Source organism: Vipera ursinii (genome assembly GCF_947247035.1).
Source record: "Vipera ursinii genome assembly, chromosome: 1".
Classification (NCBI taxonomy): domain Eukaryota; kingdom Metazoa; phylum Chordata; class Lepidosauria; order Squamata; family Viperidae; genus Vipera; species Vipera ursinii.
In genome coordinates, this window is record NC_139512.1 from 263479769 (window position 1) to 263623947 (window position 144179).

The 144179-nt window shown below is 38.4% G+C and overlaps 3 protein-coding genes and 1 long non-coding RNA gene across 5 annotated transcripts in view; 1 reads left to right on the top strand and 3 right to left on the bottom strand.

Moving 5' to 3' along the window:
- Positions 1-5278, top strand: part of LAMA2 (laminin subunit alpha 2) — a 460887-nt gene extending 455609 nt beyond the window's left edge. The window contains exons 60-63 of the mRNA XM_083379924.1: positions 2189-2342; positions 3134-3267; positions 4038-4260; positions 4965-5278. Coding sequence (XP_083236050.1) covers positions 2189-2342; positions 3134-3267; positions 4038-4260; positions 4965-5122 — 669 coding nt within the window. The 3' untranslated portion in view covers positions 5123-5278. The remainder of the gene's footprint in view (positions 1-2188; positions 2343-3133; positions 3268-4037; positions 4261-4964) is intronic.
- Positions 5279-11021: 5743 nt separating this feature from the next.
- LOC310632098 lies at positions 11022-16573 on the bottom strand. Its single transcript, XR_014490769.1, has 4 exons — positions 16546-16573; positions 16390-16418; positions 11996-12045; positions 11022-11065 (listed from the first exon to the last, which is right to left on the bottom strand). It is a non-coding gene; the product is annotated as an uncharacterized lncRNA (long non-coding RNA).
- Positions 16574-30035: 13462 nt separating this feature from the next.
- ARHGAP18 (Rho GTPase activating protein 18) lies at positions 30036-101461 on the bottom strand. Of its 2 annotated transcripts, none has more exons than XM_083379940.1 (15): positions 101163-101461; positions 73048-73247; positions 68720-68955; positions 64429-64501; positions 55541-55695; positions 52726-52891; positions 49558-49649; positions 47854-47931; positions 45861-46020; positions 41705-41787; positions 40369-40575; positions 38374-38538; positions 34058-34182; positions 32183-32244; positions 30036-30480 (listed from the first exon to the last, which is right to left on the bottom strand). In XM_083379940.1, exons 1-15 carry the CDS (start codon positions 101303-101305, stop codon positions 30389-30391), a joined length of 2037 nt encoding a protein of 678 aa, XP_083236066.1. In that variant the 5' UTR covers positions 101306-101461; the 3' UTR covers positions 30036-30388. The 2 variants fall into 2 exon arrangements, with proteins under 2 accessions (XP_083236066.1, XP_083236067.1); XM_083379941.1 differs by having other exon boundaries at positions 55541-55692; positions 101163-101460.
- Positions 101462-141244: 39783 nt separating this feature from the next.
- The window catches only part of TMEM244 (transmembrane protein 244), a gene marked incomplete at its 5' end in the record, with an annotated part of 18618 nt that continues 15683 nt past the window's right edge, over positions 141245-144179 (bottom strand). Inside the window, 2 exons of the mRNA XM_083374134.1 lie at positions 141245-141384; positions 142731-142775. Of these exons, the coding sequence (XP_083230260.1) occupies positions 141290-141384; positions 142731-142775 (140 nt within the window). The 3' untranslated portion in view covers positions 141245-141289. The remainder of the gene's footprint in view (positions 141385-142730; positions 142776-144179) is intronic.

Here is a 144179-nt window from a genome sequence, read left to right on the forward strand (position 1 = left end):
CTGCAAGATAACTTGCCGTGGGACAAAAGTTACATAATATCGAAGAACTGCGAAATAGAATCATTAAGGAAAGGTTGCAAAATGAAGGACAAAATGAAACGGGAATGACAAAAATTAAAATAAATTTTTAATTATTTGAAATAATTAAATAAAATTGTTAAACTGTCCTGCAGTGAGTTGTCTCACAGCAAACTGGCTGCAGTGAGTTGTCCTGTGGCAAGTTGTCCATGGCGAATTGGCAGTGGCGAATTAGCCACAGCAAGTTGGCCATGGCGAGTTGCCTCTTTCCAGGCTATGAGGGCCCTTACACCTCACATGCCAATTCTTCCCCTTTCTGGATTGGAAGGCCTTCCTCATAACCACTCATATCTTTTCACTTGTTGGGATTGTTACAGGGCATTCTGCCTGGGGCTGATCGTAAAGATTACTTGGAAGCTACGGCTGCTCTACAATGCAGTGGAATGGGTAGTTATGAGGATACCTTCTTTGTATGCCTGCGCAGCACCACTACTTTGTGAGCTGCTTTGGCTGTCTGTCAACTTCCAAGTACAGTAGAAGGTGTTGGCTGTCACTTACAAACCCCTTAATATTTATTAGTAAATTTAATGTTGGAACCCAGACAATATGTTGCTGATAAAATGCTAAGCACTTCTGATTATAAAAATTAATAAAAATATCTATTTAAAAACCCTTCATAGAACAAAGCCAGTTTATTCATAACACCAATAATTTCTGCTCACCTCACAAGATTAAACATGCCTTGGATCTCCTTTATTAAACAGTGCCAACTAATGAGAATGGGACCCAGGAAGCCTCTTTTCTCTCTTGCAGTACCTACATTTTGGGACAGAATTCACCCCCTCCCCCAGAGAATAGCCCTGACCTAGCTGTTCTTTTCCCTTAGTTCTAAATGAATGAATAAATGAATCGACTAATCAGTGTTTATTGTTATTAACAGAAGGATATTGACCAGGCTTAGCTATTCATTGTTCAAAATTTTCTTGTTACAAGTCATTATAGTGATTCTGATAACTAAACTTGCCTCCTCTTACTTAATGCTATATGAACTGCTTGTCCAGGGTAAAAACAACATATGGGGGTGGGGGTGGGAGCCAAATAAATTACCACTCAGAGCCTTAGTGCAAACTCTATGAGTAGCATAGCTTACAGATTTCCTTTATGAAAAGAATAATGTTTGCTTCAGACTCTAATATATAGTATCCCAACCTCCCCACTACCTATCTCCTACTGAGGGAAAGGAGGAGGAGGAGGAGAAGGAAGGAAGGAAGGAAGAAGAAGAAGAAGAAGAAGAAGAAGAAGAAGAAGAAGAAGAAGAAGAAGAAGAAGAAGAAGAAGAAGAAGAAGAAGAAGAAGAAGAAGAAGAAAGATTTTATTTGTTCTTGGCCTTGGGTTAATTTTACAAATTGTCACTGTGATCTAAACTGAGACTACAGTTAATAGGATGGGAAGTAAAGAACCTTACCCGGAGTCTGCCATAGTCCTAAACTAGATCACCATGTCAGTTTTTATCAGATGTAGTTTTACTTTACTATTAATTGGTAAGTACAAAATTTGCTCACGGTATCCTTAGCATTCTGTTTAAAACTTATGAAACTAAGGATTCAGTTTCCTTTGTTTATCTTTTTATATGATATATTCTTAGTCTCAAAAATAATATCCTTGAAAAACAAAACTAGAGTTTGGTAAGAAAAGCATTTTAGAGAAGATTGGCCATGTTGGAGTTATAAGTGGGGGGGAAAACAAGTGCAAATATTAACAGCCAGCAAGATTTGTCTTTGTAGAAAATGGTGATGTTGCATCAACTTTTAGTACAAACATAATCTGATCTAATAGAAGTACAAATGCTAACAACAAGATAACTTTTGTGAAGATGAAAATATATTCACCCAAGGAAAAGAACCATTCTGAAACAATTTAACATTTTATATGTCCAATATAATTTGACAAGCATTCTACCATTTTGGGTATTATCTTTGCTACATCTTTTAAAAAGGCAACTTGGTATCAGAAAACAAATGTATGAGAAATACGTTTTATAGGATAGTCGTGTAACTAGGCCCATTCCTTTCATAAAGTTGAAAACTAGAAATAAAAAAAGTTGATGTTGTAAGAATAAAGTATTTTAGAAAGGCAACTAACTTTCTTAAGGATTTTTACCCTGACTCAGGTTGTCTATAGCATTGATGGATGTATACGAAACTTTCGAATGTCAGAAACTCCCATTGATCTCAATAATCCAACCTCCATCTACAATGTTGGAAGATGCTTTGTCAATCCACAGGAAGGAACCTACTTTGCAGGGACAGGATTCGCCAAAACAGGTAAGACCATCTCAAAATCTGCTCTTAAATTGTTGCACCAATGAACCCTTGAGGATCCTTGGTGCTCTCTGAGCTTGGTTTCTTGCAGACATTTCATTATCCAAACTAGGTAACATGATGATGTTACTTAGTTTAGGTAATGAAAAGTCTGCAAGAAAACAACCAAACTTAAGGAGCACCAGGAAGTCCTCATTTCAACCCTGAGTTACAAATATTCTTCTTTATTGCTACATGAACCTTTTAAAATCCTGGTTAAGTCTTTCTATTTAGATAGTTGCCAAGGGAGAAATGATCACAGAGAGTAACAACTAAAAAGTGTAGCACAAACACAGAAGAACTGTTTCATCTTCTGAGACTTGTTGAATTTGAAATTCTTTAATGACAAGAATGTTGCCCTTGAGGCATAACAACATATTACAGTGATGGTAATAATGATCATGTTTAATATCTATACAAGATTATTGCAGGTCTGATTTTTAATAAGATTCAGAATAAATTAATTACAATTCTTGATACTACAGGATGCTATTTGAAATGTAACTCTGTATGTACAGGTAGCAATAGATACATACCAGCCAATCTGGTTAAGAAATGTGATTTTTATGCACACTATCAAAAGTTGAAGAAATGTATCATATGCTGCACTATTGTTTACCAAAGCCATTTGGTGTATAAAGTAACTGTGAAATACTAAGGTTGTCCTTAAACACAATGGTGCCTGCATCTCTGTACAGTATAGAAAAATTACCCTTACATTATTCTTAGACTGCCTTTCCTTCCTTATTCCTTAGTTGGAGCATATAAAGTGGGATTAGACTTAAAGGTGGAATTTGAATTTCGTACAACACGGACAAATGGTGTTCTATTGGGAATCAGCAGTCAGAAAATGGATGATGGCCTTGGCATTGAATTGGTAGATGAAAATGTGAGTATGGAATTATTAGAAATTAATCTAATTAAATGTTTCTCAGCAGCTCTAAGGAGATTCTATCAAAGGATATCAAGCCATGTTACTCATCCATTGTTCCAGAATCAGTATCTTAAGCATTGTTTTCTTTTTAAGCATGAAAAGGATTCTCCCTGTAGCCAGTGATCTTTGCAATACAGTTGAAGTCAGAGTACAGTCTAACAAACTATATTTTACAAATTTAAATTTGCGGGGCAGATTCCATAACATTTTCACAGTTAAAGTATTATTATGAACCTAATCTGCATTTGTTAGAACAGTCTTGCAAATCCCTTCTAATTAAACTTCTGCTTCCCTTTCCAAAATCTCATTTTGGTTCTACTAAATTATTTCTAAAATAAATGCTGTTTGAATACAAATAGCCAGCTAGTACAAACATTGAAATAATCAAGCCTATTGCTCTAGCACTGTTGTGAGCCTATTATCCATTTTAGATTTTGGCAGCAATCAATTGACAAACAGTATGATCCATAATTTGTGCTTTCTTGCCAGAATTGGTTCTCAGTTATAAATTAATTTCAAGTGGATCCTTGAATTCAGAAAATTCATTCGTTTACGGTGGTTAAGAATTTAATCGCAGCTTTTGCTGAAAAGGATAATTAAGTCTCAGTGTGTTGAATAGGAAAGCCAGGCCTATACATTGTATCACAGTCTCTTCCAAGTTATATGGATAAGTTGTTTGACTAAATTGCTCGTTTGTTTGATTGTTTGTGTAATTTCTCACATAGGTGATGTTCCATGTCGATAATGGTGCTGGTCGGTTTTCGGCCATTTATGAACCTGCTATAACGGGGAGTTTGTGTGATGGACAGTGGCACAGAGTTGTGGCACACAAGATAAAGCATCGTTTAATGCTGAGCGTGGACGATCAGCATGTGGAAGGGATCAGTCCTAACACGGCCTCCACTTCAGCAGAGACAAATGATCCTGTCTTTGTTGGAGGATATCCAGGTGAGTATATAAACCAGGATAGTTACTAGTCTTCATTATTACTTAGTTTATTATTTTTATTACAGCCACCAAACCTCAATGGAATCCCTTTATGAAATTCTATTAAGCGTTTCATTAAATAATTTTTTTGAAACCGAGAAATTATACAAATGCATGAGCCTGGTAGTGTTCAATAAACAACAGCAACTGCAGCATATGTTAATGTAGATAAATTCCAGAGATAAATTCCTTGTGTGTCCAATTACATTTGGCCAATAGAGAATTTTCTATTCTATTCTATTCTATTCTATTCTATTCTATTCTATTCTATTCTATTCTATTCTATTCCTTTTTTCTATTCTATTCCTTTTTTCTATCCTATTATTTGTTCTATTCTATTCTGTTCTGATTTTCTAGGGATAAGGTATAACATGAAAGTATGGTTTTTATGTTATTCAGTTTTTAAAAATAGTTTCAAAAATTGCAGTAATGCTAAAATTCATTATTCTATGACAATTGTCTCTGTACCATATGCATGGTACAACTATGCATATGAGTTCACATATATACAACTAATGTACAAATAGTTCACATATATACGGTACGTAAAGAAAGACATTTGGTACCACTTTACACAGTTATCTACTTAGAGAAAAAGATTTCTTAAAAAGAATCCTAAAGATCTGAAAGATCTTCCTTTCTTTTCTTTCCCTCTCCTCTCCCAGATGGATTGAAGCAGTTTGGCCTGACCACTAACATTCGATTCAAAGGCTGCATTAGGTCTCTGAAACTCGTCAAAGGGACAGCTAAACCACTGGAGATTAACTTCAGCAAGGCCTTGGAAATAAAGGGAGTGCAACCTCTTTCCTGCCCAGGGAATTAAAGAGAAAAATCATCAAATTGTAATAGGAATCTGAGCAATAATGCTAACAAAAAGATTCTTTTACAGATACGTCTGTGATATATCTCTGATATATTCCAATGCTGCTCTTCTAAAAGCAAAGAAAAAAAATCCCTTAAAATGAATAAAGCATCAAGTTACGCATGTGTGACGTGTCCATTTTTTTCCTTACTTTGAAGCAACATGAGGTATTATAGAATGAAATCGTACTGTACCAGTTTGCATTGGTAGCTGTGTGTAATTTTGAGCCTCAGCTTTTACCCTTACTTGGTTTTAGTGGGACTCAACTGCCTTATGCAGGATGGTCTTTCTTTGCAGCTTTGGATACCACTGCCAGATTTGTTTTGTTTTTCTCCCCAGACTAGTGAGCAGGATGTGACTAGCAATGCAATTTCATGTTTCATCCTATAGTGTCTTTGCTCTAGGGCAGACATGTCAAACACAAGGCCCAGGGGCCGGATCCGGTCCGCGAAGTGGTTTCATGTGGCCCACAAAGCCATCCTGGAAACAGTGAGGGAATGGCCCCCACTGCCTTGGCCCTGGCCCAGAGACCCTCAGATCTGTCCCACTCCTGCCCAGGCCCCCATAGGCACCCTTGATGCCAATGATGTAGAGCTGGCCACGCCCACCCTGGCCATACCCACCCGGCCCCCTAAGGGCAACCGCAATGCTGATGCGGCCCTCAATGAAATTGAGTTTGACACCCCTGCTCTAGGGTGAAATATAATGAAAGCAATTAAATCATCACTGATATTTCATGGGCTTCTGTTGTGATACATAAGAATGGGCATGTAATCCACATATAATACAGTGTTTGTTTTTTGTGGGAAGGACTAAGATATTTCAATTAAGGGGAAGAGCAGTGACAATCCCAAAAGAGTAGATGTACTTGCCAAAAAAAGACATTTTATGAGCACATTAGGTATTGTGTTCATACACAATAAATATTCATGCTGTATTTGTGCCTGGAGCTCCTGGAGCTTTGTACAGTGATCAACTTACAACAGTTCATTTAGTGACCATTCAGAGTTACAACAGCACCAAAAAAGTGACTTAGGACTGTTTTTCACACTTATGACCATTGTAGCAACCCCCCATGGTCACATGACCAAGTCAGAAGCTTAAATTTATGAGGTTGCAGTGTCCCAGAGTCATGTGATCCCCTTTTGTGACCTGACAAGCAAGGTCAATGGGCAAGCCAGATTCACTTAACAACTGTGTTACTAACTGTGGTGATTCACTTAACAACTGTGGCAAGAAAGGTTGTAAAATGGGGCAAAATTCCCTTTACAAATGTCTCATTTAGCAACAGAAATTATGGGATCAATTATGGTCATAAGTCGATGACTGCCTCTGTTGGAGAGTTGTGTGTAAGTTCACATTTCAGGTACTTTGTTGGAGAATGTGGGATACTGAGGCACTTTTCATTCTTCTACTCTTATTTTAGCCTCATGTCTGAAACTCTTCTCCCTTCAAACTGGAGATACGTAAACGTCTCCTTTGAACATTGATTTTATTACAGATTTGTAATAAAATTTGGCAGCATCCAAGAGTTGCATAAAACCATAATAAAACATCTCCACCCTCAAAGAAAGATTAAAGGCAAAGAGCTCAAGTGGTTGATTTGAACTGCTGCTTCAAATCAACAGGCAATGAGCTCTTTAGCATTTCAAATCTATATTATTAAAGCTTCTGAATATTAATGCCCATGAACTTTGCTAGTATTTTCTATATGTTTGTATAATATATATTTTTCCATAATATGAAGGGCTCCATTTTCTTGGAGAAATATCTGCCTATTCAAATGTTTAATATAAATATCAAATGCACATTGGACTAAATACCTAATATAATGTTACAACAGCAACAGAATGTTGTGTGTTTCTTTTTAAAAAAAAATATTTAAAATGTGGCAGTATCAGATTTTCCCCCCAATGGACTACTACTGTATATGATATTGTGGAAAACAGAAGAATAGTAACCGTGCATATTATACAATGTGCATCTTATACAATGCTCTACACATCTTTATTTTAAATGAATACTTTTGCTCTCTTTTGAAACAAGTTTGGAACACGTCTGCTACCTAGGCCCTTTTTGAAGTTTGGTGATCAATATGAAAACAATAAAAATGCAGGTCAATAATTGGTTAGAAATCTACAGCTTATCGTTGAGACTGAAAAAAGCTGCCCAGAAATAAACGGACTGTTTCAAATGGCTTGTCTCGCATAAAGGCATCTCTGGGAAATCTCTGGTAGTATCACTGGCTCAGCCAGGTCAATTCTTAGCCATGAAAGTCAGCCAATCACTCTGTGTCAGCCTGGCCTTTGACCCTCCCATTCATTTTTTCAGTTGAATATTGATGGATTCTTAAAATCTCACAAAGAATTACTGTAGTTACACCATTCACTGATGATAGGCAGCTTTTTTCAAACAACTATATTCCTGTTATTGCTGTCAGATTTGCACCCAACATTTATACACATTTCTGTTATATTTGTGCAGTATACCATACCATACATTAGTAAGCCATATTTAACTTAGGCGGTGTGATTCTAATTCATATGTGTAATATTTGCATAGACGTTTATTCCTAGTTACTGTGTAGATGTGTTACAGGTATCAACCAGCGTCCATTAAAATTCACTGGCTATAACAAATTTGAATTAAATAAACAACATACCCAGTCCATGGGAGCTGAAATAATGTGCCACAACACTTTCACTCTGGGCCATAAGAAGCAGACATGTTGAAATTCGGATTTTACCATTGGAATTTGGCCCTTGACAGAGTGCAGTTAAATAGATGATCAAAAATCCATAGCCATTATGGTGCTTCATGGAACCTCAACTTTAATAATGACTCCTCTCTCTCTCTCTCTCTCTCTCTCTCTCTCTCTCTCTCTCTCTCTCTCTCTCTCTCTCTCTCTCTCTCTCACACACACACACACACACACACACACACACACACACACACACACAACATTATGAAGTGCTATTATTTCATCTGGAAAGAGATGTTCTCTTCATATTTACTGAGAAAACCAGAGTCTGCTGTGGTGCCCTGTTTATCAGCTCCATAAAGCCAAAAGGGAACCAGATGGCTTATTGCTAGGAGCTGCAGTGCCTTCACCTAATCCCAACTTGGCCTTATTTATTTCAAGTAATGTGAGAAAGCGCTAGGCCTGACTATCAACAGTGCATCCAGGCCAGCATGTGGCAGCCTTTGGGGTTCTTTGAGTTCTAGAAATTGGGTACATTTAGCACAGCAAGACTTAGACAACAGTAAGATCACAGTATTAACATTAACAAAATGTTCTTTCCTTTCTCAGTCATCTTTATGTTTTTCACTGTCCTTCTTTGCGCTTTCCCCTGCCAGGTTCCCATTCACTGTGGATTTAGCAAGTGACCTAGTTTTTCAAATTATCATATCCTGTTTGGTTAGAAGTTGAAAGAAAGCTGAAGAGCCAAATTCATCCTTTTCTTCCAACAAGATGTGGGTAACTTGGCAAGCAAGTGACTTACATAGTGCTCTGATAAACTTTCCCCACAATATCCTATAAGTCAGGAAATTATTATTCACAGTGAAGGTTATCAGTTATTGCATTAATTGTTTTCTTTTTAAAAATGTATTTGAGATATCATCTTTGAGGAATGTAGGAAAATAGCTGAATGCAGGAAACATAAGATTTAGAACATCATTTTAATTTTAGATGTCCTCCTTTCCATCTTCCAATTTTTGTTGAAGGTTGAAAACTTTACCCAAATTGGGGGGGGGGTGGTTTCAGATTGCAAGACTTTATCCTTCTCATTTCCTATAGTCACCTTGTTATCCCTTCAGCCCTACTAGGAAAGGGCCATCCAATCTGCCCCAAAGAGCACACGTAAAGCGGTAGGAGAAATAATAATAATAATAACAATAATAATAACAACAACAACAACAACAACAACAATAATAATAATAATAATAATAATAATAATAATAATAATAATAATAATATAATTTTATTTGTATACCGCCCTTCTGCCGAAGGACTCAGGGCGGTGAACAGGGCAAACATATAAAAATTTAAAAAGAATTAAACGAGATGCCCAAGTTACAACAATAGATTAAAATACATTTAAAACAACAATAAAATCCAAACCCTTCCCCCATCAGGCCAGGCCGGCTTGTTCGAACAAATAAGTCTTAAGATTGCATTGGAAGGAGCCAAGGTCGGGTGCCATCCGGAGCTCAACCGGCAAATGATTCCATAAATCCGGGGCGCCCACAGAGAAGGACCTCCCCCTGGGGGCCACCAGACGACATTCTCTGACCGGTGGCACCCTGAGGAGGCCCTCTGTGGGAATGCACAGGGTGGAGGGAAGTTGATGCCGGCAGCAGGTGATCCCTAAGGTACTCCGGACCCATGCCATGTAGGGCCTTAAAAACCATTACCAGAACCTTGAATCTCACCCGGAAGACAACTGGGAGCCAATGCAGCTCACGGAGCAGAGGTGTAACATGGGAGTATCGGGAGACTTCCAACACAACTCTCGTGGCTGCATTCTGTACCAGTTGGAGCCTCCGAGTGGTCCTCAAGGGCAGCCCCATGTAGAGAGCATTGCAGTAGTCTAAACGAGAGGTCACGAGCGCATGAGTGGAGACAGTTCCATCAGTAGAAAGCCAATACAGTTTACTCATTGACTTTTCTTCATATTTAAGGTACTTTACCTCATACAGATTGAGTTGTAATTCAGCAAGCTGCCCAACTGCATGAGTACCATAACTGCTTTTGTGCAACAGAGCCATTATCTGCAAATCTCAGCACTGCCTGGCAGTGCAGGACATGGCTACAAACTCTCAAGGTACTTATCCAACTCACGATCAGTTGCTGGCTAAAGCTCAAATGAGGATAGCACAGTAGGATAAAGTTATTTCACCAAACAGAGTACCCAAATCTCATTTTCTACTCTAATGGAATGGAAGTAGAACAGATTGTTACATTTAAATAGCCTTGTTAGTACTTAGGTTAAGTCAGCCGTAGCCAGTTTTAAAGATCTGTGCCACCCTGTCACTTCCTGCTTATGTGGGAAGTGATAAAAACTCTGAAACACTTGTACCAGCACATGCTTTATGACAGTCCTGCTCACGAGCTGGCTTATTGCTTGCAGAGGATCATTGGTTTGTCATGCTGGAACAATCACTTTAAAACAAATACCTCTTCACTTGACAAGAAAATATTAAAGTGGCTTTAATAAGTGGGCATTGTAAAGCAGATGGAAATCCACTCTTGTAATTTTAAACAAGTTGTTTTAATTGAACAGCTTAATTATATATTTTCATTTTTTAAAAAAAACTATTTTAACTGTTAAAGAGCCTAGATTCAAAAAACATTTGACCTTCACGTGTTCTCTTAATTAGACCATTTGTGATTTAATATCCTCCACAGTTCGGTATGCAGTTGTTGATAATAAAAAGACCTGATCCTTCAAATCAATAAACCAAGATCAATCTATTTGTCAAAGAACATTTCAAAGCATGACTTCTAGAGAAGGGGTCCCCAAACCCGGTCTGTGGACTGGTACCGGTCCGCAGCATGCCAGCAACCAGTCCGCACAAACAAGCAAAGCCCCATCCCCAGGATGCAGGCAGCACACAAAACCACACCCCCTGTGGTCTGCGGAAAAACCTCTCTCCACATAACCAGTCCCTGGTGCCCAAAAGGTTGGGAACCTCTGGTCTAGAAAGATGGATAATTTATATATATATATAAATGGTGCAAGACCTAAGCCCTATCAAGCAGCTTTATCTTCTCTTAGGTAGAGAGCATTCAAGTGAAATATCAGCATTATAGGGTTGCAGAAAATATTACTGGACATCTGGTTCTTCTACCTGCTTTGGTACAAAATATCCCCACCAGGAAATTGTCCAACTTCTGAAGACCTATAATAAGAGACCATAAGAGACCATCTACCGGTACTACCACTTCAAGTTAATTATTCCAATGCTAATATTTTTTCCTAATATTCAGGTGAGACTACTTTGCTATAACTTAAGTCCATTCAGTGTAGTCCATTTTCTGGGATTAAAGAAAGCATTTTCCTTCTTCCTAACAGTTTTAATATTTGAAGTGTGCTCTCATGTTCCAGGCTACATAGCCTTCTCTTTTTCAAGCTTGTCACAGGCCATCATCCTTTAAAGAAAGCATACTTTTCCTTCTATCCTTTCAAATTTCCTTCAAATAACTTGGGTTCCACATACTACCATCTTAGTTTTCTATTGGAACCCACTCCCCTTTGAATCTATCTTTGTTTCTATAGCTTAGGGTCCAGACCTGGACACCAGACTGCAGATACACTCAGGCAGTGGAAAATAAAAAGGAGGTATTATTTCATGAGACTATGTTTCAACTCAAGTATCCAAACATCACATTGTTATTTTAATAGGCATAGCACACTGATGATTTTTATTCAACTTAAAACAGACTGCAATTGCCATGCTAGGTATTATATATTAATCACCCTTTGCTTACCGATGGATTAATTACTGTACAATCTAAAGGTGTTACTTTGCATTTTTTATTTAAGGCAGCAATTTCCAATCTCAATTCCAAATCCAAACAGCATGTAGGGATTTACAAAAGCCCCAGTTCATTGGGAGATCAGAAGGTTGGGAAAAGCAGTCTTAATATATTCGTGCCTATAGTATAAATTGCTTGACTCAAGTGGTGTGTAAGATGAATGTAAAACCAACATGGTCAGGAATGTTTACTTACATTGATTATACTGAATGAAGAATGAATGGACGTTGACATGATCAGCACACAAAAGACTTAAAAGCAATTTAAACACTGCATATGGAAATATTCCTTACCTAAGAGAAAGAAGAATCCACAAAGCTGTTTTAACAAGTGTGACCCACACCTGATATGGAAAAGATAAATGAGCACCATTAAAGTCTTATTAGGGAACTAATTTGTGGAGCATCTGGGGGTGATTACAAGGCTGTGACAAAATTAATGCTTAGTCTTTACAAAATGTGTTTTATCTTCAAAACACTTCTTCCATGCTAATTAATTCACTCCACTAAATACAAATATTACCAGACATACACATGTGAAGATTTTGATGTTTTCACTTTAGGCATAACTGATGAAAGGATGGTTTCTGGCACTATTATTCAAATGACATTGTGGGCTTAATCTGTCTTTCCTTTTTAAGGGATTTTTGCTGCTAAGAAAAACAGTGGATGCCCTCACAGGAAAAATATAACAGATTTAGAAATGAAAAGTGTCATTGAATCCCAGTAAAATTCTAGGAACAAAGCCAGATTATAATACTCTCACTCTCACACACAACTTTTGAGAGGTCCTTGGTACTCTCTGAGCTTGGTTGTTTTCTTGCAGACATTTCATTGTGCAAAATAAAAAAAAATCAACAAAGCAAAAAAGGAACAAAAAGACCCAAATGCCTCACCACCAAAAATAGTTACGTTAAATATTTTTAGAACACAGACACATCAGCCTTAACCTTATTTAAACTTTAGAAAAAGAAAATTGAGAAGTAGACTCTCTAGTGATGTCTGCATCCTGTGGCCCACTCTGAAAATTCAGTTGTGGCTTTTCATGACACCAAATTGTCAAATTCTTGAGATCACTGTCACAAGATATTTTTATGTGGCCTTCCAGGAGCTTGAAACGTGGACAGCATGAAAAGAAGTGGATGCAATCTAATTAAAGTGTAATTCATCAAATAGTATTGTTCTTGTATGTAATCATTTTCTACTTTGATTACATTAACAATCATTATCTGACCCACCACCACTTAAAATTAGTGCAGGAGGGGCACCAATAGCTCTGGAGTAGCTGGGAGGAACAATTGTGATACCCTGCAAGACTCTTCTCTTTTATGCCATTACTCCAAAGCTGCTTTGGAAGAACAAAATGGACACCTGAGCTAATGCACTCAGAGAAACGAAACAAAATTCAAAACACATAGTACCAGGTAAACAAAAGCCCATCAGGCTGCATTTATTTTTATTTTATTTATTTTAATTCCATTTATATCCCGCCCTTCTCCAAAGACTCAGGGCGGCTTACAAGCTTAGCAGTAGCCTTCATTCTATGTATATGCCTGCTTATTAGGGCTTTCACACACACCCCAGCGGCATTTCTTTATAATATTTTCTATGACATTAGGAAGAGCTCATTGGTTTTCTTTGGCTACATTTTTCTTATTTTCCAAAGATGGGCGGAAAAGGTAATGTAAGCTATACCCTTATGTAGCAACAAACTAGAACAGCTGCTCATTGAATTTCATTAAAAAAAGCATTTGTAATCATCACAGAGCGGAGAATCGCTTTTCTTATTGTAAGAAGTTATGTCAGAAGAATTGCTTTACAGATCCCACAAAGAGATGGAGCACTAACCTCATCACATCATTTCCTTCATATCTAATGTGATTTTGCTTCTGTTTTCATTTTGCTGGTGTTCTTCCTTTGACTAAATAAGCATTTCTTGCAACTTCCATGGACTTAATTTAAAAGGCTGATAGAGGAACTACTGTCCCTTCAAGGCAAGTAGGTAATTACAAGGAAGCCACACTAGAAATTCAGACATGCCAGATATATTGAAGGTAATTCATGGTGAATAGACTGGAGCAACTACCATCCATTTTATTATTGTAATTCTAAATTGCTTCTTTGCAATTTCCTATTGGCAAGCCCGTTCAGTCTATATTGTTTTAAGAACATGACTAGAGTAACGCCAGTTGAGGTGGAAAAGTAATTATTTTATACGCAGTATATATTACTGTTTTCACAGCTCTTATTAAGGTTGGAAATCCAGAGTAGCAGAAGGATAAAGTTGGCTTCTTTCCCTTTACCTGGACTAAAATATATTTGCTGTGGAACAGTTACTGCTGTATATTCATTAATGTCGTTATTTCTAAGTGCTGGTCATTATTTCTAAAGCCTTCATGCTGGAGCATTTGTTCTCCAAAGAGGTGCCAGATTCAAAGTCCTGTTTGAAGTTCTGGAGAGCCATTCCTCATTAGTATGCTTACACCACTAGATGGAATCAGGCTCCATAGAACTTTGTTCTTGCAAGATGATACATGCATGCCCATTTGAAAGCCCATCGCCCAACTGGTTTTTCAGATCTGCTACTCTGAGGACATTTTGTGCAGATTCTCTTTCAGGTTTCAGATGCTAATTGACCATCTGTGACCACCAATATGAGGCACCCCAATTATCTTGCTGAATGCCTTGTGCCTCTTCATATAAGGTAAAGGTAAAGGTTCCCCCGCACATGCGTGCTAGTCGTTTCCGACTCTAGGGGCCGGTGCTCATCTCCGTTTCATAGCCGAAGAGCCAGCGCTTGTCCGAGGACGTCTCCGTGGTCATGTGGCCGGCATGACTAGACGCCAAAGGTGCACGGAATGCTGTTACTTTCCCACCGGAGTGGTCCCTATTTTTCTACTTGTGTTTTTACGTGCTTTAGAACTGCTAGGTTGGCAGAAGCTGGGACGAGTAACAGGCGCTCACTCTGTTACGCGGCACTCGGGATTCGACCCGCCAAACTGCCGACCTTCTGATCGACAAGCTCAGCGTCCTAACCCACTGAGCCACCGCGTCCCTGTTCCTCTTCATATACTTCTATACAAAAGGGTAACTTTATTTTTAAGCATGTAGAGTCTTTATAAACAGTGGGAGGTTGTCCTTTCTGGTTATCCTAAGGAGCTCCCATCTGCTTCAATTGCTTAGTTTTAGGCCATGGTTTCAATTAAATGTTTTTAATTTAAGAATAGTCAAGAAGCTATTTTAATACAAGCTGAGGGAGGTACTCAGGTCAGCCAATGAAAAGGTACTTGCACCTTCTTTGAAGTTTTTCAATTATAATTAAATAAAAAGGTTTCTTTAAAATCTCTTCTTTTCTGAACTAATGTCACTCGTTTGTTTTTTTTTCCAACAAGCAATTGAACTTCAAGATATAACTTCTAGCTATCAGGCTACATAAACTGCAACAGTCACGCTTCACAAATGCTTTTCTCCAGTCAGGAATACCTTGGAAATACCTCAGTCTACCCCATTCCTATACCCAAATATAAGATAGTTAGCTCTCTGGGTCTTGTGTAGGCCCTCCATTGTTCCTATGAAAATTTGACCTCCATCACCATTGGTCACTTTTTTCACTAGCCCCCTCTTCTAGCATCTACTCTATTCTATAGTACTGAGGAGGAATATTTTCCAAGTTCCGCATTAGAGGTGATACCTTGGCTCAAAGCAAATGCTTTCCAGATGTTCTGCTTTGCCTACATAAAACAATTTTAAAAACAGCTATTTTTATTCCTGAAGTTCTCCTGGATGCAAGTAAGGAAGCACTCACCATGGAGGCTTCAGAATACGGCACTAGAACTGCATTTTACATCTGGTGATCTGTACTTTGTTCAATGAGCGTAGAGGTGTATACAAAATCGCCACTAGTAGAAGAGTGAGGATATGTACATTCTCCTTTTGCACGAACACAGCAGGTTATCTCCAAATAAAAATAATTTGAAATTAAAAATTAATGTTATTAATAAAAATAATACACATGCTATTTTAATGATGCAGCTGTGTCTTTTTTCTTCTTCTTTTCTTCTAGGTATACATAGGGAACCTGAACTGAATTGAAATACTACTAAGGGGATCTAGAGGTCCTAAATTATCCCCACAATGAAGTTCTGTTTCATTTAAATTAGGAAAACAAATGTACAGCCTGAGGGATGCATGTGGCCCACCAGCACCTTGAATAGCCCACAGAGCCCCAAGAATGAATTGAAAAACTGACCCTATTCTTTGCATTTTGGGTAAGATTGGAGGTTTAACTGGCAAAGTGGGTTCTCCAAGCCTTTGAGATGTTTAAGGCATCCATTTCATCCCTTAGAATTCCTGGAATTCAGTCCTGATTCTCTCTGCTTTTGGAGTGTTTCCCCTGACTTACCATGCATAGCTTGTGTGACCTCAAGCCAATCTAAATTGTTGACTTCGCTTAAATGGATCAATCTTTGGCAAAATCAATGACAGATGAGAGGAGTCTGGTCCTGGTTCACTGGACTCAACTTCTTCATAGTCATGCAGAGATATAAACAGGAAGAGTGACACATGCCAAAATCTCGTCCACAATGCATGGTCAAAGCCTTGCCCCTTTGTCTTGTATTGGGTGGAGTGCTGGATCACTCAGTCATGGCACCATCTTGAATGTTTATATTTCCCTTCTTTAGATGTACCTGGTCTCCTGGATCAGCTCCTTGAATAACTATGAAACAGAAAAGGGTGTGTTTTAGTTCTTCTTTAGCTGGAGAGAGATGGATCCCATTCCATACATAACTATCAAGAGAAGGATAAAAAATAGGCACAAAGTCTTGGAAGTGAACCCTACTTACCTCTCCAGATATTCAACATAAATATGAACATCCATCACTAGTATCCACCTGACTTTGCTCATAGAGAAAATAGGCATTTGTCCTTGATCAGAACTGAAAGGTTGCACTTATTACATTAACTGCAGAAATCTTTCTTCTGAAATATACAATAGGATCAAGGATTCTTTTATGCTTTACAAAATGGCAGAGACGAGGTTAGAAATTGTTATGCTCAATTATGGTTTTCAATTAATGTAATATACAGTGCACAAAGCAATGAATATGCAGTATTCATAAAAGTATACATACTTTAACATTTTAATTTTTTATATACTGTTTTATATTTCATTGTTTTATTATACACTGCCCAGAGTCTCTCTCTGAGAGAGATGGGCAGTTCAGAAATGTGAAATACAAAATAAATAAATAAATGCTGAGACACTTTAATCAAAGTGAAATACAAGAGCTGATAAAATTTGTTGTATGTTATACGATGATAAACCTGTCAAGATAAAAAGCAAATGGATTGATAAATTCCTAGAAAGTTGCATTCTCTTCTTTGATTATTTCTCTGCTCTTATTGTATCTGCAACCCTGCTCTAGTCTAGGTATCTTCTTTCCTCCTGAGTAAGGAGAGACTGGGGAATCACTGAAGACTATAAGGGCTATTCTAGGTATCTATTGGATAATAAAGTCATTTGGTTTGCTTGGAATTGTTTCTGGCTGTGCAGCTCTAGTGGAATGGATTGAGCTATAGTTTCGCTTGATTATCTGGCAGGAGGTTGGGCCCTAAAAATAGGACATTGAGTTTTGCCCCTATGTTCTACATTTATGTCTCTCCTGACTTTCCAGGAGACATATCATTGGAACAAAACAGAAGAGAATGTTTATTTGAGTAAGGGGAAGTTGTAGCTTCTTTGAAAGAACTAGTAGTTAATCAACTCTTCTAAAACCATTGCTAGATCCAACAGAACTGAACAATTTTGTTTAGGTCTCTAAAAAAGAAAGATTATTGAGCAGATGAATGTCGATGGAGATTCATCCAGGTCATGGATGTCCCAAAGGTGCTTTTTCCAAAGGCAACTGGACTTTCTTGGTTTTTCCAAAATGAAGACATTTTGCTTCTCATCCAAGAAGCTTCTTTAGCTCTGAAGCTTCTTGCATGAGAACTGAAGAAGAAACTGCTTGGATGAAAAAAGAAAGTCCAGTTGCCTTTTGAAAAAAATATCTTTAGGATATTGAGGTCCAAAAGGTCCTGAAAAAAATAGATTATTTAGACCTTTTTCAGTCAACTTTCAGGCTGAGTTATAGTACTAAGACAGCATTGACCACACCTATAGATGACCTCTGGTGTCCTTGGACAGGAGTGGTATATCTGTCATCACTCTCCTAGGCTTTCAATACTGTCAATCATGGTATCCTCCTAGGCTTTAGTGATGGGAAGTGAGAGGGCCACAGTTTTATAGTGATTCTCTTCCTTCCTCTGAAGGTTTAAGACAGCATTGAAAGGTAGGCAATATCTATCTCTAAAATCCTTTATTTTGTGTATGTTTCAGGCTTGATTCTCTCCTAACTTCTGTTTAATATCTACATGAAGCTGCTAGGTGAGGTCATTCATCAACAGAAGGTTAAGCATGAGCAGAGTGCTGATAATACTCAGTTTTACATCTCTGCTCCAGACTATATAAGTGATGCTGTCAAGGTTCATTCTCAGTGATTTAAGGCTGTGAGGATATAGATGAGAAAGAGCAGGCTTTGACTTAACTCTGTTAAGACTGGAGATTTAGGGAGGCAGATCTGGAAATGTTCCATCAGTAATTTTGAATAGGATAATAGTCCCCTGGAGCTGGTGGGAAACTTGGGGGCTCACCTGGAGACATACCCTAGTTTTGACGAAAGTTGCTGGTGGCAGCTGTAGCCCAAAAGGCCTTTGTGCAAATTTATATTTTGCACTAGATCGAGAGGCATTGCTTGCAGTCACTCAGGCCTTAGTCAGGTCTTGGTTGGACAATTGCAACATGCTCTTCATAGGGTTGCCTTTAAAAAGCATTTGGAAGCTGTACATTATACACCAGCATAATATCTCATAACCCTCCCCTGCTACAAGAACCTTCCAGTAAGATTCTGTGGATGCAATGCAAGATGCAGTTGTCCCCTTTAAAGTTCTGTATGACACAGGACCAGATTACTTGCAGGCCTATCTATTTCTCATGATATCTCATCATCCATCAAATATGTGAACAACCGGTTCTCGGTGTGGATGCTGCTTCCAGAAGTCTGTTCTAGGCCTGGGTAACAAAAAATTAGGTACTGGTTCTGCTGAACTACTGCAAACTGGCTGAATCCCACAACTGTCTTCATCCCATCAGATTTGTTAGGTAGGAAAGAACAGTCTGGGTCGCTTGTGTAAAATGAGGTCATTGAGTGGGGCCCAGGAAGGGTGTCTTCTTTGATGCAGCAGCTGCCCTATGGAATAATCTGACCTCAGCAGTTCTGGCTTTCTGGATGATCTTGTGGGCGTGACTTTTATTCCAGGTGCCGGAAACAGGATGTTAAACCACTATGGAACAGAGATGTCTTGTTTCATGTTGTGTATTTATCAAGTGGCTCGATCATTTTCAAATTGGTATTGTTTCATTTTTTAAAAAAGTTTTTGTCTCTATTATTTGTTAGCTACCTAGAGTTAAGATGGGCAGCAGTATAAACTTGCTAAATAAATAAGATGCAAAAATATGCTCATAAAACTTATCATTGGGAAAGTTGATTTACACCACTACCTCTTGCCAACTGTCCCCTCTCCCTATATGGGAAAATATATACTCTAGTGTTTCATATTTTAAATGTACATACACACACACACACACACACACACACACACACACGTGTGTGTGTGTGTGTGTGTGTGTGTGTGTAAATTTTTTGGCTTGCTAACAAAGAATAAAGGGAGACCGATATGACTGCCTATGGATGGCCTTGGGCTAGGCTGAAACAGGAAATAAGATTTGTCCCATGTCTGGGACTAAGCAAGTGTATTCTGAAAGCTTAACAAACATTTAACACACACACACACACACACACACACACACACATATATATATGTGTGTGTGTGTGTGTGTGTGTGTGTGTATATATATATATATATATATATTAGTCAAATGCTTGTTAACTATTTTTAGATTACCTTGCTAGGCCCCAAACATGGGACAAATCTTTATTTCCTGTGTCAGCCTAACCTGAAGGCCATCGACAGGCAGTAGTCACACCGGTGACAGCTCATATTTGTGTAAATTTTAAATTGCTAACAAAGAATTAAGGGAGACTGAATCAGTCAGCCATACCCTTCTGAGATTCGAACCTGGGCTGATTGCACATTAGGCAATTGTTTTCACCTCTAAGCCACAGGATCTCTCTCGCTTTGTTAGCTGAGAAGCAAGGGGAGATATATGTCAAATGCTTGTTAACTATTTTTAGATTACCTTGCTAGGCCCCAAACATGGGACAAATCTTTATTTCCTGTGTCAGCCTAACCTGAAGGCCATCGACAGGCAGTAGTCACACCGGTGACAGCTCATATTTGTGTAAATTTTAAATATATATATATTCTGAGGTTTTCGCGGGTGTTTGTATGTAGATCTTTGGTCATTCGGGTTTTTCCCCACGTAGAATCGAAGGTATAAGAGCAACGTTTCAATGAAATCTCATACGTCATCCTCAGGCTGGTGGCTTCAGCTTCGTTCTTCTGGGAGAAGTGTGTGGTAGTGGCTGTTTGTTCCTCTTTTTTAAACTGCCAGAGGGGGTGTGTTCTGTGGGTGGAGGTGTGCTCTGATTGGGTGGGGGGTTAGCTGTGTTCTGATTGGGTGGGAGTGTGTTTTGAATGGGGGCTGTGTTTTGAGTGGATGGGCTGGTCTCAGCTGCCAGCCTTAGACCTTTCTTGAAGAGCACAGGAACTCACTCAGAAAGGGAGAACAAAGTTCATCCCTGTTCCAACACTTTAAAGCCACAGGACATGAAATTGATTTTTAAAAAACCAAAACTATCGCCAAAATTGAACATTTTAACAACAGAATAATCAGAGAAGCCATTGAGATAGAAAAACGCCCCCACAGCATGAACAAACGAGATGATATCTCTCGCCTACCAGCCATTTGGAAACATGCCTTGATTGACAGACGAGTCCCAACCACCAAGAATGATACCAGACCCAAACTCATGATAACATCACATGACATCACCACCACACAACCATTCAAAAAGCAAATCCGAACCCACAAAGATAACGACACACAACCACAAAACAGAAACCTAACTACAGCTGCAACATCAGCCACTTTAAACCCCTCCAAACCACACAATAAGCAAACTGACACCCACTATAAAAACATGGCACCACCACAAACACGGAGCCGAACAAAAGCAGCACAACTCACCAGTTCAGGTCTAAGGCTGGCAGCTGAGACCAGCCCATCCACTCAAAACACATCCAATCAGAACACAGCCCCCATTCAAAACACACTTCCACCCAATCAGTCGAATGACCAAAGATCTACACACACACACACACACACACACACACACACACGTGTGTGTGTGTGTGTGTGTAAATTTTTTTAGATTGCTAACAAAGAATTGAAGGGAGACTGATATGCATTTCAAACTTATTTATTTTCATCAGTCAGCCATACCCTTCTGAGATTCGAACCTGGGCTGATTGCACATTAGGCAATTGTTTTTACCTCTAGGCCACAAGCTCTATCTCACTTTGTTAGCTGAGAAGCAAGGGAGATATGTGTTGAATGTTTGTTAACTATTTAGATTACCTTGCTAGGCCCCAAACATGGGACAAATCTTTATTTCCTGTTTCAGCCTAACCGAAGGCCATCGACAGGCAGTAGTCACAACAGTGACAGCTCATATTTGTGTAAATTTTTTTAGATTGCTAACAAAGAATTAAAGGGAGACTGATATGCATTTCAAACTTATTTGTTTTCATCAGTCAGCCATACCCTTCTGAGATTTGAACCTGGGCTGATTGCACATTAGGCAGTTGTTTTTACCTCTAAATAGTTAACAAGCATTTAACACATATCTCCCTTGCTTCTCAGCTAACAAAGTGAGATAGAGCTTGTGGTATATATATCTCCCATCTGCCTGGAAGGTTTTACTGGTTCGGTAAAGGCAGCTGTATCCTCTGGACAGTGAATGAACTGGGACTTTAATTAGGCATCAAAACTGCTAGTCTCTCCCTTGTTTTCTCCATTAAGCCACAAAGCCAGTAAAGAGCTTTTTGCTATGAGCCCAATTAGATTTTATTATTTCCTGCTTGGGTCTTAAATTGGCACCCAATTCCTGCTAGATACTGAATGATACAACTAATTCTTAATCTTCCCTTGCTGATGTCTAAACTATGCAGCTATTTCCTGATTTATTCTCCCGAAAGCAACCTAAGCAATACCAGAAAAGGAATTTTAACTTTGAATTCCACTTTTGCCTCTAAGTTTTAACTTTGTTCTTAATTCTTCTTAATCTGTGTTTTAATTTGTATGTCCATATTGCTTTATTATGTTGTTGTAAACCACCCAGAGTCACTTAGGGGATATGGGTGGTATAGGCATTTAATAAATAAATAAAATCATTTAAAAATCAATAAAACCTTGCCAATTGCATTGATACCGATTTCTGTCATCCATTCCTTCTTCCGGATCTAAACTCAGTCTGCAACAGTCTCAGCTCCAGAAATGATTACTTGGGAGTGAAGGAGTAGTGAAGAAGTAAATGCTTTAAGACAGTGGTGGGATTCAAATTTGTGAACAAACGGTTCTCTTTGTGGATGCTGCTTCTGGACGTTCATTCTGGGCCTGGGCAACAAAAAATTAGCCACCAGTTCTGCCAAAGTGGTGCGAACTGGCTGAATCCTACCACTGTTTTAAGACTGTCAAAGAAACCAAGTTAACCCAAAGTCAGTATTATAAACAAAAGCAAAGTCGCATTTAATGAAATTCACTAGATCTATAATAAACTAGAAACAGAAAAATTTTCTTAGCGTTAAGATCACTGTGGGGAAAATTGGCAGGTTGAATCCACCAAGTTTGAATTTGTGTGATCAAGACCTACCTGAGAGCTGGCCACAGTAGTTTCAGCTGCAGCAAAAATTTCTACATTTCTTTTGGCTTCTTGTGTTTTGTTGCAATCCTGTAAGCCCACTGGAAACAACAGGGCTACCTACTCAATCAGCATGTCTAGGATTCTGTTGGTATCTATCATCTCACATAATTCTATAAGAAACTAAATCACCTCTGAAACCAGAAGACAAATGAACATTCCTGGCTAAGTGAATATTCTCCCTAAACAAGCAGCCATATTGACAATGGCAGTTAGTGAAACCACTTTCTGGATTCTGGAACTTAATCTGGAAGTTGCTTAGCCCCCACCCCCACCCCCCACCCCCGCCCCAAGGGGATGCTAAAATGACATGTTCTTCACTATCAGACCTCCTGAGAGTGGATCACACTGTCAAGCTTTGATTTTAAAAAATCCATCAACTAGCTTAGTCTCAGAAGAAAACTGCTCTGAATTTGGGGAAAGGGGATGGTAGCCACCGCAACCATCAAAGAGTTAATCACAGGTTGCTTTCGGTTTTCAAGTATGAAATCCAACCAACATACTGAAGATTTTTTTAAAAAAAAAACTGGCTGCCAGCCAAAATACTTAATTAGCTAGAGGTTCATCAGCATTTCACAGGAAGCTTGTGATCTTTCAACCACAGACGTCTGATCACAGTTCCAAAAGGGAACGAATCCTGCAAATTTACACACTAGTCTATTAATTGAGCTGAGCACGACTCTTGTTTAAGTCTCTGCCATTTTGTTCATTAATAAAATATTGTTACTTATGTCCTGTGCATTTTTCTTAACTCAAAATAGGCTACTCACAGTAGAAATCCTATATATATATAGGAAAAGATTTTGATTAACCCTTGTTTCCCAGCCTTAAATGAACCGGACTCTCTAGACTGACCTTCTAATATTTTTTTAAAAAATCATTACAATTATATCTAATATTTCAGATAGATTTAGTCCTACTGATTAGGACCAAGCCAAGCCTTGAAAAGGGATGCTTGTCAATGGGTGGGAGCATGGACAAAGCATCTCTCTTTGAATAACTTAAAGTCTCATTTTGGTTCATGCAGCTGCTTCAGATACTATGGATAGTCCTCAAATTACAGTCTTTTATTTAGTGACTGTTGAAAGTTAAGATGGTGCTCAAAACAAATGACCTGTGGCCAGTCTCGCATTTATGACCATTGCAGCATCCCTGTGAACCCTTGATCATTATTTGGGTTCTTGGCAACTAGCAATGATGGTTGCAGTGTCCCTGGGTCATGTGATTGCTATTTGCTTAATGACTACATTTTTTAACAACTGTGATGATTCACTTAATGTCCACAACAAAAAGGCTGTAAAATCAGTAATGGTCACTTGGTGAGTCGTTTAATGACTGCTTCACTTGGTGATGGAAGATCTGATCCCAAATGTGATTGTAAGCAGATGAATATGTATACTCCTAGCTGTTTTAATTTGTTTCGCCATGCACAGTCAGCTTACTTTTAGTCCTTGTACGTACACACTACTATTGTCTCTGATAAAGGGGTTTTGCAGATACCTGTATAACACAGAATGGAAATGAAAATTAGATTAGGTTCATATGCAAAATCCAAGTAGCTCTACCTTCACCTTTCTGGTTTTAGGAACCCTTCACTTTAGACCTTATAAACCCTACAGGTCCCTAGTACTTATAAATGTAATTTAAATTTAAACTCTCTTGTCCAAACTTGCTTTTCGGAATGATTAATTCAGTCCAGCTGACATCAAAAATTACTTTTCTTGGAAATTAGTTTTCAAACAAGGTTAAGTTTCATTGCATAATATTGTTGTCCTATGTTTGGAAACTTTCCTTTAAATCAGCTTTTAAATGTTTAGTGCTTTTCCTCAACAGGAAAATAGCAAACTGATCAGCACAAAGTGGGCAGCTCTAGACTTAGCTGTAAAAAAAAAAGAAGTATTAGAAAAGGAATATTTTTTTAGATGAAATGGACCTTCTAAAGAGATGTAGACAATACAAGGGCAAAGAGAGAGAGGGGGGAGGAGAAAACTTGCATGAGATCATTTTATACCTGTTTTGTATGTCAATACAGAATAGGTAGCAATCACATTAATATCTTTTTTTCCAATACTTTTGTCTTGCATTTTCACAAGCAATTGATGGAAAGCTTCGTTAGCAATTTAATGTCAAGATTTCTAGATAATCATTTCAGTTTTGCTTTGCTTTGGGGTATTTTTTTTAACCATTTCATTAATTTGTGTTGTAACTTACAATCTTTCCTAACTTACAATCCAGAGGTAGATCAATGCTGCCACCTATGGAAGCTATGTAGGAAAATCCTACACAAAAAAGTAAAAAAAATACAAAATATCAGGATAAAAAAAAAGAATAGGAACAGAGTTTAATATCTGGACGGGTGGTTTTCTTTAATGAAAATAAAAAAGTCACTTAGAAGCAGTAGATAGAATAAACTGTACTCCTGTTTTGAGTCAGTGTTGACTTCTGATGGCTACTTAAATGAATCCCAGCAGTTTTCAACATTTTCAGAAGTGGTTTGCACTTGCCTCCTTCCTAGAATTGAAGGGGAGTGACTGGCCAAGGTCAGCCACCTGACTTAAAGTGCCTAAAGTAGAATTCATACTCCTGGTTTCTAGCCAGTACCTTAATACTACACCAAATTACCTCTTAATATTCTTAAAGGATATAATTGAAAGAGAAATATAAAAATAAACTGATAATTTAATAATCTATTAAATAATAGTATAAACAAATGTGTGTTTTACATTGCAGTTCCCCCCCTCCCATCCATATCTACAGTACAATGTTGAGCCAAGAACATTTCAACTATCAGGGATAGAGTAGAGTAGAGTAGAGTACTGTAGAGTAGAATAGAAACAGAGTTGGAAGGGATCTTGTAGGTCATCTAGTCCAACCTTCTGTCCAAGCAGGAGTCCCTACATCATTTCTGACAGATGGCAGTCCAGTCTCTTCTTGAAAGCCTCAGTGTTGAAGCACCAACAACATTTGAAGGCAGTGTGTTCTATTGGTTGATTGTTTTGTCAGGAAATGTCTCCTGATTTCCAGGTTAAATCTCTCCTTGATCAGTTTCCATCTGTTCTAGGTAGTGTAAACCAGGGGTGTCCAATCCTGCTGACTTTTAAGATTTGTGAACTTCAACTACCAGAAATCCCCAGCCAGCCATGGAGTTGAAGTCCACAAGTCTTACAGTTGCCAAGGTTGGACCCCTCTGATAAACACATTTGAATTGCACACAACTCTTTCTCCAGCTGCAACCAAATTAGACTATGCTACTTTAGTGGCAAATGCAGAAGCTTTACCCTGGGTGATGAAAACAATGTATGTGGCAAATCTAAAGCTCAAAGGCCCGCAAAGAGGTAGAGAAATTATTTAAAATTGTGATTTGTGTTTTTAAAAATGCAAAGGTGACACTGACAGTAGATTAAGCAGAAACAGTTTCCAATGAAGTAGCCTTAAAAAAGGAAATGTATTGCTTCTTCCAAGTAAAAAACCCCCAGTTTTATGGCTGATGCAAGATGACAACCACATATTTGAGCTAAATAAGTTGTTTTTTTATTGGAAACTATTTTATACAAAAAATTATTTATCTATGAAGGAATAATCAGCCTTGATACATTTTGGTGCATATTTCATCTACGTTATCTGTGGATCCAGATGATAGTAGAGTAAAAACAAACTTTTAGACTATAAGAGAGTTTTGCAAATAGTAATTAAAAATGGCATTAATCAAGCCACAGGGAGTCCTTGAAATATCTGATCTACTGGAAATGATCACTATAGCTCTTTAATATGTAACACCTCTATTGCACAAACTGTGAGCCGCAGTGGCACAGTGGTTAGACTGCCAGCAATTTGGCAGTTCATTATCATCGGCTCAAGGTTGACTCAGCCTTCCATCCTTCTGATGTCGGTAAAATGAGGACCCAGATTGTTGGGGGCAATATGCTGACCCTGTAAACCACTTACAGAGGGCTATAAAAGCAATGTGAAGCGGTATATAAGCCTAAGTGCTATTGCCATTGCTATCTTTGGAACTGCCTTTCTCTAAGAACATCTACCCATCCTACTTAAATATGAGCCAGCAGTGTGTTGCAGCTGCCAAAAAAACCAACACAGTGCTAGGTTGCATTAACAGAGGGATAGAATCAAGATCACGTGAAGTTTTAATACCACTTTACAGTGCCTTAGTAAGGCCACACTTGGAATACTGCATCCAGTTTTGGTCACCACGATATAAAAAAGAGGTTGAAAGAGCAACAAAAATTATCAGGGAACTGGAGGCTAAAACTTACAAAGAACAGTTGCTGGAATTGGGTATGTCTAGTTCAGGAGTCTTCAAACTTGGCCCTTTTATGACTTGTGGACTTCAGCTCCCAGAATTCCTCAGCCAGGCATGCTGGCTGAGGAATTCTGGGAGCTGAAGTTCACAAGTCATAAAAGGGCCAAGTTTGAAGACCCCTGGTCTAGTTTAATGAAGAGAAGGACTAGGGGTGACATAGCAGTGTCCCAATATCTCAGGGGCTGCCACAGAGAAGAGGGAGTCAAGCTATTCTCCAAAGCACCTGAAGGCAGGACAAGCAGCAATGGATGGAAACTAACCAAAGAGAGAAGCAACCTAGAACTAAGGAGAAATTTCCTGAACAATTAATCAATAGAACAACCTGCCTCCAGAAGCTGTGAATGCTCCAACACTGGAAGTTTTTAAGAAGAGATTGGACAGCCATTTGTCTGAAATGGTGTAGGCTTTCCTGCCTGAGCAGGGAGTTGGACTAGATGATCTCCAAGGTCCTTTCCAACTTTATTATCATCATCATCTTCTTCTTCAGGCTGGCCAAGCTCCTAGTTCCTTCCCCTAACTATTGCTAGGAAGCATGCCTTTTCCATGGTAGCCCCTGGCCTCTTGAACACCCTTCCCTGAGAAATTCAGCAGGCATCTCCCCTCTTACCCGTCCTTAAAGCATTGAAGACCTGGCTTTGCCTTCCCAAGCGCTTGGCTAGGAATAGAACGAGGTGATCGTGCATCGGAAGCCTGTCTTGGCACCAAGTTTTTGTTTCTGTTTGTTTTTTTATAATTTTAATAATTTTTAAATAAGTGAACTTTCATAAAACTAGATACTGTATATCCAGGGTCATAACAACATTTTTGCTATTTAATTCAGATCTTTCTCAGAGATAGTCCTGCATTTATTATTTTTATAAATAATTCAAGGTCGTGAACATGGCCAATATGTCTTCCTCCTATTTTCCCACAACCCTCTGAGGCAGGTTGGGCTGAGACAAAGCCCAAATTCAGCCTGGAGAAATAGGGAATACATATAGCAGCCCCTGGTTTGTTAGTAAGGCCTTCTGCCTATCATGCCATGCCAATAAATTGAGGGAAGATACTCTTAGGATGGAGTAGAAAGACCATCTAAGGAGCTACTGGATGCTGGCTGTTTAGGCTATCATCTTTTCACTTTATTGATCAAATATTTTCACTCTTCAAAGAAAGAAAACAAAAACAGCAGAAGTTTATTGTTGGTTACCATTATTGTCCTTTCTGGCATGTTCACATGACCTTTCCTATTAATTAGATTTACACAGATGGTGGGAGAGTAGAACTTGATTAATAGGAAATATCAGTTACCAAATCCCAGTGAAGGATTTAAGTTCAATTTCTCTGCAACTCATATACCTTTTATTTGCCACTGGATAGCAAATCAGACACAGCTTCACCAATACATGAAGCCAGCAAATGACAAAGTCAGAGACCCAACAGATCACAATGCATTGGTAAAAATGTTATCATGAGAAACAAAGGCACTTTTTTTTAAAAAAAAGTGTATTCTTTCTCATACTTTATAAATTCTTTGGGGAAGTATATTTCTAAAAAATGTAAAGCTCTGTTGACTTTTGTTTTATGAAGAACAAAAACCAACCATGATAACATTCCTGTATGGTCATGTATTTAACTGTGGCACACCCTCATGTGAAATCCACTTCTAGCAGGTAAATCATTGCCTGGGATATACACATCCTGTATGTATGTTTATAAATTCTCTTAATCTCTTCAATTTTGGGTAGCCATATCTTAAGTTATGTATCCTTCAGTCACCTTAATCTGTCGAGAATGAGTAACAACACATGGAACGCAATACATTATAAGCATCAAGATTAGAATTTATAGTTCAAAGGCATTAATGTTAATATTTATCTATCTATTGCACTTCAATATCCTCCTTCTTAATAAACATTATTTAGATGAACAGTAAATAAATTTCCTGGCTTATATAATATTGATCAGGGATCTTTCTATGACAAGGAGCATGTTTTGTTTTCTAGCCAAAGAGTCACACTTAAAACTTTGAACAACACTTCAAAGTGTACCATAGGAAAATAAATGGCCCAAATGTATATTTCAGTATAAAATTAACTTACATTAAATATAGTCAATGAAATTAGTGCCAATGCACTTAATGGTTTTTCATTTCCAATAAGTTGGGGACAGGTTTGAAGAGTGTTCTGGGACCCAAAGGCTTTCAGAGACAGCTCTTGGACTATATGTACCCCACATATTTGTTGACAAATCCACATAGTTCAGACTTTGCAATCTGGCATCCACAAAGTAGGCTGATGTTACAGGTAATAACTGCCTTGTTTAGCAACCATTAAGAGTTATGACAATAATGAAAAAGTAACTTTACGACCAATCCATGCATTTACAACTTTCATAGATCTATGCAGCATAGGAAAGCTGAAATAAGATCGTAATCACAGTTTCACTTAGTGATCTCTTCACCTAACAACCAAGTTAAATGGTCGCTAAATGAGGACTATATTGTCCCAGTTGTGGTCACTAAAAATGGACTATACAAATCCCAGAATTCTTAGCCACCCATGAAAAACTGAGTGAGATGAATATCCAGTGCACTTGAAGCATTCTGAGCATTCATTGATAGGTCTAAATTGCTACATGTGAATACCTGATCATGATTGCATATTACATCTTACATTGTCTTATGTTTATTAAACAAACATTGATGGGGTAATTATTTTCTTTTTTTAAAAAAATGAAACTCATTAGTGTTAAAAGATGATAGATAACTCCTCAGGATTACCTTTGATGTACAGAAAAAAGAAGAGACATGGCTTCTTGCAATTCTTCACTTTCCTGACATTTTATTTTATTGGGAAGTATCGCCCAATAAAGAAATCTATATCAAATCATTCACATTATGTTCAATAAATATATTCCTGGAGATAGCTGGTTACTGAACTAGAATAAACAAATAGATGCCTGCTTAATGTTAATAGTGCCTATTACACCACCACATCATATCCATCCTATGACAGAAAAGTACAGTTGAGGATGTTCTGAACCAATGAAGAAATACTTTTATTATTTTTTTAAATAAATGTCTTTATTAAGAAAATTGGTGCTGGCTCTATCACGAGCGACCTGAAGAAAATAATAATCCAGTGGACCATACCAAAGGCACAGTGGTGTTTATAACAAGAACTGCAGATTCAGTCCCTTACAACAAAATCAGTGAGAACACAAAGCTTTCTGTCCTATTAATTTTGCTGCAGTAGTTCTCCTTTACTTAAGAGAAGCAGAAGGCTAACTCTGTAGCACGATACTCTTCAATGGTGAAACACATCTAAGTCTCAAGTGAATTCAACGTCCTTTGATTCTGCTGCATCTGAATATATTATAGTGTTGCAGTCTCTTTATAAATTCAGAACTTCAGCCATTTTTTGATTTTATAATCCATTCGGCATTTGGGTTCAGCTGATATAAGTCCTTCATGAAAGTGTCATCATCTAGGCATCGTTCACCTGTCATAGAAACATATTATACAAACACTTAAAATACCAAATAAGAATTTCAATGAATGATTTTCTTAAGAGGAAATTTCACTGAGCAGGGTGGATCTTATTTCTGTCAAAGTCACAAATCAGGCAAGACACCAACTTGGACTGTAACTTCAATCTCTCACGCTATATAAGTGAAACATTTTAATGCAATTATTCCACTTTTAAGGGATGCTTAACTCTGGTTGATACTCCTGCCTGATTCTGAAATGGAAGCATTTAAGTCACTTTGCCGTACACGGAGAATTGCCATGACTACACCAGCCCCTAGCCACTTTTTCAAAACAATTGTGGCATGTGCAATATTCCTCAATAAGTAGACTGGGAATCTCCCCTTCGCACTCTATGCATGCTTTCTCCAGATGGTATAATGATCCCTGTTTACCCCATTGTCCAGGAGCTAAAACTATTTGCTCAGGGAAGCAGAATCCTAATCCATAAACATTTCTTCCCTGCTGAATAATACAGGAACCGAAAATAAAATTCTACAAAAGTCCTTTTTTTTTTACATACTGCAATGTTCATACAGGGTCCTTGCTGGGGATAGAGCCTTACAGATACATAAAATCAACCTGTTCTGTCCTCTCCCACTGAGGAGCCTCATAGAGGCTCAAAAGTCCAACAGAAGCCAAACATAAGCTGAACAAATGAAAATCGGACTTCTAACAGTTAACTCTCTCCAAAGTTTATATCAGACAGCAATGTTGTAATTACCGGGCCATGTTCCCAGGTTCTTGGCAGATGGCCAGCAGCTTCAGAGCCTAGATACAGACACGCAGTCACGCTACAAAACTCAAACGCCAACAAATTGTCCACCATGCCTGTCCTGCGCAGCCACACCCCTTTTATACTCTGTAGGGTGTGGCCCTACGTCTCCTGGCCACACCTCTTGGGACGTTGCAACAATTGCTGCTGTTGTTGACGACGTATTCTACGTCTCTCCCTTGCATCCAAAAGGGGCTCTTCCTCGGTGCTGCCGGCCTCTGCCTGCTGTTCTGCCTCCCCCTCTGTTTGGCTAGGGTCCATAGGCACATCAGCCACAGACTCACCAAGGAAGTCGGCCCCTCCGGCACGCCGCTCATGCCAGCTTCCTCCTCCTCCAACTCATCCTCCGAGTCAGTATGCCATGATAAAGCACCCTCCAGGGTCGGGGTCACAACACAACCCTTGGCCTTACCCACCTCTGAACAAAGTCATGTGACAAACCACAACAGCTTGTCGTAGTTTAGATTCCCACAGGCTCATCTTTCTGGAACCAGCTAATATCATGGGCAAGATTAAAGTTGTGCAATCATATACCTACAGTACTGTCATTTAAGTGCTTATGTGTCCATCAAGAAAAAGGTTTTAGCATGGCTCTTGATAGGTTTAATTTCCATGGAGAGTTGACAGGAAAGCACATGATTTCCTGAATATTAGGGAAGGGGATCTTAACAGTAGAAACAATTGGTTAATGAAATTAATTGCCCAGAACAAGAATGGATGACCATTCCCCAAATATATTGAAGTAGAAGTTAAATAGCAGCATGTCAGGAATGCTTTATTTTGAATTCTTGCACTGAGCAGGGTGTCACTTCTGCCTCAATGATTCTAAATAATCTGGTAAGGAAGGACAAATAAACCACCCGATTTGACCTTTGTAACTAAGCAAAGTTAACAGCCTTACCAATATTTCCTCCTACTTCATGTAAAAACAGCTCTTCTTTCTTCAAACCTTGTACATTTCCACTGGCAAAATAAAAGTTAAGAAAATGATCAGTCATTATCCCAAATAATTTCCAACTGAAAACTACTAGTGTACACCAGAAAATGGCCTGCTGGCTCAGAGTTTGCAACTGCACTAAAATTATTTTTTTCCCATCTGTTAACTTACTGCAATAACACATCACACTTGAATGATTATGGGAAAAGAAGCTGTTTGCTACCTTGAATTACAAGAGAGGAAAATCAGCTGAAAAAAAATCCATATATTTACAAAGAAGTAATCATCTGCCTTTTTTTGGAAAAGAAAATACCCAGGATATTTTATTGCTACTTTTTGACTGGATATCATTATTTGACACAAATGCAATTAATTTATATTCATGTTTATTTACATACTTCCAGCATTATAGTGTATGTTCTGAAATTGTTTTGAGAAATTGAAAGGGCAAGTCATCTTTTATACTTAATGACTGCCTCATTTAATGGCCTTTGAAGGTCTGAAATGGTATAGGGTTTCCTGCCTTAGCAGGGGGTTGGACTAGATGACCTCCAAGGTCCCTTCCAACTTATTATTATTATTAATTATTATTATTATTATTATTATTATTATTATTATTATTATTATTATTATTATTATTATTATCTGAAGTATTCCTGCATTCGCATGATTCCCAATTTGTGGATATCTACAACTGTCGCGTGATTGTCATTTGCACATTTACAGCCAACTTTCAACAAGCAGAATCAATAGAGTTGACAGCAGTAAAATTGCAAGTTATAGTCACAGATGTCTCACTTAAACACCCCAAGGGGTTCATTTAATGACCATGGCCAAAGTGAGGTTGTAAGTCGGTCGTGGGCATATGATGTCTCACTTAATGACCATGAGACTTAGCAACAGAATTGCCAGTCCCAGTTGTGATCACTAAGTAAGAACCACCTGTACCTCAGGGCTACCTATACACATGCCAGATTTTATGCTAAAGCAAGCTTGGCTGCCTTGTTTCAGAAATGAAGCAGGTCGTCCACTTCCATTTTACAAAACCAGCAATGGAACTGCATAGTTAAATCCTGGAGAGCAGATTATTATTTATACTCTTGGGAATCTTGTAATATTTCAGGTTATGCAGCAATTTAAAGATCTAAGAGACACTAGAAATGAACGCTGTATATTCACGAGAGCAACCTGACACCCTGTGATGAAGTAACTCTTCCATAAAATAAGGAGTGTAGATCAAAAGATCCCACTGCATGTAAAGAGGTCCTTCTCATGTTTCCCAGGAGAAAAGCGGAGCATTATTGGGGATTCCACAGTCCCCCTTTAAAAGTGTGGGTATCAACAGACCAGGGCAAGAAGGAAAGTCTCCTGTTTCTATAGTGGAACATCTGGATTCAAATGCCTGCATGAACTCATCACAAGTGAAAATTAATTCAAAATCTGTTTTGCATTGGCAGAATTATTCTTAAGGGGTTAAAAAAAATCTCAGCATCCTCTTTTCATTAATGCTATGCAGAAAAAACAGCTCAGCAACATTGGTGCAATTCTTCAGCCAGGTAACATTTTAAATATAGATGAGGTCCTACAGTGCTTGGTGATTCCTTCCACATGCCGTGCCAACAGCCTCCTTAGATGAACTACTGACCATACAACTGTTGGTTTTTTAAAAAAGTTTCTTTTTATTGATTTTTTTTTTGCCTTACTTGCAAGGTCAGTCATTGATCCTCTGAAGAAAATTCATTACCTCAGTCCATCCCCTCCTGTGGCAGAATTCAAAATTAACATTTCATAAAATGGTGGGCTTAGTAGACGGAGAGAGAAAGGCAGACAGGCTTGTACCTTTTCTGGCTGAGGAACCTGGCAATGATATCACCAGCTTTTAGCTCTCCCGTTAGCTGAATTGCCATGGAAACTTTGGAAAGATGAGGTGCTTGAACCCGTATTACTCCCTCTGGAATATCGGCCTGCAATACAATAATAAAATTGGAACACAGCACCTTGCAGCTGGCTTTCAGAAGGTTTTCCAAATCTGTGCAGAGTGAATGAGCATACTGCAGATTGAATGCTCAAATCTGGCATTTTGTCCTATGAAAAGCAGAAGCTATCTGTTTCCTCATCTATAGTGCAATTTACCAAAATTCAAATATTTTTAAATTCTCTTTTTCAGAGCAATGGAACATACTTATTCACAAATAGGATGATGGATTTCTAACCACCAATTTAGAAGCTACATATTAAGAACCTGCATTTGAGCTAACACATTTATATATTAATAAGTCCTGTTCTGTAATGAAGGGGGGGCGGGAATCCTTCATTTCAGTATATTACACTCTTAAAAAGCACTTGTGGATCAAGTTTTAATTTTCTAACCAAATGCCATTTCCCCTTCTGATAGAGTATAATAATTCCAAAATATCAAACAATGTGTGATTTCAAATTTCATATTCAGAAAGAGGTTATCTTATATCCAAGTAAAAAAGAAACCCACTGTTTAAATTTCAACATGTGCCACACAGCATTTTATACAAATGTAAGATACAGGGCATAACTATAAAGAATCACTGCGCACTACTTTCATCCTGGTTCCACATGTCAGAATGTGAAAGCAAGCACTGGAACAGGTGTAATCTAGATATTTTAATGGTTTAAAGATATAGGTAGTCTTTTTGAGTTACAGCACTAATTGGGACTGGAATATCCTACTCAGAAATTCCACTAAGCGATATAATTGTACAACACCGTGTCACGTGACACATTGCTAGGCAACAGCAAAGCCAGCGGTCCCTACTGCTGTCATTAACTGAATCCCACTGGTTGTTAGGCAAGGACCCATCCCAATCCTAGTCATTCCCTCCCAGCCTCAGGCCTTGTAAGATAAGGGACTGCTTACACTTCACAGCTGCCCCACCTGCCTATGTCTCCCCATCTCTGCCCTTTGATCACCTTGCACTATACCAGGGGTAGGCAACCTCGGCTCTTTGATGACTCATGGACTTCAACTCCCAGAATTCCTGAGTCAGCTATGCTATGCTGACTCAGGAATTCTGGGAATTGAAGTCCATGAGTCATCAAAGAGCCGAGGTTGCCTACCTCTGCACTATACTGTCTCTGCCCTGCTGGCCCTTCTGCCTTACGCTCAGCTCACTCTATCACCCACCCAGCTCTTGCCGCCCTGCACTTGCTCACCCTGACATCCTGCCAGCCCTGCTGCCCCCAGGTCAACGTAGCCATCTTTTCCCCACAGCTGAGGTGTGCCAGGCCTGGTCCCCTTTTTCTTCTATTTGGAAGTGGCACGAGCAGCCTTGGAAAGAAAACCTGGCACAAACAGCAGCTGCCTTGCATAGGGCCAGGCCAGGTGTTCCTCACTGGCATCAGAAGAAATAAGGCAAAGAGCAGCTAGGTGTAGCAGGGCGTGCATAGCACAGGGTAGTGGGATGGCTGGGGCTTGGCAGTATGATGCCGTGACGGCTGGCCACAGGATGGGGCTTGAGGCAGCATTTTTCAGCAGTGGTAGCTCTGGGACTGAAGTAGAGCAAAGGCCCCAGCCTCTATTACAGCCCTGTTGCCGCCACCACTAAGTACTACTCTGCAAAGCGGCCAAAAGGGCAGAAATGAGGGAGGGGGGAGATAGGCAGGTAGGAAGCGTTGAGGTATTCCCAAGATTGTTAAGTGCAGGCAAGTTGCCAAGTGCCAGAATTGTGATCATATGATCACAGAGGCATTAGCAGCAGCCATAACTATGGAGACTGGGTGTAAGTACCATTTGTTAAGCACTACCATAACTTTGAACCCTTGCTGAATGAATGGTTGTAACTTGAGAACTACCTATATAGGAAAACAGAAATGTTATTACAACATAGCAGAAATGCAGAGGACAGAAGTCAAAACATGGAGTTTCAAATTGTCTTTGAATTAAGAGAGAGGAACGCAATAACAGAATCATACGTTTCAAACAACAGAGAAACATGCAAATTTACATTATGTCCCAGTATGTATCTTTCTCTCACCTGGGTGGGCCAACTTTGAGTTGTCAAGACCCCTGCCTAATATGTTTTAGGAAAGTGAGAGCCAAACAAAGGGAAGATGATGTAAAGGGGGTAGGACCAGAACATGCAGACATGGACAGTTGGGATTGCTGCTACGTTTTCTCTTAAATTGGGAGAATGTTTGAAACAATTAAGCAAACTTTTAATAATAATTGAAGACCACAGCTGGGGGCCATAAAATTTAATTTAATTTTTAATTTATTAATATTTCTATACCGCCCTTCTCCCGAAGGACTCAGGGCGGTGTACAGGGCAAGAATAAAACACAGAGTTACAAAAATTAAAAGGTAATTAAATACATGCCCATAAAAACAGTTGGTACATTAATAAAAACCCCAATAAAATGATAGTAAAAAACCCCACCAATCCCCCCTCAGGCCAGGCCGGCTTGTTCAAACAGGTATGTTTTCAGATCGCGGCGAAAGGAGCGAAGATCGGGCGCCGTCCGGAGCTCAACCGGTAACTGGTTCCATAGCTCCGGGGCGCCCACAGAGAAAGATCTCCCCCTGGGGGCCACCAATCTATATTCTCTGACCGGTGGCACCCTGAGGAGTCCCTCTCTGTGGGAACGCACAGGGCGAAGGGAAGTTGACGCCGGCAGCAGGTGTTCCCTAAGGTACTCCGGACCCCTGCCATGTAGGGCTTTAAACACCATTAAATGGCTATGTAACTGGGACTATCAGACTATCCACTCCTGTTCTGGGTCCACAGAATCAAAAATGACTATTTCCATCACAGTGAAAGACTAATTTGTTTTCAATAGAAAAAAAAATGCTCAATTCTAAATGTGTCCACAAGATGGCTCCCGTCCACTAAGATTATAAATATCCAGTTAGAAAATGTGGAATAATTGAAAGGAAATCTATATTCAGAATAATAAATACATTTATATTTGGCTGGTTTTTTGTTATGCATCATGTTAATAGCATGTTGATATTTTAATAGATATCATTATCTAAAACTATCCAGATTTTTTTTTAAAAGTATATATTCTAGCAACAGTTTTGATTTTTAAAGATGACTGGACAGCTAAAGAAAATTGAAGTTTGCTTAGAACATACAGTTATGTTTGCAATGACTATATTTTAAGTATTTAATACTGATTTGGGACTGTACTAATAGTTTAATCTTTAACCCGAATAGCATGGTTGAGAAATAAAAAGACTTATTGTGTCCTGGGTAGCTGTATAATTCTTTCAGCTACAAGCAGATTATACCAACATTTCCCCAATTTCATAACTTCCAATTGTGCCAGTACTACAACTGCTCACAAGGTAAGGATTAGTTTCCCTTCTTTGTTCAGTTTAGGATGGCAATTTGAACTCTTAAAAAATGTAAGGAAGTGCACAGGTACGACTGAGAGGGTTCCAGTAAGAGCAACCGCAATCTCAGGCAATTTTCCTACAATTTACTACAGGCAACTTCTACAGGTTAAATACATGAGATACTCCAAAGAGGTACAACTTTTTTTGCTCCAGAGGTCTAGTCCAGGGGTCCTCAACTTTGCCAACTTTAAGGCTTATTTATTTATTTATTTATTTAATTTATTTAATTTAATCTCCCGAAGGACTCAGGGCAGTGAACAGGGCAATAAATACCAAAAATACAAAAATTAAAAACAGATTAAACCATAGTGCCCAAATACAATAAATAAATTACTTAAAAACAATAATTAAAACCCCAAACCCATCAGACCAGGCCGGCTTGTTCAAACAAATAGGTTTTTAGATCACGTCGGAAAGAGCGAAGGTCAGGAGCCATCCGGAGCTCAACCGGTAAATGGTTCCAAAGGTCAGGCGCACCCACAGAGAACGCCCTCCCCCTGGGGGCCATCAGTCGGCATTCTCTGACCGGTGGCACCCTGAGGAGGCACTCTCTGTGGGAGCACACTGGGCGGAGGGAAGTTGACGCCGGCCGCAGGTGCTCCCTAAGGTACTCCAGACCCATGCCATGTAGGGCTTTATAGGTCACTACCAGCACGGACTTCAACTCCCAAAATTCCTCAGCCAACAAAGCTTAGTGTTGCCAAAATGTTGAGGAGCCCTGGTCAAGTCCACCTGAGTCCAGCTGAAGTGGGAACTGGATTTTTGTTAAAAGGTGTTTGCTTACCTCATTGCCGCTCTTTTGATCGCCGATACTTTTATCTTGCTTCTCATGCTTTTCTCGGTCATAGGCCATTTTTTTCAGAAGTTTCCTCATGGCTTTGTCCTTTCGCTCCTTTTTCTGACTTTCAGCATTCTGCTTTCTTACTTGGTTCACAAGAAACGTAGGAATCTATGCAGACAGACAGCATGTTTTATTGCAACATTACTATTGCTCCCTTAAGACACTGGTAAACATCTGTTGGAAGTTTTCCAATAATAAAGCAACTAAAAATGAACAGCAGATGCATTTATGTTCAGTACCAGGGAAGTTTCCTATTTAAAATGAAATGTATTATTTCAGGCTCAAATTCCTACACACAGTGGAATGATATATATTCTATATTAAGTACAAAGAATCTGCCTTATGTAGTAACCCAAACTCCTCTAGCCAACAGCCTCGTTTCCAGATGTCATGGTGTCTTAAAACAATTGCACCTGGCCTTTCTGTACAATTCACAATTCCACAAAAAAGGTAATACAATCCTGGGTTGTATTTTTTTATTTTTTATTTTTTATTTTAATTCCATTTATATCCCGCCCTTCTCCGAAGACTCAGGGCGGCTTACAAGCTTAGCAGTAGCCTTCATTCTATGTATATGCCTGCTTATTAGGGCTTTCACACACACCCCAAGCGGCATTATTACAAAGTCAGCTTAATTGCCCCCAACAATCTGGGTCCTCATTTTACCTACCTCGGAAGGATGGAAGGCTGAGCCAACCTTGAGCCTGGTGGGATGCGAACCTGCACTAATTGCAGGCAGCTGGTGTTACTTAAGGAGGCATTAGCCCACTGCTCCACCAAGGCTGTATGAACAGAGGCACAAAATCAAGATCACATGAAGTATTAGTACCACTTTATAAAATCCTAGTAAGACCACACCTGGAATACTGCAGCCAATCATATCACAAAAAAGACGTTTAGAGTTTGGAAAAAAATCAGAGAAGAGCAACTAAGATGATCAAAGGCCTAGAGACTAATACATACGAAGAACGGCTGCAGGACTTGGGTTTGGCTAGTCTAAAGAAAAGAAGAAATAGGGGAGACATGATAGCAGTATTCCAGTATTTGAGGGGCTGCCACCAAGAAGAGGGGTCACGTTATTCACCAAAGCACCAGAGGGCAGGACAATGGCTGGAAACTGATCAAAGAGAGAAGCCACCTGGAATTAAGGAGAAACTTCCTGACAGTGAGGACAATTAACCAGTGGAACAGCTTGCCTCCAGAAATTGTGGGCGCTCCATCACTGGAGATTTTTAAGAAGAGACTAGAAGAGTCACTTGTCTGAAATGGTATAGGTTCTCCTGTTTGAGCAGTGGCTGGACTAGAAGACCTCCAAGGTCCCTTCCAGCTCTATTCTATTCTAAATCTCAAATGCAACTACTCCTATCATGATGAAACTCAATAAAAAAAGAATCTCATAAGCAAAAGGATTCAGCCACTGACTGTCTTTTTTCAAAACACTTTTCATGAGTATATTTCTAGAATGAAAAATGTGATTGTTTTCATCAAGGACCATCTATATAAAGTATGTTAAATTCAATTAATAAGGTTATAGTTTCCTGTGAAAAACAAAACAGTTTACAAAATTGGAAGAATTATGTGAAGAATGAATAATCAAATTAAAGAACCCAGTGCATAATAAATTATTTTGTAAATGTTTCCAGGGGGAAAATAGATTATGCATTAAATAAAACTGGATTATTTTATTTTCTGGATTGTTGATTAATATAGTAACAAATAAAACCAACCTGTTTCTAAATTTGGATGGATGTTCATTTGGTCTTTATATAAATCAAAAGAAAAATGGCATCTTTTCCCTTAGTCTCACATATAATTAATGCAACATTTATAGAATTTTAAAAGGAACTGCATTGTCTCCAAGACAGAAAAATTGTGGCCCACTGCTTCTGTGATGATTCTTTCAGAGTAACGGTCACTTTTTAACAAAAGTAAACTTACAGTCCAAAGAAGGTTCTGGTATTTAATCATAAAGCGCATGACATTTGCTGTCCCAGCCGCCATAACAAACTCGCTTTGTTCTGTGGGCTTGGCACCCAAGCCATGAAACATGAAGAGGTTTGGAGTTATAACCATGGCAACATTCTTTAGGTTCATCTTGTTTTTATCTCGAAGATCGATCACTCTTTGAAGAAATTCAAGCAGCACCTAAGAACAAGAGCACCATGTCAAAAGTAGCTGTATGGATAATCTTTGCATTCAAATAGCCTATTTAAAAAGGATGGCTAATTGCATCTATGGAGTGCATCATGTACACTTCTTTGGTGGTGTCACTATGTGATGCCCAACATCAAAATCAAACGTTTAACTATTTTAGTAATATGACAAACAGAGGGACAAAAGGAGCTTTTGTTCTAGAGCAGACATGTCAAACACAAGGCCCGGGGGCTGGATCCAGCCCACGAAGTGGTTTCATGTGGCCCGCGAAGCCATCCTGGAAACAGTGAGGGAACGGCCCCCACTGCCTTGGCCCTGGCCCAGAGACCCTCCTTCTGCCAGAGACCCTCAGATCTGTCCCACTCCTGCCCAGGCCCCCATAGGCACCCTTGATGCGAATGATGTAGAGCTGGCCATGCCCACCCAGTAGGCCATACGCACTCTAGCCACGCCCCCCAGTAGGCCACGCCCACCCTGGCCATACCCATCCGGCCCCCTGAGGGCAACCGCAATGCTGATGCGGCCCTCAATGAAATTGAGTTTGAAACTCCTGTTCTAGAGAATATATGGGTTAACCAATCACAGCAATTGTCACACTTATCAGATTGTCCAATTTTTTATTTATGCTGGCCTTGCAATGCCTATGTGCTTGCCAATTATTCTGCTGCACTCTGAAGCCCTTGGGTGAGTTATGCAAAAAAAAACAAACAATGGCAGCTAGAATGCAGGACCATTTTAATATAACTTCCCCCACCTCATCCCACAACTCAACATAGGAAATACATGCTGGAACTATCCTTTTAAGATTCTCTACTACAAGAGAATGGAAAGGGGAAAAAATTACCACCTTTTAAGATAATTGGTTCTGTCTTGTCCTTCCTGATTATTTCCTTTGTAGGCAAAAAAATATCAGGTTACTTTCTTTTTTGTTTACTGAATCTCCATATTCCAAACTGTACATCTTAATATTATGTCTCCAAAATCATTCTGATCCCCACTGAGCAACATGCAACAGACCTGGCTGCTCAGAAGTCATTTTTTTTAATTTAACAAGTAAACTTTTATTCTGGAATCATCAATTACCAATTCTAATACTTAAAAATAAGAGCAACAGTCTAACCTTGAGTGTATCTCTATTTCCCTCCGGGAGAAGAAGAACCAAAAGATTCAGTGCTTGAAGCTGATGTTTCTTGGTTGGAAGCTCTGCCAAGGAAATGTGCAAGTATATATCAATTTTGGAATGATTTTGCATCTTCCTCAATGACACTAAAGGTAAAGGTTCCCCTGTACATGCGTGCTAGTCGTTTCCGACTCTAGTGGCCGGTGCTCATCTCCGTTTCAAAGCCGAAGAGCCAGCGCTTGTCCGAGGTCATCTCCGTGGTCATGTGGCCAGCATGACTAGACGCCAAAGGTGCACGGAACGCTGTTACCTTCCCACGGTAGTGGTCCCTATTTTTCTACTTGCATTTTTATGTGCTTTCGAACTGCTAGGTTGGCAAAAGCTGGGACGAGTAACAGGCGCTCACTCTGTTACGCGGCACTCGGGATTCGACCCGCCAAACTGCCAACCATCTGATCGAGCAGCTCAGCGTCCTAACCCACTGAGCCACCGCGTCCCTTCAATGACCTTACTGGACACAAAATTATATTTATTTATTTATTTATTATTTAATTAAACCTTTCTGAAATGCTGTGAAAGATTCAAATTATGACAATGGATTGACAAAAAGCTCCATATTCATGTTTTTCATAACTCAAGTACCAAGCGATTTAAGAGGTCTCAAATAATGGCAACCTCTTTTAGCTATTTTGTTTCATGGGGCAATACTTCCTTGATATAAAAATGTGTGATAAAAGAGAACACCTTCCCAGATATATCTATCATTTATGCATATGAATTGGAGGGAGTTTATGATACTCAGTGAAATACAGCGGTCTTTCCTGAGCAAATTATTAGCATTAATACATACCAAATAAGTTGTGATGCAGATCCAGGAATAGCAAATTTCTGCACGACTGCTAAACTATCAGCATTGGAACCAACAGCAATGCTATTATCAGCAGTGTTCAGGATGCTTAAAATTTTCTCAGCATGTATTTTGTTTAATATTTTTATGTACTGTATAACTTAGCTTTCAGGATAGAAACTACGCAAATTTGAAAAATGTCTGTATGAAATACGCACAGTAAATGCCCTTACCAATTACAGAAAATATCTACATGTACAAACAATGAGGATAACCATGAAGTTCTGAAAACCAGTCATGCAGACAGCGGGAATCAGATATAAATCAACCTTAAAAACGCTTTTACTCATTGCTTTTTTTTCTCACACTATAGATTAAGTCTGACAGAATGGTGCAAATGTTTTAGATGAATGTAAACAAATAACTATGTCTTAATGTCAAATACTCAGTGTCTCCCTTTAATTCACTAAAGAACCTTATATAACAAATGCCAATAAGGCAATAAAAAGATAGCATCCATAGCCAAAACTAACATGAAACTCTAGAAATAAAAAGATCTGCCACACCCCTGCTTCCTCATTTGTTAATATTTCTCAACATACTACCAAAATAACTCATGATTTTCCCACAAAGTGTAGATCTCAAACAGATTCAGAAATTAGGTAGTGTATATAATTTTGTGGATCTGGAATTTGCAGAAAGCATCAATCTCGACTTACTCTGGGCTAGCCAGCTGCTAAGAGTAGAGCACCTCAGCCAATCAACATCCTCCTTCAAACTGGCCAAGACTATGCTGCCTCTAGAGCTTCCAGTCTCCTGTGAATAATAATTAACTTTAGTTCTCAAAAAAAGCAAATCAAATCTGTTCTTAATAGAAGAGAATATATGTAGCACAGGATTGAACTGTGGAATCCTTGGTGTAACAGCCCAAACTCCCACAAGTGAAGCTGAGTAAGAATGTTATTTAGATGAGCACAGACATGAAAATGAAGTAACCAGAAAAAAGAAAACAGACCATCCATACCAGGCATGTCAAACTGCCGGCCCGCAGGCCGGATGCGTCACACAGAAACCATGCCCACCCCATTGCCGGAAATGGGGGAAAAGTCACAATGTCATGCAACATCATCTGACATCGCAAGTTTGACATGCCTGATCTATACTATACATCTTCTAACAAAATGGATACCCATGTAACTTCCTGAAAAAGTGCTTAATGCTACCATACATCAAAAACATCTCAGAAATAACCAACATTCAATTACAACTGTACAGCATCACTGCAACAGACAACTAACTAAAGTTCTTTAAAACATCTTAAGTAAACCAAAAGACCTGGTAGCCTAAAAATTAAAAACAGGCATCATCTACATTCTTCAACATACAGTGTAAGGATTGTAACATCCACTTTGTAGGACAGATGGGCAGAAGACTAGCAGAGTACATACAAGAACACCAAGTAGCAATCAGAAGACACAACGAAAAGTCCTTAATTTCACAACACAACAGACTAAACAATAGCATTTTAGACCAAGCTAAATCCAAAAATGCTAGGAAATTCCTAAAAGCTTGGTATTCAGACAAATCAGCAGACACATAGAAATAAACCATACTTACACAGCATTCAAAAGAGACAATAAAAGAGCTAAGAAAAAAAACATCAGAACATCTCCTCTCCAGCAATCAACATCCAGATATGCATGGATTAACACTGAACAATCAAGCAATAAACAATAATCTACTCAAGGAAGCCAGGAAAAAACAGCACCCCCACCAACCTTGACAACCCTTCCCATAAACATAAACTAAAATCCTTTCTAGCATTGATGATGTTACCTAGTCAGGTAATGAAACATCTAGAAGCAAGTAATCAAGCTCAAAGAGCACTAAAAAAATCCAGAAATCTGTTTCTAGTTTCCCCTAACCCAACATATTCCATGCATTTATCCACATTAATTTGTGTAAATTTCTCTAATGATTTCCTATAGAGATGGTTGTAAAGAATGAATAAAAATATTAATAAATGCACTTGGAAGCCCAAAATCCTTCTGTTTATCATAGTGCCAGATAAACCTTGTAAACGACATTCTAGCAAACATTGTGAAGTGTGTTATCCCACAAAGTCCCAAGAGAGTTGCATGGCAATAAACAGTATGAGAATGCCATTATCCAAAACTGCACTGAAGGGCTTTGTCCCTAATTAGGCTGAGGGAAGCACTAAATGGGAGAAAGGGAAGAATTCTCTCCAATGGGGAAAAAAATACCCACAAATACAAGATGAACTCATTGGAATGTGGATTCCAGCTTCCTTTGAACCTCCTTCTCTGGAGGGAGGGAAAAAATGCAAACAGATTTCCAGTGTTAGTGAGTAACTGAAGTATCTGGAAAATCCTATCACATTAGTTGTGGACTGTGAACAAGGCTCAGCAATCATCAAGGGTATGTGTAGCCAAGAGAAGGGGTGGGCAAAAAAAAAAATCACTACGGAATTGCTCAAAGCCTACAGCTGCCTGATCTTAACTTTTTCTTAAAAGATTTATCATTTTCAAAAGGAACCTAAATGGCCTCCTACAGGAAGTGTAAGAACATCTTATGACTCCCCAGCAACTCATAACTACAACAACCCTCAGCAGCCCCAGCCAACATACATTTTGTCAAGAGATGCTAGGATCTGTAATTCTGTGTTATTTCCAAGAATTTATAACGTAGCAGATTTTGTATTGCAATTAGTTATAATTGCAATTGCACTTGGCAAATGCCCCTGCCTATTCTATACTAACCAGTAAGGGGCATTTATGAATAGAGATAATTCTGTGCATCTGTTTCCAGATGTAGGGAGTTTTTTGTTTTATTTTGCTGCTATTTCATGGGACAGTTAATATTCTTTGATTGAAGGACACTCCCTAATTCAGCAGAGGCTCCTTACAGTAGAACGAGGAGAAAGATCGTTTATGATGATTCCTCCTTCTGGAAGCTCCTAACTTTGCCTGTTAATCTGCTGCAGAGCGCTGAGGTCAATTTGGGATGTGGTACTGGACTTTCAGAGGAAAAGGAACAAATAATCAGAAGTCTCTTACTACTGGCTTACTGATCTCTTACATCATTCTGCTGGCTTCGAAGCCTATTCCTTCAGTGGACATTTAGAAACTAGAAGTCTGAGAGCTATAAAGATTAACTGCACACACTAGTTTTGGTGGTTGCCTAATCTATGCATCTTATAGGCTGAGCTGAGCCATGTTTATCTTGTATGCTCAGCATGTGACTTTGCATAATCTCCTAACGGTAAACCAAAAAAAAAAATCTACTTACTCTGCACATCCTGGAAAGCCTTAAGGTACTCTACAGTGAATAAGGGTTGTGGCAATTCTCGGATGAAGAATTTTAAAAGGCTGGCTGCATCATGCTGTTTGACACTGTCCCAGTTGAAAGTCCCTTCGTAAAATTTTGATTCTAGCTCTTGGCAAAGGTTCTGTGTGACACAGGAGAAAGAAACACACAAGTGCTGAGGGTAGCATTTCATATTTAAAAATACTGTAGTTTACAACCTGCATGAAAAAATAGTGCATAAAATCTAACCAACTGTGTCATTTTTCCCCCCTCTTCTACATCAGCGTACCACTATACTTCCCAGGATTTTCCAAACATTGTACTAAAAATATGTATGTTGTGTTTTTTGTGTATGCAATGCCATATGCACCAAGACTGGATTTTCATTTCAAGCATAGTGGATTTGCCTTTTCTTCTTCACAGTAATGGTGTCCATAAGAGGAAAAGGTTGTCCAAAAATCCTTCTAGTTAACAACAACAACAAAATACACACACTCTGTTTTGAAATTTAAAATCAGTTATGTGGAGATACTTCTGAATTCATTCCTTAAAATTTCAAACAATTAAAATGTGGATGGATTTTGGTACTACTCTAGAACAGGAGTGATCAACAGGCCACATTCTCTTAGGTGTATCTTCTTCAAGGCCACCCAGCAAGCAAGTTATGGGTGGGACCAGAAAAATAGCATCTCCACAGGGGAAGTTTAAATCTACAAGATACTAGGTACAGCATCAATATCAAAAGTCCACTGCACATACAACAGGGACAAGACTTTGAAGTGCCTGATTACAGATTTTGAGACAGATTTTGGAGATATAGCTGGTCCCTATCTTTTTTTCTAACTCTTCTTAAGACTTCCAGTTCCCTTTTTCAGCCCAAGCTTATTTTATGTTTGTGACATTCTGCTCCAAGCAGCAGCTGTATCTTTTAGCAGAAGTCTTGCAGGAGGCTTTTGATCTTAGTCCAAAGGGCATGTGTACAGTTTTCCATCCTGTGGGCAATTTGCACAAATGCCTGCCTGAAGCCCTAACTATCAAAACAAACAGTCCATTGGGACAAGATGGAGCAATGCTCCAACCTGATATAAAACACCTTTCTATGTTATGAATACTAGTACCTCAATTATATTATCTGTCTTCTTTATCCCAGATCAAATCCTCCTCTGACAATATTTTACAAGGGATTTGGATGTAATTCGGGTGGCCTAAGAGAAGTAACTTCTGCCTGATGTCTCCTTTTTCAATATGTTGTCTCAAAGCTACTTGCTGATCCTCCCTCAAAGCACCGCATAAAATGCACATTTCATATCTTGTTTTAGTTCAGCCATTTGCCAGGTCAACAAGAATCCATAACTCACCCCCTTAGATTGTGCGTGCATTTCTAAATTGCGTAACCTACTTGTCCAATTTGCAGTTTTTGTTTCGAGTTCACATTTTATGAATTTTAGAAAGCTAAAAAAATAAAACTGGTTTCAAAATATGACAGAGGATGATGAGTTATTAGAAAAGCAGTAATAAAACAACTGCAAAAACTTTGTGTACCCAGGGAGAAAGCAACAGTACAGAGGACAACATCTGAGTAAAATGACAGGGAATTGATTTCTTCAGCGCCACTCCTTAATTTAATTCAGAAACACCTTAAAAGTAATTTTATATATCTGTGTGCTTGTGCTTGTGTGTGTGTGTGTGTGTGTGTGTGAATGTAGGTGTACGGTCTTGATTTTCATATAATATCTATAGTTTTGAACAAGTCAGTTCTGAAAGTCACAAAATAAATTTTGACAAGCAACCATCTGTTCTATAGCTTCTACCCACTTCCACGATGTCGTTTAGAATGAATAGGTAAAAGTTAAAAGTTTACGGAAAGATCTGAGTTTGAGTCTTGCTACTGAGCATACCTTATCAAATATAAACAAAGAACAGAACACTGGTAGAGAACACAGCACTATTTTCCTAAGGTGAAGGGCCATTTTACCTTTACTCTAGCAGCAACTCCTGGTATTCGAAGCAATCCTTCTGTTTCCAGTTTTCCCTCTTCTATCTGAGAAATGAGCTGAACATAAAAATGGAAAACAGCTCAGGAACCAGACATATCATGAAACAGTAAAAAGATTGTTATTGTCATAAGAATTTCAACATATATGCCTCCCTTATTTCATGCTTCTTCTTTTTTTTTAGCAATACCACAACTACAGGATGTCTTTAGGCTAAATAGAGCCTAAAGACACATGTGCATAAAGTGACATTTATCCAGAATCAATTTGGAGAAGAGCTAATACCTCACCCACCTCACATCACGGAATATGGACTTTATTTATCGATTTCTGAAATTCATATCCTGCTTTCTGCTTTGGCCTCCTTCCCATTCCTGACTCAGGTAAAATAATTTATTGGGATGGAGTAGAAATCTGTTTGCATAGATATTAATCAATGGAAAAAAACATTGATATGCAGAAGAGAATCTCAGTTCAAATGTACTCAATCAAATGCATTTAGTCAATTGCACAACAGGTTTGCTCCATGAGGCTTCTTGCTAATAATGGCTTGAGTGCAGAATTTTTATCTTTAGGTATTAGCCCAGGGTGGATGTATCAGGTAAAAATAAAATATTTACACAGAGACAATAAGAGTATTACCCAGATTATATTAGTTCTGGATATTGCATCTAACTTGATGCCAGTTTACAAATTTCTTCTTTGTTTCATTTATACCTGCCATAGTCAATCAACTACTGCCAAATGCATGATGAAACAGGCATGTTTTCATTGCCTTGAGGAATGTATTATTATCATATGCAGCTCCAGGGAAAGCATAGGGGGGGAATGGAGGCTGAGAGAGAAGATCACAATTTGCCCAAGATCCATATAATTCAGGGAAATGGGACTGCCAATTGGGTCCTTGAGGTACCCAAACCAACTAAGGCAAGGCAGTGTATGATGTAACCTGGTGCTAGACCATGTATGGCTTTATAGTAGCAGCCAACTTTGAATTAGGCCTGGAGGTTGTTAATAGTTGATGCAGTGGTATCAAAATCAGCGTGACTCTGCAGTGGTGAGATGGTCCTGCCAGTCTAATCGCTGCATTTGGATCAATTGCAACTTCTGAATTTTTCTCAACAATTGTCCTATAAGAGTACACTGCAGTAATCTAATCACATAGTGTCTAAATTGTATTATCATCACCTGGACACCATGGTCCAGGTAGGACTACAATTGGTGTTGTAGCCTAAGCTGGGCAAAAGTCCCTTCCCCCTAATTCCCCTTTGCTATTTAAGCAAGATGATGAGGGCCCCCACTTTTCTCCACTCTTTTGTGCTACAAAGGTTAAGAAACATGCGTGTGATTTTGGTTTAGTCTGAAAAATTCTGGGAAAATCATTCTCAAATAAGGCACAATTATTTGTACACACAATTGATGATTGTGTGAGCATACAAGAAAAGAAGGTAAGAATAAGAATAACTTATTTAACCTGCCCACTGATCTACAGAGAGCAGAAAGAATTTTATCAAGGCTTCAGACATAAAAAGGGGAAGATGCCATACTTAATAAAAACATTATGCTAGATAATAAAATATTAGCTATTTTTTTTAAGAAAATCAGTATTACATACAGTATCTTTCAGGGTTCAATCAACAAAGCTCAAGGAAGTACAGTGAAAGGACACTAGTCAGCCTACTTACTTTTTGAAAGATAAGTGGTGTCCGGATACCTGGAACTCTCTTTTGATCATGTTCTAGCAAAACCAAGAGTGGAACACCAAAAAGACCAGATTCTGTATAAAAGGCGGGGGGGAGGATTCATGAAGTGGTAATATGAAAGCACTTTAAAACAATATTTTCTTTTTATTTTCAAAAGTTACTTTCAGTACAGTCCCATTACAAAATGATCGTTTATCAAGACTAAAGCCCACTAAACATGCAGTTAAAGAGAAGAAAAAGTTATTTTCTGAAAATATGCAGGGAAAATACTTTGCATATAAACACAGGCAAAGGGCTAAGAAGGAAGAGGGGAAAAATCATTAATTAGAATTAGGCATGGACTATTATTTCAAATACATAAACTTCTTTTGTACAGATTGACGTCAGAACATATGAAGTTATTTATATACATCGAAGTATCATTGATAATATTAAGAAGGATCGTATCCAATTCTGTCCATCTGCTGATTTTCCTGAAGCTTTTCCATGTATCTACCAAGCGTGGGTAGGTCAGCATAAATGAAAGTCAGGAACAAATAAAAAGTTTCTTAAGTAGAAATCAGTAATACAAATCTCCAATCATTATTAACAAAAAAATCCTATACTTACTTATTATGAAATACACTGTAACTATAACACGGGGAAAATATTTTAGAAACATTCCTAAAATGTGTTACTAGAGTTATTTTCTGCAAGTAGATGAAAATCATACGTACTCAGATCTCTCTCTCTGCGTGGCTTTTACTTATTTAGTTCCAACCTGGCATCTCTACTGAACTACTTCCTGAATATTTTGGCACAGGAAACTATTTGATTAACTGGTAGCATGTTTCAATTCATGGCAGCTAACAAAAACATTTTCCTTGTTTTAATCTATTTAATCCATCATTTCAAAATTAATTGTGTATTTCTTTTTAACAAAACATTGCATTTAAGAAATTATTGAACACTGCCTTGAAATTCAAATTGAGGTAGAATATTCATACAGAAGCACGCACAAACAGAGGTGTACACACACACACACACACACAGAGAGAGAGAGAGAGAGAGAGAGAGACTTCATTCAGGCAGACTGAATCAAGTTGATCTGATAATGGATAAAACTTGTTTTTAATCCACCTGTCTCTGCAGGAGTACATCAACATATGAGACTAAATAAAAGATACAAAATTAAAGAAAAATCTAAGAAGGCAAAGTTAGAAAATAGTGAAACTAGTTATAGAAGTTATGAAAAAAACTGCTTTTTTTCTCTTTCAAAAGGCTTTATCTTTTAATTTTCCTTTGTAAAATTAATTTCACGGCTGTTTCAAGCTGCAATCCTATAGCCTCAGGTCACTGGTAAAAATCCATCTTTGCCGCCACAAGAAATTTGGGTATGTTGGCCATCAGATGAAAGGTGAGGTGAAGAAGTCATATGACTCACTTTGGAAGACTCTGAAACTGTGGTATCCAAACTTCTCTCAAACTGTCCACTATATATCCCTGACATACAGAAAACTTGAAATTAACTCTGGAGAACTTAAATGACGACATCAACATTGAGTAAGCATTTCTGGATACATGCTGCCTACAGGCATACAATCTCTTTTATAGGTTGGTATTTTGTAATAGGGAACACGATGGCTCAGCACTTAAAGACGCTGAGCTTGTCAGCTGGAAAGTTGACAGCCCAGGTTCAAGAGCCGAGTGCTGCGTGACGGGGTGAGCTCCCGTTACTTGCCTCAGCTCCAGCCCAACTAAAGGCTCTAAAACATGGAAATGCTAGTCACATGACCACAGAAGTATTTTCAGACAATGCTGGGCTTCCTCAGCTAAGAAACAGAGATGAGCACTGCCCCTTAGAATCACATACAACTGGATAGGGGAAACCTTTACATTTATCTTGTAATAGTGAAGGGTCTGCATATCCCAATGAGGCTATGAGCTCTGTTGCTGAGTGGGTTTTATTGTTTGTAATTTAAAATTTATAATATAAGACCACCCAACAATGACTTTGGATGGCATATAAGTTATAAACAGAAGCTTGGTACATTAAACCAGAAAAAGAAAAGATGATTATAAAAGGGGAATAGACATACAAATAGTCCTCGACTTATGATCGCAAGTAAGCCCAGAACTTTGGTTGTAAGCTGTTGTAGTCATTAAATGGATCACCCACTACTCCAGATAACAGAGAGGTGCTATTCCAGAGGTGCCACAACTCAGAAGGCATACTTCCAAGACTCTATCAAATGGCATTGCTTGACAGATGAATTCACCAATGCCTGGAAACAAACACAAGCCAGTCCTGCAAAACCGTAACCAATCCAGAAGCGTGCATGGGTCTAACAAGAGGTAACTAGGCCACAATACATTCATGCAGTTATTTATGTTGTTCTGTATCATCAATGATTTTTTTCTTCTTCTAAAACTTCCAAGTGCTAAGCCTTTCAGATGGTTATTTCATCCCTGCCTGATGAGCTCAGCCATAAGGGACTGCTCTCAGCAATCAAAAAGTCCTTCCTGAGAAACTTTCAAAGCTTCTGAAGGCTACAAACTGTTTAAAGAAAGTGTGAATGTAAAAAAGGGGAATGGGGAAGCAAGAGAGAGCATAAAGAGCTAGTTTACAGAACAGATTAATTACAGAGTGATCATCCAGATGGGTTTCAGGCAGGAAACATCAACTTATGCCAAAAACAAATATAAAACATTACCTCCTCCATCTTGAGGATATTTATTATTTAATGCACAGCTTCAGTGTCATCCTGCAGCCTACCTACTGTCTGATCCAGCTATGGTTAAGTACATTTAAGCATATTTAATACTACAGTGGAAATCAGCAGAATATAAATGTGCTTATCTCAGCCAAGGTTTTCCACCAACTAGCACCTTAGCCTTGCATATCGTAGATGGGGAAAAAAGTAAATATCTCCCTCAACTCGTTAGGGAAGTGTCACTTTGCTTTTCTGGTAGTGGGGAAAATATTTGCCATTGCACAATGACCTTCTACAGTACTCCGTTCTTATTTCTCAGTGTATATGCAATGCAAACTGACCTATTCTCATTGTTCCCCTCCACTGACAATGTTTACAAATTAAAATACTCAAATAGGTATCCAAACACGCATTTTGCAAAACAAACAAACCAAAACCAAAAATTCAACAAACTCACCTTTCACTTTAATTTTTGCTGCTTTTTGTGGTTTCAGTTCAATTCCAAGTATGTCAAAAAGAGCTGTCAGTTCAATCAGGGCCAAAGCGTGGATTTTCTTCATATCCTGAGGTGCAAGATCTCCAATTTTTGTTGTACCTGTTTTGTCCTTCGGAAATCTGAAGTTCTGTTTAAATGTACGTAATGCAGTTATGTGAACCCTTAACAACTTCATTAAAAAAAACACCCCAGGAAACACTAGAACTAAATCTACATTTCTGGAAGTGCAAAGGGCATGGCTTTAGGCAAAAGTATTTATTCTTTTGGGACACTGCCTTGAACATTGAGCCTTGGTGGAGCAGTGGGCTAATGCCTCCTTAAGTAACACCAGCTGCCTGCAAGTAGTGCAGGTTCGCATCCCACCAGGCTCAAGGTTGACTCAGCCTTCCATCCTTCCGAGGTAGGTAAAATGAGGACCCAGATTGTTGGGGGCAATTAAGCTGACTTTGTAATAATGCCACTTGGGTGTGTGTGTGTGAAAGCCCTAATAAGCAGGCATATACATAGAATGAAGGCTACTGCTAAGCTTGTAAGCCGCCCTGAGTCTTCGGAGAAGGGTGGGATATAAATGGAATTAAAATAAAAAATAAAATAAAACAGGTGAGGGCCTTGAATGTGGCAGAGAATTTCTCTATCTGGAAGCCCATTTGAAGTTAGGAAATCTGAACAGAAGTCATTCTTGGGTTTGCTTAAATGAAAATGCACTCTTGGTGCAAAGTGGAGCCCTTCAGAGCTGCCATGGGAATGCACTGTGGTCAGAGAAAGGAAAAATGGGAATCCTACTTTAAAAACATTGCTGTCTTGAAGAGAGCTACAGTTTTTTATTATAATACACGTACTGTATTTCATAAATCTCTGATTAGAAACCTCCCTTTCCTTTGTTCCCACCATTTATAATTTAATTGGTGTCAGTTATGCAACCTGGAACAATTGAAGTTAACTAATAACCTTTAAGCAGATTTGTGGTAAATTTAGCATCCTACAGGTTGTTTAGCAACTTTAAATGTTTTATAATTAAAAAACCACCGTCCTCTTCCAATGACAGGCTGAGGAAGCAATATTATTTTTCCCCCAGTCTGAGTTGGATACATCTACTGTAAGTACTGTAAGCAGAATGGACAATACAGTAAGAACCAGGTTTCTTTCTGGTCTCAAACCTTCTCTGTCCAAAAGCCTTGGGAAAATTGAAATCAGTGAGATACAGCTGGCAGGAAAAACAAAAATGCAAGCATCAGCAATAGATTATTTCTTTGCAGTGCTTTTTGTTCAGTTGTGCATTTTTACTTTTATTTTTTACCTCTATTCCTATTCTTCATAGAGAAAATCTATCTATGTGGTCACTAAGATTCGACAATGACCCCATGGGACATAATCATACATTCTATTGTCTGCTGATAAAAAATTGCTACCTTGATTCAGTTACCTTCCTTCCCAAGTATCCCCTTTTCTGCATTTATTAAAATAAAAATCTTTAATTCATTGTTAGCCCATGCAGTCAAAAATATTTGGGCCCGATAACCTTGGTTAAGAGAGGAAACTGGAGCCATTCTTTAAAAGGTTAAAAGGAAGAGGAATCTCCTGTTCTGCCCCATCCAGATTCCAAATAAACATCTCCACACAGAAGACACAAAAAAAGAACATTTATTTTTTACTTAAGGGCTGATCTTAAACAATGCTTATGATTCTGAAACTGTTCCTTCACTTCAACGTACCAGTGACAATAATGAAGAATACAGTTCTATCATATTTATCCAAATGACTTTATAAAGAAAACAAACTAAAAATTCTTTAGCACGACTACTGGTTTTCAACTAATGGTCCGCTACCAGTAATATGAGCAGCACCTGTGCTGTAATATTTTGCCATCGCGCTTGTTGCCTATGGCTCTTTCCTTTGTCTCTCACCAAACAAGTTAACTGTGGGACCTTTCAAGCTACATTTCTACCATCTGTGCCCAGATGTCTGCAAAAATACCCTAGATATAATCCTATGACTCTTGTGCATGTTGGCTTCCCTCATTCAAAGGTTTGTACTAATAACTAAATGGGTGGAGCTGATGTTGATTTATTGACAAAATGCCTCCTCCCATGAATAATGTGTGAATGAGCTACAGCAGGGGTCCCCAAGGGCTTTTCAACCTTTTCAGCAATTGTACCACTTTTAGGATATGGCAACACCAGTCGCCTAGGCTCAGCAAAAGTGCCAGGATCAGCATCGAGCTCCAGCTGCAGCCTGGCGCTGATCCACTAAGCCCTGACAGCCCCGAAGAAGCGCTGATCTTGGCACTTCCGCTGAGCCCTGACAGCCCTGCATCTCCAGCCGACTCTTGATCAGGCTTGTGCAGTGCTGCCACCAGTTCAGCTCATTCCCCTCCCCTGCTACCACTTTTCTAGGATGGTTTTGTACCACCTGCCAGGTGCCAATGTACCGCAGGTGGTACCCGTACCACTGGTTGAAAAGCCCTATTCTAGTCAATGGACTGGCACCGGGCCACAGCATGCGAGAAACCGGGCCATGCAAACAAGCGAAGACCCATCCAAGGGATGCAGAGAGCATACGAAACTATACCCCCTCTAGTCTGCGGAAAAAACTCTCTCCACAGAATCAGTCACTGGTGCCCAAATGGTTAGGGCTGCTAGACTACAGGAAAGATACAGCATTTCACCTCTTTTAAATCCAAGTTGACCTATGTATTATTATAGATGAAAATGGGTGAAAAATTACAAAATTAAGGAAATTAAACTAAATACATGCATATACACATATAAACACTTACAGGAAGCAGAGTGTCATCTTCTTTGTCTTTTAACACGTCAGTTACAGAGTTATTTTTGAGATTAACTGCTTGTTCAGAAAATGATATTTCCAAATTAATGTCTGTTTCAGCTGGTGGCAAATCTTCTCTTGGACAATTATCGATATGTCCATCTGCTAAATGTAGGTGAGGAGAGAAATTTATCTACAGGGTTCTTTTGTTAAATACATTAAAATAATGAATTTACCAATATTAGCCCAAGGAAAGTAGAAAATGTGTTATTTAGCTAATTAAATAATGGATTGAATGGAGTGATATTGAATGATTTGTCTACCTTATAGAACATTCCATCTCATGAAAGGAAAAGATTCAAATAAGCAAGTGACATTGGAAATTGCATAGAAGAGGAAAATTAACAGAATTTGCTTCTCTGCCCTCTACCTTTTTTTGAGTTCTCACTCCTTTCAGTGAAACAAAAAGATGCACTGGATTTAAAAGTCAGTCAACCAAATAATATAATGAGTCAATCTGTTACAGGTTTACATGAGACTTTCATGTATCATAACTTCCCATTTTTAAGCCTTTTAAGCTGTTTGTTTCAGAGGCTATCCATCATACTACCTAGCTTTCTCTTAGCCCCCACATGAACTCAATTTCAGGTTGCTCCATTCTCAATAAATTTCTTCCCCAGAGAAGTAATTCGCTATCAAAGGATAGACATATTTTAGAGAACATTGGGGGGGGGGGGTTGCCATTCAAACAAATAAATAAACAAAAATATACATCCTATTTTCTCTTTTAAACTGGTCTTTGCACACCCAGCATTCTGTCTGTCTGACCTAGTTAGAACGCTAAGACAAAGAGAAGATGTCCTTGACCACCAGGCTGCCTGCTTATCTACATGCTACCTGTGGAAAACAAGCTTTCATACATGAACAGGCTTTGACTATGCTGCCTGCAGAAGATTGCATCAGCCTTCTGGGCTCCAAGTCTTTACTTGGGAGAGCTGTACAATTAAAGTCTCTGGAAAACATGATTCAGAAGCTTTGATCTTGCAGCTTTAAATGCCCTTGAATGACACTAATTATCTGGATGCATTTCAACTGGGCTTTTGCCAAACTATAGTGCTGAAAATGCTTTGGCTGTCTGGGATGAGGTCCCACACTCAAAACTGAATTGGAGAAATGGGAAAGATTCTTCTGGATCTTTTGGTGTGTTCTTCTGGACCATCTAGCACAGGGGTAGGCAACCTCGGCTCTTTTACGACTCATTGACTTCAACTCCCAGAATTCCTGAGTCAGCATAGCTGACTCAGCGTAGCTGACTCAGGAATTCTGGGAGGTGAAGTCCATGAGTAGTAAAAGAGCCGAGGTTGCCTACCCTTGTGCTAGCAGGACGGAATTTAGGATTAACTGTGGTTTCAGTCCTTCCTGACAGGCCAGACAGAAAATGGTGTTGCAGAATGACTGTTTGACACTTTGGCTACTCTGCTATCATAGAGTCCATTTCCATGCTATTCCACATTGGCGAAGTCTCCCAGAGTCTTCAGAATTTTCATGAAGTATATTATTCTCATTTTCAACATTTTGTTAGATATCCTAAGTATTTGCCCGAATAGAAAAATGGAGTTTAAATCAAATCACTGATGGTTAATACCACTATGTCCTCCCTACCCTAACAAAGATGGTGTCATATTTAACAAGCAAAACAATGACACACTTCAAACACTATTCCAGTAATAGGGACAATTCTTTACTATGAACCTGGGAATGATTGTCAGTAACAGCCGTTCCTTTAAAACAAAACCTACTGAAGGTATACCATTACCATGTCATCTAGATGAAGTTCAGCACTTCAAAATGCAGGGAGTCCTTGACTAACAATCACAATAGGGACCAGAATTTCCATTGCTAAGGAAGGCAAGTGAGTTGTGCCCAATTTTATCTTTTTTGCCACCGTTCTTAAGTGAATCGCTGCTGTTGTTAAATAGATCATGAGGTCATTAGCAAATATGGCTTCCCTCACTGTTGTCTTTATGGGCTGGAAGCCTGCCGGGCAGGTTGCAAATGGCAATCACATGATTTTGAGACACTGCAGCTATTGTGAAAACAGGCTGATTGCCAAGCATCTGGATTTTGATCACATGACCATTGGAATGTTGCAATTGCCATAAATATAAAGACCAGCTATAAGTCACTTTCTTCCCGTTGTAATGTTGGTCACTAAACAAATGATTGTAAGTTGAGGACTACCTATACATCAATTGTGAGACCAATTGATTTGTGCGGAGTCCAAATCTCTAAATTACTTATTAGCACTGGAATTTTTTTTTAAATCCCATTTATATCCCGCCCTTCTCCGAAGACTCAGGGCGGCTTACAATCTAAGAAGTACAAATCAATGTGCTTAGCAATAGCCTTCATTCTATGTATATGCCTGCTTATTAGGGCTTTCGGGGGGCCCCAAGTGGCATTATTACAAAGTCAGCTTAATTGCCCCCAACAATCTGGGTCCTCATTTTACCTACCTCGGAAGGATGAAAGACTGAGTCAACCTTGAGCCTGGTGGGATGCGAACCTGCACTAATTGCAGGCAGCTGGTGTTACTTAAGGAGGCATTAGCCCACTGCTCCACCAAGGAGCAGCTACAACTTTTGTTTCATGTCCTCTAAACCAAGGAGGGGATGTGGCCTGCTACCTGTTCACCTACAGATATAATAGTTTTGTTCCAACTGCCTTTAAACTTTGACTTTTAACAGAGATTTTTTAAAAGGGTATTTAGGAAACTGGATGAAATTCACAAGCAGTTATTTGTGGAGTTTAATTATAACAAATTTCAGATTAACAGGGTTAAGAAGTGGAAGACATACAAAGAGCTACATTTATATATTGAGGGTTTTTTGTTTTTGTTTTTTAAAAACCTTTCTGTTTTCTGTGGGCAATTGTTCTGAAAATAGCATACAGCTGAAGGTGACTTTCTAAGAAACTTGAAAACTTCAGAAGAACAGCAGTTGATCTAATGCAAGGAGGTTACAGATAGAAGGGAAAAATATTTTCTCTTTTGTCTTACCTATCTACATCAAAAACATATACCAGTTTTCCTCACTTTGTGTTAGTGTTACATTTCCCCCCTAAGCTTATAAACTGAATTTGCATAAAATGAGACACCAAACTACTGGGGGGGAGGGAAGTGGGGGCTGCATGATTTGATGTCAAATGTTATAACCCTTGACAAGTATTCTCATAAATGTTTAGAGCTAAATCAAATTTACCTTCTTTAGGGTCAGATGTCTCATTGGAATGGTATACACAGATGGGATTTTTGATTTTATTATATTGTCCAAGTTAATACATCTATTGTGCTGGAACAAATTACGGTATATTAGCTTTTGATAGATACTATAAGATACCGTTGATTTGGTAGGGTAAAATTAAAATTAATATAACTTCTAGGTTTGTATTTGTTTTATGATCAATATGCTTATTCCAAAAAAATGATCAAATTTATAGGATTTGGAGGAAATCTATTTGGGAAAGGTAAAACACTCAGAATCTCCCTTTCTGAATGACATTTGTAAATGGCAGGTGGCATTTTAGTCTCCTAGACTTTTGGAAATACCACTGGACATATTAATATTAATATTTTACTGGAATAATTTTTTGAATTGGAATTCCTTTCTGGGTTATGATGGAAAGTTATTGTACTTACCTATTTAAATCTTGGTAGTTAAAGACTACGATAATTAATTCCAACTTTACCAGTGTTAGACATATTTGGTCCCTGTTAGGTGATAGCTCTAATTCTGATATGGAATGTTATGAACACTTAACTTTCTGCCATAATTCTACTCTACAAATCGGTGGCAAAACTTTCCTGGAAAAAAATGGGTGCAAAAGGGTATAGTACATTAGATTAAATGTTGTTTAATTATTACTTTAAATCTAATTAGCAACTGCAAACAGAATTTCCTTTACCATCAACACAAAATGGAAACATATTCAGTGAAAACATGTTTTGACAGTTCAATTCAGATTTGATGCTTTAGCAGCTTCTAAAATACGTTAAGTTATTAATACTGAACAATTCAATCTCAGAATATGTCATCATTGTGAGGTAGTCTGGACAAGAAGCATACCCAGAATCATTAGCTCTACTTTATTGTAAGATTATATTACTGTGTTTCCTCAAAAATAAGACCTGGTCTTATTATTTATTTTTGCCTCCAAAAGAGCTACTAGGTCTTATTTTCTAGGGGGAGTATCTTTTCCCCTCACCTCACCATGGCAGCACCAACAATCCTGCCCATTTCTTCTGCAGCCAAAGGAGCAGCTTCATTCTGCAACTGAGAATGGTGCTCGGGCTTGCGGTTTGCCATCAGAGGCCTTTCCTGAAGGCCTGTGAAGCCGAGAACCGAGCTACAAATTGAATCGATAGCTCGGTTCTCGGCTGCACAGTTCTTGCAGAAAGGCCTCTGACTGCAAAATGCAGGCCCGAGCTCCATTCTCAGCTGCAAAATGAAGCTGCTCCTTCAGCTGCCAGTGAGGCAAGTGTCGATCCATGGGAGGCCTGGGTGCAATGGTAAGCTCCATCCCTGCCCTAGCTTGATTTTTAGGCATGCACCTCATCCCAAAACTAGGGTTTATTTTGTTATTTTTTGGCTAGGGCTTATATTAGGCTCAGCCCCAAAAACCAAGCTAACGCTTATTTGGGGGGTAGGTCCTACTTTTGGGGAAAGACGGTAATAGAATCTTACAATTGTGAAAGTACATCCCCTGTCACCTTTACAGCCCAAGAAACTAGGGTTGATCTCTTTTGAGTTATTTGTCCTACCTACAATTCCTGCTAGAATTTAGGCTACCTCTTACCTAGCCATTCCCCTGGTTGTAGCTGTTGCCCTCGTCTCCCGAGGTCATTCCCCCATACCTTTACAAAATCTAAGCCTTCTTTTTTTTTGTCAAAAGCTAAAGGAATAGTTTCAAATATTTAACAAATATACAAGTAGTTTTGAATCAACAATTGGAAATTCTACTTCTTTTCAACCAATGGACTCAAGTTTTGAAGAACACTAAATTTATATCCTTTTATTTAAGTTTAAATTATTTCATCAAAATATTGTTTTTATGTCTACTGGATGGATGCACTAATGATTATTTGTTGATGCTGCAAGAAATTTGAGGGCACCTGTAACTCATATGTTGGTCATGTTCTCCCTTACACTCCTTTGGGAGTAATGTTATACAATATGCTCAGATCTCATTAAGTTATTTGCTTTTATATATATATATGAGGCAAACCCAAATCTAGCCCCATTAAACACCAAGCCAATATAATGCTTTGTGAAAAGTAGAACTGATAATTATTTGAAGAATAATTAATCTAGACCAGAGTTTGTTCCAAGATAAGCCTGGATCAGCAGACAGAACAGATTTTCATCTTGTCCGAACTTGGAAGCGGTGCTCCATTAGGCAGCAAAATTGCCAAATGTCATATTAAATGGTCATTTGCATGCAGTGCTGCATAATATGGAGCACATGAAAATAGCTTTTTACAATTTCCAATTTCTAAAGCAATCATGAAGAGGCACTGGGAAAAAAAGAACCAGATGTTACAAAATTCTTAAATGCTTGGTTGTTTTCCAAGCTAAGATTCTACAGTCTGTTTAATTGGCAGAAGACCTGCATTTTTCAAACTTCCCCTTTCAGCCTTATGCTGACCCAGCAGTTTGGCAATCTTCCCATTCTAGAAACAGTTCTTACCAGCAAACGGCTGCCTGATGGCTTAAGTGAGGGAAGAAAGATTTTACTAATGTTCTTAGGTGTACACACTTTTTAGTTGATAATATTACATGTGGTGCATTTTGGACTTTGTCACTGTCTACTGAACTTGAACGTGGAATTTTGCAGTATGTCTGTTAATGGTACTACATTGATTGATTTTCTACGTACAAGACTCCATGGCTGTTGTCGCTATACCTGATCATAAATTAATACACTTTTTAGGATTAATTCAGACACATTACTATTTTCTTTTGTTGCTTTTCTTCTCTCATTTTTAAAGCAAGTATAGATTGGCAATTACAGATTATGGTATATCCATCTCTGTCTTCATTGCATTTCTTCTTATGGTTCCTTAATCTATTTTAATATCATTCTGGTTTGCACATGCAGTGCTTCCGGACGTGCAGCAAGAGTCCGCTCCCTGCCGTCCAATCTTTCTTCCTTGGAGGATCCTGAAAAGGGTCAAAAGTCGCCCTAGAGGGGCAACCACCATGAGGAGGCCCTCCTGTGATCGCAGAAGGGCGGCAGCCCTCCGCTTGAATCTAGAGCAGCTCCTTTGGCCCAAAGAAGAGACCGGCCATTAAGATGGTCGATCAGTAAGTCACTCCCTGCCGAAAGCCAAAAGCACTACCTAGCACTAAGAAGCAATCTGGAGGACCTGGGTGAGACTTTACCTTTCTTATTCCCCTAACCATCTTCCTGTGGGACTTTTCTAAAAATTTCCTCCCCTTTCTCTGAAAGAACGGCGTTTATATAAGTGGGGAATAAATTTCAAAACCTTAAAGCCTTAAAAAAAAATCAAGTGACCAAGCAAAGAAATTAAGCAATTTTATCTGTACTTATTAAAAAGCTTCTATTTTTTGTGGCGATCTACTACCCTATTTTCTGTTTAAGCTGTGAATTAAGGAAAAAAACAAATGGACTAATGCTACAAAAGTTTTATATTAATTTGGGGGGGGAAATTTCTTCATTGCATTCTATATGCTATTGATGACATCCTGTGGCAAAACGTGGTACAGCAAGTAAATCTTTTTTCTATTGTGAGAGCTGATTGAATAACAGAGCTGTCCTTGACACTACTTTTAAAGATAAGTGTGGGAGCACCTGGCACTGAAAACAACTCTTTTGGAGGTGGATAATCATTGACTCTCATTAAAATAGCCTCCATGGAAGATTTAGCTGTAAACAACAACAAAATGGATGAATACATCCCACCACTTTACAGACTGATACTGGACACAATTTTGGCAATGACAGAGCAAATTAAAGCCAAACTGCAAGATAAATCTGACAACCTAAGGCCACCAAATCAAACTCTGACCTTAAATGAGGAACTGATAATCCAAAAACAAACAGAAGAAGTGGAAAGTAACACTAAAATAGGAGACTTCAAAGAACAAATGCAACCTACAGAGAACCTTAAAGTCCAAATTTCAACTTCAACTACAAAACTTACAACTCAAAAAGCAATAGCACCCGAAGGAAGCAACATTAAGAGTGAAGATATTAAAGGGCTTCAGATACACTTTGTTGAGGATTCAGCTAATCAAATGACAACCCTAACACCAGCTACTACTTTCTACCTAACCCAGATGGAATTGGAAGAAGAAAAAGACCAGACTGATCTAATGACAACTATATTACATCAAACATCAAAAACTGAGCTATTAAAGCAAAATTTTAATGGTTACAAAGGGGACACTTTCTTTGCAAAACTGATATTTGGATGGTCTCCCTGGATTCAAATAAGGGGTGTAGGAAGAAAGGGACATACATTTGAGAATTTAAAGACGCCAAAATGGAAGCCTGATTGGCACAACAGGAAGGCGAGAGTTAGATTTAAAAAACTGAACTTGTCTCTTTTTTGAGATTCCTAAGGATAGAGTTTAAAAAATATTTTTAATGGATTAAGGGGAATCTCTAAAAATATAAACTGATTTTACATTTAGATTTTACATCTGTAAGGGAAAACAAAATTAAGCTTCTAGAATGCAACTCTGAACTATATTATAGAATCTGAAATGATATAAGAAAAGATAGTATTTTAATAATTGATGAACAGTTAGGAAGACATATAGAATATATTAGTTGTAATGATATAGACAGAAACTCATCTTGTATTTAACCTTTAAAGGAAAGTTGGTTATTAGAATTGATATATATTAAAGAATTTGGAAAGCTATAACATAAGATATTTCGCTATAATTGGTGAATTGTTAAGATGATAAATAGATGTTACTGGTAAAAAGTAAGAATGTTTTGAAATGAACAATGTTTGTTTTGTAGACAGGATAATTACTCTTTATTGAAACAGGGAAATGTGGGTTACCCAAAAAAGTAAGCTTTCTTCCATTTATCATAGGCTACCCTAGATTATTTTATAGCAATTAGGTAAAACTTAAAAACAGGATATTGATATGTATTAGTGAAAATATATTGAAAATTCTTTTAATTGACTAGGTCACAATTAGAAATGTATTAATTTGATTAATTTGATTATGTTATAATTAAGGGAATCAGAGAGGGAATCCTTGTTGATGTAACCTGAGCTATTTATAAATAACTTGTTACTTGATATTGTTTACTTTTGATTACCCAACGACCGTATTGCTTCACAAATATTTGAATGTATATATTAAAAAATTAATAAAACTTGTACTAAAAAAATCTATTTTAATATCCTAATTCTGAATTGGACTGAACATATGAAGCATATGTGGCTTCCTCTCTGCTTCAAAACACACACAACAAGGTTGCCAAGTCATATCTTGAAAGCACTACAACTCTGAGTAGAACAAGGGAAGATTATCTGGGCCTTTCATATATTTAATCTCTGACCCCATCCATATGAGTATGAATTTTTAACATATCTGTAAAATATTTAATCTATTACTGTGCCCAAGAACACCCACCCCCCCCATACTGCAATATTTGCTTTTGACCTAATGTGATCAGGTAAACCAGAGCTTCTTTTTAGCCAACAGGCTTCTAAAAACCATGGTCTGTTATATTACTAACAATATATTTGCCTTATTATGCTATATAAACAGGATTTCTCAAGAGAAGTGGTCATGCTGCTCACCTGGTATAGTAAGTATAGTGAAGTAGATTTTATTTTAGATAAAAATTTACCTTCCTTGGCTTCTTCTTGTACACTTTCTTTTTTCCCTTCTGCTTTTACAGGCTGGTGATCAATCCCAGATTCCTACAATATATGAAATAGGTAAACTAATAATTAGATACATAGTATTGAAAACTAAATACCAATGATAAGCTCTACTTAATAAATAGCATTAAGCAGAGAGGGAACAAAAATCAAATTCCTGTGTGTGCAGTTAACAAGTAGACTGGCTTGGTCACTCAACAGCAAGACACTGGTGAAGCGGGCACAGCAGCGCCTGCATTTTCTGTGTCGCATGAGAAAAGTACAACTTCCTTCCCCTGTTCTTACCACTTTCTACAGAGGGACGATCGAGAGCATCCTGTCATACAGCATCACAGTCTGGTTTGGAATCATCACTATTTCAGACAGGAAGGCGGTGCAGAGAGTGGTGAGGATGGCTGAAAAGATCATTGGCGGTTCCCTCCTTTCCATCCAGCACATAGCATATAAGCATTACTTGAGCAGGGTCCACAAGATTGTCTGGGACACTACACCTCCTCTTCACAACCTGTTTTCCTTGTTATCTTCTGGGAGGAGGCTTCGTGGTATCCGAAGCAGAACATCCAGATTCAGTCACAGTTTTATGCCATATAGTCCTTGTGAACTCTAAAGTTTACTCCTTCCATTATGTATTCAAAATGGACAGTGATTAATATTTATATGTTACATATATGTAAGAGTGTAGGTCTATACGTATGTTGTATGAAATATATTTAAATGTGTTATGTATGTGTACATTTTGAGAGCAAGCAACTAAATTTCATTTTAAACGTGTGCCATTGTGCCCACAGTAAAAAATGACAATAAAGGTTATCTATCTATCTATCTATCTATCTATCTATCTATCTATCTATCTATCTATCTATCTTATTTAGTGCAGGTCATAAATACATGGATTTACAATATATGTTAACATTTTGCATTAATTAAAAACACTGTAAAATATGAAAGTTAAAAACATCTATATTTAGATACCAATGTCTAAGCCATCTAACCACTGAAGTGGAGCATCTTTTATCTGAAAGAAATCAGATGTAGATTTTGCAATACATGGGATGACTGATACAACATAACTAATACACTCTTCATACCAATATAGCTCTATCTACATTTTACTAAAAGTAGAATTAAAAATTGATTCTACAGTCTCTCAGATCTATGGACCAAACCAGCTTTCTGAACCATATCAAATCAAATCAAATATATTCCAGTTGAACACATTGAATTATTTTGATTCAAATCAATTTGATTTTCTGAAAGTTGAATCAACAATTCAAATGTGATTTGTGCCAATTCACAACTCCTGTAACTGAAGTCTCATTACACTGTACATTCAGAGGAGACAGCAATAGGGAAACAGTTCAGAAATAGTAGGTAAGGATCCTACTTAACTATTGAAAAATAACCCAAGAACCAGTAGAAAAATAGCACAAGAACCACTAACACAAGCACATCTATTATTATACGTGAAGAGCCCCTCTATAAGGGAGATGGGTAAAGAAATTTGATACATGCATAAATAAAAATACATAAAAACAAATTTGAAATGGGCCTGCAATGCTTCAGTTAAAACTCTAAATGATAAAAAGCTAATGAAAACAGTACTAAAATGATGTGTTGTATACAGAGTTTAGCAATTTTCTTTATTAATGAACAACTTTGCTCTTAACAAGGATTTTGAACTTTTATTAAACATTTAATACCTATAAAACTACAGCTTAGATACAAAAAAAAGACTTTCACGGGAAAAGAATACAGTTAATACCTGAATACTTGGAATTTTAGAATGTTCAGAGAATCTTAATATAATTTCCATAAAGATATAATGGATTACTCTTTTAACTTTAGTTGTATTATTTTTTATGCATTGCTTGCAAAACTGATAAGTGACTCAAAACAGAGAAATGTCACTTTATAATTCTTGTACTGGAATTAAAATCTGGTGGAACCACATGTCTTTTCTTTGTTAAATGAAAGAAGTTTATATCTCTTTTTAAGAATTTCCTAGGAAAACCAAGATCCCAGAGAATTCTGGTAGTTGGCCAATTTAGGCGAGTTATTTCTTGAAAATTTCCTGTTAATAGCAAATTGGGGGGGATTTATTTATTTGCCATCAGAGTGCCAACTCTGGGTGGCTTAGAGGTAAGTGGTTATTTTTGCCTCACCTGCCTATCCATTGATTTTCTAAACTGTTTTTTTTTTTTTGATCCTTTGATACTGATTATGATTCACATTACAGAATACCCATTTTGAACTGGAAAATGAGGAGAGAGCTTAGCTTTTTCTTTAGATTTTATTTTACTTTGTACTTTCACACGCTTAAACCGTGTAATAGCAAATGCACCCTAGATATGAATTAACAGCGGAACAGTGAAATTATTTTTATTTTCAACTTAGTTTCAATTCTTCCCCGTTGACAGATTTTAAATGGGAGAGTTAATAAAATATTGCCTTCTTTGTTAAAAGAAAGAATCCATGTAAGTTAAATCTGCTTAATACAATGGTGGCAGATATTTTTATCCAGATCTTATCTACATTGGATTTCCAATAGAATATCAAAATTCCTTCATAGCTTATCATTACTAATCTTATTTTATTTTGGTTGCTCCAGAATAAAATCCATCTCTTAACTATGTACAATATTTTCACAATAATACATTTGTTATTTGTCTTATTTCTTATTGGTTTAAGAAAGAAAAACAAAATAAAACAGTGTTTTTCTATTTACAAATATTTTATACAAATCGTTATGCTTCATGATTTTTTGATGGTACCAAAGAATGAAAATGCAATTTATTACTCTAAAGGGACTCTCTCAATCATTTCACTAAATCAGTATACACACAGCTAACACATGCAGAAACTAATTTGTTGTTCTCCTCCTGACTTCTCTATTTTCAAGAGGGGAAGCTAAATTCATGGAATTAATTGTAGTGACATGGGCTGAATCAGTATCATGAACAAACCATAAACTCTGAAAGGAACTATAGGAGTAGCACAGAACAAAAAGAAAGGTCATGTAAATGCCCAATACATTCTGCTGCATTACTGTATATCACGGGTGTCAAACTCAACGTGTCACACGTCACAACTTTTTTCGCATTGCTGGACCTGGAGTGGGTGCGGCCTCCGCAGATTGACACCCATGCTGTATATGATCTCAATTACATCTCTTAAGACAAATGTGCTGCATAATAGCCCCTAGCTTTTAAGACATATATTTTAAGATAATCTGCTACTTCCTATTTTTGTTCCTAATAGAAATAAATACTTTTTCATATTCTTATTTTTAAATACCAAAAATCTCAAGCATCTACTATATATTCATATGCGACAGAGATGCAGAATGCATCAAGATTCATGGGACATTAGAAAAATAATGTCTCCTTTGCACTGAACTTGACTTTTAATGATTTTATAGATCTGCCTCTGTAGCCTTATATTTTGCCACCCATTCTTCAATATTTGTTATTTATGTATTGCATTTATATATTGCCTTTCCTCTAGACATAAGGCTAAGAGTCAAATTGAATGCACAATAAGTCTTCTTGGTCTTGGTCCAACAATGCAATCACTGCATTACACTGACCTCAATAATTAACATAATGTCATAGCTGTATACAATTCAATAAAATATTAAACACTGTATTGGTCTCTCCTAAATATGAATTAATTGAATGACATCACCAAGTAGGGATTTCATTTCTTTCATTCTAAATGTTCTATACAGAAAATATTTTTCCTCTACTTGTAAAATAGTGATATGAGCAATTAATTCAGATTTCTTGATTTTCAGAACTACTGAGGAATTTTGAATTCAGAAAAATCAATTTGCAGGAGTCATGCAAATTGATTTCAATGCAACTGCCTATTCATAAACAAAAGTTGCATCCTTTCTCATTCATGTTTAAATGAAAGACACAAGGATCAAACTAAAACTCAGGTCCTCTAATCTACATTAAAATATGATGCCTTGAAAAGTTGCTTAATTTCACTTCAAAGTATAGATTCCTCAAAAAAAGAAAAAAAAATAAGGCACACTTTCAGAAAAGTAAGCATGGTCCTTTACATAGGCAATCAACCCTTTTTAAATAAATAAATCTTGGCAAATCCAGCTTTTGTTTGCAGCTCTTCTGAAATGTCCTCTGCTGTGGGTTTTGCTAAAACTGAAAAAAGTGCATTTCACTTCTCATTTACCCTGCACTGAGTTAAAAAGCTTTTTCAGAAATGCCAAACCAAAGCTCCAGATCAGGAACTTACTTTTTCCATTGATTCATTTTGTTGCTTGAAGATCTCTCTCACATCAGGAACTTGGTACTGTTTGTTTTTCTTCCTCATTGTCTGGGTGATGGTGTCGACTCGCTTCTGCACTGCTATAGCCTGAGTTCTGGTCAAGGTAGCCAAAACCACCATAGTTTCATGGGAATCTCCAGCAGCTTCACCAAAGAGGGTTGACAGGCCTGCTTCTTTTAACCACTCTTCTTCCAATTCACCCTCTACTCAAATAAAGGGAAGAAGGGCATGTATGTATGATTCAATTTATATTACATTTAACCCTATGCTTTTTAACATAAAAATGAAAATAGTTTCCATATAGTACATGGACTAAAAAAAGAAAAGAGACCACAACTGGTGATTCAGCTCAAACATGGCTAAAAAATTTCAAACCTATCATGTTGAGGCTAAAACACTTGACCTAACCCACGGGTCAGCAACCCGTGGCTCTGGAGCCACAGGCGGCTCTTTCAGCCTTCTCCTGCAGCTCCCAGCCATTGAGAGAGAGAGAGAGAGAGAGAGAGAGAGAGAGAGAGAGAGAGAGAGAGAGAGAGAGAGAGAGAGAGAGGCGCACTTGTGCTTCCCTTCTCTCTCTCTCTCTCTCTCTCTCTCTCTCTCTCTGTGTGTGTGTGTGTGTGTGTGTGTGTGTAACTCACACTGTTCTGCAAGAAGCTGACAAGTTTACTGGGCGGGGTTGCTGCCTTTGCTGCGTCTCCAAAGGAAGCAGGAATCAGCAGAAAGCAAGGCAGGAGAGCCAGCCCAATAAGAATGTGTGACAGCTTATCCAGAACAGCGTGACGCCAGCTTGCCAGGTGAGCAGAAGATCAGAGAGAGGGAGGGGGGAGAGAGAGGGAGGGAAAGAAAGTGAAGGAGAGAGAGGGAGGGGAGGAGAGAGAGAGAGAGAGAGCGAGCTCATGCACAGCAAACTCTATTTCTTTTTAATTAAACTCTTCAATCAAGTTGCCCTCCTTGTGTGTCTGTGCCCGCGTGTGCGCACAGGTTTTGCAGTTCCCAGTGGTTTTTTTCTCTGGGAAATGGGTCCAAATGGCTCTTTGAGTGTTTAAGGTTGGCGACCCCTGGTATAGGCTTTCCTGCCTGAGCAGGGGGTTGGACTAGAATACGTCCAAGATCCCTTCCAACTCTGTTATTCTGTTCTGTTCTGTTCTATTTCTGTACTGAAACAATCACTTCTCTTTTCCATTAATTCCTTGTAAATGTGTGGCTTTTGTTCCATGGATTTGAATATATTGCAGCAGAATATATCATATACAGAATCCCCAATTTAATTCTGTACTTTTTACCCTTTCTAAGCAACTTGTTTTCTTAAGGGAACTCTGTTAACTCAATTTAATCAAAGGTTATCAAACTAATAAGAGTTCTTAGTGCAAATGGACTATTGTACTGCAACATTCAATTGTCTTTCTTGATGCTCTCCTTGCTCCTTAGTGATTTCTAGTAAGGGGGTAATTTACTTATTGTTTCTAGCTGGCAACACTTTAATACTTTTCGGAATACAGGAGTCCATAGCATCACAACAATAGTACAATTAATATTTTATTGGGGGGAAATTCCAATAAAATATTAATTTTATTTAGGTGTAATTCTTTAACAGAGTAATAAATAATAAGTATTTGTAAAGCTGTTTGTGCTTATATTTTGTTATATTTGCCACAAAATATTTTGCTACTATTGCTCCTTTAGCAATCCCCATCTTTCCAAAATTAAAAATTTAGTATTTGTATAATATTTTATTGCAAGATTACAGTTTTTATATCTTTTGGCAATGTGAAAAACCCTAAGAATTAAATACTCCTAATAATAAAATACATGATTGTGTGTCATACTTCTAAGAATAGTTACTGTATATGAGCAGCACTGAAATCATAATGCTAATGTATTATCTGGCATATAATCATATATCATTGTTTCCTTTCTTTTTTTAGCATTAAATCAACACTGTACATTGTACATTTAACATATAAGTATGTGACACTATTAAGTTTTAAAAGGTGTTATCTAAAAATGAGAAATTTTTATACACTAGAAATAGTTGAAAAATAAGCATTAGATCATTTCTAAAAGCAAAATTCCTCAAGCATGACAAATGGATGTTGTACTGCAGGTTCTAGCTTTACAAGACAATTATATAAAAAAGGAACAACAACTTCCTGCTACTTCAGCTACTTCAGCTATGGTTTGGCCCTAATCCAGTATCAATAATGGCTGAAATTCCTTCTTACTCTTGAACTATAAACCAATGGGCAATAAAGGTTGCACATATTTTCTGGAAGCAAAGCTGGCAGTATCGTATCATGAATTATCTATATCACATTACTGTGAACCAGCCAATGGAATGGTGAAATCTTTTATACTACATTCCAGGCAGTTTAGGATTCAATTAATTTCAGTTTCATAAATAAAGAAACCAGGAGTACAGACTACTTTATAGTACTGATTTTTAAAACACAGTGAAAATATTCCTGAATTTCTAGGACACTGTTGATATTTTTGGTTTGGTGTTTTTTTAAAGGAACATTTTTAAAGCTGATCAATATTTGATCATGAATGGCTACTCAAAGTCTATATTATAATAATGTTGAGCACACATCCAAAAATCAGTTGTGGTTGTTCCAATATATTTCAAATTGCTATAATATAGGTTACGAGTGTTCACTTAACGCTTGTTTAAAGTCACGAGATGAGCACCCCCTAGTGCTTACAATCAAGTCCCGAAATTATGAATATTGGAGCACCACGGCAGTCATTCACCCTTACAAGCAACCACAGTGGCTCTGCAACATTCACCCTGGTTATTCCCTCCCTCCCCACCGGCGCCCCGGGTCTCCCTTGGCACCAGGCCTTGAATACTCACCCTGCGAAAATCAAGATCCTTTGTTTTCTTGCCTGCTCCAGGCCTTTGGTGCGTTCACAAAGAATGGAGGCCTAAAGTAATGCAAGATCACGCGAGATCAGTGGGGCGAGATCTCATGCTACTGATCTCACGTGATCTCATGCTACTTTAGGCCTCTGTTCTCTGCAAGAGAATGGAACCAAAGCCAGAGGATGATTCCACGTGCCTCTGGAGGCTGGATCGGGACTCCGGAGGCCTTTTCCAGGCCACTGTCACCTGGATCTGAGGCCAGGGGATGCTTACGTAGCACTCCGGAGGACTTTTACAGGCTGCTGCCACCTGGATCGGGATGCAGGGGGGGGGAGCATGGAAGCGTTCCCCAGCCTCAGACCCGGGCAGCAGAGACCTGGAAAATGCCTCTGGAGCCCGGATTGGGCTAAGGGGGTGTGGAAGCATCCCCCAGCCTCAGATCCGGGCTGCAGCAGCCTGGAAAAGGCCTCCAGAGTCTGGATTGGGCCACGGGGGGGGAGGGGCTGCACAAGCATCCTCAACCTCAGATCCGGGCGGCAGCAGAAACCGTGGCAGAGAGGAGATGAATCTTTTCCAGGTGAATCCGGCGTGGCAGGAAGGGAGGAGGAAGCATGTGGTATCTTAGTGGGTTGGGAAGGCCTTGGGGGCCTGTTCCATCACTAGGCCCTCCGTGGCCTTCCTGCCCTGAGATAACTCATGTTCGTTGATTGACCCACGTGTGTTTTAACGAGCAAGGGAGTGATCTCATTTGAGGTACGAGATTCACTCTATGAGTTTTCGAGTTATGAGTGGAATGGGCAGGCTCTATTACACTTGTAACCAGAGGACTTACCTGTATTATCCTCACCAGAGACTAGTATGACAGAAAAATAAAATAGTTATTCAGGAGCTAATTGCCAAAAGTAAAGCTGATCCTGGTTTGATGTGCACATTCTGACTGGAGATAATTACATAGCTAGCAAGCATCACAAAAATCAGAACCTTCAACATCAATGGGAAACATAAGGAACCAGTCTATTGGGTATAATTAAAGCTTTATATATCTAGCATCTTGCTTCCAGAGATGGTCAACCAAATTCCCAGAATCAAAACTCACTCCAATGTATGTTCTGGTTTTCAGTGTCATAATTAATAAATAACTGTTCATAATCCTTCTTTAAAGCTATCTGCACATATTGCAGCCATACGTTCCACACAGAAATTATATGCCATTTAAGGAAGTATCTTTCCTTACAGTCCTTAGTAATCTATAGTAACACATCCGTGTTTTTGACATTATTACCAGTATGCCATTACTAGGTGACAGATTTGGAGACATCCACCAATCTGAAATCTGTATTACACAAACCTAGACTAGAAGCAGAAACCAAACGGTGCAAAACCAAACCTTCCAAATCTATGGAATAATTTCATTGAGTTTAACTGTAATTACCATCAGGTTCTTTCACCACAACCAGGTCACGTTCTTCATGGTTACCACTTCTTGTTTCATGGATATTTTCAAGTTCTTTCCAATAGTCATCCATGGATAATTCATCAAGTGAATCTTGAGATCCTGAATGCTCGCAAGGGAGCTTCCCTGAAGGCTTCTTGGAGTTATCATGATTCATTGTATATTGACCAGACCTCCGGCTAGAAAACAAACACACCAAAATAAAAACTTAAATCTGTGGAACAAGCCCAGAATGACATCATAGTCTACAAGAAACCCAATCCTGATGACCTCATGGGTTCATGCCAAACCACAGAGGTGAGAGTTGTCTCCTGAGTAGCATTAAGCATTTTTTTCAGCCTCAGGAGATGGCATCATTGGCCTACCTTATCCAAGCTCAAAAGATAACAGCCATTCCTGCTTAGTATTTGAATTGAAGACAGCTGGGAATACTATGTATGAATGTATGTATGCATGTATGTATGTACGTACGTACGTACATCTTCAGCTTGAAGCTGCCGATCTCAAGCATGAGACTGTGTCTTACAGCACTTAAAACACAATCAAAAATAATACACTAAATGCAATTTAAAGCACATAAAAGTATATAAAATATGGAAAAATATTAAAACCATTAAATAAACAGCATCTGAGTTACAGAAACATTCCACAACATTCAATATACTGGACAGGCTCCACTACAGACAAGGATCCCAAATCTCAGTAACAAAGCCACATCTTTGTAGGGCTATAAGTCCAGAAGGCAACAATGGAAAAGACATGGGCATGCAAGTAAGATACTAAGATGGCTGTATGATTTTAAAAAACACATCAATGTTAAGTGAACACAGAAACATTTTCTAAATCTAAGAAAAATGCTTTTTTTAAAGCATTAATCATCAACATTCCACTGAGTTCCACTCTCTTTCGTGAAAAAGCAGCATATTTTCCCACAGTAGTTTTCCCTAAAATTAACACTCATCACATCCTTTGAGTGTATTTAGATGTATTTCAAACATGGATAAACTCTCCCAAGACAACTTGAGCTAAAATAAAGAAAACAAGTTCAATGCCCTGAGGTGTATCTATTTATCTTTGTGTCCAAAGCTGTGGCATGCTTTAATTTGCTTACTGTATCTCCCATTAAACAGGCTTAAGAATGTAACTTTCTAAGTCAACTGCATTAAAATTTGCCAGATCTGCACACATATTTGAAAATAATGAACTGTTAACAGTGTTACTTAACATGTACATACATACACACATGCATAATTTATTTTTTTCTGTTGTCATAAAGGTTTATATTTGTAGTTTAATCCAGTTTGTTGTCCAGCTTGTTCTTAAGACTCTGTGAGTTCTCACTCGAGGCACAAATTATCCTATCTTGGACACATTATGCTAAGACCCAGCTCTTTGGAAACGCCTCTAATGCTGGGAAAGGTAGAAGGAAAGAGAAGAAGATGACCAGCAGCAAGGTGGATGGATTCAGTTCCAGCAGCAATGAATGCCCTATTGGAAGACTTGAAAGAACAAGTTATGGATACATCATCATGGAGAGAATCTGTCTAGAAGTCGAAAATGACTTCATGGCACATAAGGAATCAATGAAATGCAATTTACATAACTGATATTTCATATTTTAGCCCAAGAAACTAACATTTATAATCACAAACAAAGTTGTTACCATGGGATACACATGCATTAAAAGTGTTTATATGCAGTTAGTGACCCAGCAAATTTTTTATCTGAGAAGTACACTGAAATAATCATCATTACACAAGAATGTGGTGGTCATTAAGTTGGTATTATATGTTACCTTCACAAGTACTAATAATTCACTGGTATGCCCTTTAAATATTCCCTAGCAATTTTTTTCAGACTAACAGACTACCAATAAAGGCATCCAATTTAATTAGTTTCTTTCAGTGGAATGGAAATTCCTTATTTCTTCTCCTCTTTTGATGCTGGTACCCTTGTGGAAGAGTGGAATTCCTTTGCATTATATTTGGTGGGTAGGTCTGCAGTGAGGTTCCATGGGGGCCTAATATTTTGTAACATCCCACCTCAAAAGGAAGACAGAGCAATGGAATGGCTAGGTGAGAGAAAAAAAGATGTCTGTCTGTAGTGGGAACTGCTGATATGGGAACTGTAGCACATGACAACTCTTCGATACTCTGAAACTCAGATTCAGATTCTTAAAACTCAGTGACTTTTATAACAAATATTTCTCTTTCAAACAGCAATTCAGTTCCTGGCTTTCACTTCACTGCTCAACCCCACAATACTTCAAGACATCCCAAAGGAATCCACTCTCTCCCTCCTGCTGTTTTACACCTACATAAGACTGACAGTGCTTATCCGGGGATTGGGTGTGAAGTCTCACCAATGTGAGATGACGTCGTCACGCTTTCTATCTTTGTCTTCAAAATTCAAGGAAGTTTAAGAAACTATTATTGTGGGACAGTAGTGGGCAGGTAAAATTGAATATACTCAGTCACAACTCAAGACCCAGAAGAATATTTCAATTGTGTTATGGAAGGATTACCTTTCCTTTAAAAATAAAGAATACGATCTACGGAGGTTTCTTAATACATCACTGACATGAGAGACCTCAGCAGATAAAAATTATCTTAGGCTGACATGTTACCTGAAGCATAGAGGATGGAAATACTTTACTAAAATTTATTCTGACAATCTAATAATTATCTAGGGCTTCAAGACAAGTACCCAAGACTGGATCTGACAGGACACTTTGGTAATCTGTTAGCAGTATGAAATCCCAACTTCATTTCCTTGCCCAATTCCTTTGAAAGTGTTAACACCTTTTTTTATTATTGAAAAGTTTTAACATACAATTTTTTCTTTAAAAATCCCCCCTCCCCCTCCCTTCTCCCTCCCCTCTCCCTCCCCCCCACCTCTCCCCCCTCCCCCCCTCCCCCCCCCCCGACTTCCCAGAGCTAAATACAAGGTATTTAGGGAACACCTGCTGCCGGCGTCAACTTCCCTTCGCCCTGTGCGTTCCCACAGAGAGGGACTCCTCAGGGTGCCACTGGTCAGATAATGTAGATTGGTGGCCCCCAGGGGGAGATCTTTCTCTGTGGGCGCTCCGGAGCTATGGAACCAGTTACCGGTTGAGCTCCAGACGGCGCCGGATCTTCGCTCCTTTCGCCGCGATCTGAAAACATACCTGTTCGAACAAGCCGGCCTGGCCTGAGGGTGGGATTACTGGGGTTGTTATTATCATTTTATTGGGGGTTTTATTAATGTATTTATTGTTTTTATAGGCATGTATTTAATAACTTTTTAATTTTTGTAACTTTATGTTTTATTCTCGCCCTGTACACCTCCCTGAGTCCTTCGGGAGAAGGGCGGTATAGAAATATTAATAAATTAAATTAATTAAATATATATAAAAAAATCATAAACAACCATATACTAACAACCATAAACTCTAAAATCCATCACTCTCTAGCTTATATAGGATAAAACAATCCTTAATAATATTAAATATGTATAGAAAACTAAAATAAAAAAAGAAGAAAAGAAAGAAGACTTATTCAAATGCTACATAAAACTTCTTAACCCTATACTTGTTCTGGATAAACTCAATCCATTTTCTCCATTCCATAATATAGCGTTCTTGCGAGTGATCTTTCAAATAGGCCGAAATCTTCGCCATCTCAGCCAGGTCGGAAACCTTTAAAGTCCACTCTTCTATGGTCGGCAGTTCCTCTTTCTTCCAGTACTGACCTATCAAAAGTCTTGCTGCCGTAATTAAATTCAACATCAACTTAGTGTCCACAACTGTAGCATCTGTAATTATTCCCAACAAAAAAAGTTGCGGTCAAAACTTTATCCTCTGTTTAAAAATCTTCTGCATATTCCACCAGACTTTTATCCAAAAGGCCTTAACCTTTTTACAAGTCCACCATATATGAAAATATGTTGCGTCTTCATCACCGCACCTCCAACATTTAGGCTGATAATTTGGATACATACTTGCAAGCTTTTTAGGATCTAAATGCCATCTATAAAACATTTTGTAAAAATTCTCTCTTAGATTTTGAGCTTGTGTAAATTTTACATTCCTCACCCAAATCTTTTCCCACATGTCCATTGTAATAACTTCCTGGATATTTTGGGCCCATTTTATCATACAATCCTTAACAAGCTCTATTTCTGAATCAATCTCTATCAACGCAAGATATATCCGTTTAATATGTGCTGGTCCCTGATTTCTAATTTGCTTTATCAAATTTTCATCAGTCATTGTAAAACCATTTTTCTGGTCTTCTTTCCACCTGGCCCGTAACTGAGTATATTGAAACCAATTTTGAACAACCTTCTCTTCTCGCAAGAGGCTATATGATTTCAAACACCAAACATTTCTTTCCAAGCTTAGGATCTCCTTGTACGTAGTCACATCATGTTTGAAGCCAGCATGTATATTTTCTATTGCGTGTTTTGGAATTGCCCACAATGGTATCTTGCAATCTAACTTATGTCTATACTTCTTCCAAACTCTCAACAATGCGTGTCTTAAAATATGCACTCTAAACACATTGTCAACCTTCTTATCATACAACAAATATGCATGCCAGCCAAACAACAAATCGTGGCCCTCAAGATTTAATAATCTCTCTTGTGTCAAATTAATCCAATCACTTATTCCTACTAATGTAGCAGCTTCATAATATAATTTAAAATTAGGCATTTTGAGACCACCTCTCTCACGAGTATCCTGCATAATCTTAAATTTAACTCGTGGCCTTTTCCCTGCCCAAACAAATTTATTGATACCTCGCTGCCATTCCTCCAAATTAGAATCTTTCTTAAGAATCGGTATCATTTGAAATAAAAATAAAAATTTAGGCAGGACATTCATTTTCACTGCTGCGATCCGCCCCAACAAAGACAATTGCAATTTTCCCCAACTCTCCAATTCTTTTTGAATTTTCCCCCATAATTTTTCATAATTATTTTTATATAACTTTGTATTAGAGGGCGACAAAAGCACCCCCAAATATTTAACCCTTTTAACAATCTCAAATCCAGTTAATCCTTCTAAGAGAGCCTTTTGCGAGACTGTCATATTTTTGGCCAAAATTTTAGTTTTGTGTATATTAACTTTAAATCCAGAAACCTTCCCATATTGTGTTATTATCTCCATCAGGTCCACAACAGAGTTCTCTGGCTGGGTCACTGTAACAACCAGATCATCTGCGAATGCTCTCAATCTATAATCCTGATCTCTAATTTGTATCCCCTTAATTTTTTCCGAATTCCGTATTTTAACCAATAATATCTCTAATGTTAACACAAATAACAAGGGCGATAACGGACACCCTTGCCTTGTGCCCTTCTCAATATCACATGCTTCTGTCAGACTATTATTAACTATAATTCGGGCAGTTTGTTTTTGATATAATGCCCTAATCGGTTGTAAAAAATTTTCCCCAAAATCCATTTTCTCTAAAACTTTCATCAAAAATTGCCAATTCAATTGATCAAAAGCTTTTTCAGCATCTAGAAAAATTAGCGCCGCAGGGATCTGGTTGTTCCTTTCCAAAAACTCTAACACATCAACTATATGCCTCACATTATTTTTCATTTGCCTACCACTAATAAACCCCGTTTGGTCCCCATGAATCGCCTGTTGCAGAACCCTCATCAATCTATTAGCCAAAACCTTAGCAAATATCTTGTAATCTGTATTTAAAAGCGATATCGGTCTATAATTTTTAACTTGAATAGCATCTTGGTCTTCCTTCGGAATCAAAGAAATAAAAGCTGTTCTCCAAGACGGTGGCACCTTTCCCCCCCTCTGGATTGTCTGGAACAGTTCCTTTAACGGTTTCATCATCTCTAACTGTAAATTTTTGTAATAAGCCGCAGACAGACCATCCGTACCTGGTGCTTTATCCACCTTCAATTCCTTAATTGCTGTAAAAATTTCTTCTTCTGTAATTAATTGATTAATCTCCTCTTTTTGTACTTGCGTAAGAACCGGGATGCTAGCATTCTCCAGATATATATCAATGTCTTTTTCATTAATCTTCTCCTTAGCATATAATTTAGAATAAAAATCCACAAAAGCGTCCTTGATAAGGTCCTGTTGAAACACAACCCTTCCTTTATACTCAATTTTGTCTATATTAGAAGCCCTTTGTTTTTTCCTCAATCTATAAGCTAACCATCTACCTGGTTTATTAGCGTTGCAAAAAGTATTATGCCTGGCAAACCGCAAATTGGTTGCCACTTGGTCAGCCATTAATTTATCAAATTGTCCTCTTAACAATTTAATAGCCTCCTTGGTCTTCACATCCTCTGGATTCAAAATCAAAGCCTTTTCTTTTTCCTTTATTTCATTCTCCAGTTCTTTCCTCCTAGCTTCCACAGCACGCCTATGTTTATTATTCATATATATCAACGCCCCTCTCATATAGGCCTTGCTAGCATCCCAAACCATATCCATAGAGGTACCCTTATTCATATTAATTTCAAAAAAATCCTTCATCCGCTGTTTACATTCTTCCACATTTCTCTGATTTCTAAACAAGTTCTCATTTACGCGCCATGAGCGCCTGTCTCTAATCTCCTTATCAATCTCTAGCCAAACTAGACTATGATCAGAGATAGTTCTTGCACAAATCTTCACCTTTTTAGTCCTTAAAAAAAATCATTAGTCAACAAAATAAAATCAATCCTAGAAAAAGATTGATGTCTGTCAGAATAAAAAGTATAATCCTTTTCCTGAAAATGTCTCTCACGCCAAATATCTCGCAATTCCAAGTCATCCTTCATTTCAAAAAAGGATTTAGGCAGTCTAGCATGACTTGGAACACGCTTAAAAACTCCAGCCTTGTCCATCTGTACATCCAAAACACCATTCCAGTCCCCCATAAAAATAAAAGATTTATAATCCAACTGGGTAAGCTTTGTATGAAGTAGACTAAAAAAGTCATCTTGTTGTTGATTAGGAGCATATAATCCAACTAAAAGCGTCTTTTTACCTTCTAACAGCAGCTCTATCATAACGTATCTTCCATGCTTGTCTGCTTCGATTAAGTCTGCTGTTAAAGCACTTTTAACATAAACAACCACTCCATTTTTCTTATTCATTGCAGAAGCAACAAATTGCGTACCCAACCTTGAGTTCAATAAGTACTTTTGATCCACAACCCTAATATGCGTTTCTTGCAAACATATAACATCTATCTTGAATTGTTTTAAATATTGAAAAACTTTCTTCCTCTTCTGTGGTGAATTTAGTCCATTAACATTCCAAGTTAAAAATTTAGTCGCCATGCATATCATCCCAAAGCTCTTGAAGCACTGCTTTGATGGGACTATCTTTTTTAGGCCGTGCTCCTCCCACTGCTTGGCTGTAAGTACGTTGTGGAAATTCCAAAGACTTCTGCTGGTCTTGTTCTTTTATTTTCTTTGATCGTTTTAAAGCAGCACGCGTCACCCTTTGCTCTCTGGGATCATCCAAAGAAGTTATAGCTTGATCTCCTCCAGCACCGTTCTCCTCTGTCTGTCCATCTTCAGCCTCTTGATGTTCTCCTTCTCCAGATCCCTTTGCAGCTTCCAGAAGTGTTAATGGGGTTGCTTTTAAAACGTTATTGTAAAAATCACGCACTTGCATCACAGTAGTCAGACGGTACCTTTTACCTTCATGCGTCACCATCAACCCAACTGGAATCTCCCATCTGAACCTTATATCTCGTTGCTTGAGCTCTTGCACAAGAAATGTAAAATCCTTCCTTCTCCTTAAAATCTTTGGAGGAATTTCTTTTACAACCAAAACTTCTTGATCAGCAATCACAACTTTAGCATCATAGGCAGCTTGTATAACTTCATCTCTAATTTCCCTTTTTGCAAAATAAACCACCACATCTCTAGGCAACTTTCTCTGTCTAGCAATCCATGAATTCACACGGAACACTTTATCCATGCCTGCTTTTATTTCAGATGCTGGCTGATTCAATACCACTTCGAGAGCCTCAGAAACCAGCTGCTTTAAATCTTCCTTAATATTCTCTTTTAAACCTCTGATTCTAACAGCAAACTGCATCTGGTAATATTGAGCAAGACTCAATTCTCTATCCATTTTGTCTCTTAAATCTTCATTCTCCAATACTTTTGCTTCTAATATGTCATTCTTTTGAGTCAAATCTTCCAGTTTTTCATCCAAATCTTCCACACATTCCGCCACTTTATGCACTGAGGACAAAATGTCTACCTTCATCACACTGAACTTCTGTTCCATCCTCTCTTCCATTCTCTCCTCCAATTTCTCCAATTTCTCCTCCATCTGCGCAAATTTATCATCCATTGATTCTAAAATTACCTGGGCATGTTTTTCAAGAGCATCTCGTAAATCCTTCGCTGTCAATACATCAGGAGGATGCATCGCCTGCAATGATGATTGTTGCACCGGAGAAGATCCACCACTCCGAAGAGTTTTAGGGGGAGGTTTAGCCGCCATCTTTTACTTTCACTTGTGACGCACTTTCACTTAAAGTTTAAAAAGTCCATCAAGCTCGAGAGTAAAATAAAATAATCCTCTTCACCTTTTCCTCTTGTACCACTCTGCCTGCTCTTTTTATTCCATAGTCCTTCCTTCAGGCAGGGGTGGTCGCAGACGCCTGGCTCTGCTCCAAGAAATCCGGAGCAGAGACGCTGACCAGCTGGGAGCAACCCAGGCTACGGGGGAGTTCGATCCTTCAGCCGCCCAAGCTCCAAGCTCAGGCGGCCCCGGAGAACTCAACCCCTACCTGGGGCCTCACCCCCTCCTCTTCTCCCGAGGAGGGGGCTTCAAATTCGCCCGAACAGCTGATCGGCGCTGTTTCGGGCGAAAAACACAGCTGAGCCGCGGGCAGCCCGGGAAGGCTGTCTCCGGCGCCGCGCAGCCACCGGAAGTCCAAAGTGTTAACACCTTTAATAGCTTTGAACCAGGATTAGCTTTTGCCATCTTGCCATCTATCTATTTCATAGACAAAAAAAAAAAAAAATCAGAAAAGCACCAGGCCCAGATGGAGTAACTCCTTCTTGTTTAAAAGCCTGTGCTGAACAACTGGCCACATCTTCACACAGATTTTTAACTTTTAATCACTGGAGATATGTTGTGTCTCTTCTTGCTTCAAACATTCTATCATCATCCTGTTTCCTAAGAAATCCTCCATCAGGGGAGCTGAATGACTATAGGCCAATTGTAGTTATGAAGACCTTTGAGAGTTCTGGCTTATATGAAAGTCATCACAGATCCACTGTTAGACCCCCTGCGGTTTGCCTAACTAGATCGGCAGATGATGCTGTGGCAATGCACTTCATCTTGTAACATCTTGAATCCCCAGGGTTCCTATACATGGGGCCTTTTTGTAGACTTCAGCACAGCATTCAATACCATCACTCCAGAAATTCTTCACTCTAAACTGATTCATCTTACTGTGCCTGTTGATTAGCCTTTCTGACAGAAAGCAACAGGTGCAGCTAAGGAAAATTACATCTAGTACCCGGGCAATTAGTACAGGGCTGTGTGCTCTCTCCATTCCTCTTCTTTATATATATCAATGACTGCATAACTAGAGATCACTCTGTTAAAGTACTGAAGTTTGCAGATGACATAACTGTCATAGGCCTCATTTGAGACAGTTATGAGTCTGCATATAGACAGGAGGTTAAACAACTGGCCCTGTGGTGCAGCTGGAACAATCTGGAGCTTAACATGCTTAAAACTGTAGAGATGAGAGTGGATTTTAGGAGGAGCCCTGCTATTATTCCACTTTTTACTATATTCAACAGCATAGTATCAGCAGTAGAGTCCTTCAAGTTTTTGAGTTCTATAATCTCCCAGGAGTTAAAATGGACACCTAATATTAAAAACATCATTAAAAAGGCATAAAAAACGTGTTACAGAAATTCAGACTGCCCCAGGAAGCTGTCATTGGTACTTCTGTAACTGTCTGGTTAATGTATAGTTAAGACTGCAGAAAGAACAACTGCAACCTGCCTGTCTTCCATAGAACAGGGCTTTTCAACCAGTGCTACGGGTACCACCTGTGGTCCATTGGCACCTGGCAGGTGGTATGCGACCATCCTAGAAAAGTGGTAGCAGGGGAGGGGAATGAGCTGAACTGGTGGCAGCACCGCACAAGCCTGAGTGAGAGATGGCTGGAGCTGCAGGGCTGTCAGGGCTCAGCAGAAGCGCCAAGATTAGCGCTTCTTCGGTGCTGTCAGGGCTCAGCGGAAGCACCAGAATCAGTGCCAGTCTCCAGCTGGAGCTCGGCGCTGATCCAGGCACTTTTGAGCCCAGAAGAAGCGCCGATCAGCTGGAATGTTGCAGCATCTCCAGGGTCTTGTGATTTACATTCAGATGCTTGGCAACTGATTCATATTTATGACGGTCACAGTGTCCCAGGGTCATGTGAAGTGACCAAAACTTGCTGCAACCACCCAGCAGATGGGGGGGGGAAATAAAAACCAAACACCCCTCTACCCCACCCCCACTGCCAATCCTCAACCGAAATGCTCACAACAATGAAAACCTTGGACAGGAGGAAGAGCACCACCGGGCGGGCAGGCAGGTGTCCTGCTCGGCTGTGGCTTGGGGGGCACTTTTTTCAGTGCCATTGCAACTTCAGTCACTAAGCAAACTGTTGTAAGTTGAGGGCTACCTGTACTTCATCACTTTTTTCCTTTTTTTTTTTTTTTTGGTCATCAAGTTTTTGATACCTTGCTAGGCGACTGGTGGTACTCGGATGTTGCCATATCCTAAAAGTGGTACAATGGGTGAAAAGGTTGAAAAGCCCTGCCATAGAAGACCTGTAGATTACGCAGCTCAGAAAGAGGGCTGAGAAGACATCTGAAGACCCTTCACATCCTGGACACAAACTATTCTAACTCCTCCCTTGGGGCGGCACTACAGGGCACTGCAGGCCAAAATAACCAAACAGAGGGAGAGTTTTTTTCCCTCATGCCATCACTGTCCTGAACACCTAATTCTCACAGTGCTCTCTATTGTCTATGTGTATTTATCCATGTAGTATGGCTGTAGTATCATCATTTATCCTTCTTATTTACTCTCCCCTCTTATTGGTAGTATTATGATTATCATGATTATCATTATTCTATTGCTTTGCATGTACACTGAGAGCTTCTGTGGAGACAAATTCCTTGTGTGTCTAATCACACTTGGCTAATTAAAGGATTCTATTCAATGTACATATCCTGATCTTTCTGCTGCTTTTCAAAAGTTTTTCTATGCTATTATGAGGAGGTTTGCCTATACCTCTTATAGATCATTTCAGCACTACTGGTAGGTGAAAAGTTGTTATTCTAGTACTATGTTTAGGACATTTGAACTCTGGAAATCTTTAAAACAATTTTTAAAATTCATTATCAAGTAATTAATTTGTGATGGTCTACTTATAAATTTTATGTACGTAAATAATACTGCTTGGCGAAGTATATTAAAACGTGTTTGTTTTCAGGATGACTCGGGGCCAATAGTAAATCTTTCTCTGGAAACTCGATCATCACCCACAGACTAACAGCAGAAGAGTCAAAAGCACTGGATAGACATGCTGTGTTTCTGGCAGATACAAGTAGCCTTAATAATGAAGATCAGCTATTGTAGAATCAACCCCCCTATTTAAAATAGCCCAAGGGTTTTTAATCTTAGGTCTTTTTCTCCTTTCTTTGTGTTGTAACAGATTTCTTGATGCTTATTTCTAAATCTTGGATGCAAAGAGCCCCTGCATTGTATTTTATAATGACCCCAACCTATCTCAGCCCCCTATGCTTCTATGCCTGCTTATTAGGGCTTTCGGGGGGGCCCCAAGCGGCATTATTACAAAGTCAGCTTATTGCCCCCAACAATCTGGGTCCTATAGTGCTTTACAGTCTTCTCTAAACAGTTTATAGTTTATTGGCCCCCAAAATGTGGGTCCTCATTTTACCGAAGGATGAAAGGCTGAATCAACGCCAAGCCGGTGAGAATCGAATTGCTGACAGCAGAATTAGCCTGCAGTACTATATTCTAACCACTGCGCCATCATGGCTCTTTTAAGAAGAGATTGGACAACCATTTGTCTGAAATGGTAGGGTTTCCTGCTTGAGCAGGGGGTTCAACTAGAAGATCTCCAAGGTCCCTGCCAACTCTGTTGTTCTGTTATACATTAAAGAATCTTTTATGACATGGGAACAACTCCATTAGCAAGCACTATTTAGTTAAGTGCCAGGACAAAAAAGATACCTAACCTCCCTTGGAGAGTCACCTATAAATAGACTAATTAGAAATGTTTTGCAAACGCCAGTTTACCTTAGAGGTTTGAACCAAGTACTGTAATACTACTGAGACAGGGCATATAAAAGTCAATTACAAAACTTTTTAAAAAGGGTTCTCCACTTCTTCCACAGATGAATGTAGTACTATTGTTCAAGAAACATCATTTTCCTTCAGAGAAATTCTTGAGACTTAATGGCAATGAGATAATATTTTTGGGCATAAATATAACATTAAAAATATAATGGATACTGGGAGAAAACAAATACTTCGCTGTTTAGAAGCAATCCCTGTTCATACAGAATATTAATTACTGAAGTAGGAGGACTAAGCTTGTTGAAAATAGTTTGTTTTCTATGGTGCAGAGAAGCCTATTTCATGTTTAGGAAAAAAAACAAGTATTTTAACTCACAGGTCTTTAAACAATGACATACTCTTACAGTTTTTAATGCCCAGAGTTTTGTATTTTAGTTTCCTCATAATGTTGTTGCTATAAATGAACGTGCATTTGAGGATGACTCAAATGCTGACAAAGCATGCAGCTGTTCTTTTGACCAAACAATGTCCTTTTATCCGGATATATGTTATAACTCCCAAAATAGTTGTTCAGATTTCCTCTGTACAACTGAACAGACAAAAGGTGAAAAACATTTTGCATTTCTCACCCTCTGTTAATTACTTTACTCCTAGTTGGAACCTTAACTGATATTTTTCCACTTACAATTCAAATCCATAGAACATTATTCATTTACCTACAATAATCTGACACGTAACAGCACAATGTGTAAGTAACCTTAAGCTTCAAGTGCAGAGTTTCAGAAATAGCCAATACATTACGTTAAATCCAGTCTGAATCAGATCTTTCTCCACTTTGCTCACAGTCCTAATCTGAATTAAGGAACTCTGTGTACACTTCTTTGGAGAAATGGAACATACTCTGTACTCCAATGTCCTTAATGTCTTCACATTAGCATTCTAACCTAAATCAATCTTTTGTACTTCTTAGAAGATCCTTATATTTAGAAGGTGTGCTGCAATTATAAATACCATGTTTTGTCTCTTTAATTTTTGAGATAAAGCTCAGCAACTTATACGCTATAATTATTTTTGTTCCAAAACAATCCTTTCAAACATAGCCAAGGATTTTATGGCAAGGTCAGTCAAGGATGTATCTCAATTAATAGCTAGCCCAATATAGTGACAGAATGTACTTTGTTCATTACATACTTGTAATGATCTACTTAGAGGTCTATTAGCAAAGGTTTTATTAGTTTTGACATATGAATCACAGCATAACCATCATTTGTGCAGATGAAAAATGAAAAACAAGTGCACTACACTAACAAAGGGAACACTGCTTTATTTACTTTGTAGTAATTATAACATGTCTACATTTTTAAATATTGTGGATATTTTTTTATTCAAATGGTTTCAGCATACAAGTGTGCATTAAGTAGATTAGGTATACAATTGAAGTTGGTGACACTGCCACACTCCATCCACTCTCTGAAGCACCAAATCAAGATATAACAGGCAAGATATATTTTCTGGTCTATCCTTTCACATTTCCTCCTTGGCTTTTAATGGTAGAGGCTTCTAGACAAACATTTGGACTTGCCTCCCAAGCTACTGTAATAATAGCAACAATGGACTGTTCTCAATAGCTTTGCTTAAACATTTTCTATGGCGCAAGGATTGTCACACTAATATCCAACTGCAGTCAAGGCACTTGGTTCTTCGATAACCACTTGGGACATTCACAGCCCTCAACAGCACATCTGGCAAGCAGGCAAGCTGGGTACACCACACCAACCTTCCAAGTGTATTTCAAGGAGAGGCAAGACAAGTTAACTGCTGAAGATACACTGTACAAGTATTTCTTCCAACAGACAGGCAGGAGACACCTAGACATTTGAAATATTTAGAAAGGGGAAACAGATGGGGATTTTAAAAGAAGCTATGACCAGAAAACTGGAAATTTGATACACTGAACAACCTCATGAGATAAAGTCTCTCCCATATACATATGTTATATGCAGCGTTGCACAAAACTTCCATTTAAAAAAGCTGCAAAACACAGTGGGACCACTACTGAAGCATCTTTTGATGCAGTGGGACCACTATTGAAGCATTTGGAGCCCTGGTGGCCCAGTGGTTAGAATGCAGCATTGCAGGTTAACTCTGCCCACAGTCTGAAGTTCAATCCTGACGGGACTCAAGATTCAGTCAGCCTTCTATCTTTCCGAGGTTGGTAAAATGAGGGCCCAGATTGTTGGGGACAATATGCTGACTCAAACACTCAAGAGTGTTATAAAGCATACAAGTATATAAGTCTAAGTGTTATTGCTACCTTTGCAGTATGTGCATGTGGAGACAACTAAGGACAGCCTTCAAAGCACTTGTAGCAAGTTTTTTTTTTTTTGAAGAATGCAGCTTCTTTAACACAATGAGGAGTTATACATATACTGTATGTGTATTTTGTGTAGCACCCTTTTCAAATTCTGCACATAGCCAACTATGCAGTACTAACCTGCAATTGTCCTCTGTTGCTCTTAGGGAACTAGAGGCTGGGGAACTCTTGAACTCTTGTTTGAAGGCAGACGGTAGATATAGTGAGACAAAATGAAATCTAGACAAGATGGAGATGCTGGGATCACAAAAACCAATAACACTGATTTTATACAGAGTTTCACTTCTCATTCTAGCTCAGGAATGGATTCATTACTTACCAAGAAGTACAAGTGGGGATTGTGGCTTGAGGAAGAATACCGAACTCAGTTATGTCTGCATTATAGGTGAGAATGAGATTCCAGGTGGATTGCTGCTACAATGCACTTTCCTTCACAGTGTCTTTAGACATAGAAACTTCAGTGACAAGGTATCTTAAGGCATGCCTTCATCTATATCTATACAAGATTGCGTTCATGTTTTTTAATTTGTTATCAGAATTAGCATTAGCACTGGCTATTATAACATTATTATCACATGCATGGTTTTTATCTTATCAGCCACCTTGACTGGACTTGTAAAATTTGAACTCGGAGGCTTCCTCAACATAGATTAAATAAATGAACTAGCAGTCCTTGTGTTTATAAAACTGAAAGCAAAATGGAGTATCAACTTTTATAAATACTTTTATATTTACTTCTTCCTCATACCTCTTAAATTGTTAATGGGTTAAAGATCATAACTGGATTACGCTCAAGACATAAAGTCACCCAGTTATCAATTTAGAGTCAGAAAGTATAATAAAATATATCATACCCAGAAACCATTTGAATCAAGAATGTAGACCTTTCCATAAATGCCTACTTATCTATGTAAGTAGATGGAGAGGAATTCTGGGCGTTGAAGTCCACAAGTCATAAAAGGGCCAAGTTTGAAGACCCCTGGACTAGAGCTTACTTGTCCTTTTCCAAAATCCTTGTCAACAATTTTAGCATATTTCTAAGATTAAATAACTCACAGAGATGCCAAAGCTTAATATAATTATGTAATTTTTCTCCTTTTTTATTTGAAGCAATTTTGACCAGCACTTTTACTAAAACATATAGCTATTTTTGCTTTCAGGATCTAACAGCACTATTTCTTTGAGTAACTTTTAACCATTGCTTAAGGTAGTGCAAAATACCTTAGTATCCACAAGAGTATTAATTATGAATTATCTCAGTGAATAGGGTATCTTCAGCAGCCGTACTGATATATATATTTTCAAACTCAGTTAGTTTCCTTGTTTGTGTGGCCTGGTTGCTGGCATGCCACGGACCGGTACTGGTCCACGGACCGGGGGTTGGGGACCCCTGTTCTAAACAACAGCACAGAAGTGATTTGCCATCTCCTCCTTCTAGCCTGGTGTTCCTAGCAGTCTTCCATCCAGGTTGTCCAACCTTGTTTAGTTTTTTGAGGTCACAAAAAGTCAGCTAGAGATGGATTAGTATCCAATATTGTCACAAACCATCTCACAGAGCAATCTCTCTCTCTCAAAATTGTGATCACACACTCAGAAAAGTTTGAATTTGCATCTGCTACTATGTCGGCATCCAATTTGCATCTCTTCTTGCAAATCAGATCTGTTGAATATGCAAATGTACATTGTATCTTTTAGTACTAAAAAAAATCCCTAATGGGCAAATACCATATCCACTTACACTGATGTTTTAATAAATAAATAAATAAATGACTTCTTCGACTATTTTTTACTTTCTGAACAAATCCAGTTGAACAGAAGCTCACAATAAAACTGTTCTAGCTATTAAAGGTGGAGAGGTGAGTACTGAAAGCATCACTGCATATGCAGCGATGCATGTAAAGGGTGGGGTTAAGGTAACAAGAAGGCTCCCTTTTTTACGACCTTGTAATTCCCTGACTCTAAGGTAACAATAGCAAGCACTAACAATTTGTATCCTGCATTTAAAAATGCTCCCACGTTAACTTATAAAGATCAATAGTACAGTCTCTGCCTAAAGGCATGTCGTCTAAAAGACACAACTGAAGGAAAAAAAGAAAAATATTGGATACTAATCCATATCTAGCTGACTTTTTGTGACCTTAAAAAGGTAAACAAGGTTGGACAACCTGGATGGAACTCCCGCAGACTAAACTGGAAAGTTGAAGAAACAGGCTAGAAGGAAGACATGGCAACTCACTTCTGTATTGTTTAGAACAGGGGTCCCCAATCCCCGGTCCGTGGACCAGTACCGGGCCACAGCATGCCAGGAACCGGGCCACACAATCAAGCAAAGCCCCATCCACAAGATGCAAGCAGCACACAAAACCACGTCCCCTCTGGTCCACGGAAAATCCTCTCTCCACGTAACTGGTCCGTGGTGCCCAAAAGGTTGGGGACCTCTGGTTTAGAAGACTATAGGGATGTGTTCATGAAGTAAACATGAGTTGATAATGATTCAAGAGAAATATTACTTTATTAGAACTCAGTTACAAATCAATAAACTATAGATTTTAAAGTTGGTGGTGGGAGGGGGAGAAGAGACAGAATGTGTTTTATAATTATTATATTGTGCAGTAAATAAGTAACTATACTAAATAATAAAGGATTTCCTTGTTGCAATCTCCAAAGGTGTAAATTTTTAAATGTAATATAAAATAGATGAAAATTATTAAAATATTACAATCAATTGAAATACCATAATTAGTTAAAATTAAATGCAATAAAACACAGAATTAGAAGAAGATTAAAATAAAAAATAAAAGAAGCACAACTGAACTGAACCACTAGCATCACATGCTATTCCAAGGTTGAGATGTGGCTAAAACATGAATGAGAATTCCATACATACATTTCTGTTACCCCAAAATTCTGCAGTGTTGGACTGTGATGTCCAATCAAGTCTAAGAAAATATGTTAACTCAAATGTGGGCAAATCATACGTGGGATGGTCATCTTTCAAGTATCCTAAATTAAAGCCTAATTTAAGGCTTTAATGATCAATACCTTGTATCTAGTTTAGGGGTCCCCAACCCCCGGTCCATGGACCAGAACCGGGCCGCAGCATGCCAGCAACTGGGCCACACAAACAAGCAAAGCCCCATCCGCGGGATGCAGGCAGCACACAAAACCACACATCCTCTGGTCCACAGAAAAACCTTTCTCCACAGAACCGGTCCCTGGTACCCAAAAGGCTGGGGACCTCTGACCTAGTCCTTTTGTACCAGTGAAATTTGTACTGTATAGCAAGCGGTATTCTGCACTAAAGTTTGCCAGGAGCCTTCCTCTGCAGCAAAATTTAATAAATCAATTCAGAAGCAGTTGTGTGCTTACTGCTGAATACAAGTGGCACAAGTGGTCATGAAAACTCCTGGCCATAACTACTCTTTGAAGATCTGGTTTATCTTCACCCAACCCCTTACTGATTGAACATGTATATTTTTAAGACAGAGATAGCAAAGCCACACCATCTACATACAAACACCAACCTACTCCACCACCCGATTATCTATCCCAGTGCTTTATTAAATATTGTGGGATGCTATAAATTAAGATACAAAATCCTCAGCACAAATATCAGAATCTGTTCTCCAGAGATACTACAAACTAATCTTTTCAATCTCTCCCTAGCTAGATGGTCCAAAAGAATGCCACACTTTATAGTACTCAAAGTGGCTGATAAGACTCTTGGGAGAAACAGCAGAACAAGCCCGCTATCTTGAAGTTGTGGAAATTTTCTAGAAGACGTCTTTTGGTATACATGGGAGTGCATACAAAAAGGTTTCTTTTCAAAGCGATATAAGAAACTATCAGTAGCTAAGGGTTGAACCGGGGAATCCTTGATGCTCTTGAACTTGGTTGCTAGCTTGCAGGCATTTTGTTACCAGACTAGTCCTTTCAAATCATTAAAGCAGCCACAGATTCACACAGTCCTGAGATAATCATTAACAAGACATTCAATGATATTTCATTCTTAAAACCATGGAAAAAGCCAGAATAAACTACTAGGACAATCCAATTCAGCATGAAATATTTGGACTTGGGTCCCTGTATTATATCTTACATCAATCCATTCATTATCTGACTCCTGGTGTTATACTAATAATTTCCAAACTGTTACCAATAGATGTTCCCCAAAACAAGGAATTAAGTTACTTTAATTCTGAAAAAAGAGAGGACACACTGGACAGATCACTATATAGTCATCAACTTATGACCACAATTGGGATTGGAATTTCAGTTGTAAAGTGATGCAGTCATTAAGCGAATGGTTACATGATCAGACCCAATTTTATTACCATTTTACCAGTTAAGCAAACGGTCATTAAGTGAATCTAGATTCCCCAACTGATATTGTCAGAAGTCCGCTAGGAAGGTTGCAAATTGCAGTCACAATTATGTGACTGCAAGACACCACAACCATTGTAAATGCGAGCTGGTTGCCGAGTGCCCAAATTGTGATTCTCAACTGCAGGGATAGTGAAATAATCATTAACTTGAATGGTCATACGTCGCTATTTCTGAGGCCACCCTAACTTTGAACTGCTGTTAAACATTCGTAAGTCAAGGACAATTACTTCCCATTCAGATTTTTTGTTTAATCACTGTACAAGGTGATAGAAATAGCCCTCAAAGGATCAAGAATCAGTTAGGATCTAGGGACTTTGGAGTTGGGCCCCTGGTTTTTCACCACTGAAAAGGTTAGAGTATCCTGTAAATGTAGAATGTTCTACTTCTGAAAGATGTGATCTTAATTTCCTTCCCATCCTACCAAAAGAAACATAGGCCTGAATACAGACGAGTAACAGAAAATATTGCATTAATTAAGATTAAAGCATTTGCCTATTAATTGTGGCTCTGAAGCATGCGTATGTGGGGACTGGGAAAATGTAGCTGCAGCATGTCTATTTTTCCCAGGGGCGAAATAAATTCAATTATTTTGGACATGCTCAGTTTATACTGGATTACAGTCTGAGTATTTCAAAAATATTAATTACTGTTCATAAAAGGATATTGCTCTACCGGTATATGTACACATTACCCTTCCCCAGTGTGATGTCCTCTAGAGGTACTGGAATGAAATTCTCAAAATCTCAAATATTTGAACAACACAAGGATTACTGCAAATGGATATCAACCTAGAAATAGTGAAGAATACCTAATTTCAAATCTATGAATTTCTAAAATTGACTGAATACCTCAACACTATTAAACATAGAGATGTGTCATAATGCATATATTGAGAGACCAGTAATTAAGAAAATTAATATTTTTCTTGACTTCTCCCTTAGAAAAACTCTCTGTTTGGCATCTATATATGAAATTTCTCTTGAGGTTTATCTCTGAGGTCTCTGATGTGTCTCTTATACAGTATCTCTCCTTATCAGCCAAAACAAATGACATGAAAGAAGTTGCTTGTTGGAGTTGTGCTTATTCTACCAGAAATCGCTTAATGAAAGCAAGCAATAATCCCTTTCTCTTGTATGAAATGTGGTAAACAAAGCCTAATCTTATTAGTCCCACTTCTTTCAAGAATTCTGCAAATAGTTTTCAGTGCAAGGTCAGGTATCGGTGTTTAAAGAAACACAAAAAGGATAGTTTTTCTTTAATACATAGACCAGATTTGTGAACTGATTTGCTTAGACATACCATATTCCTTTAGGATTAAGAAGATTTATAAGACTGACATAGTTTCTATAAGCAACTATAGAATTACAAACTAAAAATTACAATTATACATTACATTTTTTTATTTTTGTAAATAATGTTAATAGTTAAAATATCTGGATACAATGGAAAGACATCAAAGGTTCCATACACATATGTGGTACAGTATACAATCTTCAGCCATTAACTACGTTTTAATTATTCAGATAAAAGCCATGAATGTATACACTTTGGTGTTCTTCTAGTTCCAGATGTGCACAACTAAGCACTAACTGCTAAGCTCAGAATACTAATGACAAGATACCCAAAACCTCACTAGTTGACAAAGATGCAGGAGTTGGGCAAAGCTGTTATGCCAAATTAATTCAGGAAATCTCTTTATTCCCAAAAAAGTATATATTGTATAATAAATGTGCAGAAACACTAGAAGTGAGCAACCCTCAGCCCATGAACAGCATGCGATCTCTAAACCTACTTTGTTTTAGAACAAATACACACACACAGTTGAAAATAGTCAAATTGTCCACCGTAGCTCTCAGAAATAATTAAACTATAAGTCAGGGGTGTCAAACTGCCGGCCCACGGGCCAGAGCGTCACGGAGAAACCGCGCCCATCCCATTGCCGGCAAAGGGAAAGAGTTCTGATATGTCGCGCGACATCACATGACGTTGCAAGTTTGACATGTCTGCTCTAAGTAGTGGAGTATAAGTTGTTCACTTATACTCAACTACTTTCATGCAAAGATGCATGGATTCCTATATTGGTTGATATGAAGCACACATTATTTGCTCTCTAATTATGAGAAGTTGTGTGTCTTAAGCTAACGGATGAAGTCATCTGTTCACAGACAACACTTAACAATTACACACATCAATCAATTTAGTGAATAAAAATGGTATCTTCCTGTTAACCATGTCTCCTTGTACACTTCTGTATAACACCATAGGACTCTAACGGTTCCATGTAATCTTTCCACTATGATTGAATGTGACGGAATGCATGTTCCAGTTATTTACATTACCACTGTTCATAATCGGTATGATTTTAGATCCTTGTGAAAATATGTACCTTATTTCCTGAGGATGGGGAAGTCATTGCTGTTTAGAGGAAACAGATCTGCTTTGTTGCAGGAAGGAACAAATGAACTCTTCTGGTGATAACTATTTTAAGATCCTCAGAAGAGGTAACAATGCCTTTTAAAATATATAGCTTCCCAATATTCACTAATATCTATTCCAGAAGACTGTTAATCGGTATGGTTTGCTCTTTAAATGCAAAAAGTGATAATACGTTTGCATATTTTCAAACAGTAATGTACAAACAACAGCTTTTGATAACCACTCTTTGAAAGAGAAAAGACCTAGGTAGGAAAACCTGTTTAGGAAGTATCAGTCCACAATCCATCATACTGCTTCACTGTGAGCTTTCTTAAGAAGTGAGTTTCACTGAGAGAGAGTTGGGAGGGTTTTTTTTTCAAATATACGGTAATATTATGATAAGGGCACTGTGGTAACTTTCCCTTTGTTGCTCTTCTACCCCATGCGAGTGTAGGGATCCAAAATGAATGATCAGAAAACAAATGTTTTAAGAAAGCCAACCTTTCCTACAGAGACTCTACCCTCGAAGCAATATTCAAACTGGTCTGCAGATCCCAAAGCAAGAAATATAATACTGAATCCACTCAAGCTGCCATGTGTTTTATTTTTATTTTTTGACATTATGTATTTTATTTATTTTATTGTAAGCCTCCTGTAAAAGTTGAGGTGGCCAGTTATACAAATCAGATTAATTAATAAATAAGATAGAAAAGTGGTCAGGGTTCATGTATTTCTTCCCCCCCCCCAAAAAAAATATATATATCATCACGGTCCAAATAATGCTGAACAGGCTGAAATGCACAATCTCAGGCTCTAACCCTGCCTTATGATATAAAAGCAACAGAGTCATTCCTGCATAAGTTCAGTTATGATTCATCAGGGTTCCTAGGGAAGCATTTCTGATAGGGAGGCCAACTCTACAATCTGGAAGTCCTCTGCCACTCAACTCTTTGTTCCTCCAATTAGAAGCAGTGCTACTGCTTGGGGTTCTTACATCATTTATTAGAGACCAAATCCAAAGATTCCATGGACTAGTTTCATTTTGGTCTTCACATCACTGGTATCTCCTCTTTGGGGAAAAAAAAAGCCAGGGCAGACATTTTTTTAAAAAAATTCCATTTATATCCCGCCCTTCTCCGAAGACTCAGGGAGGCTTACAAGCTTAGCAGTAGCCTTCATTCTATGTATATGCCTGCTTATTAGGGCTTTCGCCCCCCCCCCAAGCGGCATTATTACAAAGTCAGCTTATTGCCCCCAACAATCTGGGTCCTCATTTTACCTACCTCGGAAGGATGGAAGGCTGAGTCAACCTTGAGCCTGGTGAGACTCAAACCTGCATTAATTGCAGGCAGCTGGTGTTACTTAAGGAGGCATTAGCCCACTGCTCCACCAATAGCTGCCACTGTCAGGCACAAAGAATCAGGACCATACTTTAAGATCCAATTCAGAAGATTTATTGCTCAAGCCTATACACAAGAACCTACTCAACTAAAGTTCAATACTAAATTGGCACCAGACAAAGGCCAACGGAAATCAAGAGGGGTTGGACTTAGACTATTTGTGGGAACATAATGACTCTAGGCTGATGACTCGTTTAACTCTGACCCCCTAGCTCTGCTTGTTTTTCTTCTACAGATAATGAATCATTCTCATGAAATTAAGGTCCTATCTTTGACACATTTAAGCAAAAAGTCATTGATAAGGAGGCAAGTTCTAGTAATAGAAATTTGAAAGTGAATATTTTTTTTCCTGTTAGCATCTCACAGACTCTAGGGTTCCGTGGAATATACTTTGAAAAATCTTCATTGGACTATTTCATTCTCACTTTGTCTGGTTGACATATCTTTTATTGTACAATGTCACCCACATGCACAGGATTTTTTTAAATTACAAAATGCCAGATCCCAGACAAAGAAACGTATAATCTAAAGTTAATTGCTAAATAAAGGAAGGACAGAGTGGTAGAGAGGAAAATAGAAAACAGATTTACAATACCCCCTAAAAATGTAATGTAATAATTCAAAGCATTACTAATAAACTATAGTAATTAAAATAATAAAATCTAAACTTAATTAAACTAAGTAACGTATTATTAAATTCATCAAGCATAGTAAAAATGATGATGGCAAAAATTAGTCAATGAATGTTCATGTTATAATAGTAAAGAACGTATTAAGAATCCTTCAACATGAAAACTTCATAGTTTCTATTTTGCCATATATATGTGTATATGATTTATAAGACATTTTTACATATACTTGTGTGCAGTGCTTTTTTGTAAAAAAAAAAAAAGTGCTGGAACTCACACACGTCATACAAACCCACCTTGCCTACCCTACAAGGTTTACCTTTGTAGTTGGGATAAAAAAAACCGGTCAATTTTTAGTGTATCTAAAAAACTAGGATTTTGATCAAGGCAACTCTGGAAAATCCATCAAAAACAGGTGCCAGTGCGTTCTATGACAAAAAAAAGCTTTGCTTGTTTGTGTAAGCACACATCAATGTGCATGTATCTATTACTTTTTTATTTTTTGCTAAGGCTACTGACGCTTCCAAATGGGTAGCTCTTACCACTACCAATCAATAGGTAATGTGCAGATTTCATTTTTCCATCATTTTTTTTCCAGAAAGAACAAGAGATGGGAAAATTGAAGAGAAAACACAGGTGTTACAAGAGGAACAAAGGGAGGACCAATCTTAACATCCTGTGTCTGGGACAGGGCAACTACAAAACAAAAGATATTTTGGAGAAATGTAGAGAGCTTGCACTGTTCCCTGTGTAAGAATGAAAATTAGTCTCACCAAACTAGGCAAGATACCCAGAAATTTATGACTGAAAAGCACTTTATTAAATGAAATAAGAAATTATGTTTTAGGGGAAAAGAAGAAAAACATCTATACTATTTTCTGATCTAAATAACTGCAAAGAATGTCCCTTGCCAAAAAAGACAAAGCATACAGCATATCCTTCTTTATTGGACCCACATCATATTAAACCTTTCCACTACTCCACAGGAGATTAAACCACAATACCATAATTTATTTTTGGAGCTCAGCTTTGGATATGAGTAAGTCTGTAATTTGCAACTGCTATCATAGGATATATTTTTGCTTTCTAGGCTTGTTTTCATTTACTGTTGCAGAAATGTTTTGAATCAAGCTGAGTGTATTAAAGCAACAGCAAATACAGCAGAATGCCTCAAAACACTGACCCCCAAAACTTTTGACTTAATGCCCTTTAAGAAGTAGGGTCTATAAACTTTCTTCAAATGATAATTAAATAAATATCACATTCATATAGAGTTCAAGCTTCATCACCTTTTTATATCAAAGCAAATCTTGCTTTGCTGTAATTCAAGTTTGTAAGAAGAGACATATGGAACTCAGAACTAGTAAGTTTCAAGGATAGAAGCCAAATTATCTATATCTGGAGTGGAAAGATAACTTGAAAAACAAAATGCAGCAGCTCAAGAGCATATTTGGGATCCACACTTCCTTTCTATCCTAAAGAACGTTACAATCTGGCAAGCTTGTGAATTTCAGATGCTCAGCTCTAAATTTCTTCTTAACAATGAAAATGCTGACTTCATCAAGTATATAAATCATTTCCTTCATACTGCCATCCAGGTTCCAAACCAAATGTTGGACACACCAGAAGGAACCATGCCACAAAGGAACAACTCCTTTCCTGAAATACTATTGATGCTCTGAAGAGTCATGCTAATGTCTCAACTTATTTTTAGAGGCAGTCTTAAATATACATCTGCAGTTATAATGTAAAAGAAAATATGAAAATATTTAAGTATTTTTGGAGATTTTTCCCATTATAGCTTAGTATCCTTGAAATAAATGTCTTGCAATCTCATTCTGTACTTGGGAATGACAAGTGCCAATGCTGGCAACTTGAAATGACTGGAAAAGCCTTTATTTTTAACATTAAATCAGTACAGGCTCTATGCACATTAATGTTTAGTACATAAAAGAGAGTGAACTCAGAGAATTCAAAAATGTTTGTGTATTTAAGTGTAATGCCATAAAAATGAAGAAATTACATGTAACTTCAAATAAGAAGTTATCTTAAGAAAGCTTAAAAAGGATACAATTCTGGCATATATATTATTTTATTTTGAATGTCTTCAAGTTATTGTTGACTTCTGGTGACTGCCTGGACAAGTCCCTGCAACTTTCTTGGCAAGGTGTTTTCAGAATGGTTTGCCATTGCATCCTTCCTGGGATTGAGAGAAACTGAATGGCCCAAGGCACTCAAGTAATTTGTGTCCAAAGTAGGACTAGAACTCATGGTCTCCTGGTTTCTAGCCTAGTGCCTTGACCACTACATCAAACATTAGATCCATTGATTCATTCTGTCTCTCTCTCTCTCTCTCCCTCCCTCCTCTCTCTGTGTGTGTGTTTGTGTGTGTGTGTGTACTCCTTAATAACTGGTAGCTTAACAACTTGAAATTATGATGCCTCCCCCACACTCAAAAACGCTACTTGCAACCCATCCTCAAAGTTATGATTACCACGTACATATCCCCACAGTCACATGATCACATTTTGGGCACTTGGCAACCAGCTCGAATTTATAACTGGCTGCAGTGTCCCACAGTCACATGACTGCAATTTGCTACATTTTTGCCAGTTTCTAGCATTTTTTTGCCAGTTTCTAGCATTTTGTGCCAGTTTCCGACAAACAATACCCATTTGGAAGAATGGATTTCCTTAATAACCTTAATAACCATGGTGATTCCTTTTAACGGTCATGGTGATTCACTTCATGACAACTGTAAAAACAAAAACTGAGTCTGGTCACATGATGACCTTCATAACAACCATAAGTCATATGGCAGAAATTCTGGGACCAGTTATGAACAGACCACCATATCTATCAATCTGGGTCAGTACTTTTCTAGCTCTTCTGCAGGCATCATTCAAAGATGACAACTAAACTGGAATAAGCAACCTCATATTAAGTCCATCTTTTTGAAGCTTAAAGAAATGTAGCCTTGGTGGAGCAGTGGGCTAATGCCTCCTTAAGTAACACCAGCTGCCTGCAATTAGTGCAGGTTCGCATCCCACCAGGCTCAAGGTTGACTCAGCCTTCCATCCTTCCGAGGTAGGTAAAATGAGGACCCAGATTGTTGGGGGCAATTAAGCTGACTTTGTAATAATGCCGCTTGGGGTGTGTGTGAAAGCCCTAATAAGCAGGCATATACATAGGATGAAGGCTACTGCTAAGCTTGTAAGCCGCCCTGAGTCTTCGGAGAAGGGTGGGATATAAATGGAATTAAAATAATAAATAAATAAATAAATAGATAAATAAAAATACAGAACATTGCACAGTACCAATATGATGCGGAGAACAAACTACCTGTCCATAATAGAATTGATTATATCACAGTCCTGATGACACCAGTGATACTTAAATCATGCCAGCCTTTTTGCACCTTTTAACAATTGGATTAATTTATCTGTCTCTGAAGCAGAGTTTTTTTTCCCTGAACAAAACTGTATGCAATCAGTATTTTTCATATACCATCAATTCAGGAAGAAAGGAAAAACTGAGGTCATTAAGGAGAAATATGGTGGCAGGGGGAGGGGCTGCGAGAAGCAAAGTACACATACCAGGAAAGTCGACTGCACCTCTGAAATCTATGTGAAAGGGATTTTAAGCGACAGCCTATTAGTCATGCTATTGGTTTAAAAAAAAGTTTGCACTTTCAAAGGAACCTTATTTAACTTTTTAATACAACCAAATTGCACTTTAATGTAATCTGGGAAATTGCTTCTTCTTCCCCTATGGGGAGAAACGGAGTAGACTAGCACACACTCTTTAATACTTGCCCACCCACTATATTGCTGAATCCCTTTGGTTACAGGAAACGAAGTATTTTCCGGTGTGTAGAATTACTTTAAGTGGGGGAAATACACCTGGAAAGACTCTGCACGCAGACTTGGAGGTTAACTATCAAACGGATAAAGAACGCGTTAAGCCGGGTGTTGCGGATACAGACGAACCCAAAAGCTTCCCCAGCTGCCTTCTTGCGGGGCATAAAGCCAGAGAAGCTTTGTGCCCCGCAGACCATCTGAGAAGGAGGTAGGTAAAATGAGGACCCAGGTTGTTGGGGGCAATTAAGCTGACTTTGTAATAATGCCGCTTGGGGTGTGTGTGAAAGCCCTAATAAGCAGGCATATACATAGAATGAAGGCTACTGCTAAGCTTGTAAGCCGCCCTGAGTCTTCGGAGAAGGGCGGGATATAAATGGAATTAAAATAAATAAAATAAAAAAATAAATAAAATATTACTTCTGTATGCAATATTGTTTAGGAAGCAACAGAGGCTAGGACCAACACACGTTTGTTCCACGCTCGCCTACGCAGGGTCCGGCAGCAGCCCCACCTCAAGGTCGCTCTTCCAACTTTCTTCTGACATTTAAACTTTGGTCATACGATTCACGGCACGCCGCGGCGAAGTCCTTCGTACCTGGCTCCGAGCGGCCCGCCTACGTCAACAGGTACGCCAGCGCGAGCCCCAGGTTTTTGCGCCGGCTAGACGCCCGGCCGGCAGGCTTCCTCCCACGCGAGCGAGGTGGCGTGGTAGCGCCCAGCCTTTACCTTAAGGGGGACGCCTCGGCATTGCCCTCCGCGTCGGCTCCCGGCGCCTCTTCGGCGTCCTGGAGGCGGCGGCAGCGGCGGCTCCCGCTGCTGGGATGATACGCCGTCAGAACGACTCCTTGGGAAGTAGACCAGCGGCTCATGGCGGGAGCGAGAGCATAATGGCTCTGCCGCCGACATGAAAAGAAAAGGGAAAAAAAAGCCCTCCGTGAAGTTCCTGCTCACTCGGGTCCTCCCATCGAAGGCCGGCGCTTCAGCGGCCGGGAAAAAGGGGAGGAGCGAGACTAGCCGCCTTCCTCCAATGAGCCTCCAGCGTTCAGCAGAGTATTGTTCGCGGGAATTCTCCGGGGCCCCTCGGCCCCCGCCCGCGCTTGCCCGGCTGTAACTTAAATGATTTAAGCAGGTGAGCGGGGCGGCTGAGCCAAGTTGTCTTCCGCCGCAACTGTGAAATGCAGTGCATCATCTTTTATTCATACTGCCCTCTGCCGAGGCGCTCATAGTTGCCTTCTGGTCTTTCTTTCTTTCTTTCTTTCTTTCTTTCTTTCTTTCTTTCTTTCTTTCTTTCTTTCTTTCTTTCTTTCTTTCTTTCTTTCTCTATCTTTCTTTTTTTTCTTTTCTCTTTCTCTCTCTCTCTCTCTCTGTCTCTCTCTTTTCCTTTGTTTTCTTCCCTTTTCTTTTTTCTTTCCTTCCTTCCTTCCTTCCTTCCTTCCTTCCTTCCTTCCTTCCTTCCTTCCTTCCTTCCTTCCTTCCTTCCTTCCTTCCTCTTCTACGTAAAATCATGTTTCAGTCCTCCCTCGAAGGCTTTGCACAAGACATCCTTCTCAAAACTCAGGGGAAAAAATGACTCGCAGAAATTGGAAGGGAAACATTCCCGGTGAAAATTTACAACCAGGTGTTACGCTAATTTTCTTCTTTTTTTTTTCCAGTGAGATTTTCTCTCAGTCCCACAGATTTGTGCTGACTAGCAATCCAGTATTATGCAAAGTGAGCAAACAAAGCGGAAAATTGGAGAGTTGTTATGTTTTAATATCAAAGTTGTTCTATGTATTTTCCTGTCATTCTTAATTTTATTCACTTTAGCAGTCGTCACATATATTACCTGTAACTGAGATGCATTTGTGACTGATAGCAGCAGCTTGGCTGCTGTGGTATGAGCCCAGGGACATATTTGCAGAAATCAAGTCTGTCTGACCTGGTTTAGTCAGAATTCCTCGGGGCCATCTTTGCAATCCTCCACTATGTATGAAATGCAGTTTTGTATCTGGAGACAGGTTTGGTTTCAGCTGCAATGAGAGTCCGATTCTTTAATTCACCATTTCTGCTTTCCTTGATGCTTGCAGGAAAAAAAATCTCACTTTTGCCCTTTTTCTTTATAAACTCATATCTATGAACAAACAGAACTTTTATGCTGGCACACTCTACTACCTTTATCTATTAAAGCAAGGGTTCCCAACCTCTAGGCCACAGGTCTGCAACCCGCGGCTCCAGAGCCGCATGCGGCTCTTTCAGCCGTCTCCTGCGGCTCCCAGTCCTCTGCCATGTGCAGTCCAAAAAAAAAAAGTGGGACTAAAAAAGTTCAACCAATCAATTCAAATATGCAGGGTAGGTGCATATCTCTCCTTGGCTCCACTCTTCAGTCAAACCCTGTTCTGCGCATGCACGCATGTATGCATATGCACACATATTTTTTTGCGGTTCCCAGTTTTTCCTTTTGTGAGGGAACCGGTTCTGAGTGGCTTTCACTTTTTCAGGTTGCTGACCCCTGCTCTAGGCCATGGAGCAGCACCCATCTATGGCCCACCAGGAACCAAACCGCACAAGTGAGCAAAGCCCCATCCGTGCACATCTGAGATCTAGGCAGCATGTGAGACCATACACCCCTGGTCCGCAGAAAAATCGCCCTTCATGGAACTGGCCCCTGGTGCCCAAAAGGTTGGGAGCTGCTGTATTAAAGGACAGTTATTGTAACTTATTACATCTGCCCTTGCAAAGATGAAGTAAAAACTGTAGGTCATGTACTCATGCACTGTTCTTACTGTAGTCATCCACAGGACGCCTATTTTAAGCAACATGTGAGCAAGCTGAATGAATTGTGTGTAGTTTGTTATCACACTGGTCCACTGCTGTTTCTCAGAAAATGGCCAATTTCTGTACTACTGGTATTGCTCAACCTACAACCACAATTGAGCCCAAACTTTATGTAGCTAAGCAAGACAGTTGTTAAGTGAGCTTTGTCCCATTTTATGACCTTTCTTGCCACAGTTGTTAAGTGAATCACTGCAGTTGTTAAATGAATCTGGCTTCCCCATTGAATTTTGTCAGAAGATTGCAAAAGGGGATCACATGACCCCGGGACACTGCAACCATCATTTATTTATTTATTTATTTATTTATTTATTTATTTATTTATTTATTTATTTATTTATTATTGGGACTTATATGCCGCCCTATCTCCCGAAGGACTCAGGGCGGCTAACAACAATAACATATAATAAATACAGAAGTTAAGATAAAATTAAAGTTAAATATGTCAGTTGCCAAGCATCTGAATATTGATCACATGCTGCAACCATCATAAGTATGAAAAAGGGTCATAAGTCAGTTTTCAGTGCCATTATGACTTCTAAAAGTCACTAAACAAATGGTTGTAAGTCAAAGGACTAGCTGTTTTCATCTCGCACCATAAGCTGATTTCGCATTTGATCTTTTAGAAAAAGCACGACTTCTTCCAAAATGGGTTGAACCATCTTTATAGAGAAAAGAATATCTTCCTCAGCTGTAAATTGACTGAGTTAAGATTTAACTTCTTCCACTTCATCTGAGGTTGAAGTAAATGATTATGTCAGCATTCCCACCTTATAGAAGTTATCTACCATTTATTTAAATTGATGTTTGGGCTGTCCATCTTGAAAACATGACTTTGGGTGTCTAACATAGTTTAGAACAGGGGTCCTCAACCCCCGCTCCACAGACCAGTACAGGGCCACGGCATGCCAGCAACCAGTCCCCACAAATGAGCAAAGCCCCATCCGAGGGATGCAGGCAGCACACAAAACCACGCCCCCTTCGATCCTTGGAAAAACCTCTCTCCATGGAACCGGTCCCTGGTGCCGAAAAGGTTGGGGGCTACAATATAGAATAGTAAAATAATAAGCATCCTGAACAAAAGAACAAAATGGCAATGGAGTAAGCCAATATCATATTATGGGTTCACCTAAGTTCTCAACCTCTAAACCAGGAAAGCAGACAAGTCTTAAAGGCTTTCCAAATGGCTAGCCCGATCAAGACCAAATTGACCTTGAGTGACAGGTGCCATTTCATTACTGAGTCTTACAGGATGGCATTCCCTAATTGACAAGAGCTGGAACATTATCTTCCTGCCATACCTGATGAGACAGGTAGAGACCACTGGAGAGTGAGGCTTCCTCAAATAACCTGCCCATGAGGACATGAAGGGCTTAAATTGACCTGCAAGCATATTGGAAGCCAGCACTGTTCACAAGATAAAGGTATCTGTATCTGCACAGCAATCCAGATGGTTTGATCTCGTATCTAGGCAGAAGGAACAGAACTTGAACATACTGAAATAGAGCCTGGACATTTTTTTATATATAAAAAGAGTTATCTGTGATCTTGTTTCTATGTTAAATTTTCCAAGAAAAATCAGTACAAATCCACACCTTGCTATTGAGTCCTACTACATAGGAATTGTACTGTCAAGTGCTAGGGAGATCCAGGCAGTTCAAATTATAAAGATTTATTGCAAGCTTAAGTTCTCTACAAGAATCTGAGCTACTAACCGTTAAAGCAATTTGGCGGTAAATAAAGAATTCACGATGTGCTGGACTTAGATCTCTTGTGGCCGCAAAGGGACTCATGACACGTTTGACCCCTCCCTCAGGCTCAGTCTGATCATTTCCTACATATACCATGTGTCTGCTCCCAGACATACTGCTTGCCATTAAGCAATGGTGGCTGCAAAGCAGTGCTGAAAGAAAAAAAATTGAGGAGGATCGTTGCAACCTTCATAAAATGAATGGTTGTTTCTTCTTCTATGTTTCTGATACAGGAGAAGCCCATGTGAAAGTGAGGCCACCCTGCCTCTGTGGCATTTTCTTTCCCACTGCTCAGATTTCCTGCCACAAATCTCATGTGTAGCAGGCAATTTATAATAATAAACCTTTATTGTCAAAGTACAACATGTGTACATTGAGATTAGCTGAGGCTCCCCCCCGTGCTCTCTCCCCCCAACACACAGTGACAACAAACCCTCCATCCCACTACACCATGTGAATCAACTACACCACACACCGGCCTCCCAAGTCAATTCTGCATAAGATTATGTCCCATTTAAAAGCCTAACAGCCCACGGATAAAAGCTATTTTTCAGCCTGTTGGTACGGCTGGCTATATTCCTATACAGTATCTCCTACCGGATGGTAGGAGAGTAAAGAGATACCGTCCAGGGTGGGAGTCATCCCTGAGAATCTTCCTCACTCTTCCAAGGCAACGAGCCCTGGCGATGTCATCCAGTGGTGTCAGGGAACAGCCCACAATGTCTTGTGCTGTGCTCACTACCCTCTGTAATACTTTCCTGTCTGCGGCTGTCAGACCAGCATACCAAACCACAATACCATACGAGAGGACGCTCTCTATAGTAGACCGGTAAAAGAGGGTCATTAGCCATTGTTCTACCCTGTTCTTCCGCAAGACCCTAAGAAAGTGAAGCCTCTGTTGGGCCTTTATATCCACCTAAGTTGTGTTAACTTTCCAGGTCAGATCTTCACAGAGGTAGACTCCCAGAAATTTAAAGGAGGAAACTCTACACACAGTTCTCTCCGATGTAAAGTGGGGCAGGTTCCTCCTTTTTTCTCCGGAAGTCTAACACCATCTCTTTTGTCTTGCCTATGTTTAGGTGCAAGTTGTTGTTACTACACCATATGGCTAGTTTTTGTACCTCCGCCCTATATGCTGTCTCATCCCCACCTGTAATAAGACCCACCACAGTTGTATCATCTGCGAACTTGATTATCGCAGTGGATGGGTCAGATGATACACAATCATAAGTGTATAAAGAGTACAGGTAGGGGCTAAGCACACAACCCTGTGGCGTGCCGGTGCAAAGCTTCAGGGGGGTGGACAAAGCAGAGCCGACCCTCACTGTTTGTAACCGATCCCTAAGAAAGTCTTGAATCCAATCGCAGATGGCGGGGGAGAATTTCAAGTAAGTCAGCTTCTCGATGAGAATGCTCGGCAAAATGGTGTTGAAAGCCGAGCTGTAGTCAACAAAAAGCATCCTGATGTAATTTCCAGGCTTCTCGAGATGACTTGCTACAGAGTGTAAAGCAGTAGCTATGGCTACATTTATGTTTACATGAATTCAGCTTGGTAAAGCCTTGAAATGCAATCATGCTGAGATACCATGTTGGTAAGGAAAAGGCTTTTTAGGCTTCGCAACCCAACCCATTTGCTGATAACTCCATAAATAGCTTCTCCCTTTCAACACTAAGCCCTAGATTCACAGCATTTGTTGATAGGCCATTAAGGTGAACTAGAGACATTTTAGTTTCTCTAACAGTTGTTAAGAATTGTGAACCAAGAATAATAAGTAATTTCTCTGCTGGGGAATAGCAATAGGTTTTAGACATATATTGCCCCATAGGGCTTTACAGCAGGGCTTTTCAACTTTTTCACCCATTGTATCACTTTTAGGTTATGGCAACATCTGAGTACCACCAGTCGCCTAGCAAGGTATCAAAAATTTGATGACCAAAAAAAAAAAGGAAAAAAGTGATGAAGTACAGGTAGTCCTCAACTTACAACAGTTTGCTTAGTGGCTGTTCGAAGTTACAATGGCACTGAAAAAAGTGCCCCCCAAGCCACAGCCGAGCAAGACACCAGCCTGCCTGCCCGGTGGCGCTCTTCCTCCTGTCCAAGGTTTTCATTGTTGTGAGCATTTTTGTTGAGGATTGGCAGTTGGGGTGGGGTGGGGGGGGGTTGTTTGGTTTTTATTCTCCTGCCCCCTTGGCTGGGTGGTTGCAGCAGGTTTTGGTCATTTTACATGACCCTGGGACACTGTGACCATTATAAATATGAATCAGTTGCCAAGCATCTGAATGTAAATCACAAGACCCTGGAGATGCTGCAACATTCCATCTGATCGGCGCTTCTTCTGGGATCAGCAGAAGCCCCAGGATCAGCACCGAGCTCCAGCTGGAGCCTGGTGCTGATCCTGGTGCTTCCGCTGAGCCCTGACAGTCCTGCAGCTCCAGCCATCTCTTGTTCAGGCTTGTGCGGTGCTGCTACCCATTCAGCTCATTCCCATCCCCCACTACCACTTTTATAGGTTGGTCGCATACCATCTGCCAGGTGCCAATGTACCACTGGTGGTACCCATACCACTGATTGAAAAGCCCTGCTTTACAGCACTCTCTGAGCAGTTTACAAATGTCAGCATATTGCCCCCACAATATGGGTCCTCATTTTAATGACCTAAGAACGATGGAAAACTGAGTCAACTTTGAATCTGTCAGGATCAAACTCTAGGCTGTGGGCAGATTTAGCCTACAATACCACATTCTGACCACTTTGGCACTACGGCTTCCCCAATACATAGAATCATCCATTCTGTGCAGTTCTGAACTTCTGAATGATGCATACAGGTAACTCTCAGCAGTGGTAATTGGAACTAAAATTTCCATTGCTAAGCAATGCCATTACAAAGGGCAACATCACATTATTGTATTGTTTAGCGATAGAAATCCCAGCAGTCCCCTTTGCCATTGGTAACTGAATCCCATCCGTCATTAGGTGAGGACACACCAAGGTCCAAGCATCCCCAGCGTGGTGTCTCCTGGCCCTGAGCTTCAGCAAAGTAAGGGGCTGCCTCCTCCCCTACACATCAGCTATGGTACCGACATTGGTGCTGGTGCTGAAGTAGAGGTCTTCAACATCAGGGCCTTCCGTAGTCTCAGCCAGCCACACCCAATACCAGGCCTCTACTTCATCCCCAGTGGTGCCACAGCCAAGCACTCCAGTGCCACAGCACAATGTCCCAGCTGCCTCCACCACTCTGTGCATCACTGGTCCTGCTACACCCAGCTGACCTTTGCCGTTGTCTTTGTCCCACTGCCTACACTGGGTGCCCAGCCTAGCCTCATGTGAGGCAGCTGCTGGCTACCTCAGGCCTTCTTCCCAAGGCCGCATTTGCCTGTCTCCAAATTGCAAGTGGCCTTATTGAGATGTTTCAGAAAGCCGCCGAAACCATTATACACTGGTAGAAACCACTATATACAATGGACTTTCTCCAAGCAATCTGTTGCCGATCTTTTCATGGGCCTATCCAGCCACAGACATATACCGCACACCCACCAAACTCCACAGCACCTTCCCTCCTTCTGTTTCATCTTCCTACCAATTTGCCCATCCTCACACATGTTGCCAATCTATTATATACATTTTCTTTTAAAAAATTGCATCATCATGTCTCCTTGGACACATTATCATACACACACACACCGGTTTGGAAACCCCTGATTGAGAGCTACTAAATTTGGCCTGCAAAATATGGATGATCTCTAGATGGAAACGAGGAGTTTTGTTTGTCTTTGCTGCCATCTGTTGATCATCTGGATTCTTGGAGCCCAGATTTATTACACCAATTTACTAGGAGAAGGTGACTGCCAACATGTGATAGGGCTCATTATCAGTTTATAATGAAAATACTGAGAACTGTGGGCGCGCCAGACCTTTGGAATCGTCTACCGGTTGAGCTCCGGATGGCTCCCGACCTTCGCTCCTTCCGATGTGATCTAAAAACTCACTTATTTGAACAAGCTGGCCTGGTCTGATGGGTGATGGGTTTTGGGTTTTAATTACTGATTTTAACTAATTTATTATATTCAGGCACAATTGTTTAATCTGTTTTTAATTTTGTATTGTATTTTTGGTATTTTATTGCCCTGTACACCGCCCTGAGTCCTTCGGGAGAAGGGCGGTATATAAATCAAATAAATATAAATATAAATATATAAATATAACTAGGTACCATACTACTAATTATATATTTTAAATTATTGTAATTCATTAACTTAAATTTATTGGCTGCCTAATTCCAGTAGACACTGGAGCTTGGAGAGACGGGAGCATAGAATCAACTATATACAATACACTGCTCAAAATCAAAATCAAATTATTTCAACCCTCAAATAATACAGTGATTGGGGAATGGAATGCAAGTTTGCTTAAAAACCAAAATAGTGTAGGGCAAGAGGCTATAGAGCCCCACTTGATAGTGGATTCTGGTACATGGGATATAGTTGGATGCACAGAATTTTCTCCCTACTGTTTTTTGTTTAACTGTCAGTCACCCAGAGTCAGTATATAGCCAGGCACTGTCTAATTCTAATAAACAATATACCGTATAAACGGAACCTCTTATTGCACAAAACTTACAGGAGTCTAGTATATAGGTTCAATAAACTAAAATTGAATAAATTTAAAGGCTGCTTTAAGAATAGCAGAGTGCAGGTAGTCCTCAACTTACAGCAGTTCATTTAGTGATTATTCAAAGTTACAATGGCACTGAAAAAAGTGACTTAAGACTGTTTTTCACACTTAAGGCCATTGCAGCACTTCCATGGCTCCATGATCAAAATTCAGATGCTTGGCAACTGGCTCATATTTGTGATGGTTGCAATGTCCCAGGGTCATGTGTTCACTTTTTGTGACCTTCTGACAGGCAAATTCAATGGAAAATCCAGATTCACTTAACCACTGTGTTACCAGTGATTCACTTACCAACTGTGGCAAGAAAACTTATAAAACGAGGCAAAATTCTCTTTACTGTCTTGCTTAGCAATAGAAATTTTGGGCTCAATTTTGGTTGTAAGTCAAGGATTACCTGTACAGAAGTCACTATATTATTATGTAAAAATAAAACGTTGGGGGTTTGATGTTATTATCTTATTCTACTGCACCAAAGGGAGTTGGACGTCAATGCCTTTTCTTTCTGTTTTCCCTTTGACCCACACTTTTTCCTTCCCCTTTTCCTCTCTATTCTCCTTCTATTTTCTTCTGTATTTTTGTATTATATATTATAAACCAGGGGTGTCAAACTCAATTTCATTGAGGGCCGTATCAGCATTGCGGTTGCCCTCAGGGGGCTGGGTGGGTATTGCCAGGGTGGGCGTGGCCTACTGGGTGGGCGTGGCTAGAGTGTGTATGGCCTACTGGGTGGGCGTGGCCAGCTCTACATCATTCACATCAAGGGTGCCTATAGGGGCCTGGGCAGGAGTGGGACAGATCTGAGGGTCTCTGGCAGAAGGAGGGTCTCTGGGCCAGAGCCAAGGCAGTGGGGGCCGTTCCCTCACTGTTTCCAGGATGGCTTCGCGGGTCACATGAAACCACTTCATGGGCCGGATCCGGCCCCCGGGCCTTGTGTTTGACATGTCTGTTATAAACTAATAAATAAATAAAAAATAAAAAGAAGACAGTTCCACTTGGACTGATGGCAAAGCAAACCATCCCTTCTAAATGAATTCTGTAGCTTATTTATGATTATTATCAAATGTTTTCAGTTTCGTGCTCAGAGCCTCTGCAGAGAGTCAGCGGCTGCTGTTACTGTATGTATGGAATATTCTAAACCCATGAGTGCTCATTTCAAAGCAAACACTTAGAATTAGCCAGTAAATATCATTTCATATATTACAAGATGCTACTGAGGTAATGTGATTATGTACAGGTCTTTCAAAAGCACAGTATTACAGATAACCATTTCATTTTTGCCCATTAAGTACTTACTGGATTGCTGCCCTTACTGTGAGCATAAGGCACTACTGCTGATATAGCCCTAAATACTATACAATACAAATTTTAAATTTTCTACAATTCTCATAAGTCTGGGAAACCCGCAATATAATGTTAGATGAATGGAGCCATCACCATAGGGAAAAAAATGGAGAATTCCACATGCAGTCCAAGTACTTGACATAAAAATGTTTGAATCCGAACTAAAACCAAAATATTTACTACCAGAACTAATAATACCTTACTATAAAAATCTGTACATTTTAAAGATTCTGATGGTATGAGTAGGAAAGGCAGCTGTAAGATTTCACATTAAAATTCTAGGGACAGACATTTACCATAAAGCTGACTAATTAATTTATAAAATTATACAAACTAGATATAATATGATTTTGAAGCAACATTTTGTTTTGCTTTGAAGTTAGTCTGCAGAAAGTTTTCCTGATACATTTTCATTAAACTTATATTTGCTTTTTGTATCTGCATTTTTCTTGATATTAAATAATCCTCTTAAAATCTGATGCTTATATTGATACATACTAGCCATTCATACCTGTGGAGATACTGCAAATTATCCTATATTTATTTAAGAATATTGTTGGTTAATGCTATTTACCACCTGATTATTAAAACACAATAATGTAATGGAATACTTTGATTACTGTAAAGTTATGCAAATCTACATATTCACTGTTTTAAACCCTTGCCCTTTGTACTTCTATGGGTATGTGTGAAATGTTAATAGCTGTGCTAAAGAAAGGATTATGATGAAAAAAGCTGGAATAAGTAGCTTTAACGTACAAGCAGACTGTTCCACCCTTGGGAGCAACTAATACATTATTAGAGAATTTTCTGGTGGTGGGAAGAATCCATTTTCTATTTATAAAAGATTCTTTCAATAGTTCAGTAGTTTATTACATGTTAGGTATTACAAGATTATTCACCAATAAAACAATATACTGCAACATGTCATTATTAAAGGCTGCCAATTATATGAGGCATGACTGCTTTGTTTTTCTATTATTACTGCTAATGTGGATATTTGTTTCTTCTTGCATACAAAACTATTTTTGTACACTCATTACTTGCTTCAATGCTCTATATTTCATATTGCTGGATTATAGGATTATGGTTACATAGTAATATGTACCGTAGAGCTGAATGCTGTTTACACTTGAAAGGACTTCAACATATATAACAATCATGCAGTATTGACTTCCGGTGGCGGCGCGGCGCCGAAGACAGCCTCCCCTGGCTGCCCGCGGCTCAGCTGTTTGTTTTTTCGCCCGAAACAGCGCCGATCAGCTGTTCGGGCGAAATTGAAGCCCCCTCCTCGGGAGAAGAGGAGGGGGTGAGGCCCCAGGTAGGGGTAGAGTTCTCCGAGGCCGCCTGAGCTTGGAGCTTGGGCGGCTGAAGGATCGAACTCCCCCGAAGCCTGGGTTGCTCCCAGCTGGCCGTCGTCTCTGCTCCGAACTTCTTGGAGCAGAGCCAGGCGTCTGCGAACCATCCCTGCCTGAAGAAAGGACTATGATTTAAAGGAGCAGGCAGAGCGGTACAAGAGGAAAAGGTGAAGAGGATTATTTTACTATACTCTCGAACTTGTTGGACTTTTTAAACTTTAATTGAAAGTGCGTCATAATTGAGGATTTAAAGATGGCGGCTAAACCTCCCTCTAAAACTCTTCGGAGTGGAGGATCCTCGCCGGTGCAACAATCATCACTACAGGCGTTGCACCCTCCTGAAGTGCTGACATCGAAGGATTTGCGAGATGCTCTGGATAAACATGCCCAGGTACTTTTGGAATCAATTAATCAATCAATTGCTGATAAATTTGCACAGATGGAGGAGAAATTGGAGAAATTCGAGGAAAGAATGGAAGAGAGGATGGAACAGAAGTACAGCGTGATGAGGGTAGACATTTTGACTTCAGTGCATAAAGTGGCGGAATGTGTGGAAGATTTAGATGAAAAAATGGATGATTTGGCTCAAAGGAATGCTATATTAGAAGTAAAAGCACGGGAGAATGAAAATGTAAGAGGCAAATTGGAAAGGGAGTTAAGCCTTGCCCAATATTACCAGATGCAGTTTGCTGTCAGAATCAGAGGTTTAAAAGAGAATGTTAAAGAAGATTTAAAGCAGCTGATCTCTGAGGCTCTCGAAGGGGTATTGAACCAGCCAGCATCTGAAATAAGAGCAGCTATGGATAAAGTGTTTCGGGTGAATTCATGGATTGCTAGACAGAGAAAGTTGCCTAGAGATGTGGTGGTTTACTTTGCAAAAAGAGAAATTAGAGATCAAGTTATACAAGCTGCCTATGATGCTAAGGTTGTGATTGCTGAACAAGAAGTCTTGGTTTTAAAAGAAATTCCTCCAAGGATTTTAAGGGGAAGAAAGGACTATACATTTCTTGTGCAAGAGCTTAAGCAAAGAGATATAAGGTTCAGATGGGAGATTCCAGATGGGCTGATGGTGATGTATGAAGGTAAAAGGTACAGGCTGATTACTGTGAAACAAGCGCGTGATTTCTACAATAATGTCTTAAAAGCAACCCCATTAACGCTTCTGGAAGCTGGAAAGGGATCTGGAGAAGAAGAACAACAAGAGGAGGAAACAGAGGAAAATGGTGCTGGAGGAGATCAAGCTACAATTTCTTTGGATGATCCTAGAGAGCAAAGAGTGACGCGTGCTGCTTTAAAACGAGCAAAGAAAATAAAAGAACAAAATCAGCAAAAGTCTTCAGATTCTTCACAACGCATTCATAGCCAAGCTGTGGGAGGAGCACGGCCTAAAGAAGCTAGTCCTATCAAAGCTGTGGTCCAAGAGCTTTTGGAGGATATACATGGCAACTAAATTTTTAACCTGGAATGTTAATGGACTAAACTCACCGCAGAAGAGGAAGAAAGTTTTTCAATATTTAAAACAATTTAAGATAGATGTTATATGCCTGCAAGAAACGCATATTAGAGTTTTGGATCAAAAGTACTTATTGAACTCGAGGCTGGGTACGCAATTTGTTGCTTCTGCAGAGAATAAGAAAAATGGAGTGGTTGTTTATGTTAAAAGTGCCTTAACAGCGGATCTAATTGAAGCAGATAAGCATGGAAGATATGTTATGATCGAGCTGTTGTTAGAAGGTAAAAAGACGCTTTTAGTTGGATTATATGCACCAAATCAACAACAAGCTGACTTTTTTAGTTTACTTCATACAAAGCTTACCCAGTTGGATTATAAATCCTTTATTTTTATGGGGGACTGGAATGGAGTTATGGATGTACAGTTGGATAAGGCTGGAGCCTTTAAGCGCATTCCAAGTCACGCTAGACTGCCTAAATCTTTTTTTGAAATGAAGGATGACCTGGAATTGCGAGATATTTGGCGTGAGAGACATTTGCAGGAGAAGGATTATACTTTTTATTCTGATAGACACCAATCTTTTTCGAGGATTGATTTTATCTTGTTGACTAATGATTTTCTTTTGAGAACTAAAAAGGTGAAGATCTGTGCAAGAATTATCTCTGATCACAGTCCAGTGTGGTTGGAGATTGATAAGGAAAAAGGAGATAGGCGCTCATGGCGCGTAAATGAGAATTTTTTTAGAAATCAGAGAAATGTGGAAGAATGCAAACAGCGGATGAAGGATTTTTTTGAGATTAATATGAATAAGGGTACCTCTATGGATATGGTTTGGGATGCTAGCAAGGCCTATATGAGAGGGGTGTTGATATATATGAATAATAGACATAGACGTGCAGTGGAAACTAGAAGGAAAGAACTGGAGAATGAAATAAAGGAAAAAGAAAAGGCTTTGATTTTGAACCCAGAGGATGTGAAGATCAAGGAGGCTATTAGACTGTTAAGAGGACAATTTGATAAATTAATGGCTGATCAAGTGGCGACCAATCTGCGGTTTGCTAGGCATAATACTTTTTGCAATGCTAATAAACCAGGCAGATGGTTAGCTTATAGACTGAGGAAAAAACAAAGGGCATCTAATATACCGTAGATAAGATTGAGTATAAAGGAAGGGTTGTGTATCAACAGAATCTTATTAAGGATGCCTTTGTGGACTTTTACTCGAAATTATATACTAAAGAGGACATTAATGCAAAAGATATTGATACGTATTTGGAGAAGGCTAGCATCCCGGTTCTTACGCAAGTACAAAAAGAGGGGATTAATCAACTGATTACAGAAGAAGAAATTTTTACAGCTATTAAGGAACTGAAGGTGGATAAAGCACCAGGCACGGATGGCTTGACTGCGGCCTATTATAAAAACTTACAATTAGAGATGATAAAACCGTTAAAGGAACTGTTCCAGACAATCCAGAGGGGGGGAAAGGTGCCTCCGTCTTGGAGAACAGCTTTTATCTCTTTGATTCCGAAGGAAGACCAGGATGCTACTTTAGTTAAAAATTACAGACCGATATCGCTTTTAAATACAGATTATAAGATTTTTGCTAAGGTTTTGGCTAATAGACTGATGAGGGTTCTGCAACAGGTGATTCATGGGGACCAAACGGGGTTTATTAGTGGAAGACAAATGAAAAATAATGTGAGACATATAGTTGATGTGTTAGAGTTTTTGGAAAGGCACAACCAGATCTCTGCTGCGCTAATCTTTTTAGATGCTGAAAAGGCTTTTGATCAATTGAACTGGCAATTTTTGTTGAAAGTTTTAGACAAAATGGATTTTGGGGAAAAAATTTTACAACCGATTAGGGCATTATACCAAAAACAAACTGCCCGAATCATAGTTAACAATAGCCTGACAGCAGTATGTAATATTGAGAAGGGCACAAGGCAGGGGTGTCCGCTATCGCCCTTGTTATTTGTGTTAACATTAGAGATATTATTGGTTAAGATTCGGAATTCGGAAAAAATTAAGGGGATACAAGTTGGAGATCAGGATTACAGATTGAGAGCATTTGCAGATGATCTGGTTGTTACAGTGACCCAGCCAGAGAACTCTGTTGTGGACCTGATGGAGATAATAACACAATATGGGAAGGTTTCTGGATTTAAAGTAAATATACAGAAAACTAAAATTTTGGCTAGAAATATGACAGTTTCGCAGAAGGCTCTCCTAGAAGGATTAACTGGATTTGAGATTGTTAAAAGGTTTAAATATTTGGGGGTGATTTTGTCGCCCTCTAATACAAAGCTATATAAAAATAATTATGAAAAATTATGGGGGAAAATTCAAAAAGAACTGGAGAGTTGGGAAAAATTGCAATTGTCTTTGTTGGGACGGATTGCAGCAGTGAAAATGAATGTCCTGCCCAAATTTTTATTCTTATTTCAAATGATACCGATTCTTAAGAAAGATTCTAACTTGGAGGAATGGCAGCGTGGTATCAATAAATTTGTGTGGGCAGGGAAAAAGCCACGAGTTAAACTTAAGATCATGCAGGATACTCGTGAGAGAGGTGGCCTTAAAATGCCTAATTTTAAATTATATTATGAAGCTGCTGCACTAGTAGGAATAAGTGATTGGATTAATTTGACACAACCGAGGTTATTAAATCTTGAGGGCCATGATTTGTTGTTTGGCTGGCATGCATATTTGTTGTATGATAAGAAGGTAGATACTGTGTTTAGGATGCATATTTTAAGACAGGCACTGCTGAGAGTCTGGAAGAAGTATAGACACAAGTTAAGCAGCAAGATACCATTGTGGGCAATCCCAAAACACGCAATAGAAAATATACATGCTGGTTTCAAACATGATGAGACTACTTATAAGGAAATTTTAAGTTTGGAAAGGAATGTTTGGTGCTTGAAATCATATAGCTTCTTGCGAGAAGAGAAGGTTGTTCAGACTTGGTTTCAATATATTCAGTTACGGGCCAGGTGGAAAGAAGACCAGAAAAATGGATTTGCAATGACTGATGAAAATTTGATAAAGCAAATTAGAAATCAGGGACCAGCACATATTAAACGGATATATCTTGCATTGATAGAGATCGACTCAGAAACAGAGCTTGTTAAGGATTGTATGATAAAATGGGCCCAAAACATTCAGGAAGTTATTACAATGGACACGTGGGAAAAGATCTGGGTGAGGAATGTGAAATTCACTCAAGCTCAAAATCTAAGAGAGAACTTTTATAAAATGTTTTATAGATGGCATCTAGATCCTAAAAAGCTTGCAAGTATGTATCCGAATTATCAGCCTAAGTGTTGGAGGTGTGGTGATGAAGATGCAACATATTTTCACATATGGTGGACATGTAAAAAGGTCAAGGCTTTTTGGATAAAAGTCTGGTGGAACATGCAGAAGATTTTTAAACGGAGGATAAAGTTTTGTCCGCAATTTTTTTTGTTGGGAATAATTGTTGACGCTACAGTTGTGGACTCCAAGTTGATGTTGAATTTAGTTACGGCAGCAAGACTTTTGATAGGTCAATATTGGAAGAAAGAGGAACTGCCGACTATACAAGAGTGGATTTTAAAGGTTTCCGACCTGGCAGAGATGGCGAAGATTTCGGCCTATTTGAAAGATTACTCGCAAGAACATTATATTATGGAATGGAGAAAATGGATTGAGTTTATCCAGAACAAGTATAGGGTTAAGAAGTTTTATGTAGCATTCGAATAAGTCTTCTTTCGGGTTTTTTTTCTTTTTTTCTTTTTTTCTATTTTAGTCTTCTATATGTATTTAATAATGCTAAGTTTTGTTTGATCCTATATAAGTTAGAGAGTGATGGATTTTAGAATTTATAGTTGTTAGTATATGGTTGTTTATGATTGCTTTTTTATATATATATACCTTGTATTTAGCTCTGGGAAGTCGGGGGGAGGGGGGTTGGGGGGAGGGAGGGGGGGGAGGGGGGAGGGGGAAGGGGTTTTTTTAAAGGAAAACTGTATTTTAAAACTTTTCAATAAAAAAAAACAATCATGCAGTATTCTTTGATGTGTCTCTTTAATCGGAACCATGACACCTACATTATGCATTGCTAATTCAGATAGCTAAAGGTAAAGCCAATTGATTTAAGTGGAGATAGCCCTTAGTATGCACAGAATTGCAGCCCAAATCATTTACACTAATATAAATATATTCTATTTAAATAAGACACTGATTTTAAATTGACCCTTTGTCCTTCAATTTGCTTTTTAAAGGGGATGGTGGTGCACTCTGCTGGTTGCTTTTACAACTATTCCTAATAGGATTAGTGGAATTAAGCATATGAGCTTGGATATCTTAAATAGAAACACTGCATTCCTGCCTCTTGCCCATAAGGGCCCACAAAGGTGGGTGGTAGGAGCCAGGTACCTGTAAGGACATCGCAGGAGCCAAATAGATAAAGATAACATCTCCCAAAGTTCCATTCTAGATCAGAAACTGCACACATAGGCTCTTTTTTAAAATAAAATCCTCCACTAGAGAGCTCATTATGTTACCATTTTCTGAGTTAGACCATTAACTATCATGTTCAAATAAGAGAAAGGTCTCTTAGTCCCGAAAGCATTCGTGCTGGTTGTAGCCAGGGAAAATGTTTATATTCTGCAATGTGTTGTTCTGCAACAATGTTATTTCCAATAATCTGCCATAAATTTAATACAGTCATCAGAGCTATTACTCATGATGTAAATAAATAAAGCCAAAGTATGGTAGGTTTCCATAAGACTTGCTACTTTTTCAACCTTACTAATTAATGTATATTTATAGAAATATATGGTTCAAAATTGAGATTTCATCAAGATGTATTTGCTTCTTTGAGTTCTGATAGAACTTTTATTATAACCAAAACTACGCTGGTAAAAACATAGCTCCAATGTCTGCCACATTTCTCTTCTCTCCCTTCCTCTTTTTTTTTCCTATTCAGCTTGCCTGATGACAAACCTCAGCAGTCTGCAGAGATTTTTTGTACAGTTATTATCACAATTTCAATCCCGCATTTTTAATATTCATTTGTAAAACCTACCATTCTGGAGAATTCTAAAATATTTTGTTTCTTTTTAAGGTTGTGCCAATCATAGCATTCTGAAGGTGCTCCTTTATTTATTGGTTGGTTTGTTACATTTCTAAACTGCCCATCTCCCTCAAAGAAGGACTTCATTAATCTCCTTACCTCCTACTTCACCTTACTTGAATGCTTGGAGATTTGTGGACTGAAAGAAAAACAGAAAGATCAATAGTTTTCCAGTACATTCTATTTATAGAATGATAGGTTTTACACATGGATGCTTTTTAATTGTTTTACACTAATTAACGATAAGTCCTTTTCAGTGAATTAGCTAGGCACATACACACAGTGTCATAGCACCATTCTGTACTTTTTTGTAATAAAAACTAAATAATTACTTGCAAACAATTTAAGTTTAAGAATTTAAATTACTTAACTTCTTAATTCTTCTTAAAGGATTACAGGTTTTACACAAACAGAAAGCTCAGTTCATGTAGTTCACATCACGTCTTGATTGACCCTGAGCATCACTGATTTTGTTTTTCGACGGCTACATTTTCACAAATTGTCGGTTTAGATTTTAGACACATTTGTGCCTCTCATTAAGCAAATTCGTGCTTCTGAAATGTTATGTCCCAGTTGCTGTGATCTCACATGTTCATCCATTATTTACTGAACCGTGGCTTACTAAATTAATCCAGTTGTCTAACTTCACACAACACACATGAACTATTAACTACACCATCTGTCATGTGAAACCAGGTTATACATAATCATTTTTTTGTTTGAAGGATGCTGTAGTTCAACATATTCAAACATAGTTTTTGCAAGCTGAAGTTATTTGGGGTGACTATGGAATTCTACTGAATTAAAGTTCAGTAGAATGATTTAGTCTGATTTGTGCTTTAGATTGTAAGCTGCCCTGAGTCTTCAGAGAAGGGTGGGATATAAATGGGATTTTAAAAAACACACACCATGACCTGGATGATTGAGAATCTTCATATCAATTTAGTTAAGTGCTAATTACAAAAATTACGGTAGGTATAAAGCTATGTACAACATTTTTATACTACCCACTTGGAAGAGATACTTAGAAAGTAGGTATGTACGTTTTCACAGTATGTATTCTGTGATACTTCAAATCAAACTCATTTTACCCATTATTTTCCTAAAATGTGTAGAACAAATTAGCCTCTTCCCTTGTCGAAGAGACAGATTTGGTTTCAAGATATGCTAGAAGAAAAGTCTTCGTTATGGTTCCTCCAAGTGGGGAATAAACATGGCAACTGCTTTGGGAAGAAGGTTGTAACTTATTGCAGAAGAAAGCCAGACAGAAAGATGGATCCAACAGAAAAGAGCAAGAGAAGAGAGTGACCACATGTGGGTAGTAAGTTTTTATACCCCCTGGACTCTATTGTCTGGAGTTATTTCCTGTTTCAAGCTTTGTATTTCCTTTGTCACATACGGTATTCTGTCCTGAGCCTAGGTGTGCCCCTCTAGGATTCTTGCTGGTTGTCTGTCCCTGGGGGCAGGGTATGTAAATTTTAGATGTCTGAAGTCTTCTTAGCTTCAACCTTCCTGAATGGTTTACATCTGCATTTCTATAGAGTTGGTTTCTGCTTGGGGAAGGGAGACTTGGGGCTATTAAGAAAAAACTGGGTATGCTTTTCTGCCTCTTTAACTTCTTTTTTTTTTGGAAATGTATTTTCCTGCCCTTTTAATATTTCCTTCTCTGGGGAGCTGACTTCCCACAGATACCATTCATTTGATTTTGTAGTCACTAAATCTTCAAATTTAACACTGTAAAGCAATTATCTGAAGGTCACATGCTCTTCTAAAAATTAAAAGATGCCTTGTTGCACTTTCAATGTTATATAATTTTTAGTGAATTTGGTTTTCCCACTGTAAACATTCTTGAATTTGAATCTGAATGTAAATGAAATAAATGTTAATGAAGCTGAAATGTCCTGGGATTGAAAACTTCATTGTTTCCTGACAATGACAGGAGACATTTAATAACCAGGAGATAATGCTTTCCTCCATTCATCAACAATTAAACAGATGGTTTAAAAAAGGGGGAAAAGATTGCTCTGGTTGCTAAGCAGTGATTCACCATTTGTGCTACATTCATTCATGTTTGTTGTATGTATTCAATAGATAAAGAGACACTTTACATAGATCTATCTAATTTGGATTCTTTGTTATTTTACTATCATTCATGTCACAGAATGTAGGCCCTTACTAAGGTTTTACACACAAATCTGATTTAGCAGCCTCTCCACATGGAAACATTGGTCCTTTTAGAGCAGAAATCTGGGACCTTGGAAGCTACAGGCTCTCGGGCACATTTCAAAAGTCCTTTGCAAGAGACCAAAGCAGCTCTCTAGTAAAAAAATGCTTTGTCATTTCCTTACCAGAGCTTGCTCTCTGGCAGGAGATAGAGATAAAAGGTGTTCAGAAAAAAAGGAAAAAAAATATCAGAAACAGAAAAATGGCCATTCTCATTTATTGTTGGCTTTAACTACAAACACAAGCATGCAATAATGTAACTGTCAACAGATTACTCTGTTATGGCTCTAAATAAAATAAGGTTGCCAGCCTGAGCTTTAACCAAAATTCAGAGCTATCTGAAACAAATAGTAACATATTCTCTCTCTCTCTCTCTCTCTCTCTCTCTCTCTCTCTCTCTCTCTCTCTCTCTCTCTCTCCCCTTATTCTCTAATTGCCTCTATTTTATAAAGATTGCTTCCAGCTGCCAATATACCCTTTGATTGCCTCACCTGAATCAGATGGAAAAGGATAATTAGCATACCAAAGGCATGTTCTTGCAATTGGCTGGACTATCTCCAGGTATTTAAATCTCGTGGGAGACAAATTAGCCAGCAAAATCCCACAGAATGAGCCCTGTGGGTTATGTAGTAATTTTCCACTATCCCAGGTGTGCCTAACTTTCCCCGAGTAAAGGGCCACATTTGATCTTTGAGTAGCATGCCAGAGGTTGGATTCTATAAAAAAATGGAAAGTGCCATGACAAACGTTTAATTTATATCAAAACCTACAACTTGACATCAGCATTTGGAGTTCTCTAGGGGCCACATTTAGAGAAATCACTAGGGTACAAAACCAAATTTCTAAATGGACACTCAAACAGTTACTCTGATAGGGATAAGCAAGCTAGGATATTCCATGTTTTGAATCATAGCTTCCCAATCTTCTACCATTATTCCTGTTGGTTAGCATCAGTAGGAGTCAAAATACAAAACATCTCATCCAGGAATTTTTGAATTTGTATTTTTGAATCTGTACTCAAGCACCTTATTCAATAAGCCGTCCTTCCCCAACCTGATGTTCTCCAGAACTGTTGGCTTTATTTTCTTAAATCTTCTGTCAGTAAACATTGGAGCGTCTAGTGAAGACAAGGAAAGAGTTCTGAGGCCATTTCTAAAGTTGATTAAAGAATAAATCATAATTCTTCAAACTTGGGTGTTAGCTCTCTTTCTCCAAAGATTAGAAGATACGATATGACAGATCCCATATATTCAGTATTGTGTCTACTGGTACAACAAATGTAACTCTAAATCTTGGTTTTAATGTCTTAATATTGCTTCAGTGAGATTTTTACATCATCTTACAACTTCCTGTTAACTTCCTCTGGTGATTGCAAAAGACAGAAGACACAACGGAGAAAGTTGTGGAGGATACACAAGAAGTGTAACAGAGCTGTTGCTTCATAAAGCATTGGAAGAAATTCAGGGTCAGGGCCCCAACAGCTGAACACAATCAAAAACCTAAATCTCAAGATTTTATTTTTAAAGAAAAGATTACAGAATCCTGGAAACCAGATATATGTACATTTATCAGCAAACCCATTAAGGTAAGGACTTTTTCATCCCTCTGATTCATTTTCAAATGTTCTCTTGTTGCACTGAAGGAGTTGCTACCTATTTGCTCAATAAGAAACAGATGCACAGATATTACTTTTCTACATTGTTATTTCTGCTCCAAGAGAAGAGAATATTTGCAGCTCAAGGTTGAAGTGTGTTGGCCTTAGTAAACTGGGCAATATCATCAGTATGAGTAAGTGTGGGGTTTGCTGCCTGTTTATATACAGTAGTTTATATACAATCAGGTAGAAAACAATATCCTAATCAAAGAACTACCAACAAGAAACCACACCCTTACCCCAACTGGTAGGGCAAATTACCATCTACAGTATATGTTTAACAGAAAATGTACATGTCACATTTTAATCTAGAACTAAGGGTATTCAGAGTGAAATGGATTCCAGTTGTTTTATCTTCCATGTATTTTGTATACATCAAAAGCAAACCACCACCTACTGCTTCATTGTTCCAGAGTAGATTCAAAAGACAAGGGCAACCCTCTGCTATTATTGGCATTATATTTATTGAAATCTCATGCAAGTAATTTAAATGTTTGTGCTCAGCTACAATCAAAATTTTGCTGGTTCCAAAATGCTGAGCACATTAACACCTAGTTATTACTTGGACTGACACCATCAAGAAATATCAGAGCTGCAGGAAAGTCTGAGGAGCAAAAAAAAAAAAGTCCTTGAAAGAAGACATTGGCAAAGTACTTCCATATTGTGACTGAGAATGTGACAAGGATGAGTTCTTGAAGTTACCAGCAATGAAGATGAGCTTGAAGGGGAATGTAACCTTTTTTTTTTACAGTACTCAAGAACTTGGATTCCAAAGAAGGAAAGAATTAGGTCCAGTATAGCTTTAGTTCTAGTCCCCTCCTTCACCTTTTGGATGATAAAGTTGTTGGCTAGGTTGGTTAAGAATCTGTTTGATCTCCCACTAGCTGCAGAGTTGATCTCCTAGTTGATATCTGGATAGTTGAAGTCTCCCATTACTACTGTGGTATGCTTCCTACATACTTTTGTTAACTGATTGGCAAAGTGTTCATCTATTTCTTCTGATTGGTTGGGCGACCTGTGATCTGTAATATACACCTATGGCAATGTCACTTTTTTCTCTTTTATAATGACCCTTATACATTCTGGAAGGATTTTATCTTTGATCACATGCATTTCTGTAGATATGTAGTGCTCTCTTACATGCAATTCCCCCTTCTCTTTTTGTAGATCTATTTCTTTTGAACAATTTGTATCCATCTATCAGTACATTCCAGTCATGGGTTTTGTCCCACCAGGTTTCTGTAATGTCAGCTATGTCATACTTGTCCTTGTGTATTATTTTCTCTAGTTCACCCTGTTTGTTCCCCAATCTTTGAGTATTTGTATATAAGCATTTAAGACCTTTATGCCTGTCCATGGGTATGTTTCCTGCATCACCGGATTGCTGTTTGAGTTTTTCTTTTTTCTCTTTTTTTCTAATCACTCCCTATCTCATTGTTTGATTTGTCTTCTTGGGATTTATCGCTGGTTTTGTGTTCTAGAGATTCTAAAGATTGATTCACCCTTCCCCCTCAATTTTTGTTTAAAGCCTTCCTGATGAGTTGGGCCAATCTTTTTCTGAGTACAATTTTCCCTGTTTTTCTGAGATGCAGCCTATCCGTTGCCAAGAGTCCTTTGTGTAGGAAATGCAGTCCATGCTCCAGGAAACCAAAGGTTTTCTTGGCGACACCAACCCTTTAGCCAGTGGTTTACTTCTAGAATTCTTTTTCCCCTCAATGGGGATTGGCCTTTCATTGGGAGTACTGATGAGAACACTACTTGTGCTCCTAGCTCCTTAACTTTTTTGCCTAGTTGCTTATAATTTCTCAATATTGTGTTAAGGTTCTTTGTTGTGTCATTCATCCCAATATGAAGTAGGAGGAAAGGGTAATAATCTGTGGGCCTAATTATTTTGGTTAGGTTCTTGGTCACATCTTTGATTTTTGCTCCAGGGAGACAAAATACCTCTCTGGATTGTATGTCCGGGTCTGCAGATGGCTGATTCTGTTCCTTTGAGGATAGAATCTCCTATTACTAACACTCGCCTTCCTTTTTTGGGGGGGTGCCGTCTGGGGTGCTTTTCTGTTTATCTCAGGTGTGTTTGTTGATGTGACTCTTTTAGGGATGTTTGGTGTTGCTTCTTTGATAGGTGTCTGCATGTTTTCTTTGAGGGGGAGGTTATGGGACTGTGCATTTCCATCTAGGGGGAGAAATTAATTGTTCAGTTTTAATGAGGCTGCTTCTGGTTGGGTTAGATTGGGCAGTAGGGGTTTCTTAAATGCATGCTGCTTCTTTCTTTGATTATTGTGTTTCCTTCTATGTGTGACATACCTCCATTTGTCTTCCTCCAAGGGTTTATCAGTAGGGTCAAATCCTCTGGGAGTTATTTGTTCATTATTTGGTTCAGTTTGGGTATAGCTTTCTTGTGTAGGTTGGAGTTTGGCTAGAGTTGCCTCTAAGTCCCTTATTTTTTCCTCTAGTAGTTCACACAGTTTACATCCAATGCATGTATAATTTGGGTGTTCTTTGGGCATAAGCACATACATGGAACATGTATTGCATACCACAATAATACCACAATATGTAGTACTGTAGTTTGTATTACTACATCTTTTTCCTGAATAGGACAATAACTTGCTAACAGTTATCTTTGGTAACAGTAGCAGCCAATATCCTGTTGTGTGTGCTTTTGTAAAAAAAAAACCCTTGTCTTTGTTTTGCTTTGTTTATTGTTTCTTGCATTAGTCATTTGATTTCTGTTCTGTCCATTTCTGTCTCCTTTGTTTATTGTTCTTAAGTATCTTTCACATTCTCTGTGGAATTTATTTAATTATATGTAAACATATTTTAACTGTATTCAGCACAGATGTATATTAAAAATATAAAAATGTTTTTATTTTCATTTATATGCAATTTGCATTTAAATGTTAAAATTTTGGCAAGCACATATTTAGCATACTATTGATTTAACATATATAATTAGCAAAGCTAACTGGCATTACAAAGGTTGCATGTAAATCAAGATATGCACAATGATTTTATGAATAAGGCAATGCATTGGCATGCTTTCCCCAGAAACTATAGTAGTGACTCATATCTAGTCATTTACATGATGTTTATTGTTACTAGTTAATTAGATGAGTAAATCTGATTTTGGGGTTCACAGTATCTGCTATGAAATTATGAGGGCTCAGAAAAGGAGAATATTCTTGAGACTAAATAGAATTCACCATTGATATAAACACCTAAATGTATTTGATGGCAGTTACAAACTCCTGGAGAACTATATAAAGCTCCAAATAAAGTTATATGTGTTAGTGCTTCTCTCCCACTCTTTTTTTTCCTCCAGTGAGGATCTCCAAAATCCTTGCAAGTAGAATAATCTAAAATAATCTTAGATTTCTATTAATTAGCTGGGTTCATAATATGTTTTGTTTCATTTTGCGTTATCACTTGATCCAACTATTGTGATTTGTAAATCATTGTTTCTGCCTTAGCATGATATATGAGCTAGATTATTATAGCTTGTTCAACAAGCCATGTTCAAATGATTGCTTAGTTACTTATTAATTAAATTAATAAAATATGTTGAGGGACTATAAAATAGCACAGAATTCAAACATATTCAGAATGGAATCACTAAAGCCATGATAAAAAATAGAAATAGTGGTAAAAAGATTAATTGAATTTCTATAAAATAAAAAAAATCTCTAAACATGATAGAATGCATTAAATATGACTAATAATCATGACTTCAATACATTCATTATCATAATGTATTACTACCAATACAATCATTTCAAGAATTGATTCTCTCAATTTTAAAGTATATAGGAAGATGGGTGAATGCATCTCTTCCACCAATTTTAATAGTTAATTATTTTAATAATGAAGTTTAACTTGCATTGATTTTAACTGCATTAATTTTATTAAGTTTTACATTAGAATAGAAGAATAGAATACAGTAGAATAATAACTTTATTGTCACTTTGAATGTACACTGATCAGCATACATTAAAATGAAATTTCATTGCATTCAGCTCTCAAAGGTCACCACCTCCAATATACACTACATAAATATGACAAAAATAAATAAATAAATACAGAATTATGCATATACACATATATTATATGACACAGAGAAATAACAGTCTAGTTTGGGTTATGTATACATGTGCATAGAGAAAAAAACAAATCTTGTGAGTTTACCAGACAGATGGCATAGGGAACAACGTTATTACAGAATCCAGTAGTCCTGCTAGAAATACTTCAAAACCTCCTCCCAGAGGGGAGCAACAGAAACAGACCTTAAAGTGGGTGTGCGGGGTCTCTAACAATGCTTTGAGCTCTAAGCACATAGCGCTTATAAGCAGCATCCTGAATACCAGGAAGCGGGCTTCCTATGATCTTCTCAGCCTTTCTTTTTACATTAGAAGTTTTACATTATGATTCTTTATTGTTGCAAACCACCTTGAGTATTAGAATAAAAAGAGGTTGATATCATAAACAAAATCTTCCTTTCTAATTCTGTGTCAACTAAACTTAAAAATATAGTTACATTTTACTATATTCTTTTTTTCCTGTGGCTACCTATGTTATCTGTGTACAAGGTCAGCTTTATTTTTCAAGATAAGCAAACTTTATCATCATGCTCTGTTAAAGGGTCTTGAATAATATCTTCCTAGTAGAAAAATATTCACGTAATCAAGTTTCAGCAACAAACTGAGGCACGTTGACTGGGAATTTTAAACACTGCCAACTCAAATTAATCTAGTGAGTGCTAGGTTAGGAAAGACCAAACTACAGAACAATATAAAGAAATTCCACATACGGTAGTTTGCACAATGTATCCCACTACTTGTTTTATAAAATTTTCCACATTTGTTTTCCCTGTTTAAGTGAAGTGGTATTTCTCTGCTTTTTTCTAGAATTAAACAGTTCAGTCACATGACCTTATTTTAGGGGAAGATGATAAAAATCTTTACATCCCAAGTGTAATTAGCCTTTAGAAAGCTAATATATAGCACAATCTAATTAGTTACAGCTACAATATATTTGGTGCTATCTAAAATATATATTGGCTTTTTTCCATCTGGTTTGTGGTACAGTATTTTCAATTTACTTTCAGAGAAAACCAGAGGACACCAAAGTAAGAAGCATTACAGATAATCTAATGGCTCACAGTTGCAATAGTGAATAAAAGATTTTTTGGGATAGACCCATAATTCATGCTGCTTAACAGCTTTGACAACTGGAAATGCAGAATATACAAAGGACAGCTTAAAAGCCTAAAAATTAATATGACTTAGATATTTTTTTTTGTATTTGTGGGTTTTTATGTGTGGTCTCACTCATTTATTGTGCACTACCCAGAGTCATTTATTTATTAATAAATAAAACATCACATTCATCCATCTCTCCCTCTCTTTCTGCCTCCCGCCCTCTCCCCCTCTCTCTCCCCCACACACACATCTTTAAAACACCACAAAATTCGAGATTGTTTTTGCTACAAAAAACCCTTACAAGGCTTACCCTCTAGAAGCACCTGTGGTATAACAGATTTTATAATAGTTATCTGAACTATTAAATATTATTTTGTGAATCACAGTATGTGTGTGATAGGAAACTCATGCCTTAAAAAGTTATTAGGAGCCAGATGTCAAATTTCTGAAATATGGTTTAATATTTGGCTACCAACTATAAGGTGTGTGCACACGCATATGCTCTGTGTGTTTGTGTGTGGGTGTGCGCGCACACACGCACACACACACACACACAGAGCTATAAACATACATAAATCTAGCTACCTTTCTACATTCAGGAAAATAAATAATCAGATATTAACAAATTAAAACAGACTACTAATTAGGCTTAATTGCACTAAATGCATTTTTTAACTTTTGGGAGTGCAGATAATCACACATTAGCAGTAAATTAAATTAATGTAATAGTTCTATTTTTTTATCAGTTGGTACATATAGTCATGAAGCCTTCATTTAGAGAAAACAATGAAGGAAAAAAATATTGTCTGAACTAGTCTCCTGTTGGTGACATACAAGTAGTCCTCAACTTACAACAGTTCATTTAGTGACTGTTCAAAGTTACAACGGCACTGAAAAATGTGACTTATGACCATTTTTCACAGTTATGACCTTAATAGTATCACCATGATTATGTGATCAAATTTCAGATGCTTGGCAACTGGTTCATATTTATGACTATTGCTGTGTCCCAAGGTCATGTGATCACCTTTTGTGACCTTAATGGGGAAGCCAGATTCACTTAACAACCTGGTTTCTAACTTAACTACACCGATTCATTTAACAACTGTGGCAAGAAAGTTTGTAAAAGGGGGCAAAACTCACTTTAAAAATGTCTTACATAAGAACAGAAATTTTGGGCTCAATTGTGAGTGTAAGTAGAGGACTACCTGTATTTTTAAAAATCAATGGCAATAAGCCTAATATTCAACAAATGGAAAAATTTAAAACAAAAGTAATTTCTTTATTTCTCAGTCTAAGCTTTTGTACTTCTTCCCCTAAGTGATTTTTTTTTCTATGTGTGAAATATTTTTTGAATGTTTGGATCCATGTGTGCTTGATGTGTTCTAGTAGGAGAAATTGGGCAACAGGATGTATAAGCAAAGCATGAGTGAAGGGAATTGGTATGTGAATTTTAAGCCATGTATATTGATTCTATAACAAGATAAAATAATCTCGGAAGATTGTGGGAATAGGATCTGCAGCATAACAAAGAAAAAAACTTGGAAAAAATGTAAAGGTGGGCTGCTGGGAACTGGGACAGAAATTCTGAGGTTTTGTAAGAGGCAATAGGAATATACTGAATGAATAGACATAAAGGCAACATAAGGGATAGAACTAAGTATTCTATATACTATTAGTAAGTCAAATATTCCTGGATTTATGTAATCATGACAAGATTACAAATATAGCCCTAAGTAATAAGAATAGTTTAGATAAATTGAATATCTCAGCTTACAATGTTACCTAAGTTTGTGAAATATTTGATGTTAATGTTAAAACATCTATGTGTAACTAATGTAGTACTGGAACCAGCCATAAGGAAACAACTTAGTGTTTGTAACCTAATTTTGGGCCTTTATAGTCTAAACAGTGTTGACAACATTCTACATGGGAAATGGTAAAATAATACTTCAAACATTTAAAACTTATGAAATAGAGAAAAGATATTGAGACCTTAGTGACTTTTTCATGAATATATCAAAACAGCTGAATTATTCCTCTGAGATATCGAGTTAAAATTTTGCAGATAGTTAAATTGGGACTGAATGTGGACTACATAACTCATTCTGAATGGATAGCTAGATTTTCAATAGGTATTTCTCAGGATCAAGCTTGTTGAAACTAAGGAGGTTTTGCAAAACAGTTTATGATGTGACATGATAACATTAAAGGAAAAAAAGTTAAAAATCCAGATCTTTGGAACATAGCTAACACTCTTATCATTGTCAAAGTTTAAAGATCGCATTTACTGCCACTGTTGAAATTGACACTAAAAATGTGCTGTCATTAGTTCTGAAAACTAGCCAAGCCATATGGGGGATTCAGTTCAAAAAGTATGAATTCTCAGAATTGTGGAAATATCAATCACTTGAAACATATTATTTCCTTTTCTGAACATTCATGCAAGCAAATGAACAGAGAATACAACAATATTGAAACTGCTGTGGTTGTTTAAAGAAAATATTGCATGTATGCCAATATAACATCCTAGCTTGGAATCATCCTCACTTAATGAGTCAGTGGGGAAAATCATCCTCATGTTGTATTTCTGTAACAAAACATGTTTTTATATGAATCTTGATTTTCTAGGTTGCATATATATGTATGTAAGTATGTACAGATAGAAAACAAAAGCAATGACCCATTTAAGGACATGGTTCCCCAGAATGTATTTATTAGTAAGCTATAAGATTTATTATGTATTGGTACTAAATTGTTACCAAAAAGATCTTCAGTCAAACATGGTATCAATCTGATGTTTGTTTGTGTTCTCCCCAAAAGACAATTTTCATTGAGCGAGTGTGCTGATTTTTTAATCAGGAAAACAGTGGAAGGAAATAATTTAAGCCTTTTCTCTCTGTTGCAGTGCTGATTTTATTTCCAGTCATTCATCCATTCCTACAGGCGCTGACATCTTTGCTTTCTTTTTAAGTGCTAGCATCCTGATCACAGCTCCCCAGTCTCAAATCAATATTTGGTCCTTAGTGAGGGAACCGATAGCCTGCAGTGTGATGTTACGGCAGTACTGTAGACTGAAGTTCACAGTACTGGAGAGTTTTCAGTTTCCTGAGTTCATTGCAAATAGCAGGCATTATACTCTATCCGAAAAAGTTTGTCTGGAAGAAAGATTGTGGAGCCTAAGAATAGGGAGTGCCTGAGAAACTGCAATATAACGCGGGAAGGTAGTTAGAAAGGGACTCGCTCGCAACTACTGTAGCTAGCCAAGGGCAGCAGCCGCTGGCCGCCTACGTGACTCCTTACCTGAGGTGCAGATAATGCACGAGCTTGGTCACCACGGTAACCATCTAGGCGGGATTCACCTTCTCAGGGATCCAAGGAGACTCCGAGGAGCTTGGCTGAGCGTTCCGACTCTAGAGGTCTCCAAACGCTTTGACTTTTGCTATTCCGGCGCCCTGGGAGAACGAGGCACAAGGCGACGAAAGGAGGCCGCTGGGGCTTGGTTCTGCCGCCTCAACCGCCCGGGCAACGCCGACCAGTCCTTGGTCCTCCCGCCGCCGCTAATGCCAACGGGGGATGAGAGGAGCTGGCAGAGCGAGCGCTCAGCTGCGATTCTGGCGGGCTTCCTCCGCCCGTCGCTGCCTGCAGCCGCCTCGCGCGCCCTCCCGTCACCCCGGCTCTCCCAGAGGGCGGCAGAGCGCGCGCCTGCGGTGGCCCAGGCTCATGCCGGCGGGATCGTTTCGACTCGAGCCCACCACAGTGGTCGCTCAGCTCCTCCGCTGGAAGGGAGGCGAGGTTTATTTCTGGGGCGGCCGCGCCCAAACTCACCTGGCGGAGCTTTTCCTTCTACCACTGACGCGATAGAGAGTCTACTGATGGGAGTAAAAAAAAAAGCCCAATCCTAGCCATTAGGCAGGATTAACTGTAATAGCCAGGGCTTTTTTTCTCATAGAACGCTCAGAACGGAGTTCCGGCACCTTTTTTGGATGGAACCTTGTAGGGTAGGCAAGGCGGGTTGTATGACATGTGTGAGTTCCGCCACCTTTTTCTTTTACAAATAAAGCACTGGTAATATCTTAAGAGTGCAGGAGTGCCAGAGGAAGAATCAAACCGCCAAGTATATGACTGCTATAAGAGAGGAGCCAAAATAATAAGAGCCTTGGTGGAGCAGTGGGCTAATGCCTCCTTAAGTAACACCAGCTGCCTGCAATTAGTGCAGGTTCGCATCCCACCAGGCTCAAGGTTGACTCAGCCTTCCATCCTTCCGAGGTAGGTAAAATGAGGACCCAGATTGTTGGGGGCAATTAAGCTGACTTTGTAATAATGCTGCTTGGGAGGGGTGTAAAAGCCCTAATAAGCAGGCATATACATAGAATGAAGGCTACTGCTAAGCTTGTAAGCTGCCTTGAGTCTTCGGAGAAGGGCGGGATATAAATGGAATTAAAATAAAAAAATAAATAAAATGGGGGGAAAGTAAGGTAATGTGAATTTTGGCATGTTGAAGTCTCCACACTGGCACCAGAGATATTAGAAGATATAATGGTTTGGAGGGTGTGCAAATGCTGCTCCACCCCAAACTCTACACCAGGTCAAAGCATAGGCTTGACCCTAGGAGAATTGCATAGGATTTCCAACCAGCTACGTCTTCTTTTGGCAACCCTGTTTTTGTTTTTGCAAGGGATTCCTACAGAAAAAAGGTTGGCTCTTGCTCATAGCCATAAGATTTTATATTTTGGACAATGTATATTCGAATTCAAAGATAGCTGGTTACAAACTCTTAAGCTAACAGCCCAGTTGGAGATCCAAAAGCTGCATGCGGGGGTGAGCTCATTTAATATAATAATAATAATAATAATAATAATAATAATAATAATAATAATAATAATAATAATAATAGAAGAAGAGGAGGAGGAGGAACCTATTTATAAAGTTGGAAGGGACCTTGGAGGTCATCAAGTCCAACGCCCTGCTCCTGCCCTCCTAGAAGTTTGAAAGCATGCAAATGCAAGAAGATAAATAGGTACCACTTCAGTGGGAAAGTAACAGCATTCTGGGTGCCTTGAGATATAGTGATGCAGGCATAATGGCCACAGAAATGTATTTGGATTATGCTGGCTCCCTTGGCTAGGAAACAGATGAGCACCACCCCCTAGAGTCAGATACAACTGGACAAGGGAAGCCTTTACGTTTACCTTTATATGTAAATTCAGTGCACCTCCTAGATATGTGTACACATTAAAGATAGATGGCTGTTTTTTTCAAGTATAGTTTTTGTACCATTTGTTGCTATGCAATAGACTGATGTTCCAATTGCATATTTTTCTCTGCCAAAGCAACTTTCAGTTTGTATGGTACTATCCTCACTCATTTGCATGAAACTGTGAGCCCAAAAGGAAATGTGGAGAAATTACTATCTATATGAATCCATTCATAAGCTTTGTCCATAATTATGGATTATTCTCTGTAGGTGAAGTAGAAGCTGAACATTAAATGCTGCTCCTAAGGAAATATGTAGATGTTAGAAGACACCAGAATCTATATTCTCTACTGTCACACACCTCTAGCTATATTAAGGAGGGTTTTTTAACTTTTGATGAAAAATATAAAGATAACAGAAAGAGAAATAGCTGTAATTAGTTAACAAAGAGAAGGGGTAAACCTTAAAGACTTAGCTAATAGCTGGCCATATGGATAATTATATAGGTTCTCAATCCGAAATGAAAACACTAAATAAGCACTATAGCTAATGACAATTTAATTGTATACTGTAATTTGCTGTAAATTAGGTTACTATTAATATTGTATATAATATTTCACTAACGATACCTCAATAAAGATTGTCTATTTATAACAGGAATCTATTATAGACATGATATTTTTCTGGATCTGAATTAGTATATATTATTGAAAATCTAATTATAATTCTTTCAACTACTGTTTTTCTTATTTTTCCATAAATGGTTGTGATTTGTATTAATACGGATTACACTAATACATGAAAGACATGTCTGAATGCAGAAAAGTAGAAATATGAAATAGTGTAACATAATCTACAGAAAAATGGAGAAATTATATGTATACTATAAATATGCATGGTTGGTTAGTGATAACAACAAGAAATTCCTTATTTTTCATAGTTCTTCAAAACAATTTTTTACAAAATGTTATTTGCTACCCATAGTAATATCAGAATTCCCAGAGCAAATAATTTGCCTCATTCAGTCTACCATGTTCTGTCTAATGTTTATTGATTGATTGGATTTATATTCTAAGTTATTGTAACAAATATAAATAATAATCTTATTTTAGACTGTTGTAATAATTGGAGTCAATAACAGAATCCTAGTGAACAGAGGACCAGTTTGCATAGTCTTATGTAATGCTATTTCTAATGATGTCCATATTCTAACAGTGCTATTTTAGTGATGTGGGAATATTTAATACTAGCAACTGACATGATGCTGCTATGGAAGCTTCATTGCGATACAGTGGGACCATATAGCACTTTCATAGCTAGGGAATGGAGAATGTGACATTAAAACAGTTTGTCATTTGACACAATATCTGGAGTGACTTTGAGCAGGGCCTTTCCTATTCCATATATTATGCCTTTCTCACAGTTGCTGATTCTTATTTTTTACTTCTCACATCTTTAACTGCTGACATTTGTATCATCGTTGAGTCTTTTCTCCAGTGCAGAGTGACTTAGAGAATTTATGTCAAACCCTAACAATAAAGTTCATGAAAGTCCTAGAGCCGTGGTGGCGAACCTATGGCACGCGTGCCACAGGTGGCATGCAGAGCCCTCTCTGTGGGCACGCGCGCTGTCACCCCATTCCTAAGCCTTCAGCTGGGTTTTATAAAACCTTTTTACTTTAGGCCTCTGCCTCCATGTGCAAAAAAAAAAAAGAGGTTCAATCAATCAATCCATTTGAACTGCTCGCAGGAAAAAAAGATCTCGCAAAGTTGGAATGGATTGATTGAACTTTTTAGTCCCACTCAGTCTGCCGTTAGCACTGTAGCCACGGCCACCCAATGGGCCATGCCCACCCGGCACCCGACGATACATAAGTGGGTTTTGGGTTGCAATTTGGGCGCTCGGTCTCTAAAAGGTTCGCCATCACTGTCCTAGAGCCTCTCTTGACTCCACACCAGAACGAGAGGAAAGAAAGAAGTAGAACCTGTTCCTGTGAACACACATATATAAATCCCTAAGCATTCGAAGAGTCTTTAGAGGGCCATAGTAAACATGTGTCAAATTAGCCTTTTGTATTTAACAAGGCTCTACAGTGGAACTGATAATTCATCATGATTATAGAAGGTCTTAAGACTAATCCCTCTTCTTGAAATAGCTATTTGTTTAGAGAGAGAACCATGTTCCGTCTGCAAACTTGGTTTTAAAAATTCTAATATATGTTTTAAGGTAAGGTTACTTTTTTATAAGGAAAAATATATCCAAAATAAAATATATTTTAATTGTTAAAACACATGAACACATGCACAATTTCTAATAGATTACCAAAGAGGTATGTCCTCTGTTACAGAATTAGGAATCTTTTATGAAGCACCAGACCAAGCTCAGTGAACATCACCCAACAAGACCGGAGAGTACTTGTACATTTAAAAACTTTATTTTAGCTACACAAGCATTTCATATTCTCTTTCTCAACCATTCAGATCTTCCATACAGAATCTCTTCTTGTTTAAAGATGAATGTTGATGGAGTAGAAGATGGAAATTTGGACTTCCCTCCAGCTCTCAAGCAATGCTGGATTACCTCAGCTGGATTGCAAGGTTACCTCAACATCCCAGAACTTGTCATGATCATTTATCATAGCTTGATATCTGCTCACAATGTGCTTTTTAATGATTGTTCCATTATCATAGAGAGTACATGTATTTTATGAGAATGGTCCATTCAGTGATTCTCTGTCCCTTTGTAACTTGATTTGAAACATTGATATTGATCAAAATTGTTCCTTTTTCACTGTTTCCATGTTTATTCTCAAGTGCAACTTTTAAGGTGTTATTAAAGAGCCATTTTCATATCCAGTAGCAACAACAGTGAAGAAAAATTTGCATGCCACCTCTCAAGAATAGTTGAATTGATTTTCCTGCATGTTGCTAAGGTTTGGACTAGACGATCCTTATGACTGCCTCTATAGTCCTTAGCTGTTGAATGTATAAAATCATTGGTTGCATATTAGCTAAAGTATTTGCACTTCTCATGTTAAAACTGGAATTTTTACATGAAAACATAACAGCTCTGAGTCTACACCAATGCTATTGAAGCCGCTGATTAAAAAATAAAGATGCTCTTGCTAAAAATAAGTACCTGCTTAACTCATGGATTAACTTGAGCAATAATCTAATCCATTAAAGGTTTGTAAAGCTACATACCGTATATACTTGAGTATAAGCCGAATTTTTCAGCCCACTTTTTGGGCTGAAAAATTCCACTTCGGCTTATACTCCAGTCAACAAAAAAACTTACCGAGGACTTGTGCGCGGCCGAGGCTTTGGTGCTTCCGGGATCGCGCGCACCTCTCCCAAGCCACCGCCGTCCGGAGACCTGCCGAAGTTTGGGGAGGTTTGGGGAGGTGCGCGTGCACCTCCCCATACCTCCCCAAATGTCAGCATGTCTCCGGACCTCCGCGCCCTGCCTGCCTGCTTCTTTCTGCTCAGGCAGGCAGGGCGCGGAGGTCCGGAGACCTGGCGACGTTTGGGGAGGTTTGGGGAGGCGCGCACCTCCCCAAACCTCCCCAAACTTCGGCAGGTCTCCGGACGGCGGCGGCTTGGGAGAGGTGCGCGCAATCCTGGAAGCACCGAAGCCTCGGCCGCGCGCAAGTCCTCGGTAAGCTCCGGGCGGTCATTTGCTTCGCGTCTCCTGAGGGAAGGGGGGGCCACTGGAGCGGGCGTGTTTCCTCGCCTGCTGGGCACCGTGATTTGCCCGGGGAACGCGCGGGCCCCGAATGGCAGCGTGGAGCGAGGAAGCGGACAGCCAGGGCTTCCCCGAGAGCCGTGGCCACACAGGGTATTCCTGTGTATTCAGGCTTGCAAAATGGCGGATCGAGCCTCTGCTGGCGGCAGAGGCTTGCAGAGCGCGGATCCAGCCTCCGCCGGCGGCGGAGGCTTGCAGAACGGCGGATCGGCTTATACTCGAGTCAATAACTTTTTCCAGTTTTTGGGGGTGAAAATGGGGGTCTCAGCTTATACTCGAGTCGGCTTATACTCAAGTATATACGGTACATATTTGAACTGTGGGACAAAAAAATGGAATTCTGTACATAGTTATATGTGCCATTTCCTGTCTTTTTTTCTTGTTTAGCACTAATAGTGTAATCCTATACAATACCTAAATTCAATCTGATATTTTCCCTGTATGATTTTACAGAAAATCACTGCATTAGCTTTGAAACAATAGTATCTGGATTGTAAAATTCAGATGACCACCAGATGGAGTCAAAAATTAGACTTTCCTGTATCTGTTGCCACCTTTTGATTATCTGGATGTTTGCAGTTCTAGAAGCTTTATGAAGGAAACAATCCTAAAAGCTTCCAACAAAAGGTGATATTTATAATCCCATGAATATAATCGGTGCGACATCATACAAAATTCTTATTCCTGCTGTAATAAATGTGGAGATGGAAAAGAGAATTGTCCTTGGAAAAAGTTGCCAGAGTCCATCAAGAGGATCAATTACTCAGATCAGTACTCTGGGGAGTTGGCTTATATTGCTCCACTGTAAGGAAAAACATCTTTTATAAGGTATTACAGTGCAATAAGCAGCTCAAAGAGTAGGAAAAAAATATCCATGGATTGATATTGTCATGTCCTTCCGCCTCAAACTACAAGATATCATACAAGCTAATGGTCATCTGGGATTTTGCAGTCCAGATACATATCTCAAAGTACCAAATTTTTACATGCATTAATCAAGAGGTGAAAGTAATAAACATCATATCTCCATTAATCCTAACAGCACTCTGCTGCAGGCAGATATGTTGACCTCAGGGTCAATTAGATGCGTTGTTTTTAAGGTCAAAGTCTTTTGTAATTAAATCACTGACCCATTTTATTTCCAAAGAATGAATAGATAGGATTCTACACACACACACACATATAAAGAAAAGTTCAGACACATATTTAATTCCACTTCTGTATTTTATTTTAATATATTATTAAGATGTTCTTTACAGTTAAACTGAATGGTTTTAAAAAAGACAGGATTTCTATGTATAATAAAACTGAGACATTTTGATTATCCAGTGGGGCATTTAGTATTAAGAAAGTAAGTTTAAAAGGGTTATAAATTGACCTGTGTCAAACACATTTGATGAAGAATTATAGCAGTTTTAAAAAATGGTTCTGAGTAATATTCTTCATACTGTTTGCAAGCATTTTTTGACTCTCTCTCTTTCTCTCTCTCTCTCTCTGTGTGTGTGTGTGTGTGTGTGTGTGTGTGTGTGTGTGAATTATCTATTAAATGGATTGTGGTCTACTGAACCATAGCTCCTTATAATTGTCTATATAATACAAGCTGGATACATTTATTAAATATTTATCTGTTTGAATTTCTTTCTAAAAATTCTCTCTTTGAATACTGTAGGTCAGGCATGTCAAGCTGCAGGCCCGTGGGCCGGATGCATCATACTGAAACTGCGCCTACCCCATTGCTGGCAATGGGGAAAAAGTTGTGATGCGACGTCACGCGACGTAGCGAGTTTGACATGCCTGGTGTAGGTCATAGATAAGAGGTCTTGTATTCCTTTAACTGACAGCCAGTTTGGTGTAGTGGTTAAGGCACCAGGCTAGAAACCAGGAGATCGTGAGTTTCTAGTTCCATCTTGGACATAAACGTAATTGTATGATCTTGGGCTATTCATTCTCTCTCAGCCTTAGGAAGGAGGCAATGGTAAACCATTTCTAAAATCTTGTCAATAAAACTGCAGGGACTGATTCAGAAGTCCACAATGACTCAAAGCTACCTGCCTCCTTATTCCTTTAATTATTACTTAGAGAGCAAAATTCAGAAATCCATGCCAGAAATATTTGAGGGATTTCCCTTTGTATATAAACCTGCAACGGCCTTGCTTTCTTTTGCACATCTACATTCTACATCTAGGCAAAGTTGCTTCTTTGTAGCCTTTTGCATTGCAACCCATATGTGGACAATAATAGTTGCTTATCTATTGTCTCTACAAAGTTCTTCCAGTTCTGGAAAACACTTTTCTCATTCCCGATTTTGTTATAAATTTGGGAGCAGGTGCTTTTTCCAATTAATGTAATTCCTATTGCATGTTTTATGGTATAATTATGGTGAATAGTTACTGCTATTTTGATCACTCTTAGATTTTATAAGTTACTTAGAGTGCCCCCATAAGGAGAGGAAAAAGTTAATAATACTATAAATATAAATGCATAATTGCTTTGGATTCACTAATGGGAAAAATAAACGGTGAACAATATTGATTGCTTAAACAATTTGCTATAATATATTGCTTATTTGGCTAGATTATGCCTGTTTCCTCAAGATTTTTTCAAAATTTGTAGAATGTGGTGTTTTCTTTTCCCAGGCTAAACTGTCTGCAAGGTTGAATATGTTCTGTTTAGCAATGATCTCCAATGGCTTAGGTAGAGTTTTTTTCCAATTTCTAATAATACATTCTTTAATGAGGTTTTATTTAGTTCTTTTAAAATATGAATAAAAGAGATTGAATGTGAATGTTTTGAATGTAGAGTATGTGGTTTACACTTGAAGTATAGTTTTTGGTCTAGTGGTTAAAGTACCAGGCTAGAAACTGGGAGATTGTGAGTTCTAGTCTATCCTTAGGCATGCAAATCAGCTGCTTGACTTGAGCCAATCTCTCTCTCCCTCCCTCCCTCCCTCCCTCCCCAACCCCCTTCACAAAATTAATGTTCTGGAAAAAATATGAGGAGGAAGGAGTATTATGGATGTTTACCACCTTGACTTATTTAAAAAATAATAAAGCTGAGATAAAAAAATAAAGTCAAAAAATTAAATAAATAATATCCAAGATATCATCACAGTTTTATTAATTATTACTTATATAGTAGGGTGCCGAGATCTATTAATAGAGAAGCCAAACATCTGAATTTATATTAACATATTTTAATGGCTGTGATAAAGATCTGCACTATTGTAAAATCTTTGTTTTAGAATGTGGCCACACCCCTAACAGTTAGTATATTCTAATATGGATTTGTCAATATTAATTTCCTACAAACACACACTCACTCACTCACTCACCCACCCACACTTGCACTCACAAAACCTGTTTCCCCCAAAATATGGTGAAATCATTCATAGTAATCTATCAATTAATTTGGTTTAGTGGTTAAGGCCCTAGGCCACGGATGTCAAATTTGTCGCATCAAATGACGTGTTGCAACATATTGTGACGTTTTTCCCCTTGCCAGAGCTGGGGTGGACACAGCTTCTACATGACACATCTGGCCTGTCACCTGGCAGTTGACACCCCTGTCCTAGGCTAAAAACTGAGGAGACAGTGAGTTCTAGTCCCACCTTAGGCATGATAGCCAGCTGGGTGCCTTTGGGCCAGTCATTCTCTCGCAGCCTAACCTTAAGGTTTATTAAAGGTTTATTAAATTTAAATTTAATAAACCTTAAACCTTAAACCTTCCTCACAGGATTGTTGCTTGTTAGAAAACAAAAGGAGGAATGAGTATTAGGTATGTTCACTGCTTTGAGTTATTTATACAGATAATAATGATGGGATATAAACAAATGAATTAATTAATAGCAGACTAAATTCATTATGTGCTGGAGCAAAGGTTTATCTTTAAATATTCTTTCTATTTCTTTCCATCTTTTATCCAGAAAAAAACTTAGTAAGCTAGAAATAAAATAAGTAGAATTTTTACAGAATATCAGAAAAAAAAATCCCTGAATAGCTCCAATAATAATAATAATAATTTATTTATTTATTTATTTATTTTATTTAGTTACATTTATATACCGCCCTATTCCCTGAGGACTCAGGGCGGTTTACAGGGAAATTAAAAAATCCAACATACAAAAGTTAAAACCAAATTAAAAAATATTAAATTGACCCTGTACACAATTAAAACCCCAATTATTATTATTATTATTATTATTATTATTATTATTATTATTATTATTATTATTATTGGAAGTTTTTTTTGATTCTGCTCTTCAGAAAATTACATGCTGAAACAAGGATGTGTTGTTAAAAACATAATGGAGATACTGAACAAAGTATTTCAAAAATCATCAAGAATAGGATAAATAAAATTGTCCTTGAAAAGGTGAAAAGCCAAACATTGACCACTGCAAATCATTAAAACGAGGCCAGAACCTATAAAGGAAGGAAGCGGGGGGAAAAAATCTATATTAGCGTACATAGTGCTAGTAATGCATACAGATATTAGTTTGTTGTACTGGATAGCAACTTGTACTTGTTTCTTATTTAAGCTATTGTCTTTTTCTGGTTTTAAGGAGTTTTTTTCCTTTCTTTCTTTTCACTTTCAGGAAGAAGAATTATCATAAATCTCACCACTTACTTTACATCTAGCTCTTTACATTATGAAGTATGCCTGCAGAACCAGTTCCAACAGTTATGTTATCACTTTGGGCACAATTAAAGAAATCTTGATAAGCATGTTTCACATATCCACACTACGTGTATCAATTATTATTTCTTTCCAGGGAACTCTAGAATTTTAGTTCTGATGTTTTGAGTTTAGTATTTTTTTTTTCCTGAGAACACTCAACATCTTACCAAAACAGAACTCTCCCTACTTCAAAGTGGAAAACTTATAACTGTTTATACAGAACCTTTATGTGTTTAGATAATTTATCTGCCATTATTCAAAACAGTCTTTTTTAAAAAGAATTTTCTACTAACTTTAGGATAAACAACACAGGATCAACTTCAAAACATTTCCCTTACATATGTCTAAGTATGTTATGCTACCCTGGGAAGAATTGGTGGTTTGAAGGCATTTCCTTTGCCTTTTAACTTTGCAATTGTTTTTTTAAACTCGGTTTTATTTTTATTTTTGACCACAGTGTTTATATGGTTTTATTGCTTTATTTATAAACCTTCCAGAATCATGTGTGATGGGTGGTATAGAAATAAATAAATAAATATAAAAATAAAAAGTTACTATTTCCTATTGACTAAGATCAATTCCCGAAGACTCTATGAACATGTAATTTCTTGACAATAAAAATTAATATAAAATTATATTGTAATTTTTAAATTTTCTTATAACTTTGGTTTTCTGATGATTTCACATCCATCCATTAACTAAAACTAATCAAATTTGCCATGTGACATATCATTAGCATCCAATATTGTGACACAAATATGAAAGTCTAGAATTTGAAAAGCATGTTTTTTATCAGTATTATTTATATCAGACACATGCTGTATGTCTTTCTATATAATTCAAGCTCTCAAAGCTTTAGCATTCAATAAAATGTCAAATATATTTCATATAAATATATATTTGTGTGATTTATGATTGAACAATCATGCTGAAGATTACAGTTGCAAACAGACATAGATGAAGATGTATGAATTGATTAGTTTCCCTATTTCTTTTTAAAATGATACGTTTTAGTAGAGAGATGCTTCCCAACTATCAAAATTATAGATTTACTGTTTGGGATGATAAAATCATTATTGTTTAAACATACCTAAAGCTGCCCACCAGTGCAACATCAGTGGAAATTCAGCCATTACTGTAAAATGAAAAATTATGATCTACGTGAAATAAGGAGGAGAAACATCAACATCAAACATTGTCTTTGGAGAGAAAAAATAACCTTAATGAATATGTCACTGGGCTTATAAGTCAATTTTAGGAAAGAATTGAAGTTTTAAAAAACCCAATACAGTACAGTGCTGTTAATGATCACAGTTTAGAAACTATATTTAAAAAGGATGTTCTGGTACAGTTGGGAATGTTATGTGTCAAGATACTATATGTTTATTATGTGCCTGCCACATCTAAATTCAAAAATTGAGCCTCTATTACCTTCTCTGAACCAGATGTTGGGGATGTTACATGTCTCCTCATTCTCCTTTCCTTCTAAAGAATTGTTCAGTGGGAGTTTACATCCAAAGTATGCTTAGTGATGGCTGCACTTTTGGTCTAGATTTCAGCCATTATTAAATGCTAATCAAATGCATTCTGAGATGTACTGAGGGAAGGGAGATATTTCAGATCTTTCAGAGTTAATAAAAATTCAGTGCTTGTTCACAAAAATAACCTTGTATCCAAATTATCTTTCCAATCCACTGTTGTTTAGAAGAGTCATGAAGTCCTGGCTCTTCACCCATGGAGGAAGGTAAGACCCCTTGCTTTGTTGAGCTTGCCATATTTTATGTTTTATTTATTTTATTGTAATTTCCTTGTTTGATTGTTTTGAACCACCCAGAGTCATTGAAAGTCAGGTAGCATATAAGTTTAATTATTATTACTTATGGTTGGTTGCACATCTATATGCTACTAAAACTCTCATTGTCATGACCTTTAACTGGGTGAAGTGGTGCATAATAGGGCAACAATTATTGAACCAAGCTAACTCAGATGGGATAACTTACAGAATGTGTTCAAAATCCAGGAGCCATGATTCCCGAAGAAATGAAATTTGGGACAGTTGTGGCTGCTTCAGTACTACTGGCTATTGCTGGGATGCTGCTGCAGTCACATGATCTTCATTTTCAAAATTCCATGACAATTTCCCAGCCAGTCTCACAATCTTTCATTTTTTTCTCCACCTAGCGGCAACCATTTACCTAACTGCTAGGATGGGATGGGATGGGATGGGATGGGATGGGATGGGAGGAGGGGAGGGGGGAGGGATGGGGGGAGAGAGGAAGGAAGGAAGGACCCCCTTGCATTATTCCCAGCTAAGTCATCCTCCCATGTGCTCCCCTAAGCTTTGCCACTTTCCCAAGCCATATGCCTTTCTTGACCCATGCAGCAACTCTTGCACTTTCCCACATATATTCATGTCACCTGATGGAAGACATCTTTTACTCTTTCATTCAAAATGTTGAACACTTTTTCCATTCCATTTCATCCCTGGAATCAATAGCTCCTGGAGAAGGGCATGCAATTATCACCAGTCAATAAATTC

Excerpts from the sequence above, each read along its gene's own strand:
- ARHGAP18 (XM_083379940.1), bottom strand. The coding sequence starts at position 101,305 with ATGAGCCGCTGGTCTACTTCCCAAGGAGTCGTTCTGACGGCGTATCAT. Across the intron at positions 49,650-52,725 it reads AGCAAAAATTAAAGTGAAAG|AATCTGGTCTTTTTGGTGTT; the intron begins GTGAGTTTGTTG and ends CCTTTTATACAG. Across the intron at positions 34,183-38,373 it reads ATCAAAAGAGCGGCAATGAG|GCCGATATTCCAGAGGGAGT; the intron begins GTAAGCAAACAC and ends ATTGTATTGCAG.